The 137,885-nt window shown below is 39.0% G+C and overlaps 4 protein-coding genes across 4 annotated transcripts; 3 read left to right on the forward strand and 1 right to left on the reverse strand.

The window, feature by feature from the left end:
* Positions 1 to 10,803: 10,803 nt before the first annotated feature.
* Positions 10,804 to 30,866, reverse strand: LARP7 (La ribonucleoprotein 7, transcriptional regulator). The gene is made up of 13 exons (XM_052641832.1): positions 30,753 to 30,866; positions 23,423 to 23,623; positions 23,193 to 23,293; positions 23,036 to 23,119; positions 22,743 to 22,907; positions 22,567 to 22,660; positions 22,144 to 22,494; positions 21,923 to 22,067; positions 19,961 to 20,109; positions 19,154 to 19,272; positions 15,702 to 15,861; positions 15,359 to 15,450; positions 10,804 to 10,948 (listed from the first exon to the last, which is right to left on the reverse strand). Exons 2-13 carry the CDS (start codon positions 23,619 to 23,621, stop codon positions 10,868 to 10,870), a joined length of 1,740 nt encoding a protein of 579 aa, XP_052497792.1. The 5' UTR covers positions 23,622 to 23,623; positions 30,753 to 30,866; the 3' UTR covers positions 10,804 to 10,867.
* On the forward strand, positions 11,676 to 12,322 carry LOC128049588 (non-histone chromosomal protein HMG-17-like). Its single transcript, XM_052641833.1, has one exon. The coding sequence runs from the start codon at positions 11,773 to 11,775 to the stop codon at positions 12,043 to 12,045; it is 273 nt and encodes a 90-aa protein (XP_052497793.1). The 5' UTR covers positions 11,676 to 11,772; the 3' UTR covers positions 12,046 to 12,322.
* Positions 30,867 to 34,096: 3,230 nt separating the features above from the next.
* ZGRF1 (zinc finger GRF-type containing 1) lies at positions 34,097 to 86,091 on the forward strand. The gene is made up of 29 exons (XM_052642202.1): positions 34,097 to 34,165; positions 35,098 to 35,178; positions 39,349 to 39,408; positions 40,826 to 41,011; positions 41,685 to 43,881; positions 47,163 to 47,236; positions 49,164 to 49,214; positions 50,765 to 50,851; positions 52,534 to 52,719; positions 54,514 to 54,616; positions 54,710 to 54,807; positions 57,128 to 57,251; positions 59,367 to 60,028; positions 60,909 to 61,047; positions 61,570 to 61,754; positions 62,539 to 62,735; positions 66,032 to 66,171; positions 68,908 to 69,051; positions 70,974 to 71,088; positions 72,185 to 72,447; positions 75,380 to 75,539; positions 78,886 to 78,963; positions 79,164 to 79,311; positions 81,061 to 81,188; positions 82,849 to 82,972; positions 84,328 to 84,504; positions 84,643 to 84,777; positions 85,494 to 85,755; positions 85,931 to 86,091. Exons 1-29 carry the CDS (start codon positions 34,097 to 34,099, stop codon positions 86,089 to 86,091), a joined length of 6,534 nt encoding a protein of 2,177 aa, XP_052498162.1.
* Positions 86,092 to 107,175: 21,084 nt separating this feature from the next.
* On the forward strand, positions 107,176 to 107,988 carry NEUROG2 (neurogenin 2). The gene has a single exon (XM_052642346.1). The coding sequence runs from the start codon at positions 107,176 to 107,178 to the stop codon at positions 107,986 to 107,988; it is 813 nt and encodes a 270-aa protein (XP_052498306.1).
* The last annotated feature ends 29,897 nt before the right edge of the window (positions 107,989 to 137,885 follow it).

A 137,885-nucleotide genomic window follows, 5' to 3' on the forward strand; every position in this document is an offset into this window, starting at 1 on the left:
CTTCAACTTTCTATTTATATTAAAAAAATTAAATACAAGTAATGCATTTTTAAAAATATGCAACCAGGACAGAAAGACATAATATTCTTTGTCTTTACTTTGGTTCTTCTTCACTGAAGGGATCGCTATTACCAAGTTTCCTGTGTATTATTCTAAAGTGTGTTTAATACATTTAACAGCACATATATGATATATGGTTTTTTAAAGGAGATACTCTCTTTTTAATATGTTTGCCCAGATGGGCTCATACTATATTACTGGTTTGTAACATCTTTTCTCCGCTTTAGTTTAAATGCAACAGAGTATTCAATTGTATAAATATGGTGGTAGTTCAGCCACTAAGTCATGTCCAACTCTTGTGACCCCATGGACTGTAGCCTGCCAAGCTTCTCTGTCCATGGAATTTCCCAGGCAACAATACTGGAGTGGGTTGCCATTTCCTTCTCCAGGGGAATCTTCCTGACCCAGGGATTGACCCTATGTCTCCTGCATTGCAGGCAGACTCTTTACCACTGAGCCACTAGGAAAGCCCTGTATAAATGTACCATTATGTAAATAATTAGTCTCTTTCTGATGATTTAGGATTTTTCTTTTAGAAGTAATTCTGGAATGAGCAAAACAGTGATCAAAAAAGAACATCTAAATGTTTAATTCTGTTTACATAAAGCACAAAATCAGGTGAAATTAATCTATGTTGAGTCCTCACTTGGTGAAGGGAGTGAGAGAGGTTTCTAGGGTACTTATCTGTTTTTTTGATTTGGGTGCTGGTTATCCTGGTTATTTGGGTACAAATGTATTCCTTTTATAAAATTTCACTGATGTTTACTACGCTTTAAAGCACAGTTTTCAGTGTACAAGTTGTACTTCAATAAGAAATTGAAGAGAGTTGTTAGTGCAATTGCTGTTTGTAAGACTTAAACCCTGGTTCTTCTGGCAGCACACTGAATACTTAGGTTACTTTCACTGAGTTTTAATTCTGTACTTTTGCATGTTTAAATGACTAAATATATGTTACAAATAAATGAATGATATATGTGACCTTATACCCTCTTCTCCAGAGTACTGCTCTAGCATCACAGTCTCAATAGCACAGCTATGTGGGGGAAACCCAAATCCCTGTGTTTGGCCTCTTACTATCATCTGATCATGGTTCCCATTCGTCCAATAACCTGTAAGACATTTCCACTTAGAATTCCACCCCCAAATTAGCACATATTAAGAAGCTAAGAATCATGCCTCTACCCTACCAGTCTACCTCTGAAAATCAATTCTCATCTTAACCCCTTTTTATTCTTTTTTTAAAATCAACTGCTGTGTTCTGCTACCCAGCCTAAAATCCCAGGCTTTGGCTGTTCCACTTCCATCAACACTTATGTCTGATGAATCAATCCAGATTGTCAGCTCTGCCTTGGACCCAGGCCTTGCAATCTTCATACCCTTTCCATTTTCACTTAAATCTACTTTCTCATGACCAAGATATTCTAGTGGCTTTCTAATCTTGTTTCAGTGGTATCTGATTTTCCTTCTTCACGTCAAAGAGTTACATACTGATGTTGGTTTTATTGGACTGATATTTCATCATATCGTTCCCTTGCTTTTCCATGGGGATGGTCTTGATCCCCGTCTCCTGTACAATGTCATGAACCTCCGTCCATAGTTCATCAGGCACTCTGTCAGATCTAGTCCCTTAAATCTATTTCTCACTTCCATTGTATAATCATAAGGGATTTGATTTAGGTCATACCTGAATGGTCTAGTGGTTTTCCCTACTTTCTTCAATTTAAGTCTGAATTTGGCAATAAGGAGCTCATGATCTGAGCCACAGTCACCTCCCGGTCTTGTTTGTGCTGACTGCATAGAGCTTCTCCATCTTTGGCTGCAAAGAATATAATCAATCTGATTTCGGTGTTGACCATCTGGTGATGTCCATGTGTAGAGTCTTCTTTTGTGTTGTTGGAAGAGGGTGTTTGCTATGATCAGTGCGTTCTCTTGGCAAAACTCTATTAGCCTTTGCCCTGCTTCATTGTGTATTCCAAAGCCAAATTAGCCTGTTACTCCAGGTGTTTCTTGACTTCCTACTTTTGCATTCCAGTCCCCTATAATGAAAAGGACATCTTTTTCGGCTGTTAGTTCTAGAAGGTCTTGTAGGTCTTCATAGAACCGTTCAACTTCAGCTTCTTCTGCGTTACTGGTTGGGGCATAGGCTTGGATTACCGTAATATTGAATGGTTTGCCTTGGAGACGAACAGAGATCATTCTGTTGTTTTTGAGATTGCATCCAAGTACTGCATTTCGGACTCTTTGGTTGTCATGATGGCTACTCCATTTCTTCTAAGGGATTCCTGCCCACAGTAGTAGATATAATGGTCATCAGAGTTAAATTCACCCATCAAGTCCGTTTTAGTTCTCTGATTCCTAGAATGTCAACGTTCACTATTGCCATCTCCTGTTTGACCACTTCCAATTTGCCTTGATTCATGGACCTAACATTCCAGGTTCCTATGCAATATTGCTCTTTACAGCATCGGACCTTGCTTTTATCACCAGTCACATCCACAAATGGGTGTTGCTTTTGCTTTGGCTCCATCCCTTCATTCTTTCTGGAGTTATTTCTCCACTGATCTCCTGTAGCATATTGGGCACCTACTGACCTGTGGAGTTCCTCTTTCAGTATCTTATCATTTTGTCTTTACATACTGTTCATGGGGTTCTCAAGGCAAGAATATTAAAGTGGTTTGCCATTCCCTTCTCCAGTGGACCACATACTGTGAGACCTCTTCATCATGAACCGTCCGTCTTGGGTCGCACCACATGGCATGGCTTAGTTTCATTGAGTTAGACAAGGCTGTGGACCATGTGATCAGATTGGCTAGTTTTCTGTGATTATGCAAAAAAGCAAAATGGCTGTCTGAGGAGGCCTTACAAATAGCTGTGAAAAGAGAAGCAAAAAGCAAAGGAGAAAAGGAAAGATATACCCATTTGAAATCAGAGTTCCAAAGAATAGCAAGGAGAGATAAGAAAGACTTCCTCAGTGATCAATGCAAAGAAATACAGGAAAACAACAGAATGGGAAAGACTAGAGATCTCTTCAGGAAAATTAGGGATACCAAGGGAACATTTCATGCAAAGATGGGCTCGATAAAGGACAGAAATGGTATGGACCTAACAGAAGCAGAAGATATTGAGAAGAGGTGGCAAGAAAACACAGAAGAACTATACAAAAAAATCTTCACAAGCCAGATAATCACGATGGTGTGATCACTCACCTAGAGCCAGACATCCTGAAATGTGAAGTCAAGTGGGCCTTAGAAAGCATCACTACGAACAAAGCTAGTGGAGCTGATAGAATCCCAGTTGAGCTATTTCAAATCCTGAAAGAGGATGCTGTGAAAGTGCTGTACTCAATATGCCAGCAAGTTTGGAAAACTCAGCAGTGGCCACAGGACTGGAAAAGGTCAGTTTTCATTCCAATCCCAAAGAAAGGCAATGCCAAAGAATGCTCAAACTACCGCACAACTACACTCATCTTACATGCTAGTAAAGTAATGCTCAAAATTCTCCAAGCCAGGCTTCAGCAATATGTGAACCGTGAACTTCCAGATGTTCAAGCTGGTTTTAGAAAAGGCAGAGGAACCAGAGATCAAATTGCCAACATCCACTGAATCATGGAAAAAGGACAAGAGTTCCAGAAAAACATCTATTTCTGCTTTATTAACTATGCCAAAGCCTTTGACTGTGTCGATTGCAACAAACTGTGGAAAATTCTGAAAGAGATGGGAATACCAGACCACCTGACCTCCCTCTTGAGAAACCGATATGTAGGTCAGGAAGCAACAGTTAGAACTGGACATGGAACAGACTGGTTCCAAATAGGAAAAGGAGTCCGTCAAGGCTGTATATTGTCACCCTGCTTATTTAACTTATATGCAGAGTACATAATGAGAAACGCTGGGCTGGAAGAAGCACAAGCTGGAATCAAGATTGCCAGGAGAAATATCAATAACTTCAGATATACAGATGATACCACCCTTATGGCAGAAAGTGAAGAGGAACTAAAAAGCCTCTTGATGAAAGTGAAAGAGGAGAGTGAAAAAGCTGGCTTAAAGCTCAACATTCAGAAAACGAAGATCATGGCATCTGGTCGTATCACTTCACGGCAAATAGATGGGGAAACAGTGGAAACAGTGTCACTTTATTTTGGGGGGCTCCAAAATCACTGCAGATGGTGACTGTAGCCATGAAATTAAAACACGCTTACTCCTTGGAAGGAAAGTTATGACCAATCTAGATAGCATATTCAAACGCAGAGATATTACTTTGCCAACAAAGGTCTGTCCAGTGAAGGCTATGGTTTTTCCAGTAGTCATGTATGGATGTGAGAGTTGGACTGTGAAGAAAGCTGAGCACCGAAGAATTGATGCTTTTGAACTGTGGTGGTGAAGACTCTTGAGAGTCCCTTGGACTGCAAGGAGATCCAGCCAGTTCATCCTAATGACCAGTCCTGGGTGTTCATTGGAAGGACTGATGCTGAGGCTGAAACTCCAATACTTTGGCCACCTCACGCGAAGAGCTGACTCATTGGAAAAGACTGTGATGCTGGGAGGGATTGGGGGCAGGAGGAGAAGGGGACGACAGAGGATAAGATGGCTAGATGGCATCACCGACTCGATGCACTTGAGTTTGGGTTAACTCTAGGAGTTGGTGATGGACAGGGAGGCCTGGCGTGCTGCGATTCATGGGGTCGCAAAGAGTCAACACGACTGAGCGACTGAACTGAACTGAACTGATCCTTATCAACCTATCCTTTTATCTTTTTCTTCTTTCTTTTTACTTACCTTTTCAGCTGCTGAAATTCTTTGTTATGTTCCAAACATGCCAGACGAGTTCCAAATTTATTATTTTTACATTTGCTGTCTTCTCAATTTCTGGAGCAAATGGCCTCCACAACTGGGTATTGCAAAAGTGTGGAGAATTCTGACTCAACACTAAGCAAAAGGGAGAGTACCCTCACTTGATTGAGATTAAAATCCTCTATGGGATGTTAAGCTTGATACCGAGTTGAATTATATAGGAAAATAAAGTTACATTTCTAGGACAGTTTTGTTTGTGGGCTGACTTCTGTTGCAACAGAAATAATGAATTTCGTAGTATTTTAGGTAAAGATGTACATTATTATTTTCTATACTCATTCGGTTCAGAATGTAACTTATCAACTGAACAATAAATTCACTAGTTAACCCACAACATGCTTAATTGCTAACGATCCATCCTAATTTTGTCCATATCCCTAAAATAAGGATTAGGCAGGTGTATATTTGAAAGGTTACTTCATAAGTAATTCCATGAATTGCTCTAAGTACAGGAAAATAAACTCCTTAAATCATGACAATTTTTATTTACTCATGCCACTAGAGACTCACGGAAATACAAATCTAAATCTATTCCAGGCAAAAGATTAACAAAGCAAGAGGCTTATCAAATGGATTGAAGACATAACATAGCCTTTTCTTTGCCTGGCATCAGCTAAGTCTATTGCAGGGATATAAGCATGCTGATATTGATATTGTTATTCTTTCAAATAACTGCTCATTGGTATAATTATTACTCTGTATACTACACTATGGATTCCAGTTGCAAAGTACTGGAATTACTCTGTTGGCAAAGTAATGTCTGCCTTTTAATATGCTGCCTAGGTTGGTCATAGATTTTCTTCCAAGGAGCAAGTGTCTTTTAATTTCATGGCTGCAGTCATCATCTGCAATGATTTTGGAGCCCAAAAAAATAGTTTGCCACCGTTTCCATTGTTTCCCCATCTATTTGCCATGAAGTGATGGGACCGGATGCCATGATCTTCATTGTCTGAATGTTGAGTTTTAAGCCAACTTTTTCACTCTTCTCTTTCACTTTCATCAAGAGGCTGTTTAGTTCCTCTTCACTTTCTGACATAAGGGTGATGCCATCTGCGTATCTGAGATTATTGATATTTCCCCCAGCAATGTTGATTCTAGCTTGTACTTCATTCAGCCTGGCATTTCTCATGATGTACTCTGCATATAAGTTAAATAAGCAGGGTGACAATATACAGCCTTGATGGACTCCTTTTCCTATTTGGAACCAGTCTGTTGTTCCATGTCCAGTTCTAACTGTTGCTTCCTGACCTGCATATAGATTTCTCAGGAGGCAGGTCAGGTGGTCTGGTGTTCCCATCTCTTTTAAGAATTTTCCAGTTTGTCGCGATCCACACAGTCAAAGGCTTTGGCGTAGTCAATTGTTTTTCTGGAACTCTCTTGCTTTTTTGATGATCCAACAGATATTGCTAATTTGATCTCTGGTTCCTCTGTCATTTATATTAATACTTGCTAATCCTTATTCACTTTTCTATTATTGAATCTTTCCTCATTGGTTTATAGTATTAAAAACTAAAACACTTTTCTTAATACCAAGCCCTGTTTAGTCAAGACAAGGCAAATCTAAAAACTTCTGCTAACATAAATTATATTCCATACCTTTGGAGTGGAGTTAAGCTTTAAGTACTGCTACAGAAAAGAATCATGAAAAACTAACAGTGTCCTTTAGTAGTTGAAAATCTCAGGAAGATGGACCACATTTAGAGATTCTTAATTCCTGACCTTGAAGTCTCTACTTAGATGATGATCTGGTCTATATTACAAATCCTGTCTCTAGGTTTGGATTACCTCAGACCTATTTGTGATGATTTAAAAGAATGTTAAGTTTTTGTTTTCTTTCCTTCAATAGTGGAAGAATATTCTCAAATACAAAATACAAAAAGCTGAAGATTCTTGTGCACTGGGCTGCCACGAACAGTGGGCAGATTGTGCACTGCACAAATCCAAGAACACCATTCACATTGTAACCTATGCAAATACTGCCATCAGTGTAAGACTTGTGCCTCTATAGGAATAAGGCAGCCCTGTTGGTATAGCATCATTAAGAAGATCAACAGACAAGTGTGGACTAAGTACAAGTGACAATGTTGACTCTTTCTTAGTGTAACTCTTTCCTAGCTTTCCATTCCAATTGCTTTTCTCTATTATGAACTTTCTGAGGCATTTTTTTAAATGTGTGATTTAAAAACAAGGACCTACCATATAGCACAGGGAACTGTATTCAGTATCTTGTAATAACTTCTAATGGAAAGGGATCTGGAAAATATAAATACATATAAAACTTTGCTATATACCTGAAACTAACACAACATTGTAAATTAACTATACTTCAATTTCAAAACCAGTTTAAAAAAAAAAAAGGGAATTCAGGGGAAAATTTTTAAATGAATAGTATAACTTTGTCACCGAAGCTCTCTTAAATCCAGAGAGAGGTAAGGAACCAAGATAGCACAGAAGTATGTCTTAAAAAAAACAAACCAAGGATGTGGTTATTAGCATGCGGAATTCACTAAAATCAGATAGGAAGTCTGCTGAGTTTTTGAGAAATTACTACTGCCTAATAAATTCATGAACCTAAAAGTATGATTTATTTTTTAAAGAATGGTATTGCTTTTTTTGAAGTATGATATTTATTTAAGGTTGTGGTTGGCTGCAAGGAACAGACTCAACCCATGCTAACTCAAGAAAGATTTCTGCTTACAACTCTATCTTCTGGGTATCAAAATCAAGAAATGAAGTACAGACAGGACTCACAGGTTTCAGAAGGAGAAATCAAGTTCTGTTAACAGCAGATTAAAAGATAAGGCTCTAGGAATTCCCTGAGGGTCCAGTGGTTGACTCAGTGCTTTCACTGCCATGGGCCCACGTTTGATCCCTGGTCAGGGATCCCATAGGCCATGTGGTAGGGCCAAAGAAAGAGAAAACAAAGATATAGTTCTGTAAAAATATAAAGTATCTATAAAAGAAAAGTGCCATAAACCAAACTGAAAGACAAGAGATTGAATGGGAGAAGATATTTATAAGAATGCAATAACTGTTGCTGGCAGTGAAAGTCTATACAGCATTTTTGGACTATTTCAGTCACGTTATATAAAATAGATTTCTCCCAGCAATCTTCACTCTAGAAATCCATCCTGCAGACATACACATGTCAACAAAGGTGGGGGATACAATGCTCATTGCAGCATTGCTTTTAGTAATAAAACAGAGCAGACAACTACAAGTCCACTAGAAGTACAGTTCTATAAATTGCAGTACATCTCTACTATGGGATGCAAAGCACTGGTTAAAAAGGAAATGAGGGAGAAAAGTTGGCAAGAGGTTGGGAGAAAGGGAGGTATCCTAATCATTAAATGTGTGGTCTTCAGAGTACGAGAAACTGAGTTTAAACCCTAGACTAGCTATCTATTATGACCTTTGCCAAGTGCTTCAGCTTTCTTCATTTTTAAAGTGGTGATACCATTGGCACCTACTTCACTGAGATAACACTGCAAACAACCAACAAAAGACAATAGCCAATGAGGTTTTCTTTGTAAAAGTGATACGGAGCTACTGCAAGGTGCTTAAACCAGTACTGCAGTTAAGGGAAGCAAACCCCACTGACAGACACACAGGCGTGTAGCAGACACTTGAAAAAAAAGGAACATGAACACTGAGAATCAGCGACTTGAAAGAGAAAATATCCTTTATGCAACTAAATCAAGCTCTGATCCTGGGGAACATCCTGAAGCACATATTCAACTCACATTTATTAAGCAGCTACTATGTGCTAAGTGTTGGATAAGGAAGGGAATATACTTACCTGAAGGATCAAAGGTCATATATCTTGCAAGATCATGCAGAATTAGGACTCTTTCAGGAACCTATCCCGTATCATCTGGAGTAACTGTCCTGCTACTTATATTGTACTGCCAGTTTATGTTGTTGACTTGCCAGTGTCCCTCAACGCTGTAAATTCCTCAAAGGCAGGGGACCTTACCTTTTCTTCATGTCTCTCAAGTCTACAGTGTGAGTGTCTGATATGTTAGTTAGTGTTAATGTTAGTCGTTCTGCCATGTCCAACGCTTTGTGATCCCATGGACTGTAGCCTACCAGGCTCCTCGGTTCATGGGATTTTCCAGGCAAGCATACTGGAGTGGGTTGCTATTTCTTTCTCCTGGGGATCTTCTCGACCCAGGGATCGAATCCAGGTCTCCTGCATTCTAGGCAGATGCTTTACCATCTGAGCCACCAGGGAAGCCGGGGTCAAATAAGTATTGCTTTGGTTAAGTGAACTGAAGAACAAATGCAAGAATGAATGAATGAAATTTTCTCCCTCTCCATCTTTTTCTGCTTGTCCCTAGGACTTATCTAACATTGTGTAATTTTTACTTATTTTTATTTATTGTCTCTCTCTACTGCTGGAATATAAGCACCATGAGAGAGGGATCTTTGACTTACTTCACTAATGCCTCCCAAGTGCTACAACAGTGTCTTGATTAGGCTTCCCTGGTGGCTCAGACAGTAAAGTGTCTGCCTACAATGTGGGAGACCCGGGTTTGATCCCTGGATCAGGAAGATCCTCTGGAGAAGGAAATGGCAACCCACTCCAGTACTCTTGCCTGAAAAATCCCATAGATGGAGAAGCCTGGTAGGCTACAGTCTATGGGGTCGCCAAGAGTCGGACACGACTGAGCGACTTCACTTTCTTTCTATCTTGTTTTAAAGACTGCCAAGGGGAGAATGTCTAAAAGTTTACTTGATAACCTCTCCAAAGTCACCTTATGACAGCCCTCCTTGAAATTAACTGAATCCTTGAGACATACACCTAGTATTGATTATTCTGGATCAACCAGAGCATATTTAGTCATAATCCTTATAAGAGTGTTTAGCAAGAATTTACTGATCATTCTTTTTCTTCATGAGTGTGTACGCTAGCTCTTCTTCATGGGGAGAGAAAAACTAGTGAGTCAGTGGCAACCTCCCAGCATGCCTATTTTTGGTAGTAAGCTGCTGCTACCCTAACCTGATGCAGCCAATCTCTTCAAATCTCTGGCCCATAGGAGTGAACAGATTCTTGATTCTTTGCCTCCCACAATGCATCCAAGGGACATCCAAGTTAATCCCCCACTGCTGGACAAAGCTGATGGGACTAGAAATGGGTTTGTAGCCCAAGGAAATGAATCCCAAGGTCATCCAGAGTACTTTCCTGATATCCTGATGAGAGATTAAGATGCCAGTCATGTACATCCCTGGACATTCAGTTCTAGGAAGGCCTTCAACACTCATTTCTGTGATTTTCCTGAATAAAATGATATACTTCAATTATACCAAAGGCTGGTTCCTAAAAGATATTCTTTTCTTTGTTTATAGCATCTGGTACATTTTATTTTGTCTAATCAAAATAAAACGTTTAACTTCATTTATGAAAACAAACTTAGTATGTTTAAAACATTTAAATTGCAAACAGTTCATATGGTCAGTTCAATGGAAGCTCGGACAGGCAAAGTACAATAAACAGAATGAAATATCACACACATGCCTCTGTATAAATCAACATGAAAGGATATCTAAGATATTTCAAATGGAAAAAGCAAGTTACAAAATAAAAAGCACAATGAGCATTCTCTGTTAAACACTTCCTCCAAGCTATTTAGATAGTATTATTATTTTTGCATATATGTTGTTTTTGTAATATAAAAACAGCAAACTTAATGATAATTTCAAACACATTTATTTTCTAAATCACTTTGAGGTTGATTTGTGTCATATAATTTCAACAAACGCAAGGTTTACAGAAAAACTGTGGTAAACAATGTAACTGTCTCCAGGAAAAGTCGTATTTACAAATTTAAGAAAAACTATTTAATTAAATGTAGCTTTTAGAAAAACATTATGCATTACCACCATAAAAAAAAAGATATTCCTAAGAATAGCTCTAGTATCCAGTGAAATCTGAAGAGGTAAACAAAAAATTTTTTTCAGTCATATTCAGAAAATCTAATGTGTTGACTTGCTTGTTGAGTCTTTTCGAGTCTAATCTTTTCGGCTTTGGTGATTAACTACAGAGAAAAAAATCAGAAATTAGAAGGAACTGGATACCTAAAAACAGAAAGATAATTATGACTAGAAAAATCTCACAACTATTAGCTTGAATAAAATATTTTAAAAAGGGGAAGAGGAAAACAAATGAGATAATTAAGCTCAGGTCAAATCAGTTACAGAGAGAACTACCTAAGTTAGAGCTTATTAAATGTAGATATTAAATCTTTGAATTATCTAAGATCCTTGCATTTTAGTTCTAGACTACTAAAATTATTTTCAATTAAAAATAACCAATAATTTGGTTATTATTTAATTAATAAATAACCATAATTCCACCAACGTGGACCTACTATTCAGCACAGGGAATGCTCCTCAGTATTCTGTAATAACCTAAATGGGAAAAGGATCTGAAAAAGAACACATGTATATGTGTAGTAACTGAATCACTTTGCTATACACCTGAAACTAATACAACACTGTTAATCACCAATGTGTCAATATAAAATTAAAAAAATTTTTTTGACATTTTAGGAGGGTTGAAGACCAATCTTTGTTTCATCATATCCCTTGGGGTTTGAGTATTAAGACACTTTGCTTACAAATTTGAGAAATATTCTAAATAAGGATCTGCTATTAAAAGTACTTATTATTACACTCTTACATAAATAATCAAAAATTTTAAAGAAGGCAAATGAAGTTATGCAGAATAAAGAAGACCATTAAAAGTGCCCAAAAGCGGAGCAGTGTGAAGAAGAGGCGAGAGCGACCCCTGGATCGACTTAAAGCCCGCGCCCCACTGCATCCCCGTGTCCAGCGCCTACATCCCACCGCCGCAGCCACCATGCCCAAGAGAGAGGCTGAAGGGGATGCTAAAGGAGATAAAGGCAAGGTGAAGGACGAACCACAGAGAAGATCTGCAAGGTTATCTGCTAAACCTGCTCCTCCAAAGCCAGAGCCCAAGCCTAAAAAGGCCCCTGCAAAGAAGGGAGAGAAGGTACCCAAAGGGAAAAAGGGGAAAGCCGATGATGGCAAGGATGGGAATAACCCTGCAGAAAATGGAGACGCCAAAACAGACCAGGCACAGAAAGCTGAAGGTGCTGGAGATGCCAAGTGAAGTGTGTGCATTTTTGATAACTGTGTACTTCTGGTGACTGTACAGTTTGAAATACTATTTTTTATCAAGTTTTATAAAAATGCAGAATTTTGTTTTACTTTTTTTTTTTTTTAAGCTATTTTGTTAGCACACAGAACACTTCATTGTTGTTTTTTGGGGGAAGGGCACATCACTAACAGAATGTCTCAGAAGCTGAATTGACGTGGGGGGAAAATACCTTTCCCGTCTAGTTTTGAGAGACTTCCTCTTGGTTCCCAGGAAGGAGGGATTCCTTGATGCTGACACACATTAGCCACCTTGGCACAAACGCCTTGTGGTGTGGGAAAGCTAAAATTTAGTTTCTATGTCCTCTTCTCCCTCTCCACCTCAGCACAGACTTGACTCCACTAAACCCAGAGACCTGTCGGAACCTGAACCCCGTGCCCCCCCAAAACTGATGACGAGTATGTCAGGCAATCTGGACTTTCTAGTGTCACCGTTGAGATGGCGTCCTTCAAAAGAGCAGCAGTTCCTTTTTTTAGGCTGCGGCTCCTCAGAGTGATACTTCTGCCATTTTCATTTCCATTTCCTGAAAGTCAGGGTCGGCTTGTGAAAAGTTGTTAAACAACATGCTAAATGTGAAATGTCAACCCTCACTCTAAACTTTCCCTGTTCAGAGCATCACATGAAGATTTCATTGGGTTTTTATAGTGGCTTTCTGATTTTGGTAGTCCATTGAAAAAGGGAGTTTGAAAGTTGTATACTGTTAACGATTGTCTGCCCATGTCCTGCCTGAAATACCATGATTGTTTATGAAAAGTATCTTTAATAAAGCTGGATACAGTTAAAAATAAATAAATAAATAAAGTGCCCAAAAGCTTTCTTGATAGAAAAACTAAAGTAGCATATTTAGCTTTGGAGGAAATGAAAATCTTATTCTCTTATAAACACAGATTCTAATGACTATTCATTAAAATAGTTTTTTTAAGCTGGTGATAAGTGGTCATTGGCAGGAAGTGCCATTATTTATTTTTCATTTTTTTAATTGTGGTAAGTTTTTAGGAAGTCACCATTATTTATTTACTTTTCATTTTTTTAATTGTGGTTAAGTTTTTAGGAAGTCACTTTCAGATTAAACTAAAAGCAAACTGATCAGTGGAGTCAAAACTTAAGTGTTTAAAACTCATAACCATATGCTTTTCGCAAATTTTATGAATTCTATCTTTATCTGTTTAATAGCTGACCTGTCAGTACTTTATAAAGGAAAGACGAGCTCGGTAAAAACAAGAAAAAGTTCAAATGTGCTTTGCAAGCTAAAGAAAAATGAGAAAAGCCTCAATGTGTCTCCAATACCTGTTATCTAATTTTACTAAAATGCTTAATGTAATAAGGGTACACTAGAAAGATTTGGTTGAGGTAGAATGAATGAGACCCTTATGGCAGGTCTTTCCTTCATCTTACTGACCTTTTGTTATAGGTCTCAATTTATCTGCACTTGATTTTTATGTCAAAATATCATACATAGAAAACAAAGTATCTCTTTATCAATTGTCTTTTAATTCTTTACAAACTGAATAGAGCTTAGAAAACTGTCCCCAGTAGCCCTCTCCTCTACAAAGTGAAAAGAATAACCAGGATTTTCTATTAGTATTGTTCTTTCACTCAAGTATACTACTGTAGAAATGGTAGAATGGCATGTCAGCGAGGCATTTACACTATACTTTTGACTGTTAATATTTTCTAAAACACTTATTTTCCATCACTAACACGCTTGCTTGCTTCCTGTATCCCAGCTACACTGGCCTCCTAGTCTGACAATCTCCCTTCAAGACCCTCTGTGCTTTCCGCTGCCTCAGAGTGTCAAGCGGAGCGCCTAAATTCTCCTGGCTTGTCTGCTCACTTCCCTAAGGTCTGCACTACCGTCACCTCTGTAGAGAACTTCCCAAGGAACCTCATCTGATGTACCTCATTATACTTTTGAGTTTTCTGCACAGCACTGGTCATCATCTGACCTATATTAACTCTAAGCCTCATGAAAAAAGGAGACCTTGTTACTCATGGCTAGACACTCAGTTCTTAAACAGTGGCTAACACAAACCAATACCAAAATGTTACTTAAATGAATTAACAAAGTAGTAAACGAATAACCCTCTCTCCTCTGAGGAGCTAGGTCGTGTGGAACCTTTTTTCATTTTATGAAATGAGCAAACTAGTACTTTCACTGCTTTAGCTAGAATTCTATACTCTCAGATGTCTGCCTAACATACAAATCATGCTAAAAGCCTGATCCTATTCATTAACACATGAGAACTCTTCAACTCAATGAGAGAACTGCTCACTGGTTTCAACCGAATTTACAACATTCTCTGTCAGTGTGTATTTCCTTGTCTCAAATTTAATGTATATAGATGGAGTCTTTCTTCAATACGAAACTGCTTTTTTTCTAGTTTTAAAAATATACACAATTTAAATGATATTTTACACCAATTAGAAGGAAAAATATTATTTAACAAAGTGATTTCATTTCAATTGTGAGTTCTGGATTAATGATTTTAACATTTAAGTTAATCAAAGCTTAAGTAGGCTTTGAAATTAACACCTCATAGACCTGAAAGAGTCCTTAAAGAGGAAGGAGGCCTCTCTATCTCAACAAATTCAGACTGCATTCATGGAAAGAGAATTAACAAAGATCAGTAGAAAACCTCCTCCCAAGTCATTTTAAATTTCAATGAATCCTAGGAGATGCAAGACTGATGAAAAAAACTTGATTTTCCAATTATAAAAAAAAGAATTTTATAAATAGGAACAATTAACAAACTCAGAACATAGGAAGTATGATTTTTCATAAAATAATGCAATACATCTTTTTGGGTTTTACTGATTTTTACAGTACACATTTAGAAATTGATAATTATTATATGCCCTATTTTGCTCCAAGCACTTTAAGATGTACTAACTTTAACACGTATAATATTTTTAAAAAGAATAAACAGCTTACTAGCAACAATAAACATCTGATAAATTCTTAAAAGTAAAATTACTGAAAGACTTGCTTTAAATTATTATTTTTTTCTATAAATTATTTAATGTACTAATTTAAGCTTGTTTATTTCCCCTGTCAGCTATTCTAGAGAAAAAGGAATAAAGCTTACCATTGCTATTGGGAATGATATGCATAGTTTCTCAGTCTTATCTGTAGAGACTCATATCTCTAAAAACTACACTCTAAATACACTGTGCTTTCTACCATTAAGACAATCTTTAAATAATCATTTACCACCAAGTTATAAAAGAAACAGCCAGAAATTTAAATTACCAAGTATGAACTGATTACCTTCTCAGTGCCTCTTTTCTTTTCACGAGGTTGATTAAGTTTGGCCTGCCTATCTACCAAAATCTTCTGCCAATACCTCTGTTCATGATCACCTTTAAACAAACAAACACAAAAATGCTTATCACTGAACATAAGGATATAAATGAAGAAACACATCCATAGCTTTGTATTTTCAGTAGAACCAGAATAGTTTTCTGAGTTATTTAATGCCTTTTTTGCACATATTAGTGTAAAGAAACCTCCCCCAGTTTCATTTGCCAAACTTGGAAATTATAAAACAGTCACCCTAAAATAAGCATTGTTAAAATAAAAAAAAAAAAGAGGAGGTTCTATAAAGTTTTACCAGAAAGAATCTCTAGTTTCCAGCAGTGTTTCTTTTTAATTTCCGAATGTGCAGTTACTACTGCTTGAGCATCCTCAGGAGTTTTAAATCTAGCATGGCATTCTGTATCTCCTTCCAGCAAATCAACATAAACAACTTCTGAGATTGCTGCCAAAGTATCCTGCATTAGAATTTAGAAGGGCTTAAAATAAATAATAAAAACATTTCATTATAATTCTAAAATTATTCCAGTGTAGGATCTGTTATAAAATTGAGCCATATATCATTTCAAATTAGGAGTAACTAATTCATTCCAGTTAGCTTCTAAGATATATACAAATGGAGAATTCCTTGGCAGTCTAGTGGTTAGGACTCTTCACTCTCACTTCCAAGGGTACAGGCTCAACTCCTGGTCTGGGAGCTAAGATCCCATAAGCTAATAAGAAAGACACCCAAAACAGACCCCAAACCAAAAACCAAACCACCACCAAAAAAAAAGACCTCAAAACAAATGCTCTTAGAAATGGACTTGGACAAAGCTGAGGACCAATTTAACATCAACTCTAACAACTTTTTTTCATTTAACAGTATCTTTAAAATTGTACTAGATGGGAATGTGGCATAAGGAAAAAAGATCTATAGTACAGAATGTACAAATACTTTCCTCTAACCCTCAAATTTAGAAGAAGGGTTCCATGTCTGGGTGTAGTTAGAGAGTAAAATGAAAAACAAAACTGAAATGGCATCAAGGAAGAAGTTGTGTTTCCACTTACCTGGATAAAATCACTTAGGACTTAAAATATATGCAAACTTTTTATAACTACTTGTGAAAAATGTTTCAAGGAGCACAGAAAGATGTTTGGTTCTCAAGTTGTCTATGGGAATACAGATAGGGCTGGAGTTTTTACTCTGATAAAACATCTAAGCAACCTCTTAAGAGTCACGTAGCAATGAGAAGTTTTACCTATAAGGCCTGCTGTGAGGGCAAATTAACAAGATTCCTGCATTCCCAAGTCATTTTTTTTTTTCACAGCAGGTTCTACAGTGTAAGCAAGGTAATTATGCAGGAATGTTACACTAATTCTTAATTCATCAACTTCCATTCATAAAGCTAAAGTAACTGAAGGTTCCCAACTGAAAGAAAAAAAAAAAAGCAAGCCCTACCTACCTCAACCCCTTGAGTTTAAACCTAAAATTTCAAGATGCAACTAATTTAGACTATTTATTTATTAAAAGAAATATTTATTTGGCCATGCCTCTTGGCTCGTGGGATCTTAGTTCCCCAACCAGGGACTGAACCCAAGTCTTTCACAGTGAGAACTTGGAATCCTAACTACTGGACCACCAGAGGATTCCCTAGATTACATTTTGATGTTGAATTTTAAAATTCTGAATTACAGAAAAAACTCAGCAATACCTGGAAATATTACTTCATAAGAAAAGTGCCTTAGTTAATAATAAAGAATAAGTAGTAAAAATCCATGCTTATATATTAATACAAGCCAGGTACTAAGTCTTAATTTATCCAACACTTAAAACACTGCCTATCACAAAATAGACACTTTATAGGCAAATTCAATTTAAAAACTGAAAACTGGAGAGAAATATACTTGCCAATTCTTCCCATTTCTCTATCTAGTTAATGAGTATTTAATTTAAACACAAAGAAGGAAATATAGTTTTAAGTGATGAAATTTGAATGTGTTTACTGGTAGTAGTGAGAGTTTTGTAACTGATATATTTACTAAATATCCATTATAATGTCAGGCTAATCTCCAGATTTAAAACCCTTCTTAGAATGACAAATTAACCTGGCTATCACATGGGCAATTCACAGACAGCAGTAAGAATCATAGCTCACTTTTTGTTCCAGCAAAATGTAAGTAATAACCTGGTTAATAGCATTTATTTTATGATTTTGGTGATCAAAAATGAAGAATTTGTAATTGACATAATTACCATGTAGATAATAAAATCTCTCTGATAAATATAATCAAACCTATTCCCGTTATTCAAAATAACAAACTTTGAGTAATTTTTCTTTGAAAACTTGGGCCATCTGACTAACCACCGCAGCATTTACATCTTCAATTTTTTAATCCTTTTTATTGCAAAGTCTATTTTGCTAACAAATTTTGAAGTTCAAGCTAGTATATCAATTTGGGATTGACCAAATTCCTCATCAATACTGTAGTGAGAGTCTAGATTTACGTGTTAGTGACAGATACAGGATTTTAAGGGATAGGGTTTCAGATAAACAGTGCTTACAGATGGTTACAATGAGCAACTTTAATGGTTACAGAAGTTAAAAAATGTTTACTGGTAACAGTCTATGGAAAACCAAAACAACATACCATATGGTGCTGACCTCAGCTAAGAATTATAAATATACTTGCTATGTTACAGAACACATTACTTAGATTAAAAAGAAAGTGTTTCACTTAAATGGATGACAAAATTTAAAAGTAAATAGGGTACTCCCACTAAAAAGAGTATGGGAATAACAAATATTGCCATGCTAGTACAAAATGCCGTAGGGGATAAACTCTACAAAATGAAAGAAGACGAGAACTGCAGGGATAGGAACTTAAAGTGTAAACTATAAATTCTGGAGATTGTCAAAATACTTTACACTTTACTGTAATTGTTTCAAAAATTTTAAAATAATCGGTGTGGACTGAAAATACCAAAAAAACTTTCAGGAATAAAATTTTTAAAGGCTCTTCTTGCCATAAACAACAATCCTGCATTTTTTTCAGGAGAAAATTTCAATTCTCAAGAGGATTCATTAACAGACAAAAATTAAGTCTACGGTAAGTGAAAAATATGTACACTATCCCTTTTGTTTCAAAATAGTTCCGATTTTTTTTTAAGTCACAAAATCTTTTAGGAATTTATTGAAAACTAAAAGCTCTAATGAAAACAAATTACAAATTCTCTAGTTTGCTCCAAATAAGAAAACAGCAAATAGTTACAGTTTTATTTTAGAAACAATCACAAACCAACTTTAATGTTAGTTCAATCTTTATGAAAGTTTTATCCCTAAGTATTGCTCCAAAATCTAGTTTCTCTGGATTTTTTCTGAAAAACAGAAAAGGTCCCCTGAGAAAACAAATATTGGGAAAAAGCATTTAACTTAATCTCCTCTTTTGCTATAATAATTACAGTAGGGTTTCATCCTTTTCCTATATACAACCATTAGGGCACCAATAAAAATAAGCACAAATTGCTATTTTCCTATAAAGGATTAAACTAAATTCACTATAAATTTGATTCAGTGAGGAATTTCAGGTATCAGAATTTGCTTCAAGTCAGACTTAAAGGGTTATTATGGAATCAAACCCAATAAGCAGTTTACCACAAGAGAACAAATTCTAATTTGATTTGCCTTATTTTCCATATTCAAAACACTTTCACATGGGGGTTTTTAAGAAGAAAGAGAAACAACTATCATGGGGATTCAAAAGCATTACCTTGACTTGTTTCCTGCCAGGTAAAGGCTCGGTGCTAATGATCTTCACAATCACACCACTCACAAACTGTGGTCCTGCTGCATTAACTTTCTCCTGAGGACCACACTCTTCACTGTTTGCTGTTGATGCGAAAAGAAAAACACCAGAAAAATATCTCTTAATTTAATAATTTAACGCTTATAGGCCTGCTCTAGAGTATCAGTAATGGTCTCCCAGCTTTATTTAAGTAATTTAAACTTACTCATAAGGTCATTATATTGTAAATTATACTATTTATTACAGATTACCATAAAGTAAAATACAGAAACTCTTATTACTGTAAATGCAAACTTTTAGCATTAGAACACTTTTAAAATCTTAAAGAAAAAATGTCCCCTTTCACTGAACCAATAACAAATTGTTTTACTCAATAAAGAAATAAACAGGTATAGGTACACCGTTACAATTCAAATGTGGAAATTTATATTTTCAACTTATGGGAATTTAAAATATAAATATCAAAGATCATCTTTGTTTCTACAAATGCGATGAACTACAGACTAGGCACTCATCACTAATTTTGATTACTAATGAAAACTGTATAGAGAAAATTTATGTGATTAAAAAAGATTCAGTTTAAAATGAGCCCTTCAAATATTTTTAGGTTAAGGATAAACCATATCTGGACAACTTGAGAAATCAGTAATTGCTTTAATAACAACCACTATATAATTGAGTTTCAAAAGCTAAAGTTTATCCTACAATAACTCAGTGTGTTTTAGTATAAGTACAATATAATGTTACAAAAACTATCATATTGATGCTTACTTTTTTCATTTTTCATTCCCGAATTAGTAGGTACTCCATTTGTTTCCATTTCTGATTGTGATTTTATCTGGGATATTGTTTTTTTCAAAGAAGCCATGCTGGCTTTTTGCAGTGCTAAATACTCTTTCTTCAAATCCAACCATTCTGTTCTGTAGTGAAAATAATTGTACTTTTAAACAGTGACAACAGATCATTAAATAAAAAGTAAGTCTCAAAATACAGACATTCAGTGACTTACAACCACTCCTTCTCCCAATCTTTCTTTAAACACACTTAAATTATTTCCTGAGTTCTAAGTCTATCTGGCAAACAAGAAAAGGGGAGTTCCCTCTGTCCCAACATTCAGATTAAATGTTTTATATTTGCTGATTCAATTCTTGAATATTTTTCAAATATGTGACTGACAAAAATAAAAGCACTGAGTCAACTAACTAGGAACATTTAACTAGAAAAGTCAGTTAACTCTGGGTGAAAAATTAAAATTTTAAGATTTGTTAAACTGCTTCCAATTTGAAAGGTAACATTCCTCAGTATTTACTGGAATCAAAGGAATTTCTAAGAAGAAAAAAAACACCCCATGGAAGCAATTTATTTATTTACATACATTTAACGTGTAGAGGTTTCTTCAAACAGCTAGAGCTCCTCCAGATAGAAACACAATGCCTCTCCTGGCTCTGCAGGAGCACTCATTGTTACCCTAATCTGTGCCATCAAACAAGCAGATAGGGGATTTTTTTTTTTTTTAAAGAGGAGAATATCTGTGGTAATGGTTTTAGCTGTTAACATTGACATCTGTATACTTCAAAAAAAAAAAAAAAAATCCAGACCCACCCAGGACCATACATTCCCTGAGAGCTGATACATTAGAATAACAAAGGGCTCTTGTAATGATTCTCTGAGATAAAAAGGGAAAAGGAATTCAGGGGTTAAGAATAGTATAAATAGAAGTACCCAAAGTCCTTGCCTTTTAACCCTCCAAGAGGAAAACCGGAGTCTTTGGAAACTGTAATCCAGGAAAGTTAAGAAAGAAACTCTCTTTTAAAAGGTATGCCATTTCTTCTACTTATCTTCCACCTCTTGAGAAGATGGACTCCCTTTAACTTTAACATGGTAGTACTTTCTGTGACTTTTGAAATAGTAAGTGCTTCCATGTTTTAGTAGAAGTGAATCCAAATTACGCCACTGCATACAAGATGGCAACTTTTATATAATTTATCGAAGCTAAAAGGGGATCCCCTCTGCTTTAACATGGGGGTACCTGCTGTGTAAAGCAAAAGTAAGTGCTTCCATGTTTCAGTGGAGGTGTCTCCAAGTCAATACTTTAAAAGGACTTAAGATCTGGCATTTTACCAAACTGTTGAAACTGGCTATTAATGAAGCTCTGAAAGTAATGAACATGTAGCAAGTAGTCCTTTTAACGGTGAAATTGTTATTTCCACTTTGCTTAATGTAAGTTTGTCAGGCATTTATTCTGTTCCCAGATTATTTTCTAAATGTACTTTACAGGTTAAGAAAATTCACGTTTTTATTTTTCCCAAGACTGGGCTCCCCACCACTTAAACGTGGATGTACTTGCTTTGTAGCTAAAAAAGTAAGTGCTTCCATGTTTTAGTGATGGTAAGTCTTCTTTTTTCATTTTATCTTCAAGAAAATGCAAGGAGTACTTACTTACACTGCTGGTCTTTGGTATATTCAAGACATACCTTTAAATCTATTAAGGAATACCCTCTACTTTAACATGGAGGCACTTGCTGTGACTTCATAAAAAAATAAGTGCTTCCATGTTTTAGTGCGGTGGTTCCTTTTTAAACCTCAACACTGCGCAACTTCTGTGCAGATCACGGCTTCAGGCCATTACTGTTGCTAATATGCAACTCTGTTCAATTCAAATTGGAATTGCACTTTAGCAATGGTGATGGAGTGTGTCATTTGCCAACAATATAATTTGTACCGGTGACTTACTTTGATAGTACTCGTAATGGAATAACCTCTTCTCCCATTTTATGCCTCTCTTTATGTTTTTTCTTATGCTTTCTTTTTGCTTTCAGTAGGGATCCGTCCTTTATATCTCCAGTATCCTTCTCCTCTTCCGTAGAGACTTCTAATTCTAAATTAACAAGAAATAACGACATGAGTTAGGAAGAAAACTCCTTATCTAATCCTAAACATAAAGTCAGAAATACCTTTGCTTTCTTTACAAACTTCTGGAGCTTCTTTTTTAACGTTGTCTTTCTGAGACACTTTCTTAACCTTCGCTTTGGGAGTGAGGCAGTCTGCATCTTCAGAGCCGCTTCTTTTCCTCTTCCCTGCTTTGACTAATGGTAAGCTGGACCCTTCGGTTTTTTCTCGTTTTTTCTTCTTCTTTGTGGGTTGCTTTTGGGGTTCAGTAACCTCTACTTCAGAGCTCTCAGATGTGGTCCTTGATCTTTTCTTACAGACACTTTCGCTGCTCGCATCCATCTTTGACTCCTTGGTCTGGATATTGTCGTCTTTCTTTGTTCGGCCTTTCTTCTTCTTTTTCTTTTTCTTTTCTTCTGTAACAATGTTATTTTAATTACTTATTTTTACTTCATCTATGTTTAATAAAGTATTTAGTAATAACTCACCAGTTACTGTGAGAGCAGGAATGGGCTTGTTTTTCACTGTCTTGGGAAATACACCAGGTTTTCTTGGTGCTTCCTCTGGTGGGTTATTAAGAAACTGAAATGAAATAAGCAAAATTTTGTTACTGTTTAAAACACTTAGTAATTTTCTTTCTCTTTCTTTTAGGTTGTGGACCTACCTCAATAGCTTTTGCAGCTTGTTCTTTTGTTTCAAATTCCACGAAGGCAAATCCCTTTGGGTCCCCAGTAGACTTATAATGTGGTATACTTATATAAACAACATTGCCACATTTCCCAAATACTCTCTCAATCCAGCTGTGGTTAACATTTTTGGGAAGTAGTTCCTATGATAAATTAGTAATAACAAATAAAGTGTTAAAAACTTAACTGAAAATAAAGCTTTATTTAAATTGAATACTACAATGTTTCTGTTGAGACAACAGTTCCGAGCTTTTCCTGAAAAATGGCTTACCACATACACAGTCCGCTCATCCTCATCCTTTGGTCTTTCACCCAGTGGCTTTTTCCTCCTGATTCTGGTGCCTTCTAAATCCAGCTTTAAAACAGTACATAAAGTCAATACTAATTAACAGTATCATGTGACACGTAATATATGTAACGATTCTTACCTCTACAACAGCAGAACTTTTTAGTGCTCTGGCTATTAACTTTCCATCCGTGGTCAATTTTTTCATTTTGTTGAATGACACAAGAAGTGATATATCAACATCTAATGAAAACATAAGTTTAAAAAAGATTCAAAAACATTTTCGTGTATATTGTCCATTATATGCAGCATATATGGATTAGAAATAGATACAGCTCTTAAAACTGGTATAATACACTGAAGGAAACTTACATCCATCTCTAGATTTTTCTATCTGCTCTCGAAGAAATCTATCCTTGTGGAGATTTGCATCTCCAAACCAGAAGTCCACTTGCTTCACAATATCTGCAAGCACCTGTTTAACTCTAGACCGTTTCTTTTTCTCTACTTCTTTTTTCTTTTCTATGCTTTCTTCCGTTGCCTTTTCTTTATTTCCACTTTCAGTTTCCATTTCTGTCAAATATGAAGAAAAGGTAAATATTAAGTATAATTAGTGACCAAAAAATACTTAATTTAGCCTTTATCTGAAGGGAAATGGGCTCAAATATGTCTACCAGGGAAACATTTTCACTATTAGCTACGGAAACATTGATTTTGCCTGTTTCTTATAAAATTTATCTCTTATGTTAACAGCATTTTTTCATACGTTCTAGTATAGAATGATATACTGACATGTTCATTTCACAACCTCCAATGAGAGAAAAACACTTTATTTTTAAAAATGTTCTTTACTTGCTGACAAGACTGCAAAGTTCTGGACAGACAACTATCTCCCTGTCTTCTCTACTGCACTTAAAACCTTACTAATTTATTATCCTAAAGAATTATTTCTTTGTTTTGCTCACTGGTACATTCCCATTTCCTGGTATATAGTAATACAAAAATCTGTTGAATGGTGTCATCTTAGTTGATACACTAAACTTAAATACACACAAAAATGAGTCAGCAAAGAACTAACAGGGGGCCTGGGGTGATACTAAGACAAATGGCAAGTTTCATCTGTCTTCTCTGGTGCACTGGGGTGGGAGATGCTATTAGTTGGTATGCATGCAGGCCTTGAGGCTGTGACCAGCATGATAGAATAGATTGGTGGGCTTTTGGGTATCAAGGTGACCAAAACACCATACTAGTCTTAGATAAGGGCGGGGGGGAAGCAGCGGATGTGGGTTAATTGCTGTATTTTGGGAAGACTGGGACTAGGTCTCCAGATGAGAGGAAGATTCTGCCCCTACTCTATCTTCTGTCTTATATCCTTTAAAGCTCATTAAATAGATATTAGATTAAAGCCTATTTGTGTCTCCTGAGTCTGACTGTCAGCTATAATCTGAAAGTGCAGCAGGGATGCTGCAGATAGAAACAGATTTTGTTTCCAAGTGACATTCAGGAGGAGGGTACGAAGCCATGAATGCATTTCACTTCAAACCTCCAACTAAATGTGCATTCTCATCAAAGGAAGAGTATTTTGGCATTTTAAAACGGGCTTCTGTTGATCGGGTAACTACTAATTTCTAAAACATAGGTAATTTAGATGATGCTAGCCTAACTCATAAAATGGAAGTACATGCCAAAATTAATCATTAGAAAAACAATCAGGTGCTGCATAACCATTTATTTCTCACCTCCCACTCTCACTTCAACCCATCCTGTCAGGCTTTCCTTTCCATCATTCTAATGAAACTGAAAACTAGGATCCCCACTGTCTACCAGGCCTCTCAGGAGCATCTGCAGTTGCTAACTCCCTCACTGAAAACATTTTCCTCATTTGGCTTCCATGAGTTGTCTTCTCCATTTCCTTTTCTGGACCCTCTGACTCTGCTCTGCCTTTCCATGATGCCCAGGACTGGACGCAGTCAGTCCTGGGCTCCCTTATCTACACACACGTCCTTCCAGAGGGCCTCTGGCGTTAAGCTCCATGGCTCTCTATGCTGATGTTTCACAAACCTGTCTTCTCCACTCGCGACTTACCCCATTACCTCCCCATTCCAACACGCAAATACCCACCTGACCTCTTCACTTATTCATCTGAAGCATATCTCAAGCTTAAATTGAACTCTCAAATTTTAGCAAACCACGTTTTTTGCCTTGTTTTTCCCATCTCAGAAAATACCAGTGAAAATTGCTGAGAGGGCACAAACACTGAAATCCTTAATTTCTTCCTCACACCCCACAGCCAATTCATTAGCATTTCTGTTAGCTCTAGCTTTTCAAAATCCATATGACTCCTCATTTCTTCCATCACAACCACCTGTTCCAAGCTATCACGGGTATCTTGCCTGCAGTTCAAACACATCCTCACATTTACTTGCTTCTACTCCTCTTCCATTATCAATTCTCCAGATAGCAGCCCGAGTGATCATTTAAATATATAAATAAAATGTCAATTTCTTGAACAAAATCCTCCAAAGGTTTCTTCTCCCAGTCAGAATAAAATAAAAAATCCTTATTGTGGCCTATAGGTCCTATTAGATCTGGCCTGGGGGTTTCGCTCTTAACTTCTCACTTGCAGCTTCTTTCAGGGTGCTCGCTACAGCCTCAGCACACCGTCGTTCTGTCCCTTGAGCAGTCTAATGCATCCCCATTCCACGTCTTTCGCTCCTGCTGTTTCCCAGGCTTCCTGTCACGCCGGCAGGGATTACTTCCTTGTTCACCCAGGCCTCTGCAAATGTCACTTTCTCAAAGAGGCTTTCTCTTTCACCAAATCTAAAATATCCCTTCCCTGCCAACCATAACCCTACCCTCCCTCACTCACCACTTTCTATACTTATATGCTCTTATGCCTACCTGGAATTATAATTTTATTGCCTGCTTCATTATAATATAAACACTAAGAAGGCAGAGACTTCAGCTTGATCACAACGTTGGCATTTATTGTCTAGTTAAGTAATATAACTAACAGCATCTAATAAATGGTCAAGTATTGAGCATTTCAAGTTATTTTGTAAGGGGGTAGAATTATAAACAAAATACAAATGTAGGCTATGATCGTCACTACAGAATTCACTACTAACTCTTTCATCTGAAATATCTATAAAGGGCAGATTACCACTTCTCCTGGTGGCTCAGAGGTTAAAGCATCTGCCTGGAATGCGGGAGACCCGGGTTCGATCCCTGGGTCGGGAAGATCCCCTGGAGAAGGAAATGGCAACCCACTCCAGCACTCTTGCCTGGAGAATCCCATGGAGGGAGGACCCTGATAAGCTACAGTCCATGGGGTCGCAAAGAGTCTGACACGACTGAGCAACTTCACACACACACCACTTCTCCATTTGTTTTCATCGTCAAAGCCACCGTCTAAGGAGATAGTGGACAAAACTGCATAAACACAGAAAGCCACAAATCTCCCAGAAATCAGACTTTTCCCAGCATTCTCTTCTCAGCCCTGATACTCTCCTTCCTTTCTCATATATCTATATCTATCTATCTATCTATCTATCTATATATATATTTTTTTTTTGCGGCCTGGAGAATTAAGTTCAGAAAATCTTGCCCCATGTGAATAACACTCTGCAATTTTCAATCTTAAAAATCTGTAGAGAATCAAATATACCTTCATTTTCGAGTACAGACATGGATTAGATTAAACAGGAAATGAGCTATGGTACAAGTTCTCTTCCCTACACATTGGTTGCAGAAGATCAGGAAGTTACATGATAGTCATAGTTTACTTTTTCAATGTCCTATGATAACAAATAGGTATACTGTCATTCCATACATTCCAAATCAAAGTTCTTATCTTTCTTAGCAATGTCTGTTCTGCTGTTCTTCTCACCACCCTCATTTTATTTAAGGTTGACATAGTCTACTTAGTTAACCAGTCGAGCTGTTTACTAGCTGTATGGATTTGGGGCAAGTTAACTCAACTTTCTATGATCTACAAAGTGGAATAAAATTTATACTGACATACTAGGGTTATTTTAAAAATTAATCAAAATGGATAAAGCACTTTCCATTGCTGCTATACAGCACACAGTCAACAATATCTAACTGTTATTTATTATCATTTTATCATTTACCAATCTGTCATTAACCCCTATCAATGTAACCTTTGGAATGGCTCTTATCTTCATCCAGTGTTTTCCACAACTACTGTTATAATAATATGGAAATAGTTTATAAATTGTTCGATAAGTCCTCCATCCTTCACAGAAGCTGTGTAACTTGTCTAAACACAGGTCTAATTTTGTGACTCTAATGCTAAAACTTTCAACAATAATAATTCTTTAGCATCTTTTGGTAACACAGCATATATTTTTTAAAAATTGTTAAATGAATCAACTAGTTTCATAGGGTTTAAACAAAGAATAAAAGTTACTGTGTAACACCAGTTACTTTACACAGCTTGTTTTAAATCCTCATAATCCCTCTAGGTTATTTCTCTTAACTTTTTACAAAGGCTCAAAGGTTAAGTGACCTGGCTAAAGCTAGCTAGGTAAGTAAGCTCAGGTATGTTTAACTTTCACACTGCCTACGTTTTAGTAGAACCTCTTGCAACCTCTTACCATGTAGTCTATGTTTTGACTCAGAAATCCTTTTTTCAAATTGTTAAATTTTTTTTTTTTTTTACAATGTTGTGTTGGTTTCTGCTGTTCAACAACGCGAATCAGCCATCTGTGTGTTCGTGCTAAGTCGCTTCAGCAGTGTCTGAGTCTTTGTGATCCCATGGACTGCAGCCATCCAGGCTCCTCTCTGTCCAAGGAATTCTCCAGGCAAGAATACTGGAGTGGGTTGCCATGCCCTCCTCCAGGGGATCTTCCTGACTCAGGGATCTAACATTGCATCTTACATCGCCTGCAATGGGAGGCAAGATTTTTTTAACAGTAGCGCCACCATCAGTCATAAACATACATATATCCCCTCACTCTTGAGCCTCCCTCCCCTTTCTCCATCCCACTCCTCTAGGTCATCACAGAGCACCAGACTGGGCTCCCTGTGTCATACAGCAACTTCTCACCAGCTATCCATTTTACACACGGTAGTGTGTATCTGTTGATGCTACCTTCTCCATTCATTCACTCTCTCCCTCCCCACCCCGGCTGTGTCCACAAGTCCATCTCTCCTGGCTCAGAAATTCTTAACCTGAAATCCATGGAATTTGGGATGGATTTCAAAAATTATTGTAAATCCCACGAAATTTTCAAAGGTAAATTTTAAAGAAAAGGTGAAGCCATGACTTTTCTACATTTATAAAATGAACACGTCAATCATTTTATTTAAGTAATTAACCAGGGAACTAGTTAAGTGCTAAAAACCAGTTCAAAGGTGAACTCAAAAACTAGACAAGCGCAAATACAAGCAAGTAAAAATATTGAAATGAACTTGTTAACAGATGTAACACTAATCAGGGCAATAACTCTTAAGACTTATTTCAATTATAACTCATATAATTGTAACATAGCTCAATGACAATGAAAAGCAGAGATAAGCTGGAAAAGTAAGCTAGACACCTCTTTTTTTGGCTATTTCAACGTCTTTCACAATTTTTCTTTAAAAGGTTATAGAAAATATTTAGAGATGTATATGTATTTTCCTGGGAGGCTCATCCATATCTTTTAAATCACGTTTTAAAAGGAAATGGTGTGTCAAAAAGGTTAAGAACTATAGTTCTAGTCACATCTGACTATCCAGCGTTGCCTGCTTTCTTGTCTCTGTGCCTCTGCGCCTCTGCTTTAAAAGCTTCTCATCTAAATAAACTCAAAATGGATTAAAGATCTAAATGTAAGACCAGAAACTATAAAACTCCCAGAGGAGAACATAGGCAAAACACTCTCCGACATAAATCACAGCAGGATCCTCTGTGATCCACCTCCCAGAATTCTGGAAATAAAAGCAAAAATAAACAAATGGGATCTAATCAAAATTAAAAGCTTCTGCACAACAAAGGAAAATATAAGCAAGGTGAAAAGACAGCCTTCTGAATGGGAGAAAATAATAGCAAATGAAGCAACTGACAAACAACTAATCTCAAAAATATACAAGCAACTTATGCAGCTCAATTCCAGAAAAATAAACGACCCAATCAAAAAATGGGCCAAAGAACTAAATAGACATTTCTCCAAAGAAGACATACGGATGGCTAACAAACACATGAAAAGATGCTCAACATCACTCATTATCAGAGAAATGCAAATCAAAACCACAATGAGGTACCACTTCACACCAGTCAGAATGGCTGCGATCCAAAAATCTGCAAGCAATAAATGCTGGAGAGGGTGTGGAGAAAAGGGAACCCTCCTACACTGTTGGTGGGAATGCAAACTAGTACAGCCACTATGGAGAACAGTGTGGAGATTCCTTAAAAAATTGCAAATAGAACTGCCTTATGACCCAGCAATCCCACTGCTGGGCATACACACCGAGGAAACCAGAATTGAAAGAGACACATGTACCCCAATGTTCATCGCAGCACTGTTTATAATAGCCAGGACATGGAAACAACCTAGATGTCCATCAGCAGACGAATGGATAAGAAAGCTGTGGTACATATACACAATGGAGTATTACTCAGCCGTTAAAAAGAACTCATTTGAACCAGTTCTGATGAGATGGATGAAACTGGAGCCGATTATACAGAGTGAAGTAAGCCAGAAAGAAAAACACCAATACAGTATACTAACACATATATATGGAATTTAGAAAGATGGCGATGACGACCCTGTATGCAAGACAGGAAAAAAGACACAGCTGTGTATAACGGACTTTTGGACTCAGAGGGAGAGGGAGAGGGTGGGATGATTTGGGAGAATGGCATTCTATCATGTATACTATCATGTAAGAATTGAATCGCCAGTCTATGTCTGACGCAGGATACAGCATGCTTGGGGCTGGTGCATGGGGATGACCCACAGAGATGTTATGGGGAGGGAGGTGGGAGGGGGGTTCATGTTTGGGAACACATGTAAGAATTAAAGATTTTAAAATTAAAAAAAAAAAAAATTAAAAAAAAAATAAAATAAAAGCTTCTCATCTTCCTTGTCTTATCAAGTCCTATTCAATTTTCAAGGCCCAGGTTAAACGGCATCTTACTCTTTCTAGCTTTCTGCTAGCACATTTCCCCTAAACAACCGCCTCATCTGTTTCCCTTTTAAGTATGTCTGTTAACGCACTCAATAATACACTGGATTTTTTCTTCCTTCCATAACTGGATGTTCAGCTCTCTGAATGATAGAGACAAAAGTTCTGAAAAAGGAAATGACTTAATTTAAAAATACAAGTCCACATTCGCTATCTTTTGGCCACCAAAACTCGAATCTGAGAAGAAAAGCAATTCCCCTTTTGACTACTGCCCCTTTAGGTACCCGTCCTTCCTCAAGGAAGCCGTCAAACGCGGGACTACCCCAAACCTCCCAAAACCGGACGGCAAGCGCCCCCAATCACTAGAAAACTGGAACTGCAAGGGCTGCCGGAGGAGTCTTGCGCGTGCGCACAGAGAACCAGGACACTAGGGCAATCTAACTGCTGGGTTGGTGGGAGGGGGCGGGATGAGAAGGACCAGAGATGACAGAAAGGACCGGCATAGAAAAAGACTGAGAGTAATTCAGATCTCACCCAACCTGGGCTTCCCTAGAGTCCACTTAGAACTTACTCTGTCCAATTCCCAAAATACAGGGCCAGAGACTGCGTTCTTCAGTCCTTCGCGTCCCCCGAACCTTACAGTCGTGGTTATTTTAGCGTCACATGAGCGACAATTCTTCCGAACGCCTTGGAAAAGATGGGCCCAGAGGTTGTGCGACCGTCGTTTACGTCACAGGCGTAGGCCCGCTCAGCGTGGGGGCGGGACATCGGAGAACGCAGTCGCCACAGAGGCTAGCAGCCAAAGAGGAACTTGAGTGGCAGTTTGAAAACGGCCGTTCAGGTCCGGAGCCGTGGTGGGCGGGCTAAATAGTGGGGTTTGATCTGCTGCGGTCGCGAGTTGATGATGTCACGGCTTTTCGCGGGAGAAGTTCGAAAGTGGGTTTTGTGCAATGAGCAAGTTAGAAGAGCTGTTTCCACTCGGGAGTTTCTGGGGATTGAGGGTAGATAGGCTGGAGTTTTGAGCTCGAGGTGCTGTCACTGATTTTGATGCGACGGGCGAAGGAGTTTGCTCCGCCAGACGGGGTTCGGTAACGAAACTGTGTGGAGATAAGGTTGGTTCACGGCTTGGCCCAGCAACCTGTAAATAATTAGTGCTTCGTCTTTACCACCTTCCCCCAACTCCTGCTGGGCAGTTCCGGTATCCGTGTGAGAACCCGGGATGGTTTTGCTGTTTATTTTTAGGACTGACAAAGGGTCACTTCTTCATTGTCATCTGGTTACACACGATAGTGATAATTAGAACGTTGGCAAATGAAATGTGAGCATCTTTTGGTTGTCTGGACTGGACCGTTTCTTAAAAGGCTATTGGGCTCGTGATTCTTAAATTTTTAAATCTGTGAACCACTTAGGGATTCGAAAGATCCTGCTTGTTCCAAAAGAAAAGGACCAAAAACATCTCATCGTACTTAGCAAGAGCAGGTCATATTTTAGTGATAACACCGAATTTTATACATAAATCTAAAAAACAGCACAATAATGTGTGTGTGAAGATATGTATGTATTTCTGTACTAAATTATCACAAAACATCTAATCTCTCCCCTTTTTTGAAGTGTAATCCTTTAAAGTAATCTACCACTTAACAAGAGTTTGGACCGTCTCAATACCTTTTACATCGCAAATCCCTCAAGTAATATTTCTAATTTAGGAAAACAATGGGGGAATTTATTTTGCAGTTGGTAAACAGCATATAAGTAATCCTAAAGAAGTAAATACTGGATTTCTAACCTGTAAATTGTGATGGTAATAACAACTTTTCAGGATTATGAGACTGATAAATATATGTAAAGAATCCAGTCCCATTCTTGCCTGTTACAGTAGGTTTTCCATAGTCACATAATGTAGTTTTTGTGAATGGGAACACCAGAATTTAGACTACTTAGTTTTGAATTCTGAATCTGCCATTTATTTACTTCATGATCTTAGGCAAATTACATACTGATGTACCTCACTTCCTGTTTTTGTAAAATGAATATAAAAAATAGTATCTGTACTATAAGGTGTAAAATTTAAAGCATTTTAACAGTGTTCTAGCATATAATTTACACTGAATAAATAATAACTGTTATTAAAGGGATCTAATGTTAACTGCTACATGCCAAGCATTGTGTTGACACTATGTAGTCTTATCTACATATATAGGATGTCTAACCCATTCGGTGGCTAGAAGCAAGTTGCTGTTCAAGCAGCAGTCAAGGATGTGTTTCTTTGGACCTCTGTTATCTTCTTGGCATTCACTAGGCATCTATCAATCCTGTTAGCTGGAGGGGAGGGATTAGGATATGGAGTTATATTTCTGAAAGGCAGTGCCTCTGTAGGTCTGGCCCTGTGCTGTGAACTATATCATGGGACAAGTATGCATTTCTCATTTGTGTACCGTTTGCCCTGCCCTTTCTCCATTTAGCAGCCAGAGCAATCTTTGTAAAACCCAAGTCAGATTATGTTAACTTATTCTTGAAATTCTGCCTTGGCCTCCCACTGTCTTTTTAAAAAGTCCGAACAACTTAGCATAAAATAGAATGCCCTTCGCATCCTGTTATTGCTCACTTTTTCAGACTTATCTCTCACAACTCACTATCTTACACTTGATTATAAACTAGAGTTCCTTGATTATGCCTTCCACAGCTTTTTTGTACATGTTATTCTTATTTGGAAATACCCTCCTTGGAATTTTTCCTTGGTTAATGATTATTTCGGTTTACAGTGTATGCATTATGTCTTTCAGGAAACCTTGTTTGATGCCCTGGACTGAGTTGGGTGCCCCTCCAGTGCTTTTCCTTCCATATTTTTTGTAATTACTGTTTATTACCCTGCTATACTGAAATTCCTTGAGACTAGGAGTAGTATTTTGTTCATTTTAGTATCTTGGCCTAGTGCTCTGTATACACAGTACATAGCACACAGTAAGTACTAAATATATGTGATTTATAAATAACATGTAGGTGGCCTATTTTTGTACATTTTATACATATAAAGGATGAATTTAATCCAGAATTGCAAATTATTGCTTTATTGAATACCTGTAGGTTTCAAACTTGAGTGTGTATCACTGTCACCTGCAGTGCTTTTTAAATTACAGGTACTGGACCCCAATGCCAGCCTTTATGATTTAATAGCTCAAGACTCAAGAATTTGAATTTCTAACTAGCTCCCAGGTATTGCTAATGCTATTGGCCCAGGGATCTAAGGCAGTGGTTAAAAATAATAATACTTTTCTTTGGCATCTCTATTTACTTCAGTTCATTGTCAGTGATATTAGATTTCCAGATTTGCCCACAATAACAGTTTTATCCAATAGCATGGGATAAATATAGTACTCATTGCAATTATATTGAAAAAGTTTTTCCTTGGAGAGTGTATTATAATGTATATTTGGTTTTAGATACTATGTTACATTGACTTTGAAAAGGTAAAAGGAAAAATTTGAAATGCAAGGGGGCCATCTTGTGGTGATTGTAGCAATTCAGAGAATTTTAAAATTGAAGCTCTTAGAGAAACCAAGCTTCTGGGGAGGGGAGAATCCATTTTCTGATATATATTATGGCACCTGGAAAAATGTCTGCAGCCTACTCATCTGTGGGTTGTTTTTTTTTCTTTTGGCTTACCCTGGAAGCTTGTGGAATCTTAGTTCCCTGACCAGTGATTGATGCCAGCCCTTTGCAGTGAAAGCACAGAGTGCAAACCACTGGACTGCCAGGGAATTCCCTACATGTGTTTCCCTTGGTGATTACATAGTCTCAACACTTAAACACCTCTCTCTGGTCAAGAGTTTGTGGTGAAAAATTGTAGTTGATACTTATTCTGTTATCAGGGTTGAATATTTGTCATTTTTCATTTTAGGTGCTATAAATAGTTGAATGACTACTGATTATTTTCTGCACCTGAACCTAATTTCAGAAGAAATAATGGAAAGCCAAGAATTTATTGTAAGTCTTATTTGTTTTCACTGTTTCCTTTTTCCTTCCTTCCTTTAATGTTTCACAAATGATTTGCCAGATTTAGCTAAAAAACCTAAAATAAATTTTTAAAAAAACCCCAAACCTGGGACTTTCCTGGTGATCCAATGGCTAAGACTCCTTGCTCCCAAAGCAAGGAGTCCAGGTTCGATCCCTAGTCAGGGAAACAAATCCCACGTGTTGCAGTTAAAAGTTCACATGCCACAGTGAAGGATTCTGCATGCCACAGTGAGGATAGAAGATCCCACATGCTGCAACTAAGACTTGGAGCAACCAAAGAAAAACAAAAAACAAAAACCCAAACCTGAAATAGGACACTCTATTAAATTTGAATTTCAGATAAACAGTGAATAATTTTTTAGTATGAGTATGCATCTCTTAAATATTGCCCTGTATTCTGTCTGGCAACCCTAGAGTTCACATCGGTCGTGTCCGACTCTTGGCGACCCCATGGACTGTAGCCTACCAGGCTCCTCTGTCCATGGGATTTTCCGGGCAATAGTGCTGGAGTGGACTGCCATTTCCTTCTCCAGTCACATTGGTTATGCAAAGTTCTTTGGAACAAATTGTTCGGAAGCTTGGAACCAGGGCATAATTTCTTTCTCTCGAAAGACTGGCATTCTATCTAGATTAATGGTTCTTAACCTGTTTGGTGTCAGGACCCTTTTATACTCTCACCTCTCCTTTCTCACCTCCATTGTCTTTAATGACCAGGTTTCTTTCTTCCTTTTCTTTTAAATTGATGTTTCATTGTTACGATATCTGTGCTTTAATTTTAATAAATAAAAGATCCTTGTGATGTCTTACATATTTTTTGTATAAAGGAAGGGTATAAAAATACATATAACATTTAATATGTATAAGTAGAAACCATTTCTTTCCTTTATACTTTTGGAAATAAGGTACTATATACTCATCAAAAGATGAAGAAGTCAAAAGTGTGGCAAGATGGAATTCTGAAGATCACTCACTTAGGAAACAAAGTAAGTGCAAAACAGTGGACTAAGGAGTCTAAAAGTTGGGTTCTTTTGATTGAATATTAAGTCTGTAGATAAAACCTTAGATATATCCATAAGCTGATATGATGTGAAAACAGAAGTTGTCAAATTATTCCTATATCACAGTGATCAATTTGTGGATTATAAAAGTCAGTTAATACTATTTAATTTCCTTTGATTTTTTAAAAAATCAGATTTTATATGAAACTTTTTAGGAATTTTGGCACTTTTTTTTTCATTGCAGTAGTAAGAGTTTAACTATACCAAAAAAACTACTATAAAATATATTTATACCACAATAATGCTCACAGTGTAATGGTACCTATAGAGTTGACATATTTTAGAAAAGCTGCCAATTTCTGAAATTATGTGTAGGATTCTTTTCTTCTGTTTTTGGATTTTCTTCATTATTTTCTGATCTCCTATCAAGTTTTGAGAGAACTGTTTACTAGGATAAATCTTTGATCCTACTAGATATAGTGATCCTTCTATGGGTTTCTTTTCCCACCCTGATTATCATTATCTTCATCTGTCAAATTTAAATGTTCTACTCTTATCCGTTCTCATGACCTTATTTAATACCCTTATCTCCTCATTCGTCGTATCACCTCTTCTTCATTTGACTTCTGTGACACCACACTCCCCTAATGTTGCTTACTGTCCACTTCTAAGTATTTTCTGCTGGCTAATTGTCTTTCCATGATTAAAATTTTTACTCAGGACTCAAGCCTTCATGCTTTTGTAGAGATATATAAAGATACATAAATTATCTCTTTCTCTATGGAGGAAAGGGAGATTTATTGGAAGGAATTGTGTAATGTGATTGTGGAGGCTGACAAGTTCCAACATTTGTAGTTGGCAAGCTGGAGACCCATGAGAACTAATAATGTGGTTTTAGTATTTATGCCAACAGGCCTGACACCCAAGAACAGCCATTATTTCAGTTTGAGTTACAAGTTAGGAAAAAACTGATGTCTCAGTTCAGAGAGAGGCAAGAATTTTCTCTTACTTGGCCTTTTTGTTCTATGTAGGCCTTCCACTGAAGGGATGAGGGACAGCAGTCTACTGTAGTCATTTATTTTATTGAGGTATATTTCTGACATGTCATTATTGTGGTTTCAAGCGTACAACTTGATGATTTGATATGTGTATACATTGCAGAATGATCACAGTAAGTCTATTTCCCATCCATCACCATCCATAGTTAGAAAAATTCTTTTTCTTTTCCTTGTGATGAGGACTTTTAAGATTTACTCTCAACAATAAACAATTGTTTTTTAGTTGCTGAGTTGTGTCTCTTTGTGATTCCATGGACTGTAGCCTTCCAGGCTCCTCTGTCTATGGGATTTTCCAGGCAAGAATACTGGAGTGGGTTGCCATTTCCTTCTCCAGGGGATCTTCTCGACCCAGGGTTTGAACCTACATCTGTTGTGTATTTTGGACTTCCCAGGTGGCTCTGTGGCAAAGAATCCACCTGCCAATGCCAGAGATGTGGGTTCTATTGTTTCTCTTAATATTACCAAATTTAAAAGAAGAACTTTATTACAGATGAGTTGATAACATTGGACACGTTGGCAAGATTGTATCCTCCTGAATGAAGCCAGCAGTTAAAGATCTCCATATTCCCTCCTTTAATACATATCTATCACTCTGAAATTATCAGTAAAAGACACTTTTTAATATAGAAAGACTACTCGTAAGAAAACAAACCTCTTAAGGAGGTACCAGGCACATTTAAAACATGCAGTGAATAGTAACTATTGTTATAGATTTTGTCTTCAAGGGACTTTTATCTAATTTTTATCCAAGAGCCTAATAATTAAAATATGTACAGAGATACGCTTAAGGTTTTATGAGATTATAAATGAGAGATGTTAAAATTTGACTCTGGTTCAAAGAAATCTTTCTGGATGAAGAGTATTCTTTTGAGTATTTGTTTCGTTTTGTAAACAAAGTTGATAGGATTGAGGGAAGGAAGCCAGGATGGTGGCGTGGCTGTAACAATGTGGAGGTGTAGCACAGTGTGAAACACTCCTGGGAACTAGAAACAATTGACTGTGGCTGGAATAAGGGTCCATGTTGGAAAACTGTAGAAGATACAGCTAAAGACGTGGGCAGGAGGCGTATTATAAAGGACTTTGTGTGCTCAGTCTGAGGTGCCAGTGAAGATTTAGGAGCAGAAGAATGATGTAATTGTGTTTCTGTTTTTAGAAAGATCCCTTTGGCAGCTATGTCTAATATACCTTTTAAGTGACGTAGGTTGAAAGATTGGATTTAGAAAGACTTATAACAAAGAGGTTGTAGAATAATATAGACAAAACATAATGGGGCTCTGACCATGCAGGCGTCAGTATTGACAATGGAGAGAAATGGTAATAGAGAGAAATTGTGAAAATACAGAATCTGAAGGTCTTGGATATGAAGGAGAGGAGAATCCAGAGTGACTTTTAGGTTTCTGTATTATGCTTATGGTACTGAGTAAGATAGGATCTCTGAAAAAGAAAAGCACATTTAGAGGGAACAATGAAGATTCTGGGTTTCATTTTGAAACTGTTTCATCGATTAGGCTAAAGCCTTTGACTGTATGGATCATAACAAACTGTGGAAAGCTCTTAAAGAGATGGGAATACAGACCGTCTTACCTGTCTCCTGAGAAACCTGCTTGCAGGTCAAGAAGCAACAGTTAGAACCCAGTATGGGACAACTGATTGATTCAAGATTGAGGAAGGAGTACGACAGGGCTGTCTGCTGTTACCCTGTTTATTTAATCTATACACTGAGCACATCATGAGAAATGCCAGGCTGGATGAGTTACAAGCTGGAATTAAGACAGGTGGGAGAAAGAGCAACAACCTCAGATATGTGGCTGATACCGTTCTAATGGCAGAAAGCGAAGAGGAACTAAAGAGCCTCTTGATGAGGGCGAAGGAGGAGAGTGAAAGACTTGGCTTAAAACTATTAAAAAAACTAAGATCATGGCATCTGGCCTCATTACTGCATGGCAAATAGAAGGGGAAAAGGTGGAAATAGTGACAGGTTTTCTCTTCTTGGGCTTCAAAATCACTGCAGATGGTGACTGCAGCCATGAAATCAGAAGATGATTGCTTTTCGGCAGGAAAGCTATGACAAACCTAGACAACGTGGAAAAGCAGAGACATTACTCTGCTGACAAAAGTCCTTATAAGTCAAGGCTGTGGTCTTCCCAGTGGCCACATAAAATTGTACGGTTGTGAGAGCTGGACTGTAAAGAAGACAGAGCACCAAAGAATTGATGCTTTCGAACTGTGGTGCTGGAGAAGACTCCTGAAAGTACCCTGGACAGCAAGGAGGTCAAATCAGTTAGGGAAATCAACCCTGAATACTCGTTGGAAGGGCTTATGCTAAAGCTCCAGTATTTTGGTTACCTGATGCAAACAGTTGACTCATTGGAAGAGTCCCTGATGCTGGGAAGATTGAAAGCAGAAGGAGAAGAGGGCGTCAGAGGATGAGATGGCTGGATGGCATCACTGATGCAATGGACATGAACTTGGCAAACTTCGAGAGATGGTGAGGGACAGGGAGGCCTGGCTTGGTGCAGTCCATGGGTTCGCAAAGAGTCACACATGACTGAGCGACTGAACAGTGAACAGCATGGCTACAGAGCTAGAGAGACACAGGAGAAAGCCAGAAAATGATCATCACCTTAGTTTCCTTTTTCTCCCATATCCTGCACATTCAGTAAGTTTTACTTTTTATGCCTCAAACAATTGTCTTATCCCATTGCTGAGGACTTATTTCAAGTTGTAATCATCTCCTTGATCCTTCATATCACAGCATTACAATAAGCTCTTTACTGATACTGTTTCCTGATTTGCCTCCTGTAACTTATTCCAATTCGGTTTTCTCTCCAGTTTCATTCTAAGATTCTCCTGGTAGGGATTAATTTTTTGAATTTATGAGTATGCCTTTGCTTTTTTACACACACTGAATGGATGATTAGTAAACATTTGAGACAGATGCACTTTCTAATCCAAGTTTACAAAGAGGGTAATCCTTTAAGACATGATTTATTTATATAACAACTTTTTATTTGCTTTGAAGATATTTAAGAAAAGTAGAATTATGTTGTGTCCTTTTTTTTAAAACATTGTTAATATTTGTTTTGTTTTAATATAGGCAATTTTATATGATGACAAAGGAGGATGTTTGGAGAGTTTATTTCTTAAGTGCCCTGAGGTATTTTAATATATTTAAGCTATTGTTAAAAAATCCTTTACTTCCTTTGTGAATATTGTTAAATAGTATAGTAATGGCACTAATGTTAGTAATTATAGATAGTATTTATTGAACATTTATTATTAGCTAGACTCTGCTAAAGGCTTTTAGATATTATTTAATCTTTATTCAGCCCTGTGATTTTTATAGACTAAGAGTATAGTACTGAAAGATTAAGTAATTTACCCATGTTTATAGAGTTAAAGTGGTAAGGCTAGGATTTGAGCTAAGAAAGTTATTCTAACTCTATTATGTGGTTTTGATAATCAGAGAACTACAGTGGGATACATTTTGTGAAATTGTTCTTATTTGAAATATTTTCTCAAATAGTCATGTTTTTTCTCTGGAGAAGGCAGAAAAGGGAACCAAAAGAATATTTTAGTATAAAGAATAAGGACAGTAGAAGTTATTTGTTCTGGATTTATTTCCCACTTTCACATACTTCCTAGCTAACTAACCTCTCTGTGTTCACCCTATCTACTATAAAATGAGGACCATGGACGTATTCTACTTGATTGGTCAGAAAATTAGAAATAGCTTAGGTAAAGTGCCTCGCTGTTTAGTACAGTGATTCTCAAAGTGCTAAAGTGTATATTGTTATTATCATTGTGTTGATTTTGGCCATGGTACTTAATCTGTTTTAAAGTTTTATGACAAAAATGGTGGTGGAATTCTAATATTGATCAAAAGAGGGTCTAGGAGGAGCATTATTTTAGTAGATACTTAATTGATGGTAACAATGGTTACTGTTATTTCATTTAAAGTTATTTCATGAGTAAAGATTGAGTAGCTTATCTATGATAATACACAGATTTTCCATATTACCAGCTAGGTTGATAATCTTTTTATGTTGCAGTCTGAAATGGTAATAGTACTGTATTCTGTTTATTAAACTGATTAGAAATGCTATTTTGATTAGAAATGCTATTAGGAATATGATTGTTTAATAGTTTGTAATAATTTATGATAATTTTATATATCTAATTCAATTAATTTATAAAGATATACATATATAACTGATATTTAATAGCTCTAATTTAAGAATTATATTTAATTTTATGAATTCTAAGTGAAATCCTTGAGATGAAGCACAGTTTTCTTGTTTGTCTTTGTATCCCCAGCATGTAGCAAAAGTGCTCGTATAATCCTTAATATGTATTGCTGAATAAACAAATTAGTGAATTAATTTTGTTGTATCACTTTTTTGTGTGCTTGTTGATAGTTAACTAGTGCATAATAATAAATAGTTATTGATTCATTTAGCAACTATTTATTGAATATCCATTTTGTCTTTGCCTGTGCTTGAAGCTTATTGCAACACGTATATAATCAAATAATTAGACATATATGATTTTGATGTTTATTTTTTAAAATTTAGGTTAAACCTGGAGATGATTTAGAAAGTGATCGGTACTTAATCACAGTTGAGGAGGTTAAAGTTGCTGGAAGCACAGCTGTCAAGCAGGATGTCATTAAAGAAGCACCAGCGTTAAATTCAAAGAGGTTTATGTCTTCTGGCCGATCCCTTGGGTGTCAGCCTGCTGGTTTAAAAAGGAAGTTTACTGTAAGTTTCTCTGTTGAAAATAATACATCAATATATATTTATAAAATCATTTCAAGAAGTAGTGAATTGTAAAGCTGTTGCACTGTATGATTAAAACTGTACTTCATAGTATAGGCTATGGTAGAAAAGACTTCCCTGGTGGCTCAGACAGTAAAGCGCCTGCCTACAATGCGGGAGACCCGGGTTTGATCCCTGGGTTGGGAAGATCCTCTGGAGAAGGAAATGGCAACCCACGCCAGTACTCTTGCCTGAAAAATCCCATGGATGGAGGAATGTGGCAGGCTACAGTCCATGAGGTCACAAAGAGTCAGACATGACTGAGCGACTTCACTTTCACTTTCACTATGGTAGAAAGGAAGTAAACTCTAATCTTAATACAAATGAGTGTTTGCATTTTAGCATAGCAAAATTTATATCTTATTTTTTTTGGCTGTGCTGGGTCTTAGTTGTGGCATGTGGGATCTAGTTCCCAGACCAGGGATCAAACCCAGCCCCCCTGCATTGGTAGTGCAGAGTCTTAGCCACTGGACCACCAGGGAAGGTTCCCAAAATTTATATCTTAATTGTTACTTTATCTTGTAAAACATGCACATTCTTTTTTCTTTTTTAGCCAGTTCATTTTACATTTTCTTTATCATCTATAGAATAGCTAATAATTGTTTAATATTTTTAGGGTTTTCAAGGACCACGTCAAGTGCCAAAGAAAACGGTTATTACAGAAAATAGTGAACCAGCTGCTTCACTTGAGTCTGAGAAACCTGGTCCTGTTTTTCTTTCTCCATTGTACAGCACACCTCCTTTGTTTTCTACAATTGGCAAGAAAGATACAAGTAATATGCCAACCGACTCTGAGAACATTGTCACTTACAAGAACAGAGAGCGAAATGGCATACCTTTTTCTTCAGTTATCTCTACTCCATCCTTCAAGATTAACCCAGAAGTGCTATGTGAAGAAAATTATGTTTGCTCTCCTGTCAGTTCTGTAAATAAGCATTCAGATTCTTTACTGACCGATGATGAGTCCATGAAAAGAGATAGTTTGGCATCTCACGGTTTAGGAGTTTCACAAAACATTAGAAGCAAAGCCCAGATATTAGCTCTTCTGAAGTCCACATCCACAAGTACATCTAAGGAGCTAAATTCTGAGATTGTAGGCCATTTCCCTCAGATACAGCCCCAAGGAAGTTTAGAAATTCCTGCTGAACCAAATTGCTTAATTGAACAGGAACAGTATGCTGAAGTGAAGAGCACAGAAAGTTTGCACAACCAGTATCAATCAGAAAACGCCATGAGAAGTAAAAGCCGGTGGGCCATGTATTTATCCTCACAGAGTTCACCTGCACATTCTTCTACAGTAGATGGAAAAGATACGGAAGAGAAACCCAAGACCCAAGAAGGTAATTTAAACTTGAAAGACCTTTCGATGCAAAAAAGGATCCAGTTCTTTGAAACATGTGCTGAAAAGGGAAAAAGGTATAATGAAGATAAGCCAATAGATGATAATGATCAATCCTGGGATCAAGAAGGAAAACTAGAAATTCCTTCATTCTATGAAAACAGTAGCTTCCCAATTAATTGTAGCATTGTAGTAAATGATGGCTTATTGTTAGATTCTGACATTCAAAAAAATAATAAAAGATCTGTTGATCAAAATGACCAGATAGGCAAAAAAGGATCAATTCTTCTTAGAGAAAAAGCACAGGAGACAAATATAAATGGAACAGCAGAAAAGAAGTATGAACATCTGCAAGTTGAATCTTCACTAAGTAACAATTCTGGAATCTCTGATGATATATTTTCTAAAAGTAGCACTAACGATGAAAGCCTTAGTAGTGTTCATGAACCCATGAGTGATATATCACAGCCACTTGTGGAAGTCACATTTAATCTAAACAATTTCGAAACCAGTGACACTGAAGAGGAATCACAGGAAAGCAGCAAAATTTCCCAGGATTCAGAGGATTGGGTGAAGGCAACTTTGGTTAATAGCAGCGATTCAAGATGTGAGAATATAAGTTGTAAAGAAGTTGGCAGTGAACATCTGCCTCTCTTAACGTCTATTGGGGGCACACTTTCAGAGACATTTCCTGTGAAAGAGATTCTGCCTTCACAGTTTTGTGATAGAACTTGTGTAGGTTATGACACAGGAACTTGGAAAGCTGGAAACACTGGGAAAGAAAGAAAGGAGGTGTGTAGTGACACATTAAGCAATTTTGACTCATCTTTAGAGTGGACTGATGATAGATATGTAGAAAATGATGAAGGCACTAATAAATCCATTAGTGCTTCCTTCCCAAGTAAATCTGAAAGTATGAACGCAAATTTACATATTCCTCATTTTTTAAACATAGCCACTGATCAGAAACCTGAAAACAACCTATTTTCAGAACAGGCTCAGACTCGGCCTTTTATTGTGGGAAGTGACTTAGACAAAAATACCAATCAGGTTTTACCATTAACCTCTAGCAGTGGTAACAGTATCCAGCTATTAAATGCCAAACAGATTCACTCTAAAGAATGTACTGCACTTGATAAATCACAGACCCAAGCTTCCAATTCTTTGTGTTACCCTTTGGGAAAAAAAAATATTTCCAAAGACAAAGAATCACATATTCCTGAATCTGAAGAGGTGGGAAGGAGTCAAAGTTTATCCCAGGACCATATTGATGTAGAAACTTCTGGAGAAAGCAAACAATACTGGAATAGTATTAGAAATTCTTCAGAAATTTCTGGATTAGTAAATAGCATTTCTCTCTTAAAATCATTGACTGAACACAGTACGGCTTTGGAAGGCTTGGAAGCATTGAAAAATACCTCCTTTAAACAACAAGGAACTCTGCAGACATATGAGCCAGATAGCAATCCTGAAGGTTAGAATGGCAGGTCTCATCCTTGTTTTATTTGTTTATGGCTGTGTAATATTTTACTGTGTGGTTGAACCATCATTTGTGCAACCAGTCTCCAGTATTTTGTTATTGGAAGTAATGTGACAATGAGTAAGCTTTTATATCTGTGTAACTCTCTGGGTTTTTGCATGTTATTGCAGGTGTGTCTCCAGGGCAGATTCCTAGCAGTAGGTTTGTTGAGTAAGTGTGTCTGTTAGATACTTCAGAATTCCCTCAAAGGAATCATATCATTTCTCACTCCCACTAATAATGTAAGAGAGTGCCAGTTTCAGCATAGCATTGCCAATAGAGTGTGTTGCCAAGCTTTTGAATTTTTACCAATCTAATGAGAAATGAGAGTATATTTTAAATTTGTATTTCTATTACTACAAGTGCAATTGAGCTTTTCATATACTTAAACATCATTTGTCTTTTTTCTCGAACTGTCTGTTCTACCTTTTTATCCAGTCTTTTCACGGTTGTTGGTCTTCTTATTCTGTTTTACTTGGAAGAATTCTTTAAAGATTAGAAATATCAGCCCTTTATCTATGATATATGTTGCAAATATTTTCTTTCAGTATGTTATTGATTGGCCTTTTGACTTGGCTTATGGTATTTGCCAACAGCATATTTTTAAAGAAAAATAATGTAGGACATAATTATGTACATATGAACAAATGAACAATGTACTTTATAATATTCAAAAGTTAAAATTGAACTCTTATTTGACTATCTCAAGGAATCCCTGAGAAAAATAGAAATAAATTATTGTACCTAGAAACTGTTTTTTTTAATGTAGTTAAATCTGATGGTTATTATTATAGTTTATTTTCTAAACAATTAAAAATGAAAAACTATTGAAAAATAAATGTGGGTAGATGTGGTTATGAAATATCAGATAAGGATATAAATTTCTAATACAAGATTTAGGAATTACAAATTTTAGTTTTGGGAAATTTTTTCTTTTTTCTCATCAAGTTGGAGAAGAGGATTATAGTTAATTCTCATTATTTGTGTGGTATATGTTCTATAAAGTTACCAAACAGTAAATTAGTGAACAGTAGGCCATTGCTTTTAGGAGAAATGAAGGTTAGGAGAAATGCAGGGTTAGTTTCCTTCAAACCTCTGGTCAGAACATTTCATCAGCTAATTAGTATAAAACCTTGGTTTTTTATTTTTTTTTTTAATTGAAGGATAATTGCTTTACAGAATTTTGTTGTTTTCTATCAAACCTCAACATGAATCAGCCATAGGTATACATATATCCCCTCCCTCTTGAACCTCCCTCCCATCTCCCTCCCCATCCCACCTCTCTAGGTTGATACAGAGCCCCCGTTTGAGTTTCCTGAGACATACAGCAAATCCCCATTGGCTGTCTATTTTACATACAGTAATGTAAGCTTCCATGTTACTCTTTCCTGCATCTCACCCTCTCCTCCACTCTCCCCAGGTCCATAAGTCTGATCTCTGTGTCTGTTTCTCCATTGCTGCCCTGTAAATTCTTCAGAACCATTTTTCTAGATTCCATATATGTGCGTTAGAATACAATATTCATCTTTCTCTCTCTGACTCACTTCACTCTGTGTAAGAGGTTCTAAGTTCATCCACCTCATGAGAACTGACTCAAACTCGTTCCTTTTTAATGGCTGAATAATATTCCATTGTGTATATGTACCACAACTTCTTTATCCATTCACCTGTCAGTGGGCATCTAGGTTGCTTCCCTGTTCCAGCTATTATAAATAGTGCTTCAGTGGACATTGGGGTACGTGTGTCTTTTTCAACCCTGGTTTCCTCAAGGTATATGCCTAGGAGTGGGATTGCTGGGTCATATGGTGGTAAAACCTTGTTTTATGTGTGTTTCCATTTAAAGATGCCTTACTTAATATATACTGGTGATTGAGTAACACTGGAGTTATGACCACCAGCACTCTAGCTCATGCCTGAATGAAACTTATCACTTGTTTTCTACATGAGGGACACCATAGCCTTCTTGCACTTAGGAACACTAGGCAGCACTACACTTAGGAAACATTAAAAATAGCAAAGTCATCAATAAAAAGCCCTCAACTATGAAAAATGTACTAAACAGATCACAAAAGGGACCCTTGGAGCAGGAGCGCTGAAATTAGCAGGTGGAGTGTCTCCTTCTACCTCAGCTGGGAATGTGCACATCAGGAAACTCATTTTTTCATAGTTGTGCATGTCTGCAAATGACCTCAGAAATATAGCTTTGATTTGGGGGTTACAAATAAATTTTAGTAAGTAAGTGGGATATGTGAATAATGAGGATTGACTGTATTTTCTGTCATAGGTGTTTCTCTAACAAATGACTAAGTTGGTTTTCTTGAGACAGTTTGAAGAGATGAAATTTCTTATTAGAATTTAACAAATGACTTCATGGATTTTAATTCAGAATTAGAGAAGAATCCGTTTTACCACCATTTTAGGATGTGTGAAAATGTTAAAATAAAAACAAAACATATTTTCTCCAATATGTTAAAGTTTTTGTGAGATAATGGGATACATTTTAGAAATGTTAATTTAGAAGTTTATTCTTGAGTGAAGGCAGTGAAGGAAAAAATTTTCATCCAGTGCCTTTAAAAAATTCTTTTTATAAATAAGCTCAAGTTCTAAAATTTTTGTTTCATTTAAATATAGTCTGCATATTTACAGAAAAATAAACCAAAAATAATAATTGGTAAAAAATGAAGTTTACACTGGATATAGCTACATTTGTTTGTTTGATTTTACCAGAACTGAACACTTAAAAATTACAGTCTTATTGGTGACTTTTAGGGGAAAAAAAATCCCATTTTAAACAGATAACTGATAAGGTATTTTGACTTAGCCACCCTGTCCTCCTTTCCATTTTGCAGCCTTACCAGCTTTTCTGTCTCAGAGTCTTGACACTTCTTTTGCCTTTTTCCTGAACATCTTTATTCCTGCATAGCCGATCTTCTTATCCTCAGGTTTCAGCATTTCTTCCCATGAGAGATCTCTCCAGATCATCCTGCTAAAATTACTCTATCATATTGCCCTGTGTTATGAAATCCTTTTGTATCACAAACTGAATTTATTTACCTTCCGTGTCCCTCTGTTTTCAAGGGATCTTGTTTGTTTTGTTCACTGCTATTTCCACAGTGTCTGGCATACTGTAATTTCAAAATAATGGTTACATTCCTTGTTTCACTCAGTTTTAGAAAAAATTTTAGAGCACTACTATATGTTTGATGAATAAGATCATTGGATTTTGTCCATTATAGCTGGGAAACCATTGACTACAGTAGTTTCACAAGCTATACCAAAGTCTCCTCATCTGAACCAGGATCCTCATCAGGTACATTTTTTTTTCTGTCAGTATATTTATTATTTTCATATAGAATGCTCTAGAATTTGTAATGATATTATAGAAATACCGAGGGTTTGAAGCTATCTTGGTTCACCATCTCCCCTGTATCTCAGTGATTTTATGCATCGCTTGGCCAAAGGAAATACCTAGCAGTTCTATTTATTTAGTTAGTAGTATTAAAACCTTATCATGCCCAATTAACTTGGCAAGCATTTTGGTTTTTCTTTCCAGTTTTATGGAGATATAATTAACAGTATAACATTGTATTAGTTTAAGATATATAACATAATGACTTGATATAGGATATGCATATATGATTGTGAAATGATTACAATAAGCATTTTATTTTTAAACATTTACTAATGGAATGCATGCACTTGTTGGACACTGTCCAGTTTCTCAAACCTTGGAATAGATTCAGTTTCTAGGTCCACACTGATTTTTGCATGGTAATTGATTTTTATCATAGCAATTTCCTAAAACCCAGCTTCACAAAGATAAGATGTCACTGACAGAAATGACAGGAGATTTGATGTTGAAACTGAGCTACCTTGAATTAGTAGTTTGTTCAGTTTCTGACAGATGTCTAATGACATGGTGTTTCCTTCAAATTTAAATCATCTTGTGGAGCCCCCATTGAGTACACTGAGGCACCCCAAAGTATCTTGTTACACCAGTTTGGGAACCATGGAAATAATGTAAAAAATAATAATACTGGGATTTCCCCAGTGGTCCAATGCCTAAGATTCCAAGCTCCCGATGCAGGGGACCCAAATTTGATCCCTGGTTGGGGAACTAAGATCCCATATGCAACTCAGAGTTTGCATGCTGCAACCAAGCTTTGGCACAGTCAAATAAATTAAAAAAAAAATTAATAATACTAATTAGGGGTGAATTGAAATTCTAGAATAAATTATCTAAATTAGTGTTTCCCGGTGAAGATGCTTTTAGCACATTTGAAGAAACAGTTCTTTCATTGTTTCATTTACCCCTAGTTTGTATAATATTTTATTTTTCATGTTACTGTTTTTTAAAAAATATTATCAATTTTTTCCTCATTTTTTAAATACAGAAAAAGGTAAAAAAATAAAACTTACCAAACCACCTGTATGGTAAAGAACCTTCGTGCCAGTGTAACAGATATAACAGACATGGGTTTGATCCCTGGTTCAGGAAGATCCCCTGGAGGAGGAAATGGCAAACCACTCCAGTATTCTTGCCTGGAGAATCCCTTGGACAGAGGAGCCTGGCAGGCTCCAGTCTGTAGGGTCTCAAGAGTCAGACATGGCTGAGCGACTTAGCATGTATATCACCTGGAGATAATTACTGCTAACAGTTGCAGCTTTTTTTGGCGTATTAAAAAATGTTAGATTAATGGGTACAAATAGTTTTATTCTAAATAGTTTTATATCCTTTCTGCTTAATATTGTATTTTATTTTCTCACATTATTAAAAACTCTTAAATGTACCTTTTAAAGGTTACTTACCATTCCATCCTGTGGATATCCTATGCTTTGGACAAGCCGTTCCCTATTTTGGACATTTAGATGATTTCTAGCATTTTGCTTTTGTAAATAAAACTTTAGTAGATAATTTTGCACATAAATGATTATTTACATTTTAAAGTGTTTCCTTAGATTTAATTCTCAGAAGTGGAACTGATAATTTGAAAGGCCAAGAACAACTTTCTTAGATGTTGATATAAGTCAGATTGAAATATTTTAATGTTTTAATGTCAAATGAATATTTGTTTCACTTTATATTTACCAGTACTAACATCTTTTAAAATTCTTCCTAAGTGAAATAGTATTTAATCAACACTTACCTTTTATTTCTTTGATTACTACTAATGGTATCCTTTATTTTTTCTAACTTACTATTACCTTTTGGCTTATATTAATGTTCTGTTCCTAAGATGATAAAAGAAAATGAAGCTGAACCAAGTGAATCACTTCAGTCTTTGCAGGTGAATTAACTTTAAAAATGTAATCAGATACTGTATCTGTATATATAGGTATGGCATGTAATTATATGTTTGTGTTTTATATTGCCAGTTTTCGAATTTATTTGTAATTAGTTACCCTTTTCTACTCATTTAGATGAGCCTACAGGCTTGTGTAAGTGCCCTGTGTAGCCAGTAGGATTTGGTTAAATAACAAATCTTTTATCATAAAGCTAATTTTGCAAACTTGCAAGCATTACCTAATCCAAGAATTGCCATTGACAGTTACAGCTGCATCTGCAGGCTGTGTTGCTTAAAACAGCACAGAACAAAACAAAATTCAGTGTGGTGACTCAATCATTTTTCACCCTTATATTAGTATTACAAGATCAAATGTATAACATAACAGCAGCTTCCTAATTTAACTTACAAATGATCACATTCTTACTTTATTTTTCCACTTAAAAAAATACGGTTTAAACTTTTTCAGTGATAATTATCACAAAGTATAAATTTCAAATTAACACTGTCACTGTTTTTCCCTTCAGGATGAGTTGCCATTTAAAATAAATGTCATATATTTTTAAAGCAAAATGTTTTATAATCTCACAGTAATGAAAAAGGTCTTAGAATCTTTTGCAAAATAAAAGTAATTTAAATCTCTTCAGTATTAATATCGAAGTACATTTTTGTTTTTATAATAGCTTTCTTGCTACAACTCTGAAACAAACTCTTCATATATAGTAGTGATAGAAGGTACTCTCAAAATTTAAAGTTAGGGTGCTCTTTGAGGATATGCTTAATGCCACCTTCACTTTTGTTATGTAAGTGTAATTGCTCACACATAGCAAAGGAACTAGAAGCTATTATGCCATGCTAATTAAGTTTTAAAATTCACTAGTATTAAAAATGCTAGTTCTAAAATATGAGTTGAATGTTTCTAAGAGCTACTTGATTAGCAGTTGTGCTTATAGAGTTATAAATGAAAGTGACCATGTGTGAAGAAATACAGTTTACCTCTTTTGGTGACAATTTTTTTCTTCATAATTATTAAACATAAAATTACTCCTAGAGGTGAGTTCATTTGTTAAGTCTCAAAGTCTCCAAGTCTGTAATTCACATGAGAAATTATGGCTATTTTAGTTATTTGAACTAAAAATGACTAGTTGCTGTGGTCTATATCTTGTGTTTTAGAGTTGCTAGAAAATGATTCATTTTTTAAATAAAGTGTTACACTTTTTATGATTTTCCTCTTTTAATTTCACACTAATTTTTGAATTAAATAATCTGCATTAACATAAATTTTAGTATGGGATTTATAACATACTGTTTTAGAAGATTTCAATTAAAGTTCAGAATTAGAATTTTCTAATACGCTGAGGTTTTACATTAACTAGTATTGTGCTTTCTTTGCTAGAGCACTCCTTTGCCAGGGGTAGTTTATTGTGTATATGTACAGAGAGATGCGAGATAGAGATGACGTGTGCTTTAAGTTTGGGAACATTTTCCCACCAAACTCATAAACCACCTATTAAGTTATTTTAGTTAACACACTAATTGATATTTTATCCTAGTTCTTTCCCTTGCGCACTGAAGAAGAGACTGCTTTTCTAGCTGTTATTCCTAAACAAGTGGAGAGAGAAGCCTGTAAAGACCCCAAGGTAAAATTTATGAATTGATTTTTTTTACTCATTATGTTTTCCTGCTGTTTTTGACACAACTTTAGAGTTTTCATAGACAGGTTAGTGATCAAAATGAATTAACCTGATTTTAAGAACAAGAAAAACTAATGACGGCTACCCCTTTTTTGGTCTTGAGCCCTCTCTCTGTCACTGACTAATGCATTATATACACATAGGATACCTTAGGGATTGGATACAATGATATATATAAAGTACCATTAATGAGTGTTCAGTGCAGAACAAAGTGAAGATGTCCATAGCTTTTTATTTACTATAGTTTACTTCACCACTTTTACTTCAGGCTAAATGGGTAGAAGTATATATAACCAAAGCTCTAAGTAGTACTACCCACTCCACAGCAAAAATTGATAGAGATAACAGGATATATATGGGTGGGTTTTGTAAATAATGATTCTGTTCTTAAAACTCAACATACCTCTGGAAAAGATAGGCATAGCAGCGAACAAAGCAAGGCATCTGTTTGCTTATAGAGAATTTGTATTCCCCATCAAGCAATGTAGAAATATACAGTCTTTAAAGGTTTAGACTTTTTTTTATTGATATGTGTTATATTTTAAAATTCAGAGTGTTTTCAACAAAACTCCTGTTCCAGAGGCATTTTAGTTCCTTTAAAATGTGTGGTTTAAAATCTCCATTTTTAAGTAAGAATGTTCAGATTATATATTATTGTCACTTTGTTAATTTATCAGTTAGAAATAAATTCATTCTTTACATCCTTTCCTTCAGCTCTACACACTGTTTTTCCATCTTCTGGGTAGACTTTGTCACCTTGTGTAGAGTAAAAATCCTAGAACCCTCAAGGGGGCAGCAGAGAAAGCCATTTGCAGTCTGAAAGCAGACCAGGTCTCGGGTGGGTGAGAGCACCCCTCAGAGGTACATGTCCGTCTTGATATTCTTAGACCTCGTTTGTCCTCAGAGCTACAGGAGCCGATTATCTGGGAGGCTAAGAGCCCAGCATCTCCCTTGCTAATAGCCTGATAGTTTACAAAACCTTTAAACAAAGGAAATGCTTCCTCTGTTCCTTCTCTTTCTTCCCTTCCTACATTCCAAGCATGGTGTTAAATGCACACCATACCTTGATGAAGTGGAAGAGTTTCTGCCCTCAAGGAGCTTGCAGTTCAGTTAGTATACAGAAAAGAAGAAACTTCATTGTAGCATAATATGATGGCTATAGGGGCTTCCACAGTGGCTCAGCAGTAAAGAATCCGCGTGCAGTGCAGGCGCCACGGGAGACACGGGTTCAAACCCTGGGTCAGGAGGATCCCCTGGAGGAGGGCATGGTAGCCCAGTCCAGTATTCTGGCCTGGAGAATCTCATGGACAGAGGAGCCTGGTGAGCCACAGTCCATAGTCATAAAGAGTTGGACACGACTGAAGCAGCTTAGCATGCACTCACACACATGATGTCTGTAATGCAGAGCTGTGGGGAATTTCCTGGTGGTTCAATAGTTACGACTCTGTGCTTTCACTGTCTAGGGCCTAGGTTTGATCCTAAGTTGGGGAACTAAGATCCCACGAGCTGTGTGTCATGGCCAAAACAAAAAAGTAATACTTAATAGAAAACTGAATTATGCATTGTTTTCTTTGTATATATGCATTGTAAATACATTTCTCACTGCTCGTTTTAATACTTTACTGTAGCCTGTTGAGTTTCAAGGGCACCAAGTGAAAGGATCTGCTTCTAGCACTGTGATGGTCAGAGGACACAGCTCGCAGGTCGAATGCAGTCAGGTTTTGGATGGCACTGTGTATGAAAGCTGCACAACAAACGCTTGTTCTTTGACACCAGCGTTGCCTGGCACTTTTTTGCAGACTGACTTCTTGCAGGTAAAATTATTCTTACAGTCGCACCTTGCCAAATCCTTTTCTTTATGTCAATACTAAATTTTGCAGAGAAAGCATATTTACATCTTCGTACAGCTGTAAGTTAAAAAACAGCGTAGTAAATTCACATGAAGCATCATAAATCAAAGTAAGTAAGATAAAACTGTTTGAAAGATTTACTGCCTTTTTTAGAATCAGGAACTTGATTATTTTTCACTTCAGAGAATATTAGGAATTCATGACAAGAGCAAATAGGCAGATTATATGTAGAAAATATATTTTATAACAGCAATTAGATTTGTTTTCCTTCTGATATCCACCCCTCTCCCCTGCTAAGTAGATGGTAAGTACCTCTCATTGCTACTAGATAGAAGAGGTTATTGAGAAAAGGATGTATACATGTATTTGAAACAGTATCTGTTAAAGAGATTTAAAAATTTTCCATTTTATATTAAAGCATAAAACACATACAGAATAAGTGCACAGACCGTAAGTGCACAGCTCAGTAATTACCACAGGGTGAAGACAGCCGTGTAACCTCCACGCTTAAGAAACAGAGCATTACCATGGTTATTGGGGTTTATCAATTTGTTTATTTCTTATTAGGAGCTCTTGTAGTCAGTACTTTGGTTTGACTTTCTTCTATATTGCTAAGCTTATACTGTTTCCCCGTCCTTTTAATATATTGTAATTCAGGGATACCATTAGTTCTTAGTTTCATCAAAGGTAAGAGGTGTTTCTATTTCTCATTTCTTGTTTGTTTTGTTTTTGAGAGGAGAATAAAGAAGTACTCCATACTGAAAAAGAAATTTATGTCCATTTGTTTTATTTTTAAATATTTTCACATACATCAGTATGGTCATGTTTTACATCCCAAGTTTATAAAAAGTGTTCTAAGGCAAAATGACTGGATTTACCAAAAGAGATAAGAACTTTTAGAAGTGTTACAGATTGCTTGCACACAGCAGTATCTGAACTTAAAAAATTATCTTGTATTTCATAAAATCCCAAGATACTATAATTAACTGTAAGAAGCACCATTATAATGTATGATACTAAGAAATTAACACTAGTCAATTAACCTTACACCGTGCCTTTTCACTGCCTTTTAAAAAATGTGGTAAAAAACACATATTATAAAATTTACAATCTTCACCATTTTATGTGCACACTTTGGTAGTGGGAGGTACATTAACAGTGCTACGAAATAGATCTTCAGAACTTTGTTCACCTTCACTTGGATTTTTAATGTTATATTTAGTGAAAGACTCTTAGATTTATTTGAACATAGAGTTTTATTGTATATCACACTGCTTTGTTTTCTTGTCTTTCCATGAATACAATACTTTTTGTTTGATGCTAAACCGTAGTTTGATCTTCTTGAGGACATATAAACAATAGAATTGCTTTAATATGTCCAATATTAACAAGGCACAAATTCATATTTGTGATCATTATTTGACCAGTATGACTCTTGCATGTAGTTGCACTTGCACAGGCAGAGATAACTGTGTCCCAGCTGTTGTCTGTGCTATGGAGATGTAAAATGTCTTTATTTTCAAGGTGTATGCCCACCTCAAAGATGTTATGAGATAAGAAATATGAGCCATACGATTTGATGAAATATAATATACTCTACTTTCCCTGAATGGAATTGGCTTCATAACATCTCTTTGTTTTTCTGTGTCTCAAGTTATAACTATAAACTATATATATATGTATATATAGATAGATAGGTAAAGTTATGGATGTATACACACTTTTTTCTAAACTGATAAATGAATCTCTATTTTCTAGTTTCCAAATGAAGAAAACTTTCCAAGAGGAGATACTAGCTTTACTATTCAAGACAATTTTCAAGTGAGAGCTGAGTTTATTAAGGACTTGACTAAAAATGATTGTAAGTATATTATAAATACAATATAATATTAAAAAGTTATTTGACATTGAACAAACTAGTATATAAATATTCATGCTTTTTCCCCCCCGACAGCAATTTTAGATTTCCCTCCTAAAGATTCAGACCATTTATATAATTATTTGGATAATAATTTTAAATCAACAGAGAGGACTTCGTGGGAAAAAAATAAGGTATAATGTGAACAAAGTTGTTTTTCTTTCTGCTTTGTTTTTGTGGCCACACCCTGCAGCTTGTGGGATTTTAGTTCCATAATTAGGGATGCACCGATCCCCGATAGTAAAGCGTTGAGTCCTAACCACTCGACTGCCAGGGAATCCCCTAAACAGTTTTAATAGTTGTCAGTAAAAAATTTTGGTGAATCTTAGAAACAGCAAGTGTAATTACCCTGAGACTGAAGAGCTGGGTGGGTTCAAGAATGTGAACGAAGGGCATAGTAGCTGGATTGTGGAAAGTCACAGGGAAAGCAGTAATCAAATGAAATTGGGAAAGTGAGTAGGACCAGATACATGAAGTCTTGCAGGTCAGATTAAGAGGTTTAACATTGGTCTATGTTCCATTGCGAAATTACTGAAGGGTTTCAGCAGAAAACTCATTACATTTACATTTTTAAAAGGTTTTGCTGGCTGCTGTGTGGAAGATGGATTTGATGGACACTGTGGTGGAAGCAAGGAAACCAGTTAAAATGAGCTGTAGATGACAGTGACTTGAAGAAGAGACCGCGGCAGTGAAAGTATAGAGGAGTTGGTAGTTAGGTGTAAGATAAATTTTGGAGTCAGAAGCATGGATGTTGCTGGATTGGATGTAGAGAGCAGAGTGAAGGAAGGGGAGGAGAAAGCCTCCTGGATTTCTGACTTAACAAAGTGGACTGAAGTGGGCTTTACTGAGTGCAGTCAGCTGCAGGGCTCTATTCGTCTGCTAGGGCTGCTGTAACGGAGGGTGAGTGACTTAAACAACAGAAATTTATTTTGTCACAGTTCTGGAGGGTAGAAGTCCAAGATCAAGTTTCGGATGAGAACTCTATTCCTGGCATACGGACGGCTACCTTCTCACTATGTTCTCATGTATACTTCCTTGGTATGTGCACATGGATAAAGAGAGTGCAAGACAGTGAGAATTCTCTTCTTATAAGGACACTAATTCTGGTGGATCAGGGTACCACTCTTAGGGCTTCATTTAACCTTTATTACCTCTTAAAGGCCCCATCTGCAAACACAGTCACACTGGGAGACGGGGAAGAAAGCAATAATAAAAGGTGTTGCGTCGTACTGGGGACCCACTAAGAGGCCTGTAAAACAAAACTCAGGATTGTCCTCCCTGAAGAATAAGAAAAGTAAGGTATTCACATACCAGTTCCCATCTCTTTGGCTGGAGGTTACTCCTTGTTATATTAACCACCTGGCACGTTTTGCCTGCTCTACCTGCTGTCGCAGCCACTGTCCGCAGACAGAAAGATGTAGATGCTGAGGTAGGAAGCCTGGGACAGGTAGAGGAGCAATGCCCCAACTGTAGATGACCTCCGAGATAGGCCAGGGAGACATGGCAGGACAGCAACAGCGTCTGCTACAGTGGTTAACGGTGGGACTCTTAGGAATTTTTCAGTGGGCTGTGCTTCCCGCCATGCAGAAGAGTCTGATCTACTGGGAGAGACACAGAAGCGGACTTGCAGAGAAAGAGACAGAGTTAGTGGCAGCAGAAGCCCCAATTCCAGCTGGTTTTGAGGCCCTGGCTCCAGCTCTGTTCAATTCATACTGGATTTTTTTTTCATTGGAGGATAATTGCTTTACAATGTTGTGTTGGTTTCTGCCACATATCAAGATGAATCAGCCATAGGTATAGATAGGTCCCCTCTCTCTTGAACCTGCCTGTCACCTCCCACTCCATCCTACCCCTCTAGGTTATCACAGAGCACTGCAACCCATATTAGATTTTTAAGGTGATTAATTTCTAGAAGTAGCAACAAAATTAAATCCTATTAGAAGGAGAATAACATAGAGATGATATGACTGTTCAGATATGGAATATATTAGGAGTTTATTCCATTTAGAAGCAATATTTTGAAGTTTAGATCAACTGTAGATATACCCTAGACCTAAGGGCATAAAGAGAAAGCTGTTCAGGCCTTGGGTTTGCAGGAAGTGTTGCCTTCCCAGCTCCAGACATGAGGTCTGCTTAAGCCTGTGTCCCTAAGACTGGAGCCTGATCTTCACAACCAAATCCCCATAACTCATATCAATCCAAATCAGAATCTGACCCATTTCAAATAAATCTAACAGGTTTATGTTCTGTATTTCACTTTCCAATATCCTTGTTTATTTTAGTGCATGTGTTCTATCCTGCCCCTTTCGGAAGGAACTTGGCCCCACTATAGCTCTGCACAATGTGCTTGAAAGCATTGTTTTTATAATACAGTTACTAGAATTTGCTCAGGCTATAGGGGAAAAATGCAATAAGAGGATTTGGTCTGTAGTTTTGTCTCTTCTCTCTGGATAGGTGATGTCACCAGAACAGAAGATCTCCACATTAAGCCCTGTTTCTACTTTATCTTTTAACTCAAGAGACGATGACTTCATGCTAGAATTCTCTGAGGAGTCCCTGAAAACGCAAACTTTACCTGGTAATGTTCACTTTCTCAACGTACATAATTGTTCCTGTAATTATCTAATTATGGTTCTAATCTATCTGTCCATGTAAAATGAAAATTTTCATTTGAGAGATTGCTGCTGCTGCTGCTGCTAAGTCTCTTCAGTTGTGTCCAACTCTGTGTGACCCCATAGACGGCAGCCCACCAGGCTCCCCGGTCCCTGGGATTCTCCAGACAAGAACACTGGAGTGGGTTGCCATTTCCTTCTCCAATGCATGAAAGTGAAAAGTGAAAGGGAAGTCGCTCAGTCGTGTCCGAGTCTTCGCAACCCCATGGACTGCAGCCTACCAGGCTCCTCTGTCCATGGTATTTTCCAGGCAAGAGTACTGGAGTGGGGTGCCATCGCCGCCTTCGTGAGAGATTGCTACTAAACTAAAAATAATCTTGAAACCAGACTCACTGTCTTATACCCTCACGCCTTCCCACACTCTGCTTTGACTTTTTCTGTTGAGGACAGCTCTTACTTCCAAATCCAGTACTCCCTTCTAGTTCTCTGGTACCTTCCTTCTTCTTTATCCTCTCATCTTCTCATCTCAGACCTCTACCATTGCCAACACTTCTCACAGCTGTAATTCCAGAGCCTGGCCCCTCTGTAGCCCCTTCCCCTCCCAGGGAACGGGTTCATTGTGAATGTCAATCATGGTTGACCTTCTCATAACCTCTTAGCTTCCCCTCTTTTGCTCTGGGATCCTGGCATTATCAGGGAGCTCTTCAACTGCTGCGACCTCAACTGCATTCTCAGGCTTCTGTGTCTTCATACATTACACCTCTTCCCTATGAGTAATTTCCTGCTTCTTGATAAGATAATATATCTATAGGATCTCTTCCACTAACTTCTGTTCCTCTCTGTTTTCTTGCAATCTCATCAGTGTATCTTCCCTTGATTCTGAAGTTAGGCTGAGTGAGGAGTAAAGTTGTAGGTAATTTTTTGGTCGTGGGTGGATGATATAAAAATGAAAGCTGTGAAGTGTCTGGAGAATTGGGTTGGGGAAGGTTTAGTGAGTGTGGGTGGTAGAAGAAGCAAGGTAGGAAAGAGTCAGTGTGGGAAGAGTGAGCATTGAAAACAAGTGAAGTGATAGTAACAGACAGATGGTCTACACAGACCTGCCATGACTTTTACTATTTAATCAGATTTTAACTTTCCTGTCAATGTTGCTTAATCAGTTTGTTAGGATTACATCATAACACTTTACAAAAGAATGCCATTGACTTACCTGCTGTCCTGCTACCTTCCCAAGTGACTGCCAGGGTTTATTTCCAACGAAACAGAAACTCTGTCAAGAAGGAACATTATTATAAAATAGGAAACCATAGCATTTTAGGTAAAAACTTTAAGCTGATATAGTTCTCATGCAGTATTACTATTTATTCAGCAAATATTACTGCTTTTAATATTTTCAGGAATATATCAACTACTAGTGATGCTGAAAGGAATTCTGAAACTCAGCCAAAATCTGCCATAACATGTGTTTACCACAGTTGAACTCTTATCACATAACAATGTATCAAAATAAAGCTAAAAGTCTTCTTTACCTTGAAGGTCAACATATTAATCCATGAGTATAATAAATATATGAGAGGTTATAACACATCAATAAATAAACCTTGAACTTCAGTCTCTGGAGAAGGAATATAAAGTTGAGAACAAAACCTAAGTTTGGTTTCTTGTCTTAACTCTGCCAATTGGTAGTTATGTTACCTCTAGGCCTTGGTTGGCAACCTCATCTGTAAAGTGAGAATGATGAATCCCTTCTTGGTTGTAAAGTACTTGAAAAGTTCAGTGCTATATAAATATAATGCAGTATTTGGTGGGGTAGGTGTGGTGGTGGTGAATGGAAATTATTAGCTAAGAAAAGAAAAAGAGAAGGATTTCAATATCAACCTTAAAAAGGTTTCAGAGTCTCAAATTAAGTTTGAAATTTTTATTTTTTTGAGACCAAAACCGTTAAAATTTTTTAAAAGGAAATGTGATTTTCTTTTCTGGCACAAGGCAGAAGGTAATTTTTGCTTTTTTGTATGGATACCCACTGTTTTCTAAAGATTGAGTGATATCTATAATACATTTTTAATCAGCTCTTTTTTTTTCAGTAATGAAAAAATCAAGTTCTCTGGAGAATAAGAAGAACCTTCAAAGGCTTTCCTTTGAAGTAAGTAGAACCCGAGCTCCACTTGTTACTCTGCCACCTGCCAGTGGGCCACCTGACTTAGATTCTTGTTCATTTATGATGGACTGTGACAGGCAAAAGTCTTCCGGTTTTCCCATATTCAGCCTGTGTGAAGAGTCAGCAGTTCCTTCTTTTAGCTTTGGGCCCAAGGACCAAAGTGAAGCTTCTTTCTCTAACGAATCTAGGGAAATGACTCCAAGTGATGTTTCACTTCTTGATAATACATCTACTCAAAGCAAGTGGCTGAAATATCAAAATATACGCCAGTGCAACTTGACTGCTCCAGACAGAGTTGATGAGAAAGTAACAGATGGCTTCTTTGCTGAGGCTGTTTCTGGGATGCATTTTAGTAACACAGGTGAAAGAGAGAATGATGCTGTGAATGAAAGTTCTTTAGACTCTGTGCATTTACAAATGATGAAACACATGCTTCTGCAGCAGCAGCAGGATTTTAGCAGTCAAGATTCGGTTTGCAGAAAGAAGGCATTTTCTTTGAATATAAACGAGGCTTCTAAGACTGAGGAAATTCAGAATTTGTTAGGAGAGTATGCCTACTACAACTGCAGTCTAACAGGAGATTTACAGGTGAGGAAATGTACCAGTGTTTTCTTGGTGCATCTTTTCCAGTACTTATCTGAATTTCAGCCAAAGAATTACCAAAGTCATACAGGTGAAATGATTTTAGTCTTAAAGCCAGTGGCTTTAGGATTTTTTTTTAGAGTTTTCCAGAACTCTTGCTACAGTCACATTTTTTAAAAAAATTCTTTTTATTTATTTAATGAATTTATTTGGCTGCACCAGGTCTTAGTTGTGGCCTATGGGATCTTAGTTCCCTGATCAGGAATCAAACCCAGGCTCCCTGCATTGGGAGCATGGAGTCTTAGCCACTGGACCGCCAGGAAAGTCCCAGTCCCATCTTTGACTTAAGACCTTTCTAGAGGTTGTAACCACTAAATTACATATTTGAGAGTGTCTGGTGCAGTATCTGGCACATAAAAGGTACTTAAATTATAGTTCTGTTTCCACCATCACTTCCACCACTACTATTACTGTTGTTTTCATTTTTACTATCAGCTCAGTTTTGATTATTTTCATTTCACTATCAGCTCAGTTTTGCTGACCAGATCATTATTACGGTAAAGGTACATCCTATTTACATTGGTTATGAATAATTCTTACTGTAATTGTGACCAGAAGTAGAGATACATAATGATTCATTCACATCAGATAAATTTTTCCTACAAAAATATTTAAAAATTTATTAAGGGGCCAACAAGAAAAGTTAGTCTTACTTATCATTAAAAGTGCGATGTCATAGCCTTTCCTGCTATACTCAATTTCTCATTTAAAATTAGAAAATGATTTTCATGCATTCTGGAAATCAAAAGAAAAAATACCTATAGAATTTGCTTATAAACAGTATTTTTCTGGAGTTATTGTAATAACTTGAATTATTGCATTTCAGGAGGTAAATGACTCTGAGCTATGCTTCCCAAGTGGACAGAAAGTAAAATCTGCATGTCTTCCCCAAAGGCAAATTCACATACCAGCTGTTTTTCAGTCTCCTGCTCATTATAAGCAGATTTTTACATCTTGTCTCACAGGTATGAGACAAGATTTTTTAAAAAATTTTATTATGATTGATTGCTGCTTAATGTCAATAGTATAGCTGTGAGAAAGTGTAGTATCTTATATTATGAATTTTTACATTAAATTTCTGCTTGAGATATGGTATTTTCTATATATTTAATCCAGGTTTTGACAGTAACTTATATTTTAATTTCAGATCAAAATTGTCTATTTAAGACAATTTAAGAGTGGGAAATGACAGCATTATCTTTTTCAATATGTAGTATAAAAATTTTTTTAAAACTAGAAGTGTTAGAGGTAGTTTTGATAAATCAAGTAGGAAATTTTAAGTATGGTGTGTGATTAGTTTTGATTGTTTTTTTATACAAGAGTAATACTCGTCTTTTTAAAAATGGATGTTAATGTTACAGTTTACTCTGTCAAAGGCTATTTTCAGATTTAACTAATAGTACATATCTGATACAAATGTGAAATTATTTTATATTTAATTTTCATCTGTATATATTTTTAAATTACCTTAAAAAATTTTTTTGTAGAACATTTAAATATATTGCTATTTGGATTAGCACAAAGGCTGCACAAAGCTCTTTCAAAAGTTGACATATCATTTTACACATCATCAGATGGAGACAAACTGAAAAATGTAGACAATAATGTGCCATCCTGCCATCATCAGCAGCCTGCAAAACTGGTCATGGTTAAAAAGGAAGGTCCAAATAAGGTATTTTTCCCTCTTCCCCTCCTTTTGTTAGACTTACTTGTTTATAAAAGTCTTGGTACCTGTTGCTGTACAAAAGGTTAAAGTGTTAAGTCTTGACTAGGAGTCTTCTGCTTGAGGCATTAGTAACTAACATATAGTAAACACTCAGTACATTTTTTCTGAAAGATGATCTGCATTCGAGGATACAAAAATATGAGTTAAGATCAGCTTTCAGATTGCTTGGGAACTTGCTGCAAAGTAGCAGATGGAGAAAAAGATGTAAAAGGAAATTTTATATAATACTGGAATTTATAAAATAGGAGGGATGCGCAAATTACAGGAAGAGCACTGAGAAGGGAATGTGTCACCACCTGAGGGCTTAGCGATTGCAGGGATGACCCTGAAGAAAGTAAGGGCTGAAACTGGTCTCTAGTATGAGTAACAAAACTGATAAGGCCAGAGGAATAGGGAAGCATACTGACTTAATTCATATTGCTGATAACATTATTATAGAAGAAGTTAGTAAAATGTGTATAATGTTGACTGATGGTTTGTACTTGTAACTGTACTTTCACTCATAATACAACTTTCCTCCACTGCTTGCGTATTCCACTTCATCGTTAGTTGAGTTTGTAAATTTGGACTTAAATTTAGTTGCAAAAGCAAGAATTCATAAATAATATTGGAGAAGTCTCCAAGCAGCCTTTAGAGAAGTCTTGACAAACATGGTACTAAGACAGCAAAATAAATAAATAAATAAAAACATTATTTTTCTTACTAAGTTTCAGTATCTTTGTCCCCTCAGGGTCGTCTCTTTTATACCTGTGATGGACCCAAAGCTAACCAATGTAAATTTTTTAAGTGGTTTGAAGAAATGACCCCAGGATATTCAACACAGGAAAAATCTCTACCTAGCATGGTTTTAAGTGATATAAAAAGTATTGGCTTCTACTTAAGAAGTCAAAACATACCCCTCTATGAGGAATGCCAACTTTTCGTGAGGTATGTTTTATGATGCTAAGTAACTGCCTCTAATTGTATCAAAATAGTAACCTCACATCACCAGTTTTCAAAGAGATTGAGTTAGGAAAAATATCTAAAAGATACCTCAGTTTTTATAACTATAAAATGGGAATAATTCTCTAAAGCTGTTTCTGGTCCCGTCTAAATATTGAGCAGATATTTGGGGTGGCTCAGTGGTAAAGAATCTGCCTGCGAATGCAAGAGATGCAGGAGATGTATGTTTGATTCCTGGGTCAGGAAGATCCCCTGGAGAAAGAAACGGTAACCCACTCCAGTATTCTTACCTGGAAAATCCCATGGACGGAGGAGCCTGGTGGGTTACAGTCCACAGGGTTGCAGAGAGTCAGACACAACTTAGCAAGTAAACCACATTAAACAAACATTGAGCAGTGTCAGCAATATCAAGATTACTGACAGGAATGCCATTTTTCTAACCACTTTTACATTAATCATAATCCTAAGGAAAACTCTGAAACAAATCCCAAGAATAATTTTTATCAGTGCAGGATAATACATAGTGATCATTCACAAACCTCAGCTACATAGTTTATAGTATCATAGAATGCTACTTTTTGGAAACAGTTGTTATAAAAGTTGAATTACCCAAAAAGTAAAATAATGATCATTTGGATGATAATTTAATAATAACAGCATTTATTGGGAGCTTGTATATGTCAGGTACTCTTCTAAATACTCTGCAATATTATTTAATTGTCATAATTTATAAGCTATGGAAATATAATCTATTACTCCATTTTACAGTTATAGAAACTGAAGTATTCTTTTAGATACCATTCCTATCTGTCTCTTTTAAAAGTAATGACGTTTCTGTGAGGCTTGTCTTTGACACAGTATATTTTTATTGTGTATATATAGGAGATCCAACCAGTCCATTCTAAAGGAGATCAGTCCTGGGTGCTCTTTGGGAGGAATGATGCTAAAGCTGAAACTCCAGTACTTTGGCCACCTCATGCAAAGAGTTGACTCATTGGAAAAGACTGTGATGCTGGGAGGGATTGGGGGCGGGAGGAGAAGGGGATGAAAGAGGATAAGATGGCTGGATGGCATCACTGACTCAATGGACATGAGTTTGAGTGAACTCCGGGAGTTGGTGATAGACAGGGGGGCCTGGCGTGCTGCAATTCATGGGGTCGCAAAGATTTGGACATGACTGAGCGACTGAACTGAACTGAACTGAACTGATATATACATATGAAAGTGTGCTTCCCGATGGTTCAGTGGTAAAGAACTCACCTGCCAATGCACAAGTAGAAAGAGATACAGGTTTGATCCCTGGGTCAGGAAGATCCCCTCGAGAAGAAAATGGCAACCCACTCCAGTATTTTTGCCTGGGAAATCTCATGAACAGAGGAGCCTGTTTGGCTACAGTCCAGTTCAGTTCAGTCGCTCAGTCATGTTGGACTCTGTGCGACCCCATGGACTTCAGCACGCCAGGCTTCCCTGTCCATCACCAACCCCTAGAGCTTGCTCAAACTCATGTTCATCAAGTCGGTGATGCCATCCAACCATCTCATCCTCTGTTGTCTCCTTCTCCTCCTGCTTTCAATCTTTCCTAGCATCACAGTCTTTTCAAATGAGTCAGTTCTTCACATCAGGTGGCCAAAGTATTGGAGTCTCAGCTTCAGTATCAGTCCTTCCAATGAATATTCAGGACTGATTCCCTTTAGGATGGACTGGTTTGATCTCCTTGCACTCCAAGGGACTCTCAAGAGTCTTCTCCAACACCACACTTCAGAAGCATCAATTCTTTGGTGCTCAGCTTTCTTTATAGTCCAGCTCTCACATCCATACATGACTACTGGAAAAACCATAGCTTTGACTAGACAGACATTTGTTGGCAAAGTATTATCTCTGCTTTTTAATATGGTATCTAGGTTGGTCACAGATTTTCTTCCAAGGAGCAAGCATCTTTTAATTTCATGGCTGCAGTCACCATGTGCAGTGATTTTGGAGCCCAAGGAAATAAAGTCTGCCACTGTTTCCATTGTTTCCCCATCTATTTGCCATAAAGTGATGGGACTGTATGCCACAATCTTCATTTTCTGAGTGTTGAATTTTAAGCCAGCTTTTAAACTCTCCTCTTTCACTTTCATCAAGAGGCTCTTTAGTTCTTTTTCGCTTTCTACCATAAAGGTGGTGTCATCCTCATGTCTGGGGTTATTGATATTTCTCCCAGCAGTCTTGATTCCAGCTTGTAATTCATCCAGCCCAGCATTTCTCATGATGTACTCTGCATATAAGTTAAATAAGCAGGGTGACAATATACAACTTCAGCGTACTCCTTTCCAGATTTGGAACCAGTCTGCTGTTCCATGTCCAGTTCTAACTGTTGCTTCTTGACCTGCATACAGATTTCTCAGGAGGAAGATAAGGTCGTCTGGTATTCCCATCTCTTTAAGAATCTTCCACATTTTGTTGTGATCCACACAGTCAGAGGCTTTGGCATAGTCAATAAAGCAGAAGTAGATGTTTTTCTGGAACTCTCTTGCTTTTTTGATGATCCAACGGATATTGTCTATTTGATCTCTGGTTCCTCTGCCTTTTCTAAATCCAGCTTGAACATCTGGAATTACATGGTTACAGTCCATGGGGGCTACAGTCCATGGGTCATAAGAGAGTCGGGCATGACTTATTGACTAATCAGAACAACAGTATATAAAAGCATATAAACATACACACTCTTTGGTTCTTTCCTTTTCATACTCTATTTTAAAGAAATTTTTAAAAAAACATTCGTACTTTGAAACTTTCAGGTGCAAAATAAGTCCTGTAGATGTAATATACAGCATGGTGACTGTGGTTAATATTATTTTACTGTATATTTGAAAGTTGATAAGAGTAAGATTTCTCATTACAATAAAAAAAATTTAAACATGCAATGAGTTCTTCAGTGCTTTTTAAAAAAATTCAATATATTTGTTTATTTGGTATGCCTTGCAGCATGTGGGATGTTAGTTCCCCAGCTAGGGATCAAACCCAAGTCCTCTGCAGTGAATGCTTGGCATCCTAATCACTGGGCCACCAGGGAATTCCCCTTTATTTATTTAAAAATAAAAAACTTCATCCATTTTTTTTTTTACAAGAAAAAAACTTTGTGATTATGTGGTGATGGATGTTAACTTATTATGGTGATAATTTCATAGTATACACATAAATCATGATGTTGTACACCTGGAATAATGTATGTTAATTATCTCAAAAAAACTTCATACTTCAATATTCAAATTCAGTTTTGTCTCTTACTCATTTTGCAGAAAAGGATTTGATTTTCAAAGAAAACGGTACGGTAAACTAAAGAAGTTTACTACTGTAGATCCTGAATTTTATAATGAACCTAAGAGCAAACTTTATCTTAAACTGAGTCGGAAAGAAAGTTCATCTGCTTACAGCAAAGGTGGGTTGATATGATGCTGCTGTGACTGAGTCTAGCCTTGTATCTCAGTTATATGTGTGGTGTGCTGTGTGCTCTTTGTATGAACTATAGGTAGCTATAATAGGTACTAGATTTAGCTTTGCTTTGTTGACTCACTTTAATCATTTAAAATAACTAATCAAATAACTAAAGCAAGCTAGGTGAGGATAAATCACAGGAGTAGGTCGTGAAACCAACATAATAATTAACCCAAATTAGTGTACATAAGGTCCTTAGAAAGCATATTTTAAGTTTTAAGGTTTTTAAAATGTTACTCAAGTGATATAGTTCTGTAAATAATCTTATAGAATTTATCTTTTTTACTTAATAGTATAATATATTGCTGCAATATACAGATATTATTGATGTTGATCTAAAATCTAGTCTAGATTACTTGTTTTGTGTATAGCATTTTATTTTGTGACTGTGCCACAGTTCATTCATTCACTCTTCCATCGATGATCATTTGGTTTCTAAGGTCTGCCATTGTGAACAGTGTGCCATAAATATTCTTATACTATCCTGTAGATGTGCAGGAGTTTCTTTTAGATATAATTCCAGGAATCAAAATGCTGTTACAGGAAATGAAAATGCCACACAAACCTGTAGGCTGTAGTGCCAAACTGATTTCTAAAGTGGTGACATCAATTTATACTCCTATCTTGTGACTCAGCATACTCAAATGAGTATAAAATGATCTCATTGTGGTTTTAGTTTGCATTTCTCTGCTTGCCAGTGATGTTGAACAGCTCTTCATGTGTTTATTAGTTATATATTTCTCCTTACCCATTTTATTATTGTGTTGTTTATAATCTTACCATTCTTTATATATTTTTCATGTAATCTTTTGTTGATATATAAATATATATATGGTGACTATCTTCCTTCATGTATAAAATAGTAATAATAATACTACCTATCTGACATTTAAAATGTCTGCTGACCCAGAATGTAACATAGGTTATTGTGTTTTACTTAAAACACAAAATTCCCATACATACATGACCTGCTGATGGACTCTGATCTATTTACCTATCCTAGGTGCTTAGCAGTTACGTGGGTTGCTGCCGCATTTCTCATGCTCAAAGTCCTTTTGGTAGCCTTAGTTTTTTCCCCAGAGTTTAACCTCAGGATGGATTCTGGAGTCAACTGCTCCAAGAGTGATAGGATTATTCCATCATCTATTAAATAATGTTCCAGTTGGCCTTCTGTACCTGTAATTCCTTGGTTGGTAAGCTTGGAGTTAACCTAGGAATCTGTTGGGGGAAATTCTTTGTGTATGTGTTTTTAGAATTCCTTTCTATCTCTGAAGGATTAGTGGTTTCCCAGCTTTGTAAGATTTTGTAAGATTTTATCATCCTTTTTGGCCCGTTCCTTTTGTGACTTCCTTAAGAATCTCTGAAATAAGTCTGGCTTTCCCTGCCCCACCGCTGGCTGTTTTCTAGCACTGTACTGGATTTGGATTTCATATGTCTTCTGTCATTTCAATAGGATTTAGGGAGAAAGGAGAGGTTTTTTTTCTGTCAGCTATTTTGAATTGGAGATCTTTTTAAAATTGTGAACATTAAATAAAAAAGTATTTGCAAATAGGAAATTGCTTAAGTATATGTTACCTCAATTGGCAGATATTTTTAAGTAAATGGGATATAAATTATACTATAGGTCAGCTTTTCCTCAGTTTCCTAAATATATTTCCTTAAAAAAAATAGTTCTGTAGGGGTACTGAATGTGAGTTAATATAAGAATTTTAAAAATTGGTTCCACATTAAACAACCTTAATTCAAGATTTTTCAGTTTTAATATGTGATTTGCATTGGACTTACAAAAGTGGGAACGTAGTTTTCTTTAAACAGTAATTTTCCCCTTCATACTTATAGTGATTAAGTTATAAAAGAGTGAGTGAAGTTGCTCAGTCGTGTCCAACTGTTTGCAACCCCATGGGCTGTAGCCTACCATGTTCCTCCATCCATGGGATTTTCCAGGCAGGAGTACTGGAGTGGGTTGCCATTTCCTTCTCCAGAGGATCTTCCCTACCCAGGAATTGAACCTGGGTCTGCCACATTGTAGGCAGACGCTTTACCATCTGAGGCACCAGGGAAATCACTAAGTTATAAAGTAAAGCAGCAAATACAGCTATTAATATTATAAGTAAGTTTTAGAACAAATGGAATTGACTCGTTGCAGGTGTAAATTCAAACTGATGGTAGGAATGATGCAGGGGTAGTCTGGGAAGTAGCCTGCTAGCCATGAGTGCTCAGTGTACTGTGGAGAAGAGAGGAGAACATTGATTAATCTGGAGCATCTTGTTAACTGGAAGTCTATTAAGAGAACTTGTATTCTATCCACAGATTGCCACATTTATTTGAGCATGGAAACCATTAAAGGGCAGAGCATCTTTTTAGGCTAATATTCTCCCTTGGAAAAATCAAATGTAGCTATAAAACTGTTTTATAAGAGAAAAATGAGTTAGATGTTGTTTTTATTTATAGTGTTTTTTTAAAAAAATAATTATGAAGTAACTTTAAAAGCATAAAATTGAGTTAAAATCATGGAAATGAAATGGTACCAGTTCAGGTCTCTGTTTGGGTGGAATCATGTCAATTATAATAACCATATTTGTTTTTTGAAAAACAGTGTAGGACTAAGCATCAAAGAAAATCCGAGGTAGCTTTGGATTGAGGATTGTTCTGAGACCTGTAAAAGTGTTTGTCTTTTCAGATGATCTTTGGGTGGTTTCAAAAACCCTAGACTTTGAATTGGATACTTTTATTGCATGTAGTACTTTCTTTGGACCATCATCTATCAATGAGGTAGAGCTTCTACCTTTGAAAGGTTATTTCCCTTCAAACTGGCCCACTAACAGTAAGTATTACTATGACCATATTACTTTATATTTAAAAAGAATGAAAGACATGTGATGCACTGTAAGCAAGCCTGCCAACTTTGTGTGGGATCATTTGATTAAAGCCAACAAAAAAGGAGAAGGAAATGGCAACCCACTCCAGTATTCTTGCCTGGAAAAGTCCATGGATAGAAAAACCTGGTGGGCTGCGGTCCATGGGGTTACACCACTGAGCACACAGGCATGAGGCGGGTGGAGGCAGATGGATTGGTAGCAGTGAAAAAGCCAACAAAAAACATCCGCCTCAAAAAAAAAGAAAAAAAAATCCGCGCCTACTTCCTATTGGGCTTCCCTAATAGCTCAGTTGGTAAAGAATCCACCTGCAATGCAGGAGACCCCAGTTCGATTCCTGGGTCGGGAAGATCCACCGGAGAAGGGAAAGGCTACCCACTCCAGTCTTCTGGCCTAGAGAATTCCATGGATCATATAGAGTCAGAGAGCCGGGAGTCGCAAAGAGTCAGACACGACTGGGCCACTTTCACTTTCACTTCTTCCTATTACTGTATACGATGTTCCTAAAAACATGTATACAGAATATTTTTATAGCTCAAGTCCCAGAGCGCTAACAGTACAGTAAAATCTTGACCTCTCACTTAAGTGTTCTGTTATAGTTGAATTTTACATGGTATATACTTGATTTCTAAAAATATAAATAAGAATTTTCTTAATTTCTTACAAGTTCTGGTTCTTGATTTATTTAATTCTCTTGGTTTATTCTAGTAGTATATATTTAATAAACCATTTTTATATTGAGAAGGTCTTGTAGATTTTACAGGAGATTTTGTGAGCAGTTGGATACGATGATTTTCATTTTGAGGCTGTTTTATCATCTGCCTTTAGAAATTCTTTTTTCTTTTTGGCCATATTGTGTGGCATGCAGGATCTTAGTTCCCTAACCAGGAGTCAACCTGTACCTGTGTATTGGGAGCATGGAGTCTTATTAACCTCTAGATTGCCAAGGAGGTCCCAAGAAATTCTTAATAACACAATAGGGTATGAGCCTTATTTATTTATTTTTTAAATTATTATTAGTTTTTAATAAAGAAAGCTTTAGTAAGCTCAAACTGAAAGTGAAGGTCACTCAGTTGTGTCTGGTTCTTTGCGAACCCATGGACTATATATAGTCCATGGAATTCTTGAGGCCAGAATACTGGAGTGGGTAGCCTTTCCCTTCTCCAGGGGATCTTTCCAACCTGGTAAGCTGAATCCCTATCCAATTCTATGAATCTGTTACTTCTCTATACATTTTGATCTCTGGAATAATTTCTGATGGTTCAATTTGATCCATAACTAATTAAGACATGGCATTTAATGACCCATTTCACCTATTTCATAGACTTTTTAAACTTCATTTTTTTTTCCCTTTAGAACTGAATAAACCTCATCAATCAGCTTGAGTTCAGTAAGAGCCTAATTAAGTGAACACTTGTTATTTTTCGAATGCATATTTTCATATTTGTTGCAGTTGTTTCCTCACCAATAAACAGCATTCTAATTTTCTGCTTTCCTTATATTTCTATAAAATAACTGAGGAAAAAAATGTTCAAATTACACACACGCTACTATATAGTACAATGTGATATGCTGATTAAATGGAACTGCCAGCTGTTAAGCAGTGTCGCCATGCCCTAACAGTTGTTCTTGTGTCATTAACTGATATATGGAAGTCCAAATTTGATATGTTATGCAGTTTATAAAGTATGAATGAGCAGGTAGTATACTGGTTTAATGGATAAACAGACTTCTGCATATACTTAAGGGTTTATTTTATGTTGTGACTAACCCATATAACTGAGTTATATGGACATTTAATAGTTTTTTTTAAAATTTTTTTTGTCCATTTGTTTGCATTAAATGTTCATGTTTTGTATTCCGTCTATAGCAGTGGTCCACGCCTTATTGGTTTGTAATGCCAGCACAGAGCTGACCACTTTAAAAAATATTCGGGACTACTTTAATCCAGCTACTCTGCCTCTAACACAGTACCTGATAGCAATGTAAGTCGGTGTTTACCTTTGGGTCATTGGTGGTATTCAAAAATGGTGACTAATCATGAGTATGAAAATGGAGTAAAAGTACATTACATAAATTTTTGCCAATAAAGTGTTAATTTTCTTTCAGGGATTATGGGGTTCCTCTTCATTAGTAGTTAAAAAGAGAAAGGGGAGGTACACATCATTTCCCAACAATTAATCTGTTTATTTATTTATTGTGGTTGGGGCTAACAAGGGTTACTGCAGATATTTTTCATTTTTTAAGGAATAATTTCTTAAGGATCTTTTGAGTGTTTTTATTTTTTTATTTATCTGTACTTTTATGTTGCAAATTATTAAACATTTAAAATTATGTAACATTTTACAGCTTTAACACAGTATATGTATTGATACTGATCTTATTCTTGACATAACCTATATCTTCATTTTTAATTTCTCAACCACCTTGTCCCTTTCTTTAAAAAATTGGAAGTGACATGTTGAATTCACTATAAAGTGATAGAAAAAGTCTACATTCTAATTTGGAATGTTATGATCTAACTTGTGGTATTTCATTTTTTTTCACCATAATGAAGTCCTAGGTAAAAAAGTAAATATCTTTATCCAGTATGTCATTTATCTACTTTGAAATGAATTCAGTCTTTTTTTTTTAATTCAGTCTTAATAGAAATAAAACCAGTTTATTTCCATTTTACCTTAAATGGAAGCTATATTAATTGTCTTAGTTGGTTTTGTTTAACAGAACATGGGCTTTAAAGTTAGCATACCACTTATTAACTGTGTGCTTTTAGAGGAAAAGGTTAATATTTCTATACCTCTATATGGGATAAATAAGTACTTAGTGTTGTTGTGAAGATTACATCAAGTAACATAAAGTAACATAAAATGCTTAGCATACTGCCAGCGTATAGTAGGTTTTCAACAAATGTTCTGTTTTCATCCACCCTCCTCCAAACTGGGGTATATGTTCATTTGTGTCTCAAAAAAAACCATTCTCTGTGATGCTTATAAAGTGACGGCTAAGTTACAAATAGGTCTACTTACCTGTTTCAAAAGCCTTTCATTTAAAAAAATCTTTTTCACGCTGCCTTTTTACTAGGTCTTCATCAACTACAGTGAACAACAAGAGAGTCAATAAGAGAAAGTTTATCCCACCAGCCTTCTCAAATATCAACACAAAATTTGAACTACTCAGTATAGAAGCAACACTGAAGTTGGCTAGTGAGTTAATTCAGGCGCACAAGTTAAACAAGGATCAAGCTGCAGCTCTAATTCAGATAGCGCAAATGATGGCATCACGCCAGAGTGTTGAAGAAGCGAAGGAACTGGCAATTCACACCCTCCCTATCACGATCATCCACGGTAAGAAGCAGGAGAGAAAACAGTTCTAATAGTAAATACATTGTTATATAAGCTGTGTCACTCAATCTGCACCTTTGTAATTTCCTAGTCAAACAAGATTCCAGAATAACTCAATAGATTTTTTCAAACCTGAACCCCCTTCAGTATCTTTCTCTCTAGATTAAGTGATTTTCTCTTAACCCTCCTCCCTCTCTGTTACTCTTTCTTTCCCCCCATTAGATCAGTCACTGAGATGTCCCTTCTAGTTTCCTCCTATTTTTCGTACTGATGTTTCATTTTCATTTCACATTTTCTATCCTCTCCCGCTCATTTGTACCCACTCAATCCAGGCCTTTAACATACCTCCATATCGCCTAGTTAGAGTGTGGGCTCTCTTAGCTTTCATTCCCTCCTCTGTAAAATAAAGTTTGATAATAGCATCTGTCTCATAGGTTTGGGGGATCAAATGTTAACATAGATAAAGAGCTCAGAATGGTACCTGGCACATGGGAGGCACTTAGTAAAGTTAGCGTGTATTAGTTATCATGATCTCACACAGCTTTCTAATTGATCTACCTTTAGTTTTTCCTTTCTTCATATTTTCACTCAAGTTGTTGTTCAGTCGCTAAGTTGTATCCAACCCTTTGCAACCCCATGAACTGCAACAAGCCAGGCTTCACTCAAGTTCAGTCGCTCAGTCGTGTCCGACTCTTTGCGACCCCATGAATCGCAGCATGCCAGGCCTCCCTGTCCATCACCATCTCCCGGAGTTCACTCAGACTCACGTCCATCGAGTCAGTGATGCCATCCAGCCATCTCATCCTCTGTTGTCCCCTTCTCCTCCTGCCCCTAATCCCTCCCAGCATCACAGTCTTTTCCAATGAGTCAGCTCTTTGCATGAGGTGGCCAAAGTATTGGAGTTTCAGCTTCAGCATCATTCCTTCCAAAGAAATCCCAGGGCTGATCTTCAGAATGGACTGGTTGGATCTCCTTGCAGTCCAAGGGACTCTCAAGACTCTTCTCCAACACCACAGTTCAAAAGCATCAATTCTTCGGCGCTCAGCCTTCTTCACAGTCCAACTCTCACATGCGTACATGACCACTGGAAAAACCATAGCCTTGACTAGACGGACCTTAGTCGGCAAAGTAATGTCTCTGCTTTTGAATATGCTATCTAGGTTGGTCATAACTTTTCTTCCAAGGAGTAAGCGTGTTTTAATTTCATGGCTGCAGTCACCATCTGCAGTGATTTGGGAGCCCCAAAAAATAAAGTCTGACACTGTTTCCACTGTTTCCCCATCTATTTCCCATGAAGTGATGGGACGGGATGCCATGATCTTCATTTTCTGAATGTTGAGCTTTAAGCCAACTTTTTCACTCTCCTCTTTGACTTTCATCAAGAGGCTTTGTAGTTCCTCTTCACTTTCTGCCATAAGGGTGGTATCATCTGCATATCTGAGGTTATTGATATTTCTCCTGGCAATCTTGATTCCAGCTTGTGCTTCTTCCAGCCCAGCGTTTCTCATGATGTACTTTACTCTGCATACAAGTTAAATAAGTAGGGTGACAGTATACAGCCTTGATGTACTCCTTTCCTAATTTGGAACCAGTCTGTTGTCCCATGTCCAGTTCTAACTGTTCCTTCCTGACCTGCATACAGATTTCTCAAGAGGCAGGTCAGGTGGTCTGGTATTCCCATCTCTCTCAGAATTTTCCACAGTGTATTGTGATCCACACAGTCAAAGGCTTTGGCATAGTCAATAAAGCAGAAATAGATGTTTTTCTGGAACTCTCTTGCTTTTTCCATGATCCAGTGGATGTTGGCAATTTGATCTCTGGTTCCTCTGCCTTTTCTAAAACCAGCTTGAACATCAGGAAGTTCACAGTTCACATATTGTTGAAGCCTGGCTTGGAGAATTTTGAGCATTACTGTACTAGCATGTGAGATGAGTGCAGTTGTTCGGTAGTTTGAGCATTCTTTGGCATTGACTTTCTTAGGGATTGGAATGAAAACTGACCTTTTCCAGTCCTATGGCCACTGCTGAGTTTTCCAAATTTGCTGGCATATTGAGTGCAGCACTTTCCCAGCATCATCTTTCAGGATTTGAAATAGCTCCACTGGAATTCCATCACCTCCACTAGCTTTGTTCGTAGTGATGCTTTCTAAGGCCCGCTTGACTTCACATTCCAGGATGTCTGGCTCTAGATGAGTGATCACACCATTGTGATTATGCAGGTCATGAAGATCTTTTTTGTACAGTTCTTCTGTGTATTCTTGCCACCTCTTCTTAATATCTTCTTCTTCTGTTAGGTCCATACCATTTACTCAAGTAGTTTTTCTTAAAAAAAAAAAAAAATCTGACTAAGTCAGTTCCATTGCTTAAAATTCTTCATTGATTTCCATTGGCCTTTAAAATATAATTCAAACTTTTAGCCTTAGCAAGCAAAACTCTGCGATTTATCCCCTTGTCGTCTTTGTCAGACCGCCTCCTCTCTTGCCTTTTTGCTACAGGCCATACAGAAATATTTACCAGCTTCATGCTTTGTCACCTCTCTGCCTGGAATGATCCTTTCCTTAAGAGTTGGGATATCTTACCCTGGAAGACTTAGTTCTCCTATTTTTATTTTTAGGAAGTGTTCCCATCTCCACCAAAGGAAAGAGAGATGTTCTTTCTGTAATGCCAATAGCGTTACTTAACCGTATTGTTTTATCATTGTTCTTTACTTGTCTGTCTTCCTAAGTAGACTGTGGTCTCGTTAAATGTGAAAGTCTTTGATTATCTATGCATTTACTCCTTGTGCTAATTAAACACAAGGTGGGCACACAATATTTTTAAATAAATTAATTAAATGAAGGAGAGAGGGAGATGGATGGATGAGATATTTCTTGTGCTTTTCAGAAATTTATTTACAATATTGCCTTTACTTTTCTTCCCCCCTTCAAAATAATTAGGCGTTTTCGGAGCAGGGAAGAGTTACTTGCTGGCCGTGGTGATTTTGTTTTTTGTGCAACTATTTGAAAAATGTGAAGCTCTTACAGTTGGAAATGCAAGACCGTGGAAACTTCTAATTTCTTCTTCTACTAATGTAGCTGTTGATAGAGTGCTTCTTGGGTAGGTAGGACAGGTGTATTTAAGTGCCTAATGTTTTAGGTTGCTGTTGAGAGGCAGTCTACCATGGGCCCTGAGTGTCCACGCACATTTGTGCTGGGCATCCTGGACAGGCAAGGCCTTTGTCTCTGACTCAAGAACCAGAGTCCATGAAACAGGAAGAGGCTGACTTAATAGTTTGTAAGTAGGATAAAATACATACGAAACGTGACAGTTTTGACACAGGATGGGATACTCATGTAAAAATCTAGCCAAGGACATATGTTGTTGGGGGAGGCAATCCCCCTAACCCAACACATTTTCCCAGTTGTGTTTGCAGTAAGCAACCTTGACTGATGATGTGATATCTCCCTCCAGGACCAACAGCAGAGTTGCTGATTTCTTGTTACAAAAATAGTGGATGTCCAGGCTCAGTGTTCCTTTCCTACAGTCCACTGCAGTGCAGGGGTCCGTCTGCATTCTCTGTGTCTCCTCATACGACTTGGGGACCACAGGAGACCACTGTAGACACGTTAGTGCTTATGCTGCATCCTATGCCATGAGTAAAAGTCCTTTGTCTCTGACCCAGGAGCTTAGGGTGGCTACTTTGAAAGTAGGCTAAAATTGCAGAACCAGGTTACAGGTTGTTCTCTCATCTACCTTCCTGTATGAACACATAGTAGTAAAATAGCTAACAGTTTGATTAGATTATGTTTTGGTTTCAATAAGAGGGATCCACCTTTAGTTTTACCTTTGTCCCATCCTTGTGCCAAAATCATCAGGTTTTGTATGTGATTTTTTTCCTTGTTGCTGTTGTTTAGTTACTAAATCATATCCAACTCTTTATGGCCCCATGGACTGTAGCCCACCAGGCTCCTCTGTCCGTGGGATTTTCCAGGCAAGAATACTGGAGTGGGTTGCCATTTCCTTCTCCAGGGGATCTTCCCGATCCATTCTTCCAGGGGTTTAACACAGGGATTAAACCCATGTCTCCTGCATTGGCAGGCAGATTCTTTACTACTGAGCCACCAGGGAAGCTTGATCTTTTTTCCTACTTACAAACTGAAAGGTTAACCTCTTGCTGTTTCATGGAAGCAATAGTGCAATCTGTTATACAGGGTAAAATTTTTGTGTAAGATTTTTAAAAAATGCAAAGAAGGTATCACATAATGTTTTACCAGTATTCCAATGTTTAATGATCTGAATTTTAACATAAATGATAAAGTTTGATTAGGAGAAATAATCCATTATTTATAAGTATAGCTTTTTAAAAAATTAACTTTTATAATTGCATTAGGTAATGGGTATAGTAGAAAATATGCAGCCCTAACATTTTATTACATTTCTTTACAGACTTTCAATACATATACACACAGTCATTTTGTTTCCCAAACTTAGTTTTCAACAGTATATACTGTTTGTTTTGTGTCCTGCTTTTTTTTTTACTCAGATTATTTCTTAATGGTATTGTCTTCGAAACCAAAATTGTCATAGCTCTATTTTTTTAATTTAAATTTATTTATTTTAATTGGAGGCTAATTACTTTACAATATTGTATTGGTTCTGCCACACATCAACATGAATCCGCCACGGGTGTACACGTGTTCCCCTTCCTGAACCCCCCCCCCACCTCCCTCCCCATAGCTCTATTATATGCCATGATTTTTGATCTATAAACAATTTTTGATCAGTAAGGTCTTTCCAAGCCTTTGCTATTATAAATAATATTGTAACCAAGATCCTTAAACATAAATCTTTGTCTCCATTTCTGATTCTTTTCTGAAGACAAACCTAGGCCTAGAACAAAAGGTATGAACATTTTAAAGCTTCTTGATATTCTTTGTAAGATTGCCCTCTAGGCAAGTTCTACCTGTGTGTACTATTCTAAATAATCTAACAGTGGCTGAGGATATTTTTTGACTCAGGATAATGAGCAGTTACTTGGGGACAAACTAGAAAGAACTTTAGATTGCTTAGCTTGAGATAAAAATTTAACTCTGATCTGTTTAGAAGAGAAAAATCAAGAAGCTAGAAGAGTGAGGACTGACTATGAAAGGAAACAAAAAACAGAGAAGAGATTCTTTAATGCTTAAGCCTCTGATGAGGGCCTGAGGATTGTGGACTGCAGTTAGGATCTGTATCTATCCCAACTGCATGTAAGCTGGACCCAGACATTTCTTCACACTGAACTGACATTTAGCTATGTACTTGGATAATGCATTTCAACCGCAATGGAGAGAATAGGATGAAGAATTTCTTGAGAAGAAATAAAATATTTTTTGCCCATGATATGATGAGGATACTACACTGTTCTCATAGAATTAACACACTTATATTGAAAAACATATATAAACTAGTTTTTCAGACTGAAAAATAGCTGCTATCCAAGACAAAAACTTAAAAAATGCAAAACTTGAAGTCTATTCATGTATTGATTGACATTAAACAAATTGCTTCAAGATTATCTAGGAAAACGATGTTTGCAGAGCCATAGTTTCTTTCATTTTCCAGTTCTTTATTCCCCATTTGAGGTGATAGATGTTTCAGAAGTCTGGATGTTCAATGAGTCCCTCCTCTGTTCCTCACATAAAGCAGGAGCTGTAAGATACGTAAGAGGGAAGGGAGAGGGCTGCTGCTGCACAAAGCCCTTACTAGGGGGGTCACGGGTGTGGAAGAACAGTCACCCATATCTTTTGGAGGTAGACAGACTTGCCCAGGTTTGATTCATGATTGCCTCACTTATTAGCCATGTGGCCTGACTTAGCAAAATACCTGACTTAGAGCTGAGTTTCAGTTCCTCATCTCTAAGATGAGATATCGTGCAGAGCTGTAAGGAGTATTAAATTATCAAGGCAAGGTATATAAAGAGGCTAACACTCTTCCCACTAAATCTTCATGTTAAATATATGGTAGCTATTGCTTTCCACGATGTCTTTAGGGCAGTTTTGTCTTTTTTGTTTATTTTTGTGGGGTTGTTTTTTTTTTGGCCATGCCATGCGGCTTGTAGGATCTTCTAGAATTCCTCAACCAGGGATGGAACTGGGCCACAGCAGTGAGTTCTTGATCAGTAGATTGTCAGGGAGTCCCTAGGGCAATTTTATTTGTGATAAATTCTAACATCAGTATTTTATGAACATTTCATGAGCCCTCAACATAAGATAATACACATTTTTAAAAATTCTCTGAAATACATTTTATAAAAAGTTTTTCAGCTACATTGCCTTTGAGTTTAGGCATTTCACATTAAACTACATGACTATAAAATATATTGTTATACAAAGTTATTTTAATAATGTGTATATTATATGAAAGTTTGTTTTAGATTCTGTTTTCTAAACAGTAAATCTGTTTCACCCTGTTTTCTTTAAAGGCTTCTTAGTCTTGGATTTGAAAAGTTTGTCAGAGTTGGGAGTGTCAGAAAGATTGCCAAGCCAGTTTTACCTTACAGGTAAGAATGCCAAAATTCAAAAGTCACAGAATGTGCACAGAAGTATAATTTTACATAACTCTTACCTTAAATTTGGTTTTTGAAGAAGACTAGAGAAAGCCTTTTTCTTGGTGTTAATTTAGGAACTCTTGTGTTTTGCTTTTCTGTGATAATACTAAAATAGAATAAAAGGGTATTCTTTTATGTAATTGTTTTTTAAGTTTGTATGCTGGCTCAGAAAATGAAAATGAACAATTAAAAGAACTACATGCACTCATGAAGGAAGACTTGACCCCTATGGAAAGAGTCTATGTGAGGAAAAGTATTGAGCAGCATAAACTGGGGACCAATAAAACCTTGCTGAAACAGGTGAGAGGAAACAGCGTCAGTTGTTTATTTCTTTAATTTATATATACAATTTATATTATTTTTATTCCTATTGAGAGAAATATTATTCCTATTTCCCTTAAGTAAATAAATAAAACCCAACTAAGAAAGCTTAGAGTCAACTAAAGTGAGCCTGTCTATGCAATCCATGTTTTATTTTATTGACACTGGGCCAAATATCCAAGTGAATTTTATCTTTGATGCTCTCCTAGAAAACCAAGCCCTTCAGGGTCTATCTGAAATGTGTCCAAGAACCTGGGAGGCTCAGACCATGGATCCCAGGTATTGGGAGCCCACGTTGGACACATAGGGTCTCTGGCTGTAGCAAGTAGTATCATCGCCCTTGTCAAGTTCTGGCTCAAGACAGGGTGTCAGCTTTGAGGAGAGAGGTCTTCAGTAGCTTTCTCCTATAAAACAAAGCATGGGGGAAGAAAAGGGAGTGGAAGAAAAGAGGGTTGTTGACTTGTTGGACAGGGTGGACATGGGTCACTTTCTGCAAGAGGTTTGGGACAATCAAGGTGCTTGGCACCGTTTCAGTGAGCTACTGCTGAAATACCATTGCTTAGCGAACAAAATCTCAGTAACTGAAGACAACAAACTTCATGATTCAGTGATTCTACCGTCAGGTGGTGTAGGTCAAACCTCTCATTCTGAGCACAGCTGTCTGTGGCATGATGGCCCTCTCCTGACAGATGGCAGAAGTGCAGGAGGGCAGGCTGGATCCTATAGATACATGTAAAGCTTTTGTTCATAGCATGTCTGCTAACATTGCACTTGCTGTAACAGGGTCATGTGACCAAGCCCAGCATCAGTGGGGCTGGGAAGTATACTTCACCTACTTCTCTGGTGGGAAGCGCTGCAAAGTCATACAGTAAAGGGTGTGGATGAGTAATAAATACTCTCATGGTGAAGGACAGAAAATTGGAGATAATAATGTCTACAATAAGTTTTGGTTCTAGGAGCCCTCAGAATGCTTCAGACTAGCTTTTTATTATCCCAAGTATGGACTTAACTTCCCTCCTTTCTCCCCAACCAAATCCAGAAGGGCTTAGTTTGACTACACTCAGCTAGTGCAAATTAGTCATTTATGTGAACCTACTTGAGCTTCTCTGGTGGCTCAGATGGTAAAGAATCTGTCTGCAATGCAGGAGACCAGGGTTTGATCCCTGACTTGGGAAGATCCCCTAGAGAAGAGAATGGCAACCCACTCCAGTATTCCTGCCTGGAGAATGCCATGGACAGAAGAGCCTGGTGGGCTACAGTCCATGGGGTCGCAAAGAGTCAGACACGACTGAGTGACTAGCACTCACACACTTATTTTACATCCTTATTCAACATACTGATATGTTACTATAATCTATTGCTCATTGGTGTCACTTGTTCATAAATAAAATTCTTTTTTTTAATAAATAAAATCCTTTTAAGAGGAATTCCTTATGTGGGAATAATGAAAATGTAGATGTCAAGTGGCCTATTTTCTGATTGGTGGTGATTAAATTAGGACTAGCTCATTTATTGGAGAAGGAAATGGCAACCCACTCCAGTGTTCTTGCCTGGAGAATCCCAGGGATGGTGGAGCCTGGTGGGCTGCCATCTATGGGGTCACACAGAGTTGGACACAACTGAAGTGACTTAGCAGCAGCAGCTCATTTATGATTTTAGCCTAGAAGTTCTTTGGTAAGTATATTCTTTTGTTTAATAGTTGTTAATAACATTCTCATTACAATGAAGGTTCGAGTAGTCGGAGTTACCTGTGCAGCCTGCCCGTTCCCATGCATGAATGATTTGAAGTTCCCTGTGGTTGTCCTGGATGAGTGTAGTCAAATAACAGAACCTGCTTCTCTCCTTCCCATTGCAAGGTAACCTAAGGGGTTCTTTTCCAAAGACTCTCGGATGTTACAGTTATTTCAAACATTTCCTCAGTTGAAACTCTTACCAAACTTTTGTGAAAATTCCTAGCAATGCAAGTACTAAACTGATTCTTTAAAAGAATGTAAAAGGAAATTTGAGGTGGGGAGGAGTTAGTATATCAAAATTTGGTTAGATCACAGTTTAGACACCTGAATCACATAATCCATAAAAGCCTTGAAAGTTCTAGTGCTAGGATTCTGTTGGAACATTGCAGATCTCTTAACCAGATTAAAGGTGCCTCTTTAGTCACGGTTTAAGAACCTAACTCTACTGAAGAATACCTTGATATAATTCCAGTGTTTAGGTTCGAGAATAGTTTTTAGATTATGAAAGTAGATAACATATATAAAGAAAAATAAGTTGAAAATTTATCTACTAAAATTTAGGAAACTATGAAGTCTTCTAAGCTGTCTCAGCCCATTGAAATACTGCTTTTAAAGCATCTCTTTCTGAGGAATCCTAAAGGTAGAGGAGGGTGTGCTAAACTAGCCCAGACTAATAGGCTCAAGTCCTAGGCCTTGTTCTGTCCCTCTTTGTTGTTTTGCTTTTTCCTTCTTTATAGTAAATATTTAATCTTCTGATTTCCAGTTTACAAGTGTTGAAAATACACAAGAAAGATTTTACTTCACCAGTACTTTTATGTTAATATATTTTGATGCAATATATATGGCAATAAATCTCTATACATCATAACCAAAAGTATGGGGTTTCTTCCCTTAAAAAAAAAATGGGGATGTAACATTAACAAACACTTTTAAAATAAAGCAACAATTATTTTGGTGAATTTACAGATTTTTTTCCCCAGGCGTAAAGGATGAGGGAGGAGGGCATCAACTGTTATGCTCTGCTTGAGACTTGGGAGGTTCCTGCATCGGGGGCTTTCAGGGTTTAAAGTGGGACAGTCCTGGGCACCAGGACCAGTTGGTCACCCTAATCAGGAGCCAGGGATGGAGAGAGTAAGGCCCTGCATAGAGGGTAGAGGAGCAATATTTATGGAGCATCTACTGTATACTAAACACATTACATGCTTAAATCCTTACAACAGCAATAATCCTTGTAAGGTACTATTATATCAAGGTTACTGATGAAAATACTGACACTGTAGAGATTAAATAACTTGCTGTGTCCATAGAATATAATAGAGCTAAAACTTGGATATAGGTTTTTCTACAAAACTTGGGTATTCCCCTGCTATATATTACTCCTATTTAAAAAGACATTTAACCCCTGAGAACCTAATAGGCTTCATCTGTAAAACAAAAGTTTAAGCTAAATGACTTCTAAGAAAGTTTTTAAGTCTTAAGTTTATAGATTCTAAAAATCATTATTGTCAAAGTGTGTTCTGTGAAATACTGATTCCTTGCCAAGGCAGGGGACACTTAATAGGTTTTATGTGGAAAAAAGTAAAGTTATGTAGAGGATTCTTTACTTAAGCATAACTTTTTAAAGCCTTTGAATACACCTAGTAGCCCTATTAAGCCTTGTATGTTCTCAGTACACTTCATGGTATTCAGATTCTTTGAAATACATTTTAGAAAACAGTGCAATAAATGATATTAATGCATATTTTTCTCATTGCTTAGATTAATTTTTAGAATTTTGTTGTAGGTTTGAGTGTGAAAAGCTGATACTTGTTGGAGATCCCAAACAGCTTCCTCCTACTATTCAGGGTTCTGATGCAGCTCACAAAAATGGACTGGAACAAACTCTTTTTGACCGACTCTGCTTAATGGTACTACTTCTGAATTCATACAGAGTTATCATTTACTGATTATTCACTGTGTAGGTTGATAGAAAATACAATATATTTAGGGCAAGACCAGGTCCTTGCCCTAAAATTGTTTTAATTGGAGTCGTTTAGAAAGTACTCATCTTAAAGAAAAGGAGAGCACTAATAACCTAACAATAAAATGAATCTTTCCCCTGTGAATTTTAGTAGTGGGTAGTAAGTATATTGATTTTGCTATAAAATAAAAACAGGCTATGACGTTTCTCTCATCCATGTCCACTGTTGAAGAGCCCAAGTGCATCTGCGGGTCTGATGCTATTTCTTTTGTCTTTTTTCATTTCAGCTTTCGATGCTATTTCTATATCCAACTTTTGAGAAACTGTCAAACTGTTTTCCATAGCAGCTGTACCATTGTACATTCCCAACAGCAATGTGCAAGAGTTCTAATTTCTCCACATCTTTACCATAATGTTATTTTTCATTTTTAAAAAATTAATAGCTATCTTAATAGGTGTGAAGCGGTATCTCATTGTGTTTTCCCTAATGTATGATGATGTTGAACATCTTTCATGCACTTATCTTTGGAAAAATGCCTGTTCAAGCCCTTTGCCAATTTTGAATTGGGTTGTTTCTGTTGTTCAGTTGTAGGGGTTCTTTATGTATTTTGGATATTAGTTCCTTATCAGATATATAATTTGTAAATATTTTCTTCCATTTGATGGGTTGTCTGTTCATAAATTTATGCCCTAAAAGAGTTTTGGGGATTGATTTTTTTCCTCACATATTTTTCTGCTTTGTCCATGTGATCACTAACCCTGCATTTTATTACATATTATTATCAGAGTACCTTGTAACTTTTCAAAATGTTCAAACAGTATTATAGAACATTTTGCAAATAAAGACCAGGAGAGCCCTGAAATAGATGGGAATTAGTTTATGACGTGTTAGCAAAATTGGAAACTTGTTTGAAGATTCGGAGTGAAAAATAGCTTGTACCCAAGGAGGAACGTTAATGGGTTATCACCAACAATTTCTGATTTGTTTTTAAAGATTTCTTTTCAATTTAGTGTTAGGCCAACTCCACACAGGTTCTGAAGGTATAATGTTAGATACCAAATTTACTAGTCTAACATTTGTTTGTTTTATAATTTTAATATTAAAAAGTTTACTATGAAAATATTTTTATTAATTTTTTTAAAGTTCTTTTTATTTATAGTCCATTTTATCATGGTTGTAATTTATTTACTAAGAGCACAATATGGCAGTAGTTTTAAACTTTAAAATATTATTGTGGATTTTTTTTCCCCTAATGAAAAAAATGTTTTAATTCCTTATTTTTCTGTACTTAAATTTCTTAGGGTCACAAGCCAATTCTGTTGAGAACTCAGTACCGTTGTCACCCCACAATCAGTGCTATTGCTAATGATCTGTTTTATGAAGGAAATCTCATGAATGGCATTTCCGAAACAGAGAGGAGCCCTTTACTGGAATGGCTTCCAACTCTGTGTTTCTATAACGTAAAAGGACTGGAACAGGTAAATAACATTAATGTTGATAAGAGTCAACCCAGTTTAGTTTCCTGTTTTAATTGTATTGTTGTTGTCTGTATGACTTTCTTGGACTTCCTGTAGCATTTCTGGGAAATATAATCTAGGTTCTGTTTCTTATTCCAGATTGAAAGAGGTAACAGCTTTCATAATGTGGCAGAAGCTGCTTTTACACTCAAGTTGATTCAATCACTGATTGCAAGTGGAATAGCGGGCTCCATGATTGGGGTGATAACATTATACAAATCCCAGATGTACAAGGTCCGTATTACATATGATGATACTTATCATTATTAAATATTATAATTTCATATTATAATATTTGTTATTACATTCATTGTGCTTTAGGTTGTATTGGTTTGGTGCTAGAAAAGCTTTTAGGACTTTAAGGGATTAAAAAGCAGCATTTAGATTTTTGTCTACTGTGGCTTTTTTCTATATAATTAGATGTAAACCTAACAAGGTTTAATTAAATTCCGTTTACAGCTGTTGGGGCAAAAATGCAAATAAACAAATTAGAGGGAAGGAAATACGGTGTATGCTTTGTGTTTTGAGACAGATGGGATTGAATCTGTTTTCCAAAATGTTCTTTCACTATTGTTACATTTTATCAGTAAATCAAAGATAGATCCCAGATATTAATCTACTCACAAGCCAGTTACTTCTAACTAGTTTTAATTTATATTAATTTACTTTTAGTATTTTTCATGTTTCATTATTAGTTTATTAACTCTAAATTAGCATATCCAGATGAGTTCCCAGCAATAGATAAATCATCACTTTGATTTTGGTTTGTAACTTATATTATCACCTAGTTATTTATCATTTTAGAGACTAAGTCTCTGTGAGTAATAACAAAATGAAAGTTACCCACTATTAGTTAAATGATAATGGCAGCCAAGGGCAGGCGGAGAGGTGTAGGTTCTTCATGAAGACACTGTCTTCACTGCATGATTCTGGTCATCTTTCCTCTGTAGCTCTGTCATCTACTCAGTGCTGCGGACTTCGACCATCCTAACATGAAAGCTGTGCAGGTGTCCACAGTAGATGCTTTTCAGGGAGCTGAAAAGGAGATCATTATTCTGTCCTGCGTAAGGACCAGACAAGTAGGATTTATTGATTCAGAAAAAAGAATGAATGTTGCATTGACCAGAGGAAGGAGGCATTTGTTGATTGTAGGAAATTTAGCCTGTCTGAGGAAAAATCGACTATGGGGGCGTGTGATCCAACACTGTGAAGGTAAAACAAAAATGTATTTAATTCAAGCATTTTGAATTAAAACTGACTTTTGTGTTAGTGCCTGGGGTGTTTCAGGTAGGAACTACTCTGAATTTGCCACTATGGGTGATGAATGAAATGATGAAATGGACACCACTGTAAAATACAGTTGTCTCATGTTTTGTATCTTTTGAAGGGAGGGAAGGTGGATTGCAACATGCAAGCCAGTATGAACCACAACTGGACCATCTCCTTAAAGATTATCTTGAAAAACAAGCAGAAGAAAAACAGAAGAAAAAGGCTGAAAAAGATAAATTGACAGATAAAAAATCTTATTCACAAAAAGACATGGTATAGTTTGTAAAGTTCAAATTAATTTTATACTATACATTTGTATATTTTTATTACTCCCTAACTCTTGTAATTGGGAAAAAAAGATTTAAATATAAGTAAAATCTGCTCTTCATAAAAAGTATAATTACTTAAGATAGGCAAATGTTGAAGGAACTATAAAATCTCACCAATAAAAATTCTTTCTGAAAATTATGGCTCTGTTTCTAAAGAAATGAATTTTTCAAGGAGCAGAAAAAAGCTTTTATGGGGATGTTACTTCAAAAATAAATGATTATCTCAAAAACTCATCTTTTAAAATGCATCTACACAGTTATACCGACATGCTCCTTTCTGAACTACAGTGCTATCAGAATCTTAAGAAATATACTGCCCTGTCATTCTGTAAGTAAAAACATATTCACAATAAAACTTCCTTTTAAAAAATATCTATTTGGTTGTGCTGGGTCTCAGTTGCAGCATGTGGGATCTAGTTCCCTGACCATGGATCGAACCTGGGCTGCATGCCCAGATTGGGAATGCAGAGTTTTAGCCACTGGACCATGAGGGACATTCCTTCACAATAAAACTTATAAGAAGTATAAAAGAAAGGAAAAAAAGTATCTAAAGGTCTGTTCCTAGAGATAGCGGTGCTCAAAACCGGCCATGACTCTGCAATAGTAGGTGCTCAATGACGATCTGTTGGATGAACAAAGAATGAATGAAAGACTCCCTTTGGCTCATTTCCTTCTGGTCTTTTTTCTGTGCATTTGTTTGCATAGTAGTTACTGGTATATATTATAATGGATTTTAACCATTATAAAAATAATACATTCCCCTTATAGAAACTTTGAAAAATTCAGAAGAGTACACAATGAAAAATAAAAAGCATCTAGAAATTCCCTACACAGAGATAATAATTGCTGATTTATTGCTTCAGTCTTTTTCCTATGCTTATATTCTATATTTATGTATGTAAATAAACCACTTGTATGATTTTTAGGCATTATTAACAAAGGAACATTTACTTATCCTTCATGGAAAAATAGCAAGGGCTTGATTATAATTAATATCAATGAAATATTTGTCTTTACCAATTACAAACTCATGGCTCAAGTCACTCAATATTTATTTTAAAGATGCAGGACTTCCATGGTGGTCCAATGGTTGAGAATCCGCCTTCCAGTGCAGGGGACGTGGGTTCAATCCCTGGTCATGGAACTGAGATGCTGCATTGCACAGGGCACTAAGCTCACACTGTGCACCTAGAGAGCCTGCAAGCTCTAGAGCCTGTGAGCTGCAGTAGGAATACATTGCCACAGTATGAATAATATGCCACAATACAGATCCAGCACAGTGAAAAAAAGATGCAGAAAATTGCTTACTGGAATTACTTCACTATGAAAAATGACCCAGGCTACCTCTATGAACTCTTCTTTTGTTTGGGAGAAAATGAATCTAACAAAAGTTGTAATTCTCCAAGCCTTGTCCACAATGTATTAATGTTTACAACAGCAGGTGCTCTTTAAATGTAAATAAAAGCTGTAACTTGAGTTCCAGGTTATAAACAGCTGGATAGGAGACACCCCAGAAATCACCCATTGCCTGCTGCAGACCCCTGTGAGCCCCGCGTGTCTTCAGTAGGTTAACTAGGACAGAGACCCAGGCCTGGAGATAGTGTGAGAGATGCCACCTGCAGGCTAGTCAGCTGCGTGCCCCAGCTGAGCTCTGCATCACCATCTGGGAAGACAGGAGTGGAGAGAAGCCTTTAGCAATCTGTCATTACCCTAAACAGGCCCCACTGAGCCAGAAGTTACTGTCCTACCCTGGAATTGTGTGTCTTACAACTGGAAGAAAAGGAGTAACCTTAATGGACCAGTTTACTCCCAGGCTCTCTTGAGAATTCAAACTTGAGCACCACATGATGTCAACAATATGAACAACAAAGGAGCCACATTTTCATGATGTGAAAAGATGGCAGAACAGAAGGACTTTGAGCTCTTCTCTCATGAGCACACCAAAATCACAACTAACTGCTGAACGACCATCAGTAAAAAGACTGGAACCTAGCAATAACAAAAAAATATTCTACATCCAAAGACATAATGAAGAAACTCAACAAGATTTTATTTGATATAATTAAATCCCAAACACTCCAGGTGGGCAAGCCGCAAACTGGAGAACAATTATATTACACAAGTTCTTCCACAGGAGTGAGGGTTCTGAGTCCCACATCAGGCCTGGGGGTCTGGCATCAAGAGAAGGAGTCTCTAGAGCATTTGGTTTTGACATCTAGCAGGGCTTGACTGCAGGAGCTCCACTCTTGGAGGACACACACAGTCTCATGTGCACCAGGACCCTAGGCAAAAGTAGTGACCTCATAGGACTCTGGGCCAGATCTACCTGCCGGTCTTAGAGGGTCTTCTGGGGTGGTGTGGTGCACTGTGGAGCTCACCAATGACAGAGGTACTGGGGAGCATCCACTAATGTGAATGGTCCTGGAGGCTGCCACTGGGGGACCAAGACCTGGCCCCACCCAACAGCCTGTAGGCTCCAGTGCTGGGACATCTTAGGCCAAACAACAAACAGGGTAGGAATACAGCCACATCCATCAGCAGTCAAGCTGCCTAACGATTTCCTGGGCCCATAGCCACCTCTAGACACATCCTCTGACATGGCCCTGTCCACCAGAGGGCCAAGACCCAGCTCTACTCACCAGTGGACAGGCACCAGCCCTTCCCATCAGGAAGCCTGCACAAGCCTCCAGGCCAGCCTCACCCACCAGTGGGCAGAAACCAGAAGTAAGAAAACTAAGATCCTGCAGGCTGTGGACCTAAATCTACAGATGCAGATCAGACCTACCCTGTGACCAGCTGGTCCCTGGCCCTTGCTAGGACACATAGGACATCCCCCACAGATGGCCACTTATCCAAGGTTGAGAAACATAATTAACCTTCCACATATAAAAAATACAGATATAAACAGACGAAATGAGATGGCAACGGAGTATTTTCCAAATGAAGGAACAAGACAAAACCCCAGAACAACTAAGTGACATGGAGATGAGCAGTTACCTGAGAGAGTTCACAGAATATATGAGGCAGAACAGATAAGTGAGCTGGAAGTAGAATGGTGGAAATCGCTGCCCTGGAACAGAATAAAAAGAATGAAAAGAAATTGCAACAGTTTAAGAGACCTCTGGGACAATGTCCTGCACTCTGAAAACTCTAAGATGCTGATGAAAAAATCAAAGATGATACAAGCAGATGGAAAGATATACTGTGTTCTTGGATTAGAAGAATTAATATTGTCAAAATGACTATACTACCCAAAGCAATCTACAAATTCAATGCAACTCCTATCAAATTACCAATGGCATTTTTCACAGAACATTTTTTAAAAATTTGTATGGAAACACAAAAGACCCTAAATAGTCAAAGCAATCTTAAGAAAGAAAAACAGCTAGGGGAATCAGGCTCCCAGACTATAGACTATACTACAAAGCTACAGGAATCAAAACAATGTCATACTGGCACAAAAGCAGATATACTGATCAATGGAACAGGTTAAAAATCCCAGAGATAAAATCCTTGCTCCTATGGTCAATTAACTTGTCACAAAGGCAAGAATACAGAATGGAGAAAAGAGAGTCTCTTCAGTGAGTGGTGCTGGGAAAACTCAACAGCTACATGTAAAAGAATGAAATTAGAACATTCTCTAACATCATATACTCAAAGTAAATTAAAGACCCAAATGTAAACCTGGATACTATAAAATTCTTAGAGGAAAACACAGGCAGAACACTCTTTGACATAAATCGTGGCAATGTCTTTTTGGATCCACCAGCTAGAGCAATGGAAATTAAACAAATGAGAAGAAATAAACTTAAGAGCTTTTTTGCACAGCAAAGTAAAACATGAACAAAATAAAAAGACAACTTACAGAATGGGAAAAAATATTTGCAGACAATACTACTGATAAGGGATTAATCTCTGAAATATACAAATAACTCATATAGCTCAATACCAAAAATACAAACAACCTAATCAAAAAATGGGCAGGAGATCTAAATAGATTATTTCTCCAGAAAAGACATACAGATGGCCAACAGACACTTGAAAAAATGTTCAACATCACTTATTATTAGAAAAATGCAAATCTAAACCACAATGAGCTATCACTTTACACCAGTCAGAATGGCTATCATCAGAAAGTCTACAAATAATTAATGCTGGAGAGCATGTGGAGAAAAGGACATCCTACATGGCTGGTGGGAATGTATATTGGTACAACCACTAGGGAGAACACTATGGAGGTTCCTGAAAAAACTAAAAATAGAGTTACCACATGATCCTGCAATCCCACTCCTGGTCATATACCCAGAGAGAGCCATGGTTCGAAGGATACATGCACCCCAGGATTCACTGCAGTACTATTTACGAAAGCCAAGACATGGGAGCAACCTAAGTCCCTGTTGGCAGATGAATGGATGAAGAAGATGTGGTATATTTATATAATGAATACTACTCAGCCATAAAAAATAATAAGACTGTTCTCTACATTTTTATTTATAAAAACGTCTGTGCATCATAGAATGAAACAATCCAATTTCTAGACTGAAATCCACTCATCAATTGCCTTTGCTTTATATAGGCATCTGGGTATATGTGTTAGGTTTTTTCCAACATTTCTTTTACAAACACCACATTGATCCCTAGGGAGGAGAACAAGTAGTTTCCCCACTTTATAAGCGATAAAGCCAACAGAGAAATTGAAGTGGTCCATCTAATCGACCATACATAGTACAAGACAGGGCTAGAACCCAGACCAATCCAGCTGAGGCTTTTCTACTACACTGCACTGCCTGAGTGGTAAGTCATTCACTTTATCAAACTGTGAAAGACTGGAACCAAAGATTCTACAATCCTCTCTGATTAAACCAGACTGATTTGCTGTTAATTTAACTTGGTTAATTTATATGCAACACTTTACTAATAATTTGTTTGAACAATCTATACCTTCCTGGTAAATAAACTTTGCTAGAAAAATGGGATTGTTGATTTTTCTTTGAAGTTCTTGAAGGTCTACATTTGCTACTAGAAGATCTGTTTGGATATAATGGAAGAAAAACTGATTTATCAACAAAAAGGTAGTAATGTGACTGAGCTGGTGATTTTTATTATCAAAAGTTAATGAAAAGCTAATAATTATAATTCATATTCTGCTCCACTCTGCAGCGAACCCCTGTCCTTAGAAACATATGTTTCAATATTTGAGTTACTTGTGAAAAATCAGAAGTTAAAAGCTGAGATTATGAAGCCCAGCTTAAAACTTCACGATAAAACATAACTATTGGTATAGTTCTTTAATATTTGAACAAAAAGAATGTTTGATTTGGAGATGCCAAAGGAAACCCCACATGCTTCACGCTCTTCTTGACTACAGTTTAATTTAAAGACAGCTGTGAAATAGCTTTATACTAATTTGATTTTTTATATTAAATAAGAATGAAATGGAAATTGGTGATTTTCTCGACAGATATTGGACCCTGAAAATTAAATAATTGCTCTAAAAGCATTAGCTCAACACTGATTTGAAATGCCTGCTTTGTAATTAGTCTTGAGTGAAATGTATGTTTAGTTCAAGTTGTGTTTTTTGGTTTATATTAGTATGATTTGATTATAAAGTAAAGGAAAAATACAATCCAAATATCACTGCAAGCCTTTGAATTCCTTTCATCCTAAAATACCAGTTATGCTGATTTTTAAAAAACTCTTCTATTAGTCTCTTAATTATTGATATTCTTTACTATTTTCCTTTCTAACTGAGCAAATCTGGTCTTGATAATGTAGTAAATGAAGGTCTGCATGTGTGTGTGTGTATGAAAAATTAAGAAGCAGTCAACTCACAGGTTAAAGAATTAGTGAAGAAGACTTCCTAAGTGAGTTTTAAGGTAACAATTGCTTATTAAAACAAAACCTTCAAGTCCATTGATTTTATTGGCTGAATGAAGATGGATTTGTAGATTCTTAGAACAGAACAGATTCTTTGGCTCCACTGAAGTCAGTGCATTCACTAAGCATCTACTCTGTGGCTGGTCTGTGTTACATGGAGAGCAGCCTGGTTCATTCTGGAACAGACATGTGCAGCTTGGTTTATTTGTCAGCCCAGGCATGAAGAATAGGTGAATCCGTTACATATCACTCTACCCCTACATGGGGCAAGCTACAGCTCTCCTAATAGATAAACTGGGTGGAATCCTGGAAGTAAGAAAATTGGGCTTTGGGGGGGCCTAATTTTGGAATATGTACTTCTAAATAAACCAAGAACCAACAAGGCCATGATGTATTGGGAGTTCAGATACACCTGAGCTCAGGTTCCCTGTATCCTCAGGTTTCTTATGATAGAGTCAGTATCAGCCTTTCACACTTTGGGTTTTGAGGTTGAGGCCAGACACTGAGGACCAAGTAAGGCAGTGAGAAGTAAGAAGAGGGATGGCTATACATGGTGAGGAAGACACATACATGGTTGACAAATTCTGAGGCATGAAAAAATTCTAGGTCTTTCAACACAGTTGTGTACATGTGTAAAACCAAATGACATCTGTTGGTCTTTGACTTCTTTTAACTATCACGGGCCCTATCCAGTGTTTTGAATGCATAATGATAATCTGGACCCATATGGTGACATCACATGAGTCAGAGTATCAGACAAAGTGTAATTACTGAGTCTAGATATTGTATGTGACTTGCTTTTATGTGCTGGCATACGTTATAAGCAAGCTGACTGAATATAAAGAGTCAAGGACAAAATAGATGACATATTGCAAAGAAACTGCACATATAACTTTAGAGCCATTGGCTCTTCAGAATGCCATTTTGCATTTATAATTTGGGATCAGCACCATCACAGGAGATGCTAAGTGTTTAGAAAATATAATCAAGTGATCTGCCTTTCTTTTCTTTGATTGCCTTCTTATTAAGCATTTTTTTCCTATATTTCAAAACAAACCAAATAGGATATGTTTCTCTTGCCATCTTCTACTGGGTCATTTATGTACCTAAGCATATATAACTTGAAGGAGACCTTCATATGCTAAGTATGATGACCTTATTTTGTGTTGTTTGTATTCATTATAGCACATCTATTGCCTTTTCCTTGTTTTTTTAGTTTTATTTATATATTTTTAATAGATAATAGCATATGTGTGGGGTCAATATTCAAGAGGAACTGAAGGGAAGAGAGTGAAAAGTCTCCCTCCATCCTGTGTCCCCAGCTACCTAGCTCTCATCTCCAGAGTCAACTGATACCATATTTCCTTCAAGAGACAGTTAGCTAACATGGAAGTCCACACATATAAATGGTCTCCCCTTTTACATGGTAGCTTACCGTGCTGCAGTCCACGGGGTTGCCAAGAGTCGGACATGACTGGGCAACTGAACAACAAGGAACGACAACTACCACACACATCTTCCAGTACCTGGCCTTTTTCGCTAAACAGCATATCTACAGCTATTCCATGTTGTCTGTACTTTTTAAAAATTGCCTGAGATTTGTCATCACCTAAATTACTTCAACATGTCGCTGACTACAACCTCACCCTCACTTGACCTCCACATACTTGCCAGGTCCACCAACATCTCTCATCTCCTAACTCCTTACTATTCTACCAGCCTCCTTTTACCTTTCCCTGTCTGTCAAGACACCATTGTGTTTAATCATTCTCGACAGTCCTGATGCCTTGCCTCTTTGCTGCAGGTTCTTCCAGGGATCAGTCCAAACATCCTTTTCCATTTTCTTACACCTGGGCAGCAGGGTGCTGGAGAGAAAATTATACTAACATGCAGATGTTGCCACAATACATTTATGATAACTGATCTCACAGGTCCCATAGGCCCAGAAATTATACGTCCTTAATAAGCGCCTCAGCTCTTTGTTTACAGTCACTCTTCCCACCAAAATGATTTTTCTAACATGCAAAAATCCTATGAATTCAATCAATCCCCCCCCTACGTGAGGCAACCACGAATCTACTCTGTCACCATAGATCAGTTCTGCCTGCCTTAAAAGTCCATGTAAATTGAACCAGTGTCTATTCTTTTGAGTTTTTTTACTCAGCATGTTTTCAGGTGTATCCATGTTATTACATGGATCAGCAGTTCATCCCTTTTAATTTGAGCATATGCTGTTGTACGAATTTTGTTGTTTAAAATTTGTTCGCCAGTTCTTCACTTCCGAGATAATTTCATCTTCTCTAGTTTCTCTGTTCTCTCTGAAATTCCTATTAGTCAGATGATGGACTCCTGGAATGATAAGCATCTTATCCTTACTGCTGTTTATATCTTTGACTTTTTCTATAGGAGAGTCCTTTGAATTTATTTTTTTGCTTTTAAATTAAAAATACTTTATTGGTGCTGCAGTCCGTGGGGTTGCAAAGAGTCGGACACGACTGAGCAACTGAACAACAGGCTGAGTGTAGGTCTGCTTCTTTTACAAGAGGTAGTTCCTGTTTCCCCAGTTTTCACGAGGTATCAGCCACACATATAAGCCTTTAGGAAAGTACGCCAGAAAATGTTGCCTCCTTTGGCTACTTACTGCAACCTAAAAATATAGGGGAAAACTAAATGAAGAAAAAACTGCAAAAGAAATCATTCCTTCAGAAGACAGTTTTGGACCTCCCTGGTAGTCCAGTGGTTAAGAATCTGCCTGCCAATGCAGGGTACACAGGCTTGATCCCAGGTCTGGGAATGTGCTCCATTCAACATGCCATGGAGCAACTAAGCCTGTGCACCACAGCTGCTGAATCCAAGCTCCAGAGCCTTCGAGCCGTAACTACTGAGGCCCGTGCACCTAAAGCCTATGCTCCGCAACAAGAGAAGCCATGCACTGCAGCAAAGAATAAGCCCCACTTGTTGCAACCGGAGAAAGCCCAAGTGCAGCAAAGAAGACCCAATGCAGCCAATAAGGAAAAACCACACTAATTCCCTCTGAAAACAGTTTTGCCAAGAGCACTGTTACTGATCCGCATGGCCTTGGCACAGCCATGAAGTACATGCCGTCTGATCCATATTAATGAATAAAGAGGAAATGAAAAAGATGAGAGTCCTCATGCCTTGTTGACCTCAATTTTGACTTAGCTTTCCTACAGTGATTAAATTCACTGTATGTTCTATAGGTACAGGTTTATTTCTTCTTAAATACTGAATTAGAAATTTCCAGCTGCCAGCAAATTGTGACTGAGATCACATCAAGGTATTCTTTTCTGGCCAAGTGCGTGGAACCAAGGAATGTATTACTGACTTCTGATTAGACTGTCTGCATATGTTTTCATTATTACTTTAAAATTCTGTATGGCATATTTTTATTTCATCCCTATTTGTCAGGAAAAGAAAAACACTTGGGATAAGAGGAAAGGAAAAGGCTGTTATTTTAATACCATGTTACTTCATAATTAGCTTATTTCAAACAAAGGGATTGTTTTCAAGCATCAGCACAGGGAAAAGTAAGCACTGTTGATGCCAATTTCATGAGACTGAGGATGAAAGTAAGATTCAGAACAAAATCCAAAATACCATGTGATTCTTTGGGAGTGGCCAGCAACTTTAAGGAACAATGCACTTGGCCCCAAAACAACGTCCTTAAGCCTCCATAACTCATTTTCTAAGAAATAGTGTTGGTCTCAAACCCAATACAACTCAAATAATTGGTATAAGAGCAGTGGTCACTAGGTTTACGGAAATATTAAAGCTGTACTTCCCTCTAATTTTTAGTGACACAGATTCTCTACAGCTGGGAAATTTTTTAAAAGGGAAAAGCTAATTTGAGTTAAGGCAGTAACGAGTTCAAGTGTGGGTTAATATTGACATAAAGTTTTAGTTTCTATTTCTAGCCTGTTTCATTTTTTTTCAGAATTTATTAGTAAACATTTACCATGAAAATATCTCTTGATTTTTCTGCACGATATTGGATTGTGGGGTTATTCTTTCTTTTCCTTCAAGAGAAAATGAACTCTCAAATCCTCAAAAATAAAAACCCCGGCGAAAAAGAGAATTTGCTAGGAAGAATGCCAAGAATTATCCTCTTGCAAATCCTTTCCTTTCTCTTATTCCAAGTCCTGCTGTCTCATGCACTGACAATAACACAACATAGTTTCAGTGTGGTGATTGCTGCTTTAAAAATGCAGAGTTAAACAGCAACCCACAATAGCCGCCCTTGAGGTAAAGATGGTTTCTGTCAACAGAGAAAGCCTAAGACCTAAAAGCACAGGTAAGCAAAATTCAGAATTAAACATTTTCCGGATCCTGATTATTTAAAAAATAGAAGCTTTAGATGCCATATATTCAAGCACAGAATAACAGAAGAGGCAAGTTTTTAATCACCTCTGAGGACTGGTCAAGAAACACATTTAAGAAAGATTAAACACAAGTAATTTCCTGTTAGCAAATATTATTAAATAAGAGAATTATTACTTTGAGACATTGGTAAAAAATCTTTCTTTAGAAATTCATTAAGTCCCTGGGATCTCATCTCTCTGGGAAAATTAGACGTGATTTGCCCAGAATAGAGAAAATAATAGCATTGAGAAGCTTTTCTTTCTCTGTGAAACCCAGGGAACTGTGAGTGAACAAAAATTAAATTTTGAGAGAGCAGTATGGAAATACATACATTACCATATGTAAAATAGATTGGAGAAGGAAATGGCAAACCACTCCAGTACTCTTGCCTGGAGAATCCCATGGATGGAGGAGCCTGATAGCCAGTGGGAATTTACCGTGTGACAGGGAGCTCAACCCAAGTGCGTCTTGATGGCCTAGGATGGCCTAGGCTACGATGGGATGGAGATAGGAGGGAGGCTTAAGGAGGGGACATGTGTATACCTGTAGCTGATTTATGATGTAAGGCAGAAATCAGCACAATATGTAAAGTAATTATCTTCCCCCCAAAATTGTTTTTTTAATTAGCACTGAATGTTTCTCTTCCATACAACATTTCCATCATAGTTCAAGAACAAGTTTTAAATGTTTCTGAAAAAAAAAAAAAAAAAACCACGTTACAATATCCTGTGTTTGTGCTCAGTCCTGTCCTACTCTTGGTGACCTGATGGACTGTAGCTTGCCAGGTTCCTCTGTCCATGGAATTTTCCAGGCAAGAATACTGGAGGGGTTGCCATTTCCTGCTCTGGGGGATCTTCCTGACCTGGGGATCAAACTTGAATCTTTGCATCTCTTGCACTGGCAGGCAGATTCTTTACCAGGGAAGCCTTTTCCAGGATTCTTTACCTGGGCAGCCCTACAATATCCCATGTTAACCCAAAGGGTCCAACTTCTAGGGCCTTAACTATAACTGTGAGCTATGATATAGCTCACAGTTAACTATGATATAACTTAACTATGATATAACTTAACACTTAACTATGATATAACTCCCCCTACTTCAGACATCTCTGATCTGAAATTTACTCCCAATCTTTAATAATAAGAGTAGAAAAGACAGAGGCACTTTGCAGAAGGCCAGTGTTGTTGTTGTTTTTTAATAACAATTTCTGATTATAAATGTTCCAAAATTTGCTCGGAAAACACAAAAAGAGAACATTTAAATTACCAATAACAAAAAGATAGCCACTATGAATACTTTTTTGTCCAGGATGTATGTGTTTGTATTTCCCTACAATCATTCAGAGATACATATCATATGTACTGGGGTCACACTAAGCGTTATATCGAAATTTAAAAAAATTAAACATCCAGGCTTCCCTGGGGGCTCAGTGGTAAAGAATCTGTCTGCCAATGCAGGAGACATGGGTTTGATCCCTGGTCCAGGAAGATCCCACGTGCTGCAGAGTAACTAAGCCTGTAAGCCGCAACTATTGGGCCTGTGTGCTAGAGCCCTGGAGCCGCAACTACCAAGCCCTGCCACCTAGAGTCCACACTCAGCAACAAGAAAAGCCACGGCCAGGAGAAGTCCTGGCACCACAGCTAGAGAGTAGCCCCAGCTTGCAGCCCCAAGACAAAAGCCTGCACAGCAAGGAGGATTCAGCACAGCCAGAAAGTAAAATAAATAAAACTTAAAAACTAAATATCAATCAAAAATATGATCTTAAACTCTGCATGACATTTTGGTATTGTGGCAGTATTGTATTTATTATGAGTCAATCTCTACTCTTGGCAGATGTGGACAGCTCCAAAGATTCACAGGTACACTTGGCAAAGTACAATTTTGCCTGACAGAGTTAAGGACAAGCAAACAGAAGCAGGAATGCGATGAAGCAGAGGAGAAATGGGAATTTGGGTGTCTGGATCCAGGGGATGAGGCCTAAGGCGTCGGCACTTGGTGCCTCTCGCACTCCTTCCCCAACATTTTACACACCCGACATCTAGCTAAAATGGGCACTGAACATCAATTCGGAAGAGAATTAAAAATACCAGGGGAGCGACAAGCAGTCTGGAGAATGAATCGCGAAATGGCTGTAGGTGGGAGGAGAAATACTGCTCCGTATAGATACAGTATTTTCCCAGCAAGCGCATAAGAGGTCCTTTTACTAGTCTGGAGTCCAGGGCTTTCCCCCAAAGTACTGAGTCTTGGCCTCACTTCTAGCTGCTAAATAGCTAAATCCTCACAACGAAAGTCTTGGGACCCAGGCCTGCTCGTCTCAAACTTGGCAGCCATCAGAACTACCGGGGGAGGTGTCTTACGCGTCTGTTTATTTCGACTCGCAGAAGCACACCGTCGACAATTTTGAGCCTGAAGGTTAGAAGTGGCCGAGCCTAAGCGCCCGTAACCGGAGCCACAGGTGAAGGCCCCAGAGCTCACCCCAGGAGGAACGCGAAACGTCGCCCAGCCCCACGCGGTGAAGGCTCCTCCGCGGACCCCGCCAGAGGGCACCAGGACCTCGCCGCGCGCGCAGCGGCCCCGCACCTGCGGCCAGACCTGCAGACGTTCAGGTGCCACCCCGCAGGCCGCCTTGGGGCGTAGGGGGCTCCGCCTCCAAACCCAGCCGCTTTCCGGCTCCCTCGGCCAGCGCCCCAGCCTGAGATCCTGTTTTGTGTTTTGTTTTAAAAGCCTTCCCCGCCCCGGTACTGCTTGAAGGCGTAAATGAGAGAGGGTGGGAGGGGTGAGGGGGGAAATGGAGAAAAGAGGCGCGGGAGGACTGAATGCCTTCTTTAAATTACTGCTGACACCTCGGTTCCAGGCCCCTAAAATCTCAATCAACAATCCATTAGAACTCAACAGGAGTAAAACGAAATCCTCGTTTAAGTGTATTTATCCGATCTCCTTTCTCTCTTTCAAATGCTAAATCCATTTCAGCATATGCCCCCTTCTTTCTCTAGCCTTTCTCTCAAGACTGGCAGCCCATACCACTCTTGTAAATATGAAAGATGCTAATCATATGACATATCACGTCTCCGTCGGAGCCGGAATAAAGCCTTCAGATTTGGGATCATTGCCTCCAGACAACAGCTTCATCAGCCGGAAAGTTGGTTTTTTTCTCCTTTCCTTCAACTCTCAATCCCTTCTTTGTCTGGAGTAAAATGCAGCCGACTCGAGCCACCCAGGCCATATGGTTCACTCTGTATTTTCTTAGTTGAATTCTGAATTGTTTCTGTGACTTGCGAAAGTTTTTTTGGAAGTGCGTATAAAGACATGGAAGAGCTACTTGTGCAGGGAGCGCTACCGGGCGCGCCGCGGCCGCCCCCTCCCGGCCTGGAGCCCGGGCGGCTGGCTGCGGGGAAAGCGATGCCGGCCACTGCACGGGCGCGCGGCTAAGACCCGCGGGCCGCAGCTGCCGGTTCGTTTGCTATGCGGATTCCGCGCCTCGCGGAGGGAATGAAACTGGGGGGGAAAGAAAAGATGAATTAATCAGGTGCTAGGGTCGACCCCAAATGGTTTGTGTCCTAAAGCATCCTTTTGGATCCATGAAAATAAAACGTAGCCTGGCTCTCTTCCGACACTGTATTACATTACAGTCTTATTGTCTACCTAACACGGTTTTCTGACATGTGTTAACTTTTTCATTTTTTGTCTACCGATTTGAATGTAAGCTCTATGGGGGTAGGAATGGTGTCTATTTTGTGCAGGCGTTGTTCCCAGGGCTTGGTGCCGTGCTTGGCTCACACTGGTTGCCAGTGTATGTATAAGGGAGGGATGACTGAATGAGTGCGTTAAGGTAGAAAGATGATATTGTCCAAAGGAACAAATTAAAGAACTTTCTCTGCTTAGGATTCGAATGTATTCATCCCAATCTGACCCTTTTAATTTATATCATCAACAAACAATAATTTCCAGAAGAGAATTCAGTGTTTGGGGAGGGTATGTTTTTCCTTAGTGGAGAGAGGAGAGGGAAAATCAGCTTTCAGATCTTTTTTCCATTGCTTTGAATGAGTTTTGTGTTTTTCAGGTTTGGGACTGTCCCGCGAGAGAGCAGGCTGCCAAATTTCCTTTCTCTCTGTCTAACTCCTTACACAAACCCCAAAGAGTTCTTTCACCAAATCATTAAATTCTACAGAGGTGGTCAAGCTCGCACTGCTTTTCATGAAACGGAGAAAGAAAAGGGTCCTTGAAGTTTAGAAGATGCCCAAGGAAAACTCCTTGAATGACATCAAAAGAATGAGTTTCCATAGCTGTTGAAGCACGAGGGCCATGTATCCGCACAAAGAGGGACCGGGGCACCGGGACGGGCTCACAGCTCTGTCCCAGGACAATTGGGTCACTGAAATAGGGAATTAATTACCATTGGAGAGTGGGCAGCCCATTCACCACTGGCTGAGTTTTATTAAACGCCAATATAAATAACAAAACAACTCTTGTGGCTGCACTATTCCTACACGCCAAAGGAAGGATTATGCCGGGGATTAACATCTTAAAGTCTATGAGACTTTCTGACTCAAGGCTCGGAGCTGGTAATCGTGTTTGTCTCCTGGTTCAGCGATTAGTGCTCTCTTTCTTGCACTTTCCCCTGGATAGCCAATGTCCCTTTTTGCAGGCACAGAGGGGTGAGGGGGGCTTCTCTCCCTAGTGGGCCCCCAGCCCCCCATTCAAGCGCCGGCTGTTCTTTTCCCCTTACCTGAGGAAAACAATCAGAAAGCTGGCGGAGACTGGTCAAATCTCCTACAGCGACTTCTTTCCTTCGTGGGAAAGAAGAGGAGTGCTCGGGCAGCGGGTCGCCTACCGAGTGCAGAGAAGCCTGCCGGGTGCTGCCTCTCCGGAGCTGGTGGGAAGAGGGTAGAGAGGGCGCAAAAGCAAGGGAGCCTTTCAGCACCTGCCGGGGGGATTTCAACACCGTCAAGAAGACCCCGTGCGTCAAGCCGGATTTCCTGAATGGTTGGCTTGGGGCGCCAAAGCACATTATACGGGTTTAGGGCAAGGGAATAAGGGTCCCGAGAGAGGGGGATTACGACCTCCTCTGCCTTGCACCTCCTCTTGTAGATTCTCCTGGCCGATCCCCAAATACGGAAGGGGGTGGGGCTGGCGCACTGAAGCTGCCGCGCACCATCCTAGCTCCGACCTCTGCAGGACTAGAGTGACGAACCCTCCCCCACAGGACCCGAGGGAGAGATCCAGGATGAGACAGAATTCCGCACAGGGGTCCAGTAAGAAGTCGGGGAGGGAGGGGGTGATGAGTTTACACTGTTATTGTTCTTGACCTCCTTGCCTCCACAGAAGGGGACCCCAAAAATATCCGAGCCCACTCTGCCTCCCAGCGCTTCACCATCTGCTCATCACTAGTAATGAACTTTGGCATGGCGAAGAGCCCTCCGCGGGGAAGGGCGGGGGGATACAGAGGGGGCTAATCATTTCCACTCGGTCTTCAACCACTCTGGAAACCGGAGTGTTTCTAGTCCCCAGCAAATAACTAAAGCTATTCAGGATTGACTAACTTTTTCTTTCCATCTTTCCGCCTTTCGGAGAGCTAACCGGGTGGATTAGGATTCAGGCTACAAAGCCATGCTTGGCAGACGCATCATGTAGTCCTTTTTAGCAGAGCAGAGCCCCTCCCTTTCCTTGCAGGCAGGACAGTTGGTTTACTGTGAACTGGGGGACGGGCTGGCTGGGGAGGCAACTTTTGCTTTTTCTGGGAAAAGGACCTATCTTCACACCCATCCCTCCCCCCCCTCCCATTCACCTGCAGCAGCAAAAGTATGGTGGGGTGACCATTTGTCCTCTTTGGCCACTTGTGAGGTCGAAGTGTGGATGGGATGTGTGGATAGGCCCCACAGCAACACCTACCCTAAACTTTAGGGCTCTTGGGTCGTCTCAAAGTTCAAGCTTCTTAAAAACAACAAAGCCTTTCTAAAGGTCTCCACCCCCCTCGCTGCTCCCCTTACTTCACTTTTCTCTCCCTACACATTCTCGGGCCTCCTTTCTTTTTAAGGCTTGGGGATGAGTTTAAATCACTGGGCTCCCATTTCTTGATAACTGCCTGCTTTGAGCTTTTGTTCTCTTAAAGTAGGGATTGCACACAGAAAGAGGGGCTGAAGATGAACAGTTTGACCCTTTAGGACAGTTCACGCAATGGACAGGAGCGGCCCTCGGTCACCAAATTCACTGACGCTATTCACGCGCTCCCCTCCCCCTTCGCATAACATTTCAGCCTCGTTTCATCTGGACAATCTTTTAGACCACACAAGTGCCTCTTGAATTTATTTAAGTTAAAAGAGTGCTAGAAGGGTCCAGCTAAGGATATCTGGCACTAGCCGCGTCTTTGGAAATCTGAGTACAAATAGAAATTGCTTTCTTTCAGCAAAACCAAGCAAAATGTGGAACAAATAAAATTTTGCGACTGAGTGTGAATGGCTGGCTTCTGAACTGCACTTGTGTGTTAATAGTTCTTGATGTTCTTTTCTTTTAAAAAACAATACTCTTCATAGTAGGAAATATTTCCGGATATATTATGAACAGTGATGCTTTTCTTGAAGGCTACAAAGCAAAAACAGAACCAAAATTCTTAAAATTCCAAGATAATGTTATTGTTTAGTCACTCAGTCGTGTCCAACTCTTTGCAGCCCCATGGACTGTAGCCCATCAGACTCCTCTGTCCATGGGATTTCTCAGGCAAGAATACTGGAGTGAGCTGCCATTTTCTTTGCCAGGGAATCTTGCCACCCCAGGGATTGAACCCAGGTCTCCTGCATTTCAGGCAGACTTTTTTTTAACTACCGAGCCACCAGGGAAACTGGAAGATAATATAGAGGGTGATTTAAAAAAAAAAAGTGTACTTTTGCGCAGTAATCTAACACAAAGCACTCACTGCATATAGCCAACAAATTCCTTACTTTAAAAATAGTTACATAAAAAAAAAAGTTACATAAACTCCATGATAGCTTTATGGCTACATAGATTAGAGATTGATTTCTGTCATTTGAATATGTACACAAGCTTATGTTTCTTTGCATACTTTTTCCTTTTGGAAAGAATCTCCTTTCCTGGAAATTTCTAGAATCAGAAATGTGTGATTTATCCTAATAATATTTTACTATTACTAAATATCTGCACAGGATACTCTTAAATATTCATTATTAACTTCTTACAGACAGTATAGAAAGTTTGGGTTTTGACAAAGAACAGCATGTACCCTTTCAGTGCATCATAAAAACATAAAATCTTGGAAGAACATAAAAACTGAGGGATCAGACACCCAAACAGTCTTAAAAATCATCTAAAGAAATCCATTTACTGCTAGTTTCACTAAAACCAGCTTGATCTTGGTGTTTGTTTGGAGTTATACAAAATTCGTCAGGTTTTCATTTAATCCTCCGCTTAATTGGATTCTGATTCTGTTTTCCCCCTAATATATTTTATCATCAAATCAACCCAGCACTTCCTAGCCAGACCAAAAATTTAAAGACCTATCTAAAGAAGTATGTTTCTACTGATACTAAAGTAAACTTTCCTTTGTTTCTATTACATTAACCTATTGGCTTGTCTTTCTTTGCAGGCCACTCCTGCCATGATGTATAGGTATGTAAAAGCTGACACTCCATAATATCTCCCATCATTCCAGTATTTGTTTTTAGCAGCTGTTGATCATTTCCTCAGAATCTAGCTTTCTCATTCTATTTCTTTCAAAATTAATACAAAAATCCTGCATCTGCTCCCATGTGTTCCTTCATTTTTGACTAGACAAGACAGTAGAGAGTTTTCTTTTAGGGGGACTGTAAAGAATATTTACTTATTTGGCCTCAGTGATCATATCCTATAAAATAATGCTAATGTGTGTATCAACCATGGTAAGCACTTTTGGTATCTTTCACTACTGATGCATCTTTTTCTTGAACAAACTCTTTTATGAAGTTCTTATTCTGCGGGTTCATGATACATAGAGAGACACCCAAAGAAGGGTGAGACAGGCAGACGCTGTGTTCTGAAGAGACTAAACATTTCCCTTTTTTCTTGTTTAATGTCTGCACTTCTACCATGTGAAATTAAGCTGTTCTAGAAGAACTGAGGAGGAAACTAGGGAAATAATGCTATTATGTTTAGGGAATTTGTTTTTAAAGCGGGGGTTGGGGGAAGAGATTCAAAGCACAAGTATCAACCAGCAAGGTGAAAATTGTGGCAATTATTTCAAGACAAAGAAGCCTGAGGTTGGATAGCTGCAGCGGGTAGCAGTCCCTTTCATGAGATTCTAATTTTCATTTTCTTTACTTTATGGCTTCCGAGCCTGCTCATTATCTCCCTGAAGGAAACATTAAACAAATTAAAACCCTGCCCGAACACTTTCATCGACCCTTTCTCTGAAATACAGCTTGTTTCCAATTCCTACAATCCAAATGAGACCGAGACCACAGACAACATTCTTTTTCTCTCACCACTTCTCAAATCTTAACATTCCTATTGAGCCTTGCTGAAACTTAATCTGCAAAAGAAACTCCTCTGCAATCTACTGGAGTCCAGATCCATTCCGCTCCCCATGCACCATCTAACACTCGGCCCAGCACACACTTCTGGGTGCTGTGGTTCTAAGAAGTCAGCCACTTCGACAAGAGGGTGGGCGTGAGGAAGGGGGGGGGGGGGAGGAGGAGGAGGGAGGGAGGGAGGGATGGCTGTTGAGCAATTCAGAACAAGTTCCCTCCGAGGTCCAGTAGCCTTCCAGCTCTTTTTTCCTATTGAAAAGCCGGGAGAATCGGGAGGACGGGCCCCATGTCCCTACAACGCCCCCCAGCGCGGAGCAGAGGTCATGGAAATGTCAACGCAGCCCATTCGCCCCGCCGAGCTACAAGTTGGCCGCTCCTCCCGCTGCCACCTATGCAGGAAGCCCTTTGCGGTCCCGCCCCACCATAAACAGGGGTTAGCCCGAACGCCCGCCACCCTTCCCCGAAAACCAAAAACCTGTACGGTGCTGTGTGTCACACGTAAAATGAGGAGGCCCCTTTTAGCTCTAATAAGTCAGTGTTTTTAGTTTCACCTCCTCTAAAAGTCCATCAGCTGCTTCTCTACTCGATCTCCCTATCAGGAGACGCCTCTATGAATCCTCCCACATCCTCTCTCTTCACCCTTCCACGTCAGTCTTTCTGGAACCTAACCATGCTTGCCCGCCAAGTGACCACAGCTCGCCATCCATACCCTATGCCTCCTTTAGCCAAACGAAAGCGTTTTGAAATACTTTACTATCTGAAACCGTTCCTAAGAAGCTTTGCCAAGAGACGTCCGGCTGCAGCAGAGGGCTTACTACTTCTCCCGGGATTCTGACCCCTATTAACTAATTTCTAGGATCCCGACGTCCGGGAGCTCAGAGGCCAGACAGCGCCGGATGCCTTGCGGTGCGTGCGCGTGCGCGTCGGGACGGGGGTGGGGTGCGGCCGCGAGGACTGGAACCCGGGCGGTCGCCTTGGTCTCCCCACCCGCCCCCAGCGCCCCGGCCCCTAATGAGCCGCTGAAAGGGAGCGGGCTCCTGTGCGCGTGGCTCGCAGGCCTCCCGGAGTCCGGGGCGCCCTGATTGGCCAGCTGCGCCTCGCGACCTCCATTCATTAATAAATTAGCGGCACGCTCCAGCCGAGCGCGAGCCACCAATCACAATGGGCAGCGACGGCGACAACAGCCGCAGCTTGAGCCGATGCCGCCGCTCCAGCAGTCCGACCGCAGCCTCGAGCTCCAACGGGAGCTTTAGAACCGTGTTATGCTGATTAGATAAAGGGGGGAAAGAGAGGCGGGGGGCGATGGAAAGAGGAGGATGGATGGATGGCAGGGCCACGGGAGGGGGGGAAGTGGGTGAAGAAAGAAAGAAATGAATGATGATAATGTGATGAAAAGAGTAAGCCGGGTAGGGAAAAGCGGGGGAGAAGGGGGGCCAGCACAGGGGAGGGGAGGAGAAAGCTGCGGCTGAGGGCTGGGGGTGGGGGGGAGGTGGGGGCCCCGGGGGCAGATCTGATTGTTTTCTTGGTGGTATATAAGGGGTTTTAAGGAGAGTCGTGTGCCAGACACGCAGCCACTGAACCACAAGCAGCTTCGCTTTAACTGGAGTGCCTGGGAGTCGCGTGCCAGGAGCCGCGCGTCCAGGGACTGACTGACAAGACAGACACGCACCACCACCACAACACACGAGACCCGGGCGGGTCGCCGAGGCCGCCGGGGCTCTTGGCAAAGTCGCCGGTCAGAGAGGTCCCCCGCGGAGCCGCGCCGCAGCAGCGCCAGGCCCGGTGCCTCCAAGCCGGCAGAAGGAGCAGCGCTGAGCTCCCGGCTGCGCGGAGAATCGCAGCACGCGCCAAAGAGCGACGCCGAGGCACGTTTAGAGAGAGAACCAAGTAAGTACCCGCGCTGCGGCTTCCAGCTTAGGGGAGTTTCCCGCACGGCGTCCCACCGCATCCGAACGCCCTTCGCTCGCTACCAATCTTTTGTCGCGGGGTCGCAGTCCCTTCCCGGGAGAGAACCCAGCTGTCAGGGCGTGTCAGAGTTCGGAACCCAGTTGGCTGGCGACAGGGTCACAACAAGGGGCGCCCGCGAGCTGGGAGAACACGGGCAGGGTTTCCTCCCCAATTTACTTTCCTCCTTGGCGCGATTCCGAGCGGGTCTTCTCGGGCGCGCAGCAGTTAAGTCCCGATAACACTGACAGCTTACCTCTGCTGCTATATGCACACCCCATTTGGTTCTTTCTCCCTCTCTGCTCTCTTCTGCAGGATGTTCGTCAAATCCGAGACCTTGGAGTTAAAGGAGGAGGAGGACGTGCTGGTGCTGCTTGGCTCGGCCTCCCCCGCCTCGGCGGCTCTGACCCCTGTCTCTTCCAGCGCTGACGAGGAGGAAGAGGAGGAGCTGGGCGCGGCGGGCGGAGCGCGCCGGCAGCTTGGGGCAGAGGCCGGGCCCGCGGCGCTGGGCGGCTCGCCGGGAGGAGCCGAGGGCTGCCGGCCGGCGCGGCTGCTGGGTGTGGTGCATGAGTGCAAGCGGCGCCCTCCGAGGGCAAGGGCTGTTTCTCGCGGCGCCAAGACGGCCGAGACCGTGCAGCGCATCAAGAAGACCCGTAGACTGAAGGCCAACAACCGCGAGCGCAACCGCATGCACAATCTCAACGCGGCGCTGGACGCGCTGCGCGAGGTGCTCCCCACATTCCCAGAGGACGCCAAGCTCACCAAGATCGAGACCCTGCGTTTCGCTCACAACTACATATGGGCGCTCACCGAGACCCTGCGCCTGGCTGACCACTGTGGGGGCGGCGGCCTGCCCGGGGCGCTCTTCTCGGAGGCAGTCATGCTGAGCCCGGGAGGCACTAGCGCCGCCTTGAGCAACAGCGCAGACAGCCCTTCGCCCGCCTCCACGTGGAGCTGCACAAACAGCCCCGCGGAGTCTTCCTCGGCGTCCTCCAACTCCACCTCCCCCTACAGCTGCACTTTATCTCCCGCCAGCCCGGAGGGTTCAGACATGGACTATTGGCAGCCCCCACCTCCAGACAAGCACCGCTACGCACCTCACCTCCCCATAGTCAGAGACTGTATCTAGAACTGCCATCTCTGCTACCCACGCCAGGCCTTAGTGGGTACCCTTGCCCCCGATCAAGCCCTCCACCCACCCCCCTCCTGCCCCCCGCTTTCCATGCCCGGGAAACCGTCTCACTACTCAGAGCATGTGTAGCCGTTCTGATTACTCGGTTATTTGTTGCCTTCCTTGGCTAAGGGCTTCCTTAGTTCAGCCGGGCTCTCTAATTTATTGGTGTGATGGAGCTTATTGTCAAAGAGGATTGTAGAGTTTGGGGCGGGGAGGGGGGAGGCACTTAAGGTAAAAAGATGCTGGGAAGAGAGAAAGGTGACACGTCTAAAGAGTTTGTAGGGCGGACTGACGCTCCTGCCCTCTCGGTGCGATTCATGTGAATCTCCCAGGGGGAACGCAACCGGTTCCTGTGATCTCTTCACCTTTGCTTCTACATAGAGATGTTAATGTCGAGTAGAAAGAAATGTGTTTTAGCATCTGAATGATTTTACCGGTAATAATATTATCCACAGATTTGCAATGGCTGGCATCTGCCTTATTCCCAGTGCTGCCTGCGGGCTGTGGGAATTTCACCTGTCAAACCAAACTTTCTCTCTCTGATGTGCACTTTGTTCTGTTTCCCAGATTCGTCACAATGCCTATTGTCCCGCTCTTCTCTTTCCTTTTTCTTCTCCATTTTGCCATCTGTCTCTTATGATTTATAAGGGGGAAAAAGTTGTTTTGTTAGAGGGCCAGGTTAGAAGTCATTGTATAATTTGTAGGCTTTGTAATGATTGAATGCAAGCGTGGAAATTTAGGCTGAACTCTCTATCAAAAGGAAAAATGTGGAGGAAAACGGAAAAATCAGGAGGGAGGATTGCTTCATGAATTATTTATCTCGACCTTTTAGGGGAGAAGAAACTCCCCCGTTCTTTCAAGAGATTAAAAATAAATCAACAGACTGAAAACCTAAGCAGACACGGAGCATTATCAGGATCAGCCACACACGTGTTTCCTTCTATTTATTATAAAGAAAAATTTCATGGGAAAAGTATGTATTTTTTGTATATTCTACAGAGTTTATTCTAGTATGTATTTACGTCTTGAAAGAACAAGAAAATTGTTCTTGTGATTAAACTATAAATAAAGTATCTAATTTTCATAATTTTTGTGTGTTTCATTATTACTTTCCTGTTTAGGTGGCTTTTAGAAGAATAAGTTGCACTTTTTTCTTAACTCCCTGTATCAAATTGAGTAGAGTACCTGTTTGTTTCTGTCAATGTTTGTGTGTAGATTTCATTGACACAAGAATTCATTGACATAAGGTCTAAGCAATCACAGGAAGCTGAATTATATTCAAGACACTAACACTGATATAAAAGTTAACTCTCCATACAAATAAAAGCTTGGTTTTTAAGAAATCAATTTCTGAGCAAACAAGATTATTTTTTAAAAAAGTTTTGGTTTTGGGAATTTATAATTAAGTAATGATGAGCACCAAAGTTCAGAAACTTTTCTTTTAAAAAATAGTGGAGTTGAACTATCTTGACGGAGTGTGTAGAAATTTGGTTCTTACACTTCACTTCTTTGAGCTTCAGTTATCATCTGTAAACAAAAGGGACTGGACAGTGATCTCTAACATTGTGACATAACTGAGAGTTTATGAATTCATTATTGGAAGCTGATTTCATGTTAGCCAATTCAGTCTTTGTTAAAGCAGTTTACATAGTCAAAACATCTTCAGAGAGAAAGCAAAAATGGTTTCCTAATCACCAGGATACATAACTCTGTAACTTGCAGCTCAGTCTCCAAAGCAGAAATCAATGCTCTCTGACTGGCCTTGGGTCAAAGATGATCAAGTGAAGGCTGACCACTTTAGAGGAGGGTGACCAAGACTTCACTAGCCAAAAAAAAAAAAAAAAAATCATGCCAGCAAAGAAATGTTGGTTGTTCATAGTTCCCCCCACCCTCATGAATTTCATATCTGCTTCCGGTTTAAACAAATCCTCCACTACTCTGCATAAACCAATGATCATTCTAAAATGTCCTAACTACTCCTCCTCTCTGTTCATGTAGAAATATTGTGTTTAATAACTGAATAGCTATTTTTAATAAAAGGAAGAACCAACCCAGGATTTGTTTGGTTTTCATCTCTGGATGTAAGAGAGACTTGTTGGAAAACCCCTTATAGTTTCAAGATTTTATTATTCGTAACCACTCTTGATTATCTAATAAGGAGAAAGAGATATTTCTCCTACACTTTTATGTTTCTAGTGTTTAAAAAGCCAAGCAATTGTAGTATGCGAATTCTAAAACATCACAGTTTTAAAGCCAAATCACTGTTCTTTTAGTGATGATGATGGTTGTGAGAAGACTTCTTTTGGAAACTTGCCAAGAAACAGGTTCCTGACACAGGTCTGGGGAGGCAACTCTTTAGGTGCAGGTACTCAGGAAAACTCAACTGGAGGGGGAAGGGGGGATGGGAATCCTATAACTAGGTGGTGACCCTAATGGCTTATTTGGAGAGGCATGGATCGAGAGAGGGTTCAATTGATTTGGTTTGATTAATGGTAATACAGCTAATGACTTTACCTGCGACCCAGTTGAATCTAGCAGTCGCCTCTGCACAGCTACTCCAGGGCCAGAGTCTCGTTCAGCCAGAGTTTGCAGGTCCTCTTACACATGAGAAGCACCTGATATATGGTAGGAATTCTGTCTACCACCTGTGATCTACACTCAGGCTTTTCCTTCTCTATCTACAACACACCTTATTTTACACTGCTGCTGTTACTTAGTCACTTCAGTCGTATCCGACTCTGTGCGACCCCATGGACTGTCCCCCACCAGGCTCCTCCATCTATGCGATTCTCCAAGGAAGAGTGCTGGAGTGGGTTGCCATTCCCTTCTCCAGGGGATCTTCCCAACCCAGGGATCGAACCCGGGTCTCCTGCATTGCAGGAGGATTCTTAACCACTGAGCCACCAGGGAAGCCCTATTTTAATAGGTGCAATTATTCTTTATGGCGTCTGATCACTTTTAGCGATTAAGAACGTTCTTTCTGCCTCACTTCGCACTAGGAGTTTTCCTTCCCAACCCACCGCAAGCTCCACAGCCTGTGGGTTGAGGCCCAGCCGTCCTCTTCTCTCCCCTGTAAGAATGAGAATTACAGGTCTCAGCTTCAGCAGAAGGGAATATAGTCGCTCCTCGATTTAATCCATTCCTTCCTCCCCCATTGTGCCTGCCCTGTGACCAGCTTGGTTTGTCTGCACCAAGTAGGTTCCTGGGCAAGCTAAGCCAAGCCATTCTATTTCTGGAGCCCTCTGCTGAGAGCCGCTACAAGCAAGACCATGCAAATGTTCTGATGAAGTCCCACACCGCTACAGTTGCCAGATCTTCCCAGCGCCAGCGGCGCGTTTACCTAAGCGCGGAGAAGTGTGAGGGTTGGTCCTGCCCCGGGTGGATCGTCGCTTTGGCGCCGTCAGACTTCAGGCATTGATTGTATTTACTTGTTCTGAAGTGCCCAGGACTTAAGATTGGTTTTCCTTCACCAGATTTAAAATACATTCATCTGTGGGCGAACAAGGAGGAAAAGAAGCAACAGAGGTCCGCCAGGCGAAGCGGGAGCCAGAGGAGTACCCGGGCGCCCCTGGGCAGGAGCCGGGTGGGCGCCGTTTCAGGAAGAGCCCCGAGGGCCCAGTGGAGGTGAGGGCGTCGGAAGGCCCCGGACGGCCTTGGCCGGGAAGCAGCAAGGGTCCCGTTACCCGCACAGGATATCTAGGCCCAAGGCCCGCTTCTGCCGCGCCCACCCTCCGGTCTGGGTCGCCTGGGCTCCGGGCTGCGGCAAGGTCGGGTTTGCTGGAGAGACTGGAAGTTGAGGTTCGCTGCCGCCCACCGCGTGCGCCCCCTGCACCGCACAGCCTTGGGCCTGTTGTGACTTCTGGGCATCGACACCTGGAACCCGTTAAAAGCGCCTCCTCCTCACGTCCGGCCTCGGTCTTTCCCCACCCTCAGGCTCTCCGGGCCCGGGCGAGCTTTGAATGTATTAATTAAATAAAGCAGGCAGCCCTTGAATCGCGCCAATGCAGGGCGCTCCCGGGAGCGTGAAAGTCCTGGCCTCCGAATCCGCCAAAGAAAATGTGTGAAAAGAGAATTAGTGAAATTAGGTTAGACCAATAAAACGTGAGGGCGCCAGCATCCCCCCATTCCCTCTCCCCTAGCCTGGGGCTAGAAGGGCTATCTAGTCTGATCTATTGTTTCCCGCCCTGGCAGGGGGTTCATTGTTTGATAAATAATTCCCCCTCCATTTTATTCTTAAAAAAAAAAAGGGTATTTGCATAATCACTGCTTTGATGTGGCCAGAAATCGGAGGCTTGGTCTCCCCAAGTCTGCTATTGGTAGCGAGGCAACCAAGCTCGGTCCAGATCTTTCACTTCACTGACAGTGTGCGGCAGACTCTCAGAAACGGCTGCCTTTTCAAAAAGGATCCACTTTAATGATTAAACCTAAGGAATGTCCGAAAGGGGGGGGGCAAGGAGGAAGGACGAGGGTTCTCACCTCCCTCCACCTCTCTCTGTCCTTCAGGGTTCTTTGTCCCCAGCAGTTTCTTTTTCCAAAACCCTTGGGCGGGGGGGGGCGGGTGTTGCCCCTCCCTTGAGGCTTCTCCACGTGGCTCGCCGTGGGCACCCGCAGGGGTCCACCCCGCGCCGAGGAGGGGCGAGGTCCGCAGGGCGGTCCTCCTCGCCCCTCACCCGTTTTTCTTTTCCCAGTTTGGTTTACCCAGCACTGTCCTCCTCTCGCTCCCGCTTCGCCTGGCGGCCCACCTCTGCTTCTTCTTTTCCTTCTTGTTCACCCACAGATGAATGAATGGATGGGGTTTGTCTTCTGGAGGATGCCGAAGTGAGCTGCTCTTTGGTTCTCGAGTGAAAACGGAGTGGGGAGGGTCCCTGGGAACGCAACTTAGGGGCAGTTTCAGATGGTCCCCGACAGGCGAGAGGAGCAAAGAAATTCACTCATCCGGAAAGCAGATCGAGAAAGCCAGTGTGGCCGGAGCTGCGATTTCCGTGCAAGGTGGCGGGAGTCGGAAGATGGAGTGGGAGAGAGTCCTGATGGTGTGTGTGCGCTACAGTAAATGACTTCTCGTCTCTCTCTCTCTCTGCCAGTGTCGCGGGAGGAGGGGAGGCGATGCGAGTGTTCCTGTTTGCTTTCGCTTGCGCCAGCTTCTCCAGCCCTTCAAGCGCAAACTGGGAAAAGTCAGCTTGGATTATTGACTAGCAACACTACGTTAAAAGCCGGGGCTGCCCCAGCAACTGGACAGGTGCCAGCTCTGATCTCCAGGCTGGGTAGGTCTCACCTGTGGCAGAAACGCACAGCCTCCCCCGTCCTGAGTCCAGGATTTCGGGAGGGCGGGAGTGGGGAGACTCCCGAGGGGAAGAAGGCTCCCCGAAGCACCTGAGCCACCGGGTCCCACTGCCTCTCCGTCTTCCGAGTCCCCGCATCATCCGAGCTGGACCACGGGCCATTCTTCAAGCGTCTCACCAGCTTTTGGACGCAGAGCTTCAACGGTTGCTTAGTTCATTATAAATTCTCTTCTTTTTACTTTTCAAGGCTGTAGCTATATAAACAATCGGTTTTCTTTGTATCATATAAAATAAAAGATTCTAGATTTTTCCCCAGCGGCAGTATACTTGTAATTTTGTTTGGACTTTGAGAGTCGCTCTGTAGACACTCTAGGGTATACTGAATTCCAGAGATGAAAGAAATCCAGAGGCAAAAAGCTAAAATTATTTCAAAGGACACACCTCTAAGAGACACTGTTGGACTGTAGCTGGTCTTTGAACGATTTAATAACAAGTGTATCTCTTCTCTGATCTTGTTGAATTGTAGAACAGACCGTGACGCCAGTATTTTTCTTCACGTTTCCTTCCTTCCTAATGATTCCATCACTACTTTCTCCTTGTTTTTCTTCAGGACCTGCAGGCGTACTTGGAGACATTAAACCATGAAGCAAAGAACCAAAACCTTTCACCGATTTTATTTGATCTAGAAACAAGTAAAAGTGCTGAAGTCCATGTTATATGGGGAACAGGAAACTTCAAAATAAGCAGAGAAAGCTGGGGGCTGGTTTCCATGGTAGCAGCTTGCAGTAAAGCCTAACTCCTTGTGACAAAGAGGTCATCTTCCTTTTCAAATGTGTTTATGATCCCTTTGTGCATTGTACTTTGGCATAAAGGTTTCTATGCCCTGTCAGGGCTCCGCAGGCAGCTCTATGACTCTCAAGGGGGTTTATTGCCTCCTTGGTATAAGAATAGCAGAAAGAATCCAAACTAGTGCCAGTGTGACAAAAGACAGCCTCACGGGCTTGCTGTTGCTTTCTTTCTGTTAACACATAAATCTTGCTGTGCACTGAAATAATTTAAAAATGAGAGATTCTGGGATAACTTTGATTTTGTGGTTTTTTTTTCAACCTTTTACATAAATTGAAACACTACATGCAAACATGTACAAGAAGATTGATTCAGTGTGAGGATATAATTATTTTTTGCCTCACTTTCCAGATCATTTTGGAAAAGAAACCAAATGAGGTAAAACCTGGAATATACCTTTCAAAATGTATGGAGAAAGTCTAACCATAAACTTCAGATGACTATTGCACTAATGCATTAATACTTCTTTCATTTCACAGTGCGTAGAACATGATCAAAAAGAAGACAGAATCAAATCTATCTGAACTAGTATCTTCTTTAACTCAAAACTGCCATGGCAGCAGCTCGAAATAGACAAATAACAAAACTTGAATTTTGCTATTAGAGCAGTAAAGCCACTGAAAAGTTTTGAGTTCAAACCCAGTGTTTCTTCTGAATTAGAAGGAAGTCAACCTTACTAACAGAGCTTTGCAAAAGGAGTTCCTATCACTTTCAGGAGACCTAGGAGAGTCCATCTGACATCTTCAGTCTGGTAAGAATCAGAAAGACTGTAGTGAATACTGAGTTTTATTTCTCAGTGAGCAAATAATTTAAAAGGGGTTTCAGTTCTACTAGAATAAAACTTCTGGAATCTTAGACTCTTCTGCTCGCTTACATTTGGGAGAGTTGTTGAAACTTCCTAGAGCTTTTATTAGAGCAACATGGTTCTAAGCTACAGAAGATGAAGCTGAACTGACAAAGTCACTGGCCAGAGACCCCTCACCTTTACATTATTCTGAATCTCTCAGATATTTATGTCTTTCATGATAACAACATGTATAAGATGGTAATGGTGATACTGCATTACAAAGGAGGCTGGAGCAAATCCCTATGGTGACAACTACCTGGTTCTTAGCTCTCCAGATAATTGCTAATTCTTTTTTAAAAATTTATTTATTTTAATTGGAGGCTAATTACTTTACAATATCGTATTGGTTTTGCCATACATTGACATGAATCCGCCACGGGTGTACATGTGTTCCCCATCTTGAACCCCCCTCCTACCTCCCTCCCCATCTCATCCCTCTGGGTCATCCCAGTGCACCAGCCCCAAGCATCCTGTACCATGCATTGAACCTGGACTGGTGATTTGTTTCACATATGATAAGATACATGTTTCAATGCCATTCTCCCAAATCATCCCACCCTCAACCTCTCCCACAGAGTCCAAAAGACTGCTCCATACATCTGTGTCTCTTTTACTGTCTTGCATACAGGGTTATCGTTACCATCTTTCTAAATTCCATATATATGCATTAGTATAGTGTATTGGTGTTTTTCTTTCTGGCTTACTTCACTCTGTATAATAGGCTCCAGTTTCATCTACCGCATTAGAACTGATTAAAATGTACTCTTTTTAATGGCTGAGTAATATTCCATTGTGTATATGTACCACAGCTTTCTTATCCATTCGTCTGCTGACGGACATCTGATAATTGCTAATTCTATCTCTTTCCACCAAAAAGACAACTAAGTTCAATTTTCTGCAGTGGTGCTCTTTTCCAGCCAGTTTAGTCACTCAGTCGTGTCTGACTCTTTGCGACCCCATGGACTGCAGCACACTGGGTTTCCCTGTCCATCACCAACTCCTGGAGCTTGCTCAAACCCATGTCCATTGAGTCCGTGATGCCATCCAACCATCTCATCGTCGTTCCCTTCTCCTCCTGCCTTGAATCCTTCCCAGCATCAGGGTCTTTTCCAATGAGTCAGTTCTTTGCATCAGGTGGCCAAAGTGTTGGAGTTTCTGCTTCAGCATCAGTCCTTCCAATGAACGCTCATGACTGATCTTCTTTAGGATAGACTGGTTGGATCTCCTTGCAGTCCAAGGGACTCTTAAGAGTCTTCTCCAACACCACAGTTCAAAAGCATCAATTCTGCTCAGCTTTCTTTATGGTCCAACTCTCACATCTGTACATGACTATTGGAAAAATCTTTGCTTTGACTAGATGGACATTTTTCAGCAACGTAATGTCTCTGCTTTTTAATATACTGTCTAGGTAGGTCATAGCTTTTCTTCCAAGGAGCAAGTGTCTTTTAATTTCATGGCTGCAGTCACCATCTGCCCCAGCAAAATAAGGGATGTTACAAGATGTTTTGTAAGAGAGTAGGAGAGTATTCATAGTTGTTAGACTTCTCCACATTTTGATATTCATGACACACCTTAGAATTTTGATAGCATACTTGAAGGGATTGGGAGTCTTCAAAAAACATAACAAAGCAGCTATGATTATACCACAGAGTATCTTCACCGTGTCTCATGGAATCTTCTTGTGGAATCTGTAACAGTCACAACCATCAGCTACTGCCTTCAGCATTGTATCACTGTTTGAAAAGAATCATTTCTTGTCCTGATAGTGCTGCCCATATACACTTGGCAATATTCCTACATGTTTCATTGGTGCCATTTTTATTCTACTCTGGAATTCTTAAAGCCTGTGATTTCATTTCATTTCATCTGGACAAAATCCTGCTGCTGGATATTGTGGAGGACATTTCTAGTCTCTACCAGTGTCTGATGTTCTAACCCTACTGGGCATGCTCAGGCCCCTTACAATAGGACAAGACTCCATCTGTGGTCTCTATCTTCCTCTTCTCTTGAGTGAGTGAGGCCAAAATATTAAAGCTGGTTGGACTTCTGGGTGATCATATAAAAAGTATATGAAGTATCCTCCTCAACTCACAGTGGGTGTTACTTGAGGGAGAAAAACTTTTGAGTTAAAAGCTGTGAAGATTGGAAGGTTGTTGTTGCATCAAAACAGCCCACTTTAATTAACATGGATGTAATTTATTTGAAAACTTTATAACTTATTTGTAGCAAAAAAAAAAAAAGTCTGAAAACTTGGTGGCTCACCTCTGAATGGAGCTTCCCCAATAGCTCAGTGGTAAAGAATCTGCCTGTAGTGCAAGAATCCCAGGAGATGCAGGTTCAATCCTGGGTTGGGAAGATCCCCTTGGGGATGGCATGGCAACCCACTCCAGTATTCTTTTCTGGAGAACTCAATGGACAGAGGAACCTGGCGGGCTACAGTCCATAGGGTTACATAGTTTGAAGATTCTGTTATAAAAGATAATTTTATTTTTGGACATGCAAGAAAGCTTTATGCCTCAAAGTCTATAGCCATTCTAAAAGTTATTTTTTTAAATCATCTTTATCATTTTTAACTGTACAGTTAGTTTAAAGTATATTCAGTGTTTTCAACCAATCTCCAGAACATTTTCATTTTACAAAACTGTAACTCTACACACATCAAACAACAACTCCCCATTTCACCTCCCCTCCAACCTCTGGCAGCCAATATTCTTCCTTCTGTTCTTTTGAATTTGACTACTTTACATACCTTATGTAATAAAAGCTATTTTATATTTAAAGCATTAGTGTCACTGTCCTCATTTTCTCTATTTTATTTTAATAAACTAATTTTATTTCTCCATACTGCTGATGTAGAAGTAAGTATGTATAAAGTCCTTTTATTCACCACACCTACCCTTTCTGCTATCTTGTGGGGAAATAACAGTATGGAGCTGTACTCTTCCTTTACATAGTGTTACTGATTGCCTGAAGGCAGTTTTCTGGGATGGCATCCATTATTTGAAGACATCTATCCTTGAGAGAGTTCTGCACATAATTATGTATTTACTATATCCTGTCCAGAATGTAGTAAGCTCCTGCATGCTTAGTCGTGGCCAACTCTTTGCGACCCTATGGATTGTAGCCCGCCAGGCCCCACTATCCATGGGATTCTCCAGGCAAGAATACTGGAGTGGGTTGCCATTTCCTTCTCCAAATAGAAATCAATCCTGAATATTCATTGGAAGGACTGATGCTGAAGCTGAAGCTCCAATATTTTGACCAGCTGATGCAAAGCGCCGACTCATTGGAAAAGACCCTGATACTGGGAAAGATAGAAGGCAAGAGGAGAAGAGGGCAGCAGAGGATTAGGTTAGATAGCATCACCAACTCAATGGACATGAGTTTGAGGCAAACTATAGGAGATAGTGAAGGACAGGGAAGCCTGGTGTGCTGCAGTCCATGGGGTCACAAAGAGTCGGACACGGCTTAATGACTGACCAACAACAAAATTCTGAATGTGACTGACATGGTACCATAGGTTCTGGAGGCTAGATCAAAGAGTAAACTGATTCCTGGGACACTTAGAATTCAAATAACAAAGGAGATGTTATTTGATCCTGTTGTATCCAAGCCTATTAGGGGACTATATCGATAAATTACAGATTTAGCTGAAGTACCAAAATCAGCTTATTAACTTTTTAGAGTATGTGATGAGGCTTCTCATTTTAGGGAAGCCAGAGCATTGAATTGAATCAACAGGCTGAATTTTTGATAAGGATCTTTTTTGTTACTGATGGCTATGTGACCAGGGGTAAGTCTCTCAGCCTGACAAAACTAGATATTTCTAAAGTCTCTTCTAGTTCTGACTTTCAAAGTTTGTTTTTTGTTTTTTGTTTTTTTTTTAAATAAAATACTATAGGTGTGTTTTTAGAAATACTTTGGACAAAACTCAACAGTTTTATGTTGATATGTATATTTTCAGAAGACATATCTTCAGAAGAACTGCTGTGTTGATTTTTTTTAAATAGATGAAGAAAGCCAATTTTAAGTTGCTTTTCATAACTGTGTCTTTAAAAAAGGGAAATGGAGGCTGGAGCAAGGCAACTGAAATGTCCCTCAAGCTAGGCTAATATTTAACACTGACATCTAAGACTTGTCATGCACTTTGAATCCAATCTTGCTTTTAGTCAGCATTTGCATTGAACAGAAAAAGTTGATCATTTTATGTAGGGAAGAAAAGCAAACCTTTAAGAAAGATTCTCTTTCAAGCTGTCTCCACGTAGAAGATGACTCTTTCTTTTATTCAGAGATTCATATTTCTTCATCTGCCTCATTTTTCTCTCATCTTTAAATGTATATCTTGATTTGGGCATCACAGATCTACAAACACATCACACAAGTAATTTTAAATGGTTCTTCTTGGGGGAAAAATAGATTAAGTCTCAGCTCCCCATGAATGCTCTTGCTCTTTCCTTTTTAATAAAGAAGAGTTAGACTGGACCAGTGCCGATGGCATATTTACCTTCACGAGCTAAAAAAAAAAAAAAAAGAAAAAAGTTAATTACTGCTTGGAGCAAGTTAGTCTGGCTGTCCTGAGCTGTCTTTTATTAGTTGTCCCCTTCATTAATTTCCCTCACTGGATTTGCTGCTAATAGCTGCCTGGTCCCAGTCAGCTCAAAGCCGCATCTGTGCCATTGAGCAGAAAAGTAGGATCCTGGCCAAAGGGGGGTGGAGATGGCAAGAGGGAGACGCTATTTACAAATCAACTCTTATTAACATGATGGTCTGGTTTGCTGAAGAGGGGGAGGGTAGGCCTCAGAGCAGAGAGCTGTAGAGCAGAAGAGAGGTCGTAAAAACTGGAGGAACCAGCCCCAAGCATGGTAGTTTGGATTTTTGCTTGATTCCTTATGAACTAGTGTTCTCCTCCTTGTTTTCCAAAGGCTGGATGCAGTATACTACTCTGTCATTGAATTTCATGAAAAGTAATAAAAGTATGGATCTTTTAGTAAGGAGATCTGATTTTCACCTTATCTTGCAGAGACTTGGAGAGAGCCAAGTCAACATGTGATTTTTTCCTTTATAAGTATATAGCTTATTTTTAGATATTAATTCAATTAAAGGCAATGTATTGAATACATATATGATTCTTAAAATTCTTGTCCAGTTGTGTACATTGCTTTGGAAAGGTCCAGCCATCTTTATTTCTCTCACGCCTATCTCCAACAAGTATATTACCTTACTAACTTATTTTGTTTACCTTGTCTCCCCTCACTGGAGCATCTATGAGGGGGTGTGTGTGTGTGTGTGTGTGTGTGTGTGTGTGTGTGCATGTTCACGATTCATTCAACACTATCTCCAGCATCTGTAACAGTGCCTCCCACACAGTAGGAGCTCAGTAAGTATTTGTTGAGTTAATGCTGATGAACGAAGGAAGTTGTTGTTTTTTTAATAGACCAAGAATAATCAGTTCCAAATTCCTATTTATATGCATACTCAGTTATGACACATCTCAAACGTTCTCCCCTCCTTTGTTTGAGAAGAAGAAAGTAGGGAGTTAGAATGTTAACCCTCCCCTCAGCCCCTGTCATAGATAGATGTGGTCATTATTAACAGGTCTACCGGAGCAATCCTTTTTTTTTTCCTAATGCAACAGTTCACCTTTTCCAGCCATACCTAGAATCTTTTGAAGACTTGAAGAGCACACAGAAGACCTGACAAATGAGATAGTGGACTAGGTGGGAGTTAGCCGTTCTGGATATATTCTCTATAAACACAGTTGTTTGAACAGGTTGAGGTGACCATAAGGCCTTTCTATGTATGTTGCAATAAGCTTGTACTACACCTATAATTCACATGGCTTTATCACAGTAAGATAAAAACTTGAATACTCTGAGTATCACATACCCAGGCTTGGGGATCAGTTAGCTTGGGTTCAAACCCCATTTCTAATATTTATTAGCTGTGTGGTCACCTTAATTTTAGCTTTGGTTCCCTGTTTCTAAATAGAGCTAAGTGAGCTAGTACACAGCATGTGGTTGGGACATAGGAAGTCCCAACAAATGGCTGCTATTTTGTTATTTTTTGGAAATGTGCACTAAATATGAAACCAAGGGTAGTCACCAGTTATCCTTTAAACTATAAATTGCTTAATAAATAATGGCCTACAACTTACCCTCTCTGATGAATCTTCCCTTTGAGCATTTTTGCAAAAACTTGCATGTCCTCCAAGTGTCAGGTCGCCTGAACAATGTTTGCTCAAGATGTTCTTTCATGAACTTGGAGTCAGCTGTGTCTAGTTTGAGCTGATTTTGACTGGCTGAGACCACTGACCCTCCAGCTGGGCATGCTTAAGTGTCCCCTTGGTGACCGTGTGACGTCAGAAGCCCCAAAACTCCACCCTCACATTGTGCTAACACCACCATTTTCTTCCCATGAAGAGGTTTGCAACTGAGTTGTGCCTTGGGAATCTACATGGAAGGACCATTATCTCACAGTTTCCTTGTTTTTGATCACTTTTCTCCATGGTCCCCATGCCTCAGCTTTATCCCATAAATATCTCCAGCCTCTTGCCTTGGGGGAGGCAGATTTGAGACTTGGCCTCCTTCGTCCTCACTTGGCTGACTCCTGAATAAACCTTTTCTCTGCTTCAAACCTCCATGTCTCAACACTTGGCATGCTGAACTTTGGGGCAAAGTTCAGAAACAAATATACGTGGTATTTTAAGTATAAAAATCCAGATTAGTAAAAATCTAGAATAATCATAACTACCGTTGACTTGAGTGACATTATTTATAGTTAATAACTATAATTAATATAATTCTTTGGGGAATGATATAAAGTATTTCATCCTTTGATAATATTATACATCATGGAACAAGAGAGGAGCTTATATAGTGTGGTTTTGGAGGGGTTGTTTCAATAATTGAAAAGCATATCCCCTTGAACCTAAAATTCTATTTTTAGGATGTTACCCACAGAAATTCTCTTTTTGTCTCTTATTGTCTCTCTTTCTTTACATACACATGTACACACACATGCTCAGATGTTTATTATAGTGTTACTTGTAAAAAAAAGTTTGGAATCAAGTTTAATGTTCATCAAAAGGGCATAAGTTAAACAAGGCATGGCACGTTCACATGGTGCAGTACTATCTACCATGCTAAGGATGGAATAATGCTAAGTGAATTGACCTGCTGTTGACCACAAACTTACCTTCCATTACTAATACAGCCAATGTGGTTTCCAGGAAACATGGATGTTTCTTTTGTCTCCAGACGGGGCTGATCACTAGACTCCCTTGTGTTATATTTTATAAATTCCCAGCTCCTTTCCCAGACTTATTATAGGATGAGACTTCTTGAGGCTAGAGCCCAGAATCTGGTTTTTTTTTTTTTAACGAGACATGATTCTGACACAACCAGCTTGGTATTAGTTCTAGGATGGCCATTCAGAAACTGTGGAGTGAAATAGTGCAGATGAAGGGTTACTTCTAGATGGCCTTGATTAAAATGCACATATATAATTTGGAAGGGCTGTTTTGCAAAGTGAGGGGGAGCTGTATTAAGGTAATGCTTCGGATTTACATTATTTCCGGTTTCTCCCGGAAGGGCTTTCTGACAGGACCTGTGCATCAGTTAGTAGGGTGAAGCAGTTTGCAGCATTCCTTTGATGAGCTCTGAGCCCTGGCAGGTGCCCTCTCAACTTCTCCCACCACTCAAGTCTGCAGATCACCTTAGTACTCACAGGGTGAGGTGAGAAAGAAGTGGGTTTCTTGGGTAGCATCCTGTCTGGCTGGAGAATCCGGGTACTCATATGTGCTCTCAGTTTCCCTGGTGAAGGAAGTCACGGTTGTGGGGGTCATTCTTGGCACTGCGCCTTAGTAGAAGAGTGACGTGGGCAAAGTGAAACTGTTCCTCTTACCTCTTCAATGGTTTATTTTTGGATTCTTCAGTTTCAATGACATGCTGGGGTTTCTCTGCCAGACTTCTTGGCTCTAAAAAAGATGTTCGTATCTGCGGATGATTACAAAAGTAGATGTACTGTGCGGGGAAGAAGGTAGAGAACTCCTATTCTGCCATTCTGCTGATATCACTTCAATTACGTTTCTCTGTGCTAGACTGAAATAAGAAAACTATACTATGTACAACATCAAAGACTATGTATAGCATCAAAATATAAACTACTTAGGGAAAACTTAATAAAATGTGGGCAAAATGTACATGCTGAAAACGAGAAAGCATTTATGTGAAACATTAAAGAAGACTTAAATACACGGAGAGATGTATGGTACTCACGGATCAGAATATTTCACATGCTTAAAAATGCCAGTTTCCCCCTATTGTGGTCAGTTTGCAGATGTGCAATGGATCTCTACCCCATCCACAATCTGGATGTCAAGACTGATGATGCCACATGTGTACCAAAAGGGTGTGAGATTATTATTCACATAAGGAAGTTTTCTGGGAAGAACAAGGCAGCCTCCCAAAGGAGGGCAAAATGGCTTAAAAGAATGGGCTTAGGGTTTTATGGTGTTTAGAGGATAAGGCTTGTGTGAGAGCTCTTTCCAGGAGAAGGCAATGGCACCCCACTCCAGTACTGCCTAGAAAATCCCATGGACGGAGGAGCCTGGTAGGCTGCAGTCCATAGGGTCACTGAGGGTCGGACACAACTGAGCGACTTCACTTTGACTTTCCACTTTCACTTTTCACTTTCATGCATTGGAGAAGGAAATGGCAACCCACTCCAGTGTTCTTGCCTGGAGAATCCCAGGGATGGGGGAGCCTGGTGGGCTGCTGTCTATGGGGTCGCACAGAGTTGGACACAACTGAAGCGACTTAGCAGCAGCAGCAGCAGAGAGCTCTTTCATGTGTTGGGGTTTCATGCTTTTAACTTCCTGCTGGTGCCACAGGACACAGCACCTGGGCTTCCTGGTCAGCTTGTCCAGATGTGGGACAGAGAGGTAAGGCAGAGTGGTGGGGCTTCATAGCTGTCAATCAGCAAACATCAAAATTAGAGTCAGACACTTCATCAGAGTCCCAATTTGATTTATAAATCCAATACTAACCCAATTAAAAGTCCTCTTTATCCCTGATAATTTTTTTTTTCTTAAGTCTGTTCTGCTTGTCTTTAGTTTTATGATGTACCCTTAATCTCAATGATGCTTAGCTACTCTGGCTAAAGGACAAACCACAGTCTTTAATTCAAGAAACTTGAAAAATACCCTTCTGAATGCACTTTAAAACACTTGGTTTCTGAGCCAAAACCGATAAATTAGGTCTTCTTTATTGCTTATTTTTATAATAATTCAGTTCTTTATTTGAAACATATTGTGTAATAATACATATAAGGACAACATTTATAATAATCATCTTAAAAATTAGATAACCAGCAAATGTGACCACATAATAGTAGAATACTCCTAGAGATAATGATGCCTTATCACTAGGATCCAAGAACAAGTAATAATCAATTTCTCCAGAGTCAAATGATTGGCAGATGCATCATAATGATAAAAATCAATATTTTAATACAACACTGGGAACCATTATTATTATTATTATTATTATTATTACCAATTTAATTCATGTTTCCAAAATAGCTTAATTTTAAACACTAAAATCAAAATCATGGAAAATAAGAGGGACTAAATCTCCCTAAGTGGAGCACTCATCTTTTTTTTTTTTTACCCAGACCAAAAACAAAAACAAATAACAAACAAATAAAGAAAAACCCCCCAGCCCCCCCTCCACCCAGGAGCTAATCCATTTTCCACACTCATTATCATTCAGATGAGTCTTTTGTAAGACAAAGATGGCAGCATAGCTTTTTTCAGTGTCTGAGAACGCCTTTCTTATTGGGATTTTACAAATAAAGAGGACCCTCTGGATCTAATTAAGAGATTTTTCACCTGCCATCATTCATTCATTCAGTTCACAAACATTTATGGAACACGTGCAATGTTCATAGCACAACGTTAAATACCGTATTACACCAGGAGTTATGCCCCAATGGGCCAATCAAAAAACTACACTGTTAATTAATCTTATGATTTTTAGTGATTTAATTCTTTCATTCAACAGTGCCTTATTAACGACCAAGTGCTAGGCTAGGCACTGGTGCTGACAAAGTGAACTGACAATCTCTGCTTTCACGCGCTCATAATCTGATGGGGGAGGCAGATACGTAAACAAGTAGTTACTGTGCGATCGAGGTCCCACCATAACAGGTTTGTGATGATGTAACAGAGACTCTGCAAGTGTGTGCAAGTGTGTATTTGTGTGCATGTGTAACTAGAGGGAAGTAGGAGAAGAGTCAGAGAAGGTCTCCTGGACGAAGTGACACTTGATTTGAGTCTTGAAGGGCAAGAATTTCCCAGCAGAGGCAGAGGCGGATACTGCAGGCATAGCAAAGAGCCTCAGGAAACAGTTGTGGGAAGGCACGTCATACCTGGGGAACTGCAGTCAGGTGGGGCTGGGAGGATGTGGGGCTACCTGGAGGGGAAGTTGAACAGAGATGGAACAAGAGGATCATGTTGAGTGTTATTTAGGCTGACTCATATGAACTTGCCAATATAAGATGATGCTGACTTAAAAAACAAGTAATTTGATACAGCTGAGATATATTTCAAGGTAACATGATAATGGTGAATAAACATTAGTATTATAGAAAAAACCAAAGAAACTTTTTGGCCAAAACCCAATAAATAACTACATGAATGGAACCTACTACAGTTTCCATTGTTATTTACATTTCCCACTTCTTCATATCCTGCTTAGAACTGACTTTTCCTAAATACTTGTAACCGATGTTACCAACAGCGGGAAAATTTCCAAAATATATAAATGGCTCACACAACTCAGAAGTAAAAACCTAAATAACTCAATAAAAAAACAGGCAGAAGACCTAAATAGACATTTCTCCAAAGAAGACATATAAGTGGCCAATAGGCACATGAAAAGATGTTCAACATCATTAATTATCAGAGAAATGCAAATTAAAGCTACAATGAAGTATCACACCAGTCAGAACGGTCAATACTGAAAGTCTACAGATAACAAATGCTGGAGAGGGTGTGATGAAAAGTGAATCTTCCCTCTCACATTGTTGGTGGGAATGTAAATTGGTACAGGGACTATGGGGAACAGTATGGAGGCTCTTTAAAAAATTAAAAATAGTTTTATTAATACCATATGATTCACTCCTGGGCATATATCCAGAAAAAACCTCTAATTCGCAAAAATACATGCACACCAATATTCATAGCGATGTTATTTACAATAGTCAAGACCTGGAAGTAACCTAAATGTCCATTGACAGATGAATGGATAAAGAAGATATGGTAGATATACATTGTACAATGAAATATTACTCATCAAAGAATGAAACAGTGTCATTTGCAGCAACATGGATGGAGCTAGAGATTATCACACTAAGTGATTAGATCAGAAAGAGGAAGACAAATACGATATCACTTACCTGTGGACTCAAAAAAATGATAGAAATGAATTTATTTACAAAACAGAAACAGATTCAGAGACATAGAAAATAAATTTATGGTTATCAAAGGGGAAAGGGGGTGGGGGAGGATAAATTAGGAGTTTGGGATTAATGAATATGCATTCTTGCACCTCATATAGATAAACAACAAGGTCCTACTATATCGCACAGGGAACTATATTCAACAACCTGTAATAAACCATAGTGGAAAAGAAAGTACTGAATCCTTTGCTGTACACCAGAAACTAACACAACAATGTAAATCAACTCTACTTCAATTTAAAAAAAATTTTTGAAAAAGAAATGACTTCTTAAAAGCAAGACTATTCCCTGAGTCTGGGAATGAGAATCCAAGATGACATGCAGTTAAGGGGTCTTGGCCACTAAAGTTAGTGAAAGTGGGGCTGGGAAAATGAAATCAGCAGGCCTGCAAAGGGAGGAGAGTTTAGATAATAATGATAACACAATTCTGCCCTTCACTGAACACCAAAATATGCCAGCCACTGGACTAAGTCCTTCACACGTGTTACCTCCAGTCCTCTTAACACTCCACGGTGTCTCTTTCTTCACCCATTTCTCTGTGCATGGGATTTTTCAGGCAAGAGGACTGGCGTGGGTTGTCATTTCCTTCTCCAGGGGATCTTCCTGACTCAGGGATCAAACCCAGGTCTCCTGCATTGCAGGCAGATGCTTTACCCTCTGAGCCACCAGGGAAGCCCTTTACATAAGGGAACTCAAAGGGTCTGAGAGGCTAGGCACCACTCTTCTAGTAAGTGGCAGAGCCAGGGTATATACCTATCATTTTATGCTTCCCTTCAAGGAGACATAATGGGAGTGACTGCAGGTAAAATTAGAAATGACCATCTGACCACCAAATTCAGACTTAAATTGAAGGAAGTAAGGGAAAACCACTAGACCATTCAGGCATGACTTAAATCAAACCCTTATGATTATACAGTGGAAGTGAGAAATAGATTTAAGGGCCTAGATCTGATAGATAGAGTGCCTGATGAACTATGGAATGAGGTTCATAACATTGTACAGGAGACAGGGATCAAGACCATTCCTATGGAAAAGAAATGCAAAAAAGCAAAATGGCTGTCTGGGGAGGCCTGAACAGAAGAGAAGCAAAAAGCAAAGGAGAAAAGGAAAGATATAAGCATCTGAATGCAGAGTTCCAAAGAATAGCAAGAAGAGATAAGAAAGCCTTCTTCAGCGATCAGTGCAAAGAAATAGAGGAAAAGAACAGAATGGGAAAGACTAGAGATCTCTTCAAGAAAATTAGAGATACCAAGGGAACATTTCATGCAAAGATGGGCTCAATAAAGGACAGAAATGGTATGGAGCTAACAAAAGCAGAAGATACTAAGAAGAGGTGCAAGAATACACAGAGGAACTGTACAAAAAAGATCTTCATGACCTGGATAATCATGATGGTGTGATCACTTATCTAGAGCCAGACATCTTGGAATGTGAAGTCAAGTGGGCCTTAGAAAGCATCACTATGAACAAAGCTAGTGGAGGTGATGGAATTCCAGTGGAGCTGTTTCAAATCCTGGAAGATGATGCTGTGAAAGTGCTGCACTCAATATGCCAGCAAATTTGGAAAACTTAGCAGTGGCCACAGGACTGGAAAAGGTCAGTTTTCATTCCAATCCCAAAGAAAGGCAATTGCAAAGAACGCTCAAACTACCACACAATTGCACTCATCTCACATGCTAGTAAAGTAATGCTCAAAATTCTCGAAGCCAGGCTTCAGCAATATGTGAACCGTGAACTTCCTGATATTCAAGCTGGTTTTAGAAAAGGCAGAGGAACCAGAGATCAAATTGCCAACATGCGCTGGATCATGAAAAAAGCAAGAGAGTTCCAGAAAAACATCTATTTCTGCTTTCTTGACTATGCCAAAGCCTTTGACTGTGTGGATCACAATAAACTGTGGACAATTCTGAAAGAGATGGGAATACCAGACCACCTGACCTGCCTCTTGAGAAATCTGTATGTAGGCCAGGAAGCAACAGTTAGAACTGGACATGGAACAACAGACTGGTTCCAAATAGGAAGAGGAGTCCATCAAGGCTGTATATTGTCACCCTGCTTATTTAACTTATATGCAGAGTACATCATGAGAAACGCTGGACTGGAAGAAACACAAGCTGGAATCAAGATTGCTGGGAGAAATATCAATAACCTCAGATATGCAGATGACACCACCCTTATGGCAGAAAGTGAAAAGGAACTACAAAGCCTCTTGATGAAAGTCAAAGAGGAGAGTGAAAAAGTTGGCTTAAAGCTCAACATTCAGAAAACGAAGATCATGGCATCCCATCCCATCACTTCATGGGAAATAGACAGGGAAACAGTGGAAACAGTGTCAGATTTTATTTTTTTGGGCTACCAAATCACTGCAGATGGTGACTGCAGCCATGAAATTAAAACACGCTTACTCCTTGGAAGAAAAGTTATGACCAACCTAGATAGCATATTCAAAAGCAGAGACATTACTTTGCCGACTAAGGTCCGTCTAGTCAAGGCTATGGTTTTTCCAGTGGTCATGTATGGATGTGAGAGTTGGACTGTGAAGAAGGCTGAGCGCCGAAGAATTGATGCTTTTGAAGTGTGGTGTTGGAGAAGACTCTTGAGAGTTCCTTGGACTGCAAGGAGGTCCACCCAGTCCATTCTGAAGGAGATCAGCCCTGGGATTTCTTTGGAAGGACTGGATGCTAAAGCTGAAACTCAAGTACTTCGGCCACCTCATGCAAAGAGTTGACTCATTGGAAAAGACTCTGATGCTGGGAGGGATTGTGGGCAGGAGGAGAAGGGGACGACAGAGGATGAGATGGTTGGATGGCATCACGGACTCGATGGACATGAGTCTGAGTGAACTCCGGGAGTTGGTGATGGACAGGGAGGCCTGGCGTGCTGCGATTCATGGGGTCGCAAAGAGTCGGACACGACTGAGTGACTGAACTGAACTGATCTGACCACTAGCTCGTGTTTAAAAGTTATTTCCCAGAAGTAGAAAGACCAGAAAGTGTGTGTAGCCCCATGCATCAGTTCAATACCAGAAGTTCTTGATTTTTAATGCTCATGGTTTTCGTTTTAGAAAGGTAGGAAGGGAGAAAGGGAGGGTGCAGGAGATTTGGTAACATGGGGAGAAAAGTGAAGACAGGATGCTGTTTCCAACCTTCCTGGCAAGCAAGCAGCTGGCTCTATAACTTAATTCTGTTTACTGTTCGAGGACAGAGCACAACCCGTTTAGTGAAATCCTTCCCAACGACAGCTAAAGAGCGAGGCAGAGAAACTGTGTGGACATCGTATAATGAAAACATTTTTCTTGATTTGTTCCCCATAATATGTGCATAGGAAGGAATCTATAGTCACAAAAGTGCAACATCGAAATCTGAAACATGTTAGTGAGGGAGTGTGCTTAGCCAGGAGGCTTTAGACAATGTTCTCATCACTTCGGGATGGTGGTCCAGAGCTGCTGCAGTTCCCCGCAGCCCTGTCATCCTGAGGCCACCCAGCGCCCTCACACACACAGGGGGAACAATGCCCTGGGTGCCCATGTGGTCCACAGTCACAAGGTCTCATCTATTATCCAAGTGGCCTATTCTAGAAACCATCTTCTGGGTGTGTCTTTCCATTTGTTTCTTCTGTCCCACATGCTGCGAGTGATGACAAGGGTCATTTCTAGTGAATATTGTGAACAGTGCACTTAAAGTGGCCTTTCCAACTGAGAAGCAGCTATTCAGAGTCTGGATTTTTAAACAGATTTCTCGAAAAAAAGTGGGTGTATTTCCTGAACGTTCATACTTTTGAATTTAGACTTAGGTGTCTGTGGCTCTCTGAGTCTTAGTTATTTTCATAAGGAACATGATGTTGTTAAGTGTCTGAAAAAGAAAATAACTCTAGCGTTATTTTGCAGAGGCAAAAGAGAATATCGATTTTTAGTAGGATGAAATATATAATTAGTCTTGCCAACGGAAAACACTACAATAAATACACAAACCAGTGGGCAGAGTCTCTTCTCTCGTCTAGCAATTACCTGAGTAAGCTGTACCAAACTATAAAATGCTTCCTGAAGAAAATATTTTCTTGATGACTGGATTGATTTTTAAAATTTATAAAATATTAAATTTTCTTGAATACTTTTTTCAATTCACCATTTTAGCATTTGAGATATACTCTGGTAGGTGTTCTGAGCAAGGCATTTTGGGCACATTTTCAAAAATCAACAAGAGAGTAAAACAGCTGACATATATCAAGTGACCAAAGCACTTATTTCATCTCAATCTTTTAATTTTTAAGTTACTGACAAAAATCTGGCATCTCTTGACATATGGGGCAGTTTGAAGCTCTCAATTTCCCGGTCATCAGTTGCTATGTTAGCCACTTGACAACAACAACAACAGCATGTTACTGGCCTGCAGAGAAAGGGTCTAAAACAATAGGCTTCTTTTTGATTGCTTGCATTTTCCCCTTCCCTCTGGTAACCAAGAGTCAAATGTAATAAAAGCTGATACCTAGCAACGCAGAGTTTGAGAGATGCCAAATTTAATTCGACTTTATACGTGATTATGTTGTCTCAAGATACTTAGGAATAATTTTTGCTTGTTGAGTGTGTGTCCTTGCTCGGCTCAGACAAGGCAAAGGTTGAGCTGCCAGGATGGAGTGGCAAGAAGAGGCAGGAGGGGATGAGCTCGTGTCTCTTTGTGGTAGGTTGATGAGGTCATGCTGAACTGTGGGGCTCTCACTAATAACCAGCTCAATCTCAGATCATCTTCTTTGGTGCTTGTCTGAAAGTCCTAGGACTTTGATAATTTAAATTGCCTCTGTCAGTACAATTTATGGCTTTGAGTCCTTGTACAAGGCATGTTTCAACAGCCCCAGGCTCCATTGCATTTAACCTTTATCTACACCCATTGAAGGATCTTGCTAACTGGTCCACAGTGGGGCAAAGGGGCAAAGCCACTCAGATGATGTCTGCCTGTGTGCTAGTCTGGCCTGGCCTGGCTCCTGCACTAACATGCCCTGAAGGCTGGGGAAGGATACAGCTGGCCAGAGGCTCCCGTCCCTCATATCCCATCCTCTTTGCTGCAGGTGCCTCAGTGACTGCTGTCCAGCCCAAGGGAACGCTGCCCATGATCCAGGTGCTCAGCCCGGAGAGAATGTTCCCTATTGAAAACATGTTGGGAACACGGCCCTTCAAAGCCAGGCTCTGTGGGTCCTTCTGTTATTTGGAAAAGACCATGTCAAATGTCTAACAAAAGTGTTTAAATAGTCCCTCTCCTCTTTGGTGATTTGTGTAGGAAAAGAAGGTTAAATCGGGTATTTGTCTTTGGCGGAGAAAACATATTCTTAGCACTATCATCTATTCTTGCAGAACATGTATAGAACATATAGATGGTTACTAAGTAAGTAACGTTTGAAAATCTAGTTAAAAGTTACAAAATAGGGTGTTCTTTGATTTGAAACCCTTTTGACTAGAAAAATGGTCTGTACCATTTAAGAAAATTTGATGTGGCAAAGTATAGCCAAAACGTAAAAACAGACATTTCTAACAACAGTGTTGCCTAAAATTCAGGAGGACCTAAAAGTAAACAGAATTCTTTCTCGTGTGTCATTTTCAGTGTAAGGCCTAAATGGCAGAACACAAACTAAACTTTAATATTATTTTAAGTTAAAAAATTTAATTAAAGACAAATGAATTTTTCTTGTGATGACTTTAATTAATGCACTTACATAATCGCAGACAGTTTGATACTTACTCTAGTTTTCTTCCTTTTGAAAATTACTTTTAAAAACAAATATAACCACTATAGACTCAAATATTTAAAAATCTGCTTTCTCAAATACAATAAACACTGGCCTCAGTGTGGTGAACTAAAGGCTATAATCCTAGCCTTCCATTGTGAACTCATTTCTGTGTGAGACTTATTAAAAATTTTATCACTGTGTAGATCACACAATGGAATAACAGTGTTAATAACTGGATACTGTAGCTATAGGATTGTAACCTACTCTTAGGAAGCTAACTGCCCCAGGGCCAGCGGCTGCTCATTTATTTCACTGTATTTAAATCAATTGCTAAGGCAGTCAGACAATAAATTGTGTATCCATTTCTGGTAATAAAATTGGCACCTCAAACAGCAGAGGCTTGTAGAAAGATTTAATAGCTCCCCTGTTGAGGATGGATTCTTCTTTGTACCATCTTTTGCAGGAAAGTTGCCTACATGTAAAGTTAACATTCTTGTTTCTATCTTCTTGCTAAATTTTGTTTTACCACTGTACAGTTGAGCCCAACCTTTTCAGTTTCTGTAAAGCTTCCACTCACTGCTTGAGGGGAATTCTTTTGTCTGGGCAGCGGAACAAGATAACTGACTTAATCTTCCTAGGAACACGTGAGTCGCCATGTATCATTTTAATCTGCAAAACACTAGGGCTGAGTAGTGTCACATGCTGATTTTACTTTTCTATGAGAAAGTGACTCCCTGGTTCAATGATGGATTGCTTGTTCTCTTTAAACAACAGTCAAGATGGTGAATGCCCTGGGGTGATAGACAGGGTGTGCAATGGGAATGGGGGCCAATCTGATGGTTTGGTTCAAGTTCACCTGACAAAGCTGGGGCAGTCTGCAAGCAGCATTCGAGAAAGGATTATTCACACTGGCATTATAGTTTTGAATGCATTTTTCTCCTTGTGCAGCTGCAAAGCTCCCTCACACTGAAGGTTTATGCACCATAATAAAGAGATTTATTTTTTTTTTCCTCTCACTCTCTCTGGCTTCTTACACTTTACACCTAGTTTCTACTGAACTGTTCAGGCAGAGGACATCTGTATATGCAAACTGCACAGAACAAGCATCATCTTCAAAACAATAGCACTGCTGAAAGACAGTATGAAAAGTCTGACATTTTTCATGTCTGAAGGGACAGAAATTAAGTCTCCTTACATTGAACTCAACTCCTCAAAACTCAGCTTTTAAAATATTGTAATTTCACAACTTTATACACAAGAGAGTATAATGAAAATTATTTAGTTTGATTTAGAAAAATTATAATGGGATTTTTCTAAAAATTACTTGAAAATGTCCGAATATCAACTTTGCTATGAGAAATCAAAGAATAGGGGAAAGAAGTTAGAAAAAGGTAAACAGAATGAAGCCAAATAATTTTCCTTATATACAGAGAGGTAGGATTGGAGGGAATTTTGCCTTTCTTTCCTTCCAACTTTCTCCATCCTTCTGTCCATCGACTTAACCTACCTACAACTCACCTTATTGGAGAATGGCCTTCTGAAGGCTGGAGAGCTCAGATATTCTTTCCTTCTGTAATTAAGACATCGATCGTTATTGCCTCTTGCCTTATGGTAGCAAGAGGTAGTTATCTAGTAAGCACTTATTGAGCATAGAAAATACATAGATTTGCCAGTGACGTCTCATTCATTTACTCACGTATTTAAACAAAAATGAACTAACTATCAACTGTTAAGCAGGCTCTATAATACCCAAATGTGCGGTGGGGGATACAAAGGGGCCCAAGACTCAGTTTAGGCCAGTGAGACAGAGCTACCTTCGAGCTGGCCTCCGAGCGACTCCTGCCTCTGGCTGGTCATGCCCTTTGACCTCCTCCCACACGGTACCAGGGTTTCTGTGTGACTAATAGAATATGAAAGTGATGGTTTGTCACTTCAGAAGCTAGGTTATGAAAGACCTTGTGACTTCTGTTTCTCTCACCCTTGGACTTTATGCTCTGGCTTAAGCCAGCTGCCATGTTTTCATATGGACAGGCCCATGTGGTGAAGATAAGGCCTCTGGCCAACGGCCATCAAGGAAGAGGCCTCCTGCCAAGAGTCACAGGAGAGAGCCTGGGGGCAGACCCTCTAGTCCCAGTCACACTTTGAGGTGACTGCAGTCCCACTGACGTCTGACAGCAGGCCTCAGGAGAGATTCTGAGCCAGCACTACTCAGCAGGGACACTTGCCTATGTTTCATCTTGAGTAGCTTTGAGATGGTAGATAAATGCGGTTGTTAGCCTCTAAGTTTTGGGGTAATTTGTCATATAGCAAAACATAAATAATACAACAGATAATTATAACTTACCTATAGTGTAGGTAATGTGATGCAAGAGTGTATTAGCTTCCATGATAACTGAGCCTGCGCAGTGATAGTTGTATAGCTATTTGGGGAGGTCACAGCGGGGTAAGTCACCGAGCTGGTGGAAAGGGAGGAAATGAGGGTGATGGATATCAGGGAGGATTTTCTGAAGGAGGTGTTGGTTGAGGTGAGTATTCAAGGACAAGAAGATATAGGGGGTAATTGTCCCTGTCGGTATAAGAAAAGCACGAAAACACTTATTAAGTCACGAAGCGTCTTTGTGCTGGGGTGGAAGGAGGCAGGGTGGATTACAAATGGACATGATAAGCAGCTCGGTGTTCCTAAAGAACGTATTACAAGACTGGGAGTAGCAAGGGGCTGATCGTCCGATAATGTGGGTTTTCTATTGAAAAAGAGAATCACTTCAATTTCTCATTAAATACTATTTTTTGGTGATAAGTAATACATGCTTATTGCAGAAAGCTTGGAAAAAAATAGATGAGAAGAAAATAAAGTTCCCTACCACAAATTCACTAGCCAGGGAAAAATACAATGAAGATTTCCATGTATTATACATATATTGTTTTTTCTATTTATATATATATATATATATACTGAAATTATGATCAATAGTATGATGCTGTTTTAAAGATTGCTTTTTTACTTCAAAGTTTGTATGTAATTATTTTTAAAAATATACAATTTAAATGAATGAATAATAGTCATATGGATAAATTAAATATATAAAACTATTTCTCTGCTGTTGAAAAATTGTTTTTTACTATCATAAGCAAAGTTATGATAGACTCAGTTGTATATAAGAATTTGTTCACATTTCTGTTTATTTCCTCATTAGAGGTTTGTAGAAGTAGAATTACTCAGTCCAACATATATTGAATTTTTCTTGATATTTTTTCCTTTATATGATCTCATATTTTAAAAAATTTTTGTGGAAATTTAAAAATATATATAAAAGGGGAAAGATTAGTGTAATGAATCCTTATATACCCTTCTCCTTGCTTCAACACTATCGAGAAAGAGCCAAGCTTCTTTCATTTCTCCACTTCTCTTTGGCTTTTGTATTTTTAAAATACATCACTTCATTAACTTTTATCGAATACTCAACACAAACTAAAAAATCCCTAATTGTCCCCAAAATGTTATTTTATTATTGATTTATTATAGAGGTATAGAGTCACCTCATTATAACAAGAGACCAGCCTATCAGTAAATTCCAAGGGATTTAAGAGCTCTGTGCCAGGAATCAGGGGCAGAGACTATGTATATGTAAATACATATATTTTGATTTTTCCAGATGTGGATAGGGTTGGGATAGTAAGCACCTTTGCTTGTTCCCTTTCTCAAATGAAAACTTTTAAGTGTTTCACTATTAATTATGATATATATTGCTGTTCAAAAGAAAAGTTAAAATACCTTTTTTTCAGATTCAGGAAGTTTTTCTTTATGTCTAATTTGCAAAGAGCTTTTCTTAACCATAAATTGATTTTCAACGTTATTAAATAATCTTTCTGCATCTTTGAAATTATGAATTTTCCCCTTTATTTTGTTAATAGGATAAAAATTTTAAATTTTCTTTAATGAAGTTTAGTTAAGTTTGGGTTTTTCAAGAAGCAAATGCAAAGAAGGAATATAAAACATACAAGGCATTTATTGAGGGAAATGACTGTAAAGGGTAAATGAGAGAGAACAGCAGTGTGCAGGGGGACCATGATGGAGGTCTGGCAGTGTGTGAGGGGAGGGCAAACAGAGGAGCAGTCCCAGCAGAGATTACAGCAGAGCTCTGCGGAAGTTTTGGTCCGGCCAATGGGAAGGTTTTGTGCCCTCACCTGTCAGAAGCATTTTGAGCCTGGCATCCACGTCTCACTCAGCCACTGGCTGAGCGCACACAGTGGTGGATCCAGATGAGGCAGGCTGGAGGCGTCCGACAACTGTGTTCACAGCAAGAGAACCGAATGGCTCTCAGCAGCTCTAGCTGCAATTGTAAACAGACACGTGCAGTAACCTCAAACTAAGAAAGGCGCACCTACCTGGAATTCAGAACTCAGGATGTTCATGTGCGCAGGGCTGAGTTACATCACGAGATAAGGCACTAAGATTTGTTGAGGTGATAGTTAAGAGAAACTGAGAATGAATAGTGGAGGAAGGAGAGTGTTCCAGGTGCAGTCCCAAAGACTAAGGACAGTGAGGGAGTATCTCACCCATCTCTTTTGTAAACTCCAGCAAGAGCATGGAAGCGCTGCTCTCCAAATCCGTATGAAGCAGCACATCTGGGTGGTGCAAGGGCGGACTGTCATGGCCGTCTCCCTCACACCTCCTGCAAGTGTGAATATGCTAGAAGAAAATATGAAGGGTTATAAACAACAAAATCCCAGACATGCAGAACAGACTTATGGACAAGAGTCAGGGGAGAAGATGGAGAGGGTGAGAAAAATGGAGAGAGTGGCCTGGATGCATATATACTACCATACGTGAATAGACAGCCAATGGGAATTTGCTGTATGACTCACAGAACTCAAAATGGGGCTCTGTAATAACCTAGACATGGGTGGAAATGGCAGGAGGTGGGAGGGAGACTCAAGAGGGAGGGGACATAGGTACACCTATGGTTAATTCTGGAAAAGGAAATGGCACTCCATTCCAGTACTCTTGCCTGGAAAATCCCAAGGATGGAGGAGCCTGGTAGGCTACAGTCCTATGGGGTCATGAAGAGTCAGACACGACTGAGCAACTTCACTTTCATGCATTGGAGAAGGAAATGGCAACCCACTCCAGTGTTCTTGCCTGGAGAATCCCAGGGATGGGGGAGCCTGGCGGGCTGCCATCTATAGGGTCGCACAGAGTCGGACACGACTGAAGTGACTTAGCAGCAGCAGCATGGTTAATTCATTTTGATGTATGACAGAAATTAACCCAATTCTGTAAAGCAATTATCAATCAATTAAAAGCAAATAAATATTAAAAAAATAAAAGAGAAAAAGGAATGACAAAATTCAGAGTAGTGAAGCTCTATGGCTGACATATAACCTAGAAACCATAAAAGACTGACGAATTCACCAGTATAAAACAAATTCTGCATGGAAAAGAAAGTTTCTTACAAAGTCAAAAGACAAAAAATTGGAATGCATACCACAAAGGCCTGAATTCTTTAATATATATCTATGAAGAATTCCTAAATCAATAAGAAAAATGCTAAAAGTATCAATCTTGATGGACAGTGACTAAAGCCCCCAAATCTCAATGGCTTCAGCTAGAAAAGCTTATTTCTCATATGTGCTTCGTGTTC

This window comes from Budorcas taxicolor, chromosome 6, assembly GCF_023091745.1.
Source record: "Budorcas taxicolor isolate Tak-1 chromosome 6, Takin1.1, whole genome shotgun sequence".
In the NCBI taxonomy this organism is placed as follows: Eukaryota; Metazoa; Chordata; class Mammalia; order Artiodactyla; family Bovidae; genus Budorcas; species Budorcas taxicolor.

Excerpts from the sequence above, each read along its gene's own strand:
- LOC128049588 (XM_052641833.1), top strand. The coding sequence starts at position 11,773 with ATGCCCAAGAGAGAGGCTGAAGGGGATGCTAAAGGAGATAAAGGCAAG.
- LARP7 (XM_052641832.1), bottom strand. The coding sequence starts at position 23,621 with ATGGAAACTGAAAGTGGAAATAAAGAAAAGGCAACGGAAGAAAGCATA. Across the intron at positions 22,908-23,035 it reads ATGAGCGGACTGTGTATGTG|GAACTACTTCCCAAAAATGT; the intron begins GTAAGCCATTTT and ends AATTTATCATAG. Across the intron at positions 22,068-22,143 it reads AGTTTGTAAAGAAAGCAAAG|AATTAGAAGTCTCTACGGAA; the intron begins GTATTTCTGACT and ends TTGTTAATTTAG.
- ZGRF1 (XM_052642202.1), top strand. The coding sequence starts at position 34,097 with ATGACTACTGATTATTTTCTGCACCTGAACCTAATTTCAGAAGAAATA. Across the intron at positions 62,736-66,031 it reads GAATGCCAACTTTTCGTGAG|AAAAGGATTTGATTTTCAAA; the intron begins GTATGTTTTATG and ends CTCATTTTGCAG. Across the intron at positions 79,312-81,060 it reads ATAAAACCTTGCTGAAACAG|GTTCGAGTAGTCGGAGTTAC; the intron begins GTGAGAGGAAAC and ends ATTACAATGAAG.
- NEUROG2 (XM_052642346.1), top strand. The coding sequence starts at position 107,176 with ATGTTCGTCAAATCCGAGACCTTGGAGTTAAAGGAGGAGGAGGACGTG.